This window comes from Phasianus colchicus, chromosome 6, assembly GCF_987193195.1.
Source record: "Phasianus colchicus chromosome 6, bPhaCol1.hap1.1, whole genome shotgun sequence".
In the NCBI taxonomy this organism is placed as follows: domain Eukaryota; kingdom Metazoa; phylum Chordata; class Aves; order Galliformes; family Phasianidae; genus Phasianus; species Phasianus colchicus.
The window spans coordinates 51,133,889-51,255,784 of record NC_143441.1 but is presented as its reverse complement, the minus strand read 5'-3'; the positions used below and the strand labels follow the sequence as shown (position 1 = coordinate 51,255,784).

The following is a 121,896-nucleotide window of genomic DNA, read 5'->3' as shown; positions in this document are numbered from 1 at the left end:
AAGTTTAAACCATTTCAAAGTTACTTAAAAGCAGTACCTATTTAAGTGATTAAGTAGTACCACTGGTGTCAATGGGATTAGTCAGATGCTTTAAGCTAGTCAAATGTGTCCGTCTTCTGCTTGATAGAGGTTTCAGTTGAGAAAGAGGCATAAAGATAGATAAAACCATCTCATTTTCTTATCCCAAACTGTCTCCAGCCCTTTCCCAGTGACTCAGCATGTCCCAGTGCCTCCCAAACACCTCCCTACCTTCACGTTTCCTCTCCAGCTCACCCATCTGCTGTCCTGCTGAGCTGTGTTTCCTTACTCAATACACTTGAAATTTATGTATCCATCCACATCACGATTCATCAGCTGGAATCAGAAGTCTTCTCAGCAATGTTAACAAGCCCTATGAAAACAATTTTCATTTTTATATAGAATTATATCAGAACCGGGAACTTGATTGGATAATCCTTATGGATTCCTTCCAAACTGGGATATTCAGTGATGACTCAAACCTCAACAGTATAACCAAACTACATGTCTTCATTAAAAAAAATAAAAATAAAAAAATAAAAATCAGACTATCCATTAAATATATAAATTAGCATTATTTAAAAATCTATGTAAGATAACTAAACTATCAGATTAATTTGAGGCTGTGGTGGTGGAAATAGGCTGGGCTAGGAGGAAAATGTTTGACTGTTTTCACAAGTGTCTTCTTTGCAGGCAAGTTGCCAGCATAGTTATACTAAAACAGTTGCAATTATTCCATTGCAGGTGTTTTGGAACAAGTATCAAAGCAACCAGGCTGTATCTGAGTAAACACAGAGAGAGCCATCAGTGGAGGCACGTTTCCCTAAGGACATGCTCAAGAACAGTGCTTCAGAAGGCCTGTTTTCTCCACATCTGACATTGCTGCTCTCAGTTCTGAGCAGTAACATAGCATGCCCCTCATGCCAGACACCTCAAGACAAACAAACTCATCCTCCCAAGAACCGTGCAATGCTTGAATTGCTACCAGTAACAAATTCACTGTGTAAGATGGGATTAACTCCATCAACAACATATTTAACAAGGGGCAGCTTATAACCCATCTGTAATTAGTGGAGGAATCACGGGCCCTGTCAGCCAAAGCAACTGGCCAAACTTGCAGCATAACACCTTTGTGTTACTGAGATAAATCACCCTCAACCCTTATAAACTGCTTAGATATTGTATGCAGAAGGGTGTCTGACTGAGTGTGCTAAATGTTTGTCGTTTACCAGTGACACACTTTGGTTTTTGATGCTTGAGCCCACCCAATGCGCACATAGACACGCTGTTAGTGTGCAAACCCAGATTTTGGAGTTTCCATATACCAGCTAAATCCATCTTGCTGAGGTGGGGGGAAGTACAGCTCTGCACATCAGTGATCTGCAAAGCACTGCCTTCTTTCAGCATCTTTTAGGACATCCAGCATGAAGGAGTTCTGTTGCCACTTATAGCTCATCAATGAGCAGCCTTGTACAACACTGCATCCAGCTCAAAGGATATTCCTTAGGCCCAAGCACAATAAAAACAAACCCAAACTGCTCCTTCTTCACCCACAGAATGTGTCAAAATAATAAAATCAATGTCATAAAAAGTGAAGATTTTAATTGTTTGTTTTTTTTTAACTGTGTTAAAGCAGAACACACAACATCTTTTCAAGGCAGAATGACAAAACAAGTTGAACTCTCTTGAAGGACAGCAGCTGATAAATAGTGCAGATTGAACAAAATGAAGCAACAAGCCATAACTATTTATTAAGGAGGCATACAACACAGCTGGTTATTTAAAAGGAATCAATCACATTCATAATACTCTAATAAACTACACTGGCCATTATTGAGTACAGCTTTCTCTCCTTTCTGAGACTCTCACACACATAACACAAACCTTCTCATCAACTTTGGCTGTTGTATCACCAGCAATTATAGCTAAATTGTTCTTTCACATATTGCTGTTGGATCTATTGAATGGATCAGCTTTAAGACCTCCTGCAGTGCGACACCAGCAGTGTCAAACCTGCTATTAAATACATGAGTCTGAACAACAAACATGTAAAAGATGCTTCAGACACCAAATAGTATATTAAAATACAGACACTGTTCATCTTTGCATATGTCATATAAAATAAAAGGAAACTTTTCCCATATTTAATGGGAAACAACCTAATTTTGTGAAAAAAAAAAACCAACTATGCTCAGTAAGTTATTACTGTGCATAAATGAGTTTTAAACTGGTTGTATTTCATACAATTAAAAAAATGTAAAGTAATTTCCTGTTGGCAAGGATTGCAAGCTGACTTTTCATCCTTTCTAACCCTCTTCTGAGAGACTATATGTGGATAATTGCCAAATGAGTATTAGAAAGGAAAACAAGCAGAGAGGATTTACAGCTCCACTTGCCCACATTTTTTCAAGTTGCTCCCAACCTCAGGTATTTCTGGTCTCTAAAAGCACAGACAACACACATTTTTTGCACCTCTGATTACAGTATTGCTAATGAAGAAAGATAATTACCTCCCATTTTATGTAACTGAAATTGATTGGGAAAGTGATTTTATTTTATTTTTTAATTAGAAAGTGATCTATAACAAATAGTAAGGGATGCCTAATTTCATATCACGTTCCCAAAACAACAGGGAGTGCTGGTGGCAATGAACTGCTCCAGAAATAAATCCAGGCCTTGATGGCTACAGCTCATTTCTGTCCAAACAAGTGGGAGAGAAACAAGGTGCAAAATCCTTAGAAACCCACACATTTAATTCAGCCAAAGCTCCTGCTATGGGTCCATTCCTCAGCTTTAAGAGGAAGGAAAACAATCCTATTAATTCCATGTTTGTCAGCATAGAGAGAAACCAAACCAAGGTCAGGAACACACTTTGCTGTAGTTTCTTGATAGTCAATGTTCCAAGCTGCTGGCTTAGTGGAAGCAGGGCCACAATACCCATCTCTTCAGTAGCCTAGTGCACTTATTTAAAAATAACATTAATTAAATATATGCATTCCAAAGTCAACTGCTCTCATACATTCACAAGTGTGCAATATTCATTATTCTTGTCCCATATTGTGTATAGTTTTTAAGAGTTAAATAATCCTGAAGAAGTTTTCTCCACCGTAATGACACTACAAAGTTAACACAGAATAGTGGGGCCATAAAGTAGAACCAAATTCATCATCAGAGCAGTAATGATGCTAAGAGCAAAATCCTCAAAATACCACTGCTTAAGGTTGCTCCATTGAGCAGCACTGACATCATCACTCTTGAATAGAATGAAATAAGGTCAGCTCTCAGAACAGGTAAGAAAATAAGCTTTAAAGAAATTCATACAGGCTTAAGGTTTGTTGGTTGCAGAACCTCTGTAGCAGTTCAAACATGGCAACAACAAAATCCAATATCCTACATGAAGCTTACAGAACAGCTTCTGTGCTGCAAGGCAAATCAGCTCCAAAAGATGCACACCCAGGTAGAGAGATTTATGGCAGCAGTGAATACCAACAGCAAAGAAAAACATTCAGTCTGGGAAGAAAAAGCAACAAGAGCAGCTCAGGAACCATTCAGTCTGCCAAATATTTCTGAAAACAGCCAGACAAAGAGCACGAGCCCAGACTGCCTCCCTGCATGTTGTCCAGGGAAAGCAGAGACAAAGTGATGCAAACTACTTAGTGTAAGTTGATATAAATCCCACCAGATTCATTTAATTTCCAGAGGTATCTATGGAATCTGAAGAAAAGTAGGGATGCCAAACCTGCTTCCAGAAGTGACATCCTAGCTCTGATGCAGGGCCTTCTTCTGAGAAACAGCAGGACCAAATCACAAGAATCCAATGGCTATTGCTGTGCCCAGAAATAACTGATTCTTACATTTTATCTTGTGTTGGACTCTCAATTTGGGATTTTAAAACAGAACCACACTACATGAAAAAACACCTAACTTAGCAATAACTGGGAGTTGAGGAGGGACTTTGAAGCATCTTGTTTCCTTATGTGGAAACAGATCTTTATCACTACTACAACTCATTCAAAAAATGTAAACTGCAAAAATCAGCCCAGGAAAAGAAATAAATTAAATCTCAGTAGAGCTATTTAGGGAAACAAAACAAATTAATTTTGCCCTATTGCTTCACAAATGGGAAGAAAACAGTATAAACAAGAAACAAATACAGACTGTGAAATGAAGATACCTCTCCATGTTAAGTGTGAGCTAACAGCCTAAATCTTTGCTTTCATTGAAGACAGCAAATGTGAGTATGATCAGCAACTAAAGCCAGGAGCATTATTCTTATCCACACCAATAATTCAGTGCAGCAAATACACATCCCATGCATCGTGGCTCTCTGCAGCAATGGTGCACAGCACTACCAGCCTACCCCAGCTGTTGGCTGTAGTCAGATGCAGCTACGCTGTAACTCTTTGTAAACAGGTAGTTAAACAGCAGTGCAAAACAGAGGTGAGCATACTGTTACTTACTGTGCTCAGAAACAAACTGTCGAAGGCACATTAATAACATTAGGGATCAGTTAAGAACACGTCCCTTGAGAGTAATGATTAATGCACAGCAATACAATAAGATGGACCGTGCTCTATACACACACTGCTACAATGCACTCCTGCAGGACCACAGCTGTTCTTCCCAGCTCTGCCTTCCTGTCAATACAGTAATCACAATTAAAAATTAGCCATGGGCTGAAATACTGCAGACTCCACTTTTCCATATGTGTAATACAGGTAATCAGTTTCTCAAAAGCCAACTTCACCATCTTGATTTGTGCAAAATGCTGCACCTGCACAAAGAAAACCCTCACACTCAAAGCAACACTCTCCAGTGCCCCATGTTTTTTGCTTTTGAACATTCTGCAAGTGCATATATATATGGAAACGATTCTGGATTTACCCACAGAAGGTCAAACTTCATGTTGAACGCTATGGAACACAGATACATCTCTATTTATACCTCTCAATAACTTCCCTTATGCTTAATTCACTTTTCAAGTGACAACTGCTCTCTAAAGCCATTCATTACTACAGTAATAGCTAAGAGCCACAGCCGGTTAGCAGTCACATGTAAGTGGTAGTGTTGCATTAAGACAGTTGTTAAAGCACTAAAATATTTACGTGCCATAAGAAGAAAACTGGAATTACTCATTCAGCTCTAATTTTCACCCTGAACATTCACACCAACACACAGCACTTCTGATTGTCTAAGCCACAGAATGGACACCAGGTAACAGCAGTGCAATACGTGAAATCTTCCACACAGAAGACAAACCATTAAATAGCTTTGGTAACCTAGGATATAGCTAGCTTTGTGTAAATATCTTGCAAACATCCCTCCCCCCCCCAAAAAAAAAAAAAAAAAAAATCCCTATGTATACGTGTATATTTATATAAGAATAGACATATTTCCTGAGTAAATTGTTAAATATGATTATTTGGTAGGTTTGGCAAAAGATCCAACTTTATATTACTAAAATAGAATTTAAAATAAACATTCAATAAACACATTAAAATAAATATGGAATGTTTCCAAAGATCTGTAGTACCATGAACAAACACTAATAACACAGAGCATTTTTCAGTGAAGTGCACACTAGGCTGTGTAATTACTGGTATATAACCCAGTGAGAAATCAATAATCTCATTTCTAATCCTGAGCCACAATTTTTTTCAGTCTCCTGTTAACATGCATCTCAATGCAGTACTCATTGCAAGTCTCCAAGATCCTTGTATTTAAGATGTAAGACGTGCTGATACTTCGTATAAGACATAAGAAAGCTCAATCTACCTTGGTTTAGCTAGAAACTGGCAGCACAAATGCTGAAGCATCTCATAGAACCACCATTAAATGCTAATTATCCTCAAATATAGCAATAACCCAAATTCCTCAACTGAAAAACAACACAAGAGCATGGATTGCTCTATGACAGGATGCTACCCACTTACTGATCACTTTGGCACTGAAAAGAACTACATAATGGTGCAAAACAAATCAACACCTGAATGAAATACCTTTCAAATGACTTTTTCCCCCTCTTTTCAGTATGCTTGACTATACCATTAATACAGAAAGGAGAATTAAGTTTCACCACACTGGTTTCTCAGGTCATGGCTTGAATCACAGCCGATATGTAGCTTTGGATAAGCAGACAAGGAAACGCTGAGCTACTGTTTAGTTCCTCTTAACATTCTAACATAGCAGACATTGTAATACCAGCAATATTACCACTGCATTAACACTAGTAAGGGATGTGTCTCTCAACACAAGAATTACAATAACAGAACTGTAGCCCTGATCAATTATTGCAACCTTCTTGCTTTCTGATAACCAATGGAAAACACTGTCAGTTTAACAGGCCACTTCACCCTTCTCCCCCCCGTCCTCGGCCTTCTGCCTCCCTTTGTTATTATTATTACTATTAGCTGTCATTCCAGAATCCTCATGAGTTCCTCAGGCTTTTCTTCTCTGCTTCTTGTGTTGTTGTTCTCCATGCTGTTGGATCCTTGTGTGCTTGTGTTTAGAGTACAAAGCTCTTGTGATGTCCCTCCAGCTTCATGCTTTACCAGGCTGCTTGGGGAAGGTTTTGGCAAAGCCATCTGTAATGCACACCATAACGCAGTGCGAGCCCTGCGTGTGGAAGCAGCCAGCTCTCTAATGGCAGCTGCCAGAGCCAGAACATCTGCAACAGAAAAATACCTTCTGGGTAAAGCTAGTACATGAGCCTGATTCATAATAATACATAAAAACATCATTAGTACACAACGTTTGATCAAGAAACAGCTAATCTTGTGCTGTTACCGTAACTGTTGAAGTCCAACAGCTATTCTTCTCTTGCAACTGATAGGTATAACATCTCACATTAATAGCAACCATAACTGTGTTCAAAATTTACTGGACTAACCATCCATCATCCCTTCAATAGAATAATTAAGCCTATTTTACTGATGTTATCACAGGAGACTCTCTATAATGATATTAAACAATAACAATAAGTCTACCTACCATGGTGCAGCCAGATGAGCTCCATGCAATCCCTGCTGCCTGTTGTCTACCTGCTGGTAGCACTGCCTCACAGCTAAGCTCTGGCTGTGCCATCAGCTTATAGATTCGCTTATAGGACTACTACATTTAAGGATATGACATCATTAAGAAGGTGTTTTGCTTTGACAAAGCAAAACATTTTGACACTTTACAGTTCAATTTTCCTTCTTATAAGGAGGGCTATCTCAAACACTGCTGGATGCCAAAGAGCTATACACTGTCATGTCTGCTGTAGTGACAGGAAATCAGACATTGCAGAACAGTGCTGAGAAGGGATCCAGCTGAGGACAACAGTGAGGCTGAGGTACATTCCTCTCAAAAAGATTTTCTGAGAGAAGTGTTTTCTTCCAAAAATATCATCTTCCTCTCCGAAACCCAAATACCAAAAGATATCAGCTGTCCAATCATCATATTGAATAGCAGCTTCTACTCATCCTCAACTCTTGGAAAGGAATGCAGTTGCTCTGGTTGTGTTGGTTCTGAAACAAAAATCTATGGCAGACCGTGCTGCTATGAACTAAGCACATTTCTTCCAGTTAACGCATTACTTTCAGGAAGCCAGCTTTGCCCACCTCATGGAAAACTGAAGATGTAAAACATGCTGGTTTCCACAGCTTTGTATCACGTGGCTTAGTTTCTAACAAATCCTTTCCTACAGCTATTTATAATAGAAAACAAGCTACAGTTTGTTAACTTCCTAGCAATTAACATACTTTCAAAGTCAGCATTAGAAAGCAGATTTATGACAAATTTGTGAATCAAGTTGTCTAATTAAGAAGCAGTTTTGCTTGGTGACAGTGAAACTGCAGAACAGCACACAAGCCTCTGGAGAAGTACACACTCCATCTGCAAATTAATCTGGCCTTACTTCAACAGCAATTTGGAATTAGAAAGTGTAATTTCTGGTAGTTTTGTGATTTAGATAATGTAGACACTATGAAGAAGCACAGCATTCATTACTTTATAAGCTGAAAAGAAAGACTAGTCAAATAGCACGGATATAAAATTAAACTTGTTTAAAAACAAGAACATTTTGATTTATAGGACTACTTATTTTTATAAAATATCACCAAACAGTTTTTATAGTTATATTTTAATAAGGAAGAGAAGGCTTCAAAGCATTTTAAGTAGTAAAAGCAAAGAAAAAATCCCTTAAGCTTAATTTTACACAAGCGGCAGGTAAGATTTGCAACTTCTTAGCTATATATTTTCCACAACTGAATCTTCAAAAAAGCTTTTGGAGCTGCTGGAATGGGAAGCAGTTACCTTTCTCACTGTTGTAACGCAACACTCCTTGTCTCTGTGGATTAACAGCATTAACAACCTCATCCTTACGCCGTGCCTGCGTTACGTGGATGGCTTCCATGTGGTGTTTCAAGGCAGCAGATACATTACTGTGCACAGGGGCACCACAAAGCATTTCCATTTTCCCTATTAAGGTGAGCACCTACCAGACACATTGAAAATACCAAAAATCACCATGTATTTGCAACTCTATTAGACCAAAACAACAGAAAACAAAGAAGAAGCAAAGTATTTCACCTGGTGCTGTGACTCCCTTCTGGAAAACTCACCCTGGCCTGTTCTCGGAGCTGGTCTACAATCAGACGATCCACTCGTGATGGGTGGGCAGGGAGCTGAGACACAGGAGTGTTATTGGAACTAGAAACACGCCTTCCTGGAAAGTTCCTTGCAAGGTCAGCCTCAGTCTGAAGGGGAAATGGAAATAATATTATAGTTTAAAATTACTATGAAAATCCATGCTTTCATTTGCTTACAAATTTTCAAATAGAATAGAAGAGTTTTCTACCTTTACTTCTGTCTGTGATAACAGTAAAATGCTCCCAAGTATCTCTTTAGATATACAACCAGGTGCTGTAGGATAGGAATATTTCCTTAATTCAGCTCTACTTTAGCGGAAATGCTTTTAGACAGCACTCAAATCTGTACAACTTCATTTTAACTAACCTAGGACACAGTCTGAGGCAAAGAATTTCTTGCAGCGTATCCCAGGCATTTAAATCCATGTCTCTCACTGCATCTCTCAAATGTTACATGTTTGGATTATTGATTAAATGAAACAGGTGCAACAGAAGGACATCAGGAATAAAACACATTTAACATAATCTGGTATCAGCTCAGAAAGTCATCAACACAACTGCTAAGCTCCCCAGTGAGAAAGAAACCAGCCAACACATGGTGTAACACAAGCAGTGACAGAGCACCACTGTGACTATTTTTTGCATAGAAACTTCTTAAACCTGGAATAAAAGAAGGCAGAGTGAGCAGTGGATTCTGTCTTGGTCCTTCTTCAGTGTACAATGGATTGAGATTAGATATCATGCTGCTGTTCAAGCTAAGGCTAAGTCCACACCTATATTGAAATATGTGCTGCCTTTCTGCTTTACTGAGAAACTTATTACTACATCCCAGCCCTCACCTAGTACAAAATCACAGTTGTTCCTAAGTAACAGATCCCTTGAAGAGTGAAATTTTCAGAGAAAGGAACAAGCTCACTGCCATTGAAGTTCAACACAGTTCTCTGGGAACTGAAGCAGCCAACTGATCAGACAAGCTGGAATTAAATGCAAGTTTCATTGGAGGAAGATCCACTTCAGAAATGCATGCAGGCTGAGAAACTTAAAATCTCCTCCTGTGTACCTGTGTAAAGGTGAGCTACACATACACTAATGAGCTAAACAGCACTGACACAGAGGCCTCAGTGCTGTCCTTGGGCACTTCAGACTGTTAGAACAGCTCCTCACAAAGTTTTAATCCCTGCCAACCAGTGTTCTCCCAAACAATACCCACAAACAGCAACGAAGGCAGATCTGGCACGTTCCTATCAGGCAACCAGGATGCAGTCATCCCCTTTGGGGAGAAAGTGTTTTGGCTGCAGGAATGTGAACCATGCTATGGAGGCTGATTTGCAGGACTGAGAACAGCTTATACTCACTAATGAAGCCATCTGCATGTTTAGTGCTTAACTACAAAAATCAAGCACATAGACAAAGGAAAACACTAGGAGAAAAGACAGGTCACAGGCAAACACAAATGTGCTTGATGAAATGAAGACAAATTCAGTCATCCCAAATGACTCAACTGAAGTCCCAGTTCTGCACCAACAGGCTGTATTTGTCACAACACAAAACAGGAGTGTTTCCAAGCACTTCCTATGAGGAAAGGTTGAAGGAACTGGGTTTGTTTAGCTTGAAGGGAAGACTCTAGGGAGACCTTGTGGCCTTCCAGTACTTGAAGGGAGTGTATAAACAGGAGGGGGAATGGCTGTTTATGAGGGTCAGTAGTGATAGAACAAGGGGGAATGATTTTAAACTAAGACAGGGGAGGTTTAGGTTGGATATTAGGAGGAAGTTTTTCAGCCAGAGGGTGGTGAGGCACTGGAACAGGTTGCCCAAGGAGGTTGTGGATGCTCCATCCACGCAGGCATTCAAGGCCAGGCTGGATGTGGCTCTGGGCAGCTTGGGCTGCTGGTTGGTGACCTTACACATAGCAGGGGGTTGGAACTGGATGAGCATTGTGGTCCTTTTCAACCCAGGGCATTCTATCATTCTATGATTCTATGATTTGTTGTAGCAAATATTGCAGGTTCATACAGAAAAATGTTGTTAGCAGCCCTAAGTGGAAAGAGACTTAGAAATCAAAGCTGGAAGACACATACATGGTTTAAAAGCAGTCATGCCAAACAATACAAACATTACAATGCCCCGTCCCTAGAGGTGTTCAAGGCCAGGTTGGATGGGGCCCTGGGCAGCTGGCCTAGTATTAAATGAGGAGGTTGGTGGCCCTGCATGTGGCAGTTGGGTTGGAGATTCATGATCCTTGAGGTGCCTTCCAACCCTGGCCATTCTGTGATTCTGTGATTACATTCAAAGCAGATTTTTTTGGGATGGTGTTTTAAGTACTTAAAACTAACTGAAGTGGCTCCACCTCAAAAGAAGAGGAATGCCAGAGTATCCATTCCCTATAGGGTGTTTAATGTGATCGCTAGCTTTGACAAAAAGTTATTATCATCAATGCTTTACCTTTTTCCTCTCTTTCTCCAAAGCCCTCCACTGCTCATAACACTCCTCCAGTTGGGTGTGAAGCTCATTAGAAGGTCCACTGCGGCTCCTGGGAGGTCTGCACTTGTTAAATGGCAGTGGAAAGGCAAAGTATGGAGCAGTTACTTCCCCACGAAAGAGATCACTGATGAAGGGATTCAAGCGGTTAAAATCATCATAATGGAGAAGATCAACAAGTTCTGAGAATGGAAAAGGTGAAGGAGGAAAACTGAAGTTCTTTGCTAATGAAAACAGATGGGGATTAAACGGAAAAAGGCTGGGAGTCTGCTTAAAATCAGACGTGAATGGGAAGGAAGGAAGAAAAGAAGAATTGGTAAAATCTGACATGATACTGCCATTCTGTTCATGGCTCTTTTGGAGTATGTTGTACTGCTGGAAGTTTGGGGTTGCATATCCAAAATGAGGGATCCAGTTCCTTCTGCTTCTTCTGTCACCTTTATTACTGTTTTCCTGGGTTTGCTTTTTTTGAAACCTGTGGCACCTTTCAGAGTCTTCACTGATAACATTCTGCTGTGTTAACCAGCTGGATGAAAATTTAACAGGGAATTTGCACTGCTGCCCCTCTTTACTAGTCAAAGAATCGTGCTGTGAGTGTCCAAAGGGGCTCATTCGCTTCTGAATGTCTGAGATAAAATTAGAAACTCCCAAACTGTTAGAAATACTATTTGATATTTGTAACCTTCCATCTTTTCCCAATGGGAGGATTGGTGAGGTCTGTGAGCAGTAAGAGGGATATGCCATAGGGTGATGTGGGGAGGAGGCCCCAGATGTGGTTGAAGCTCCAGGTGATGACTGTGTGCTCATTACCACTTGCTTTCCAAACACAACATCTGATGCAACTGTTGGACTTGCAGATTTCCCATCCAGCCATGTATGTCCATTGTACAACAAGTAATTCCCATTTTGTATATTTTTTACTGACAAATCAAACTCAGAAATTTTATGAGTGTACTCTTCAGGACTAACGTGGTTCTTACATTCATTATTATTATTAAAAACATCTCCTAAAGTAAAGTTTTGATGACCATTTTGCACATGGGTTTCCTGTGGTTTTCCGTTTGTCACTCTAGAAAAACTTTCCTTCGTTGGTTCACTGAAAAAATGCAGCGATGGATGAACAGATGACTGGGATTTCTGAGCAGCTGTAAAGTTTTCACAACTTTTAGAAAAGAAGTGGCTGTTCTGGGATATTTCATCACCAATAGACTGATTAGAAAGAAGAGAGAATTCAGGAGAATGTTTAGTTTGTTCATACACACCATTTTTCAGCACACTGCCTCTTGCTCTTTCAGTTCTCCAACACCCTTTCTGAATGATAGTGCTATCTTTCATTCTGCTTTGAGAAGAGGTGCTAGAACTAGAACCATTTTTTTCAAAGTCTTCATTTAAGCTCAGCTGCTCATATCTGCTCCAGTGCTGGTTATAATCTGCACTTTGAAATGCACACCTTTCTTGGAAAATGGAATTATTGTTTTCTAAAGAGGAATTTGCAGGATAACCATTTTTCAGAGCATTATCGGGCTGAGTGCAGGGGTCAGATGGAGAAAGCCAAGACTGGATCAGATAAAGATCTTCTAAACCTCTGTGCAGCACCTCCACGTTGTGCGACTGGAGCAGCTGCTCTCGGTAGCAGTTCTGTGTGCACATCAAATCCTCATTGTCTACAGAGTGCTCAGATGAAAGCCCTGAGAATTCACTGTTGTTTCCTAAATCAGAAGCCCACAATGGTGGAAACAATCTTGAAAGTGAATTCCTGTAACAAAATTAACAAACCTCCAGCAACAGTGCATTTTTAAACATTACAACAGTTGACATCTCAGGGTTATCTTCTCCCCTTGACACATTTCCCCTTACGTTCTTGGCTCAGGGTACCCAGCTCTCCTACAAAATTTAAGGGGAGGAAATCTCTACTGCAGTTAATTAAATGCTAAATGGAATCTGACTGCCACTGCTGTTCTCTAATGTTTATGGTATACACATTCAGAACTGTAGATTTCGACTATTTTGCATGTGATGACTTATAGACAACTCTCTAACGATTGCTTTTAAACATTCCCTTCCCACAACCCCAGTGCTGTGACCCAATGGAAGACTGAAACTGCTGCATTTCTAACAGGCTACTTCTAGTTAAAAATGTTTTCACTTTTCTTTATAAGAAAGTCCATTATCTCTCAATTCTGTGCAATCATTGTAAACATACACATGGGTGACAACAGGATGTAGAAGTGACACCCAACGTAAGAATTTTTAGAATAAACTGACCAATCTGTAGCTGGTTCTGCCTTGTTTGGCTCCTCTAGGATGCTCGACACCAGGCCAAACATATCAGGGCCATTGCCAGAATAAGAAAAATTTATCTGTGCCCTGGAAAATAAAAACAACAAAAGCATAGGTAAGTAAATCTTTTTTTCCTACTATATACTAAAGGTAAAGCATTAATTTAACCTTCCATTCATATCAGCAGTGCATTTGTGACTTCTACAGCCTAAAACGAGTAGAAAATTCCTTTAGCATTTCTAACTTCTTGCTCCCCAGAACGTTTCTCTTGCTGCTATGTGGAGACAGAAGAACCAAAAGATTTTCCTGCTTCCAATCAATGCTGCTATTTAACAGAGTGCAATAGTTCTTCACATCCTGACTGCCTCCTTTGTAGTGTAAATATGATCTTCTCAAAATCTTGTGGTTCTGAATTTATTCTATTTTGATATTGAAGAGCTGTTACTTTAATCTTAATACCTTTTAAATTTATTCTTTTTATTCTTATTATACTTTTTCTTTATTAAGAGTCAGTTGAGCCCCTTTGTAATCTGCTTTTAGAAAAAGATTGGTCACAGCTTTAATTATTACTGATAATATCAAAGGCATTCAACTATCACTTCCCTTAGATAACCCCAACTTCTATCTGTTACTTTGGGTGCAAAATGAGACTTTCACAGAGCTGCCTGCAGTGACATTTAACTTCATATCAGAAACTAATTAAAACTTAACACGCTAATTAAGATGCTATATGTTGCTTCAACAAATTTCACTCTGCCTGTTCTTGTTCAGCTCATTCATTTCTGCCTCTCTGAAGCTCTCTCAGCCCTCCCCGGGTGTCAGCTCATCCAAACAATTACACTGCTTGTTTTGCTACAAAATTATTCATGCTAATATTGCAGATTAACAAAGACCAGGGCTGTGGGATAAACAATTAAAACTGTCACTTTTCTAATCTCTTCCACAATGAAGATTAGCTGCTGATGTCTCACTAGATTTTAAGACCTCTCCACATTTTAACTTCTTTGTAACACGTGCATCTTCTTTAACTATTATCTTACAGCATCTCAATAACCTCTGAAGTTCCCTCTTTTCCAACATCAAACTTCCTCTTTCTTATTGGTAATTAATAAAAGTGAGGAACTATTGACTCCCTTGAAGACAGAATGATAGAACATCTGAAATTGGAAAGGACTCACAAGGATCATGGAGTCCAAATCCTGGTTCCACAGAGGACTACCCAAAAATCAAACTATGTCTGAGAGCAGTAGAGAGACCTTCAGAGAGATCTTGACACATTAGAAGGCTGAGCAATCACCAACTACAGGAAGTTTAAACAAGACCCAGTGCTGGATTCTGCACCTGGGATGAGGCAGCCTTGACTCTATTTACGGGCCAGGGGACAAGAGGCTAGAGACCAGCCCCACAGAAAGGGATCCAGGGCCCTGGTTGGCAGCAAGTTGAATCTGAGCCACCAGTGTGTCCTGGAGCCAAAAGTGATCCCATTCTCTGAGGGGCATCAGGCCCAGCACTGCTTGTCAGGTGAGGGGATGTCCCAGCATGCTTTGTGCTGCAGCCTCACCTTGAGCACTTGGTGCAGTTGGGGCACCACAATGCAAGAAGGATATGAAGCTGTTAGAGGGCACCCAACAGAGGGCTATGAAGATAGTGAAGGGTCTGGAGGGTAAGGAGTGTGAGGAGTAGCTGAGAAACTTGGGTTCGTTCAGCCCAGAGGAGACTGAAGGGAGATCTCATGGCCCTAGAGCTGCTCATAAGGAGCAGAGTGGCAGCACTGAGCTCTGCTCTCAAGTGACAGCTGCAGGGACAAAGGAACTGTGTGGAGCTGTGTCAGGGGTGGGTCAGGCAGGGGTGAAGGAAATGTGTTGCCCCAGAGGGTGGTGGGTACAGCCCCAAGCTGCTGGAGCTCAGGGAGATTTGGGCAGTGCTCTCAGACATAGGATTTGATTTTGGGGTTATCTGGTATAGAGTCCGGGGTTGGACTCTATGATCCTTGTGGTACCTACCATGTTGAGATATTTGCTGGTACTAAATAGTAGATGTCTGACACTGGAAATGCTAGCAACAGCAGCATGGGTAGCAAGAATGGAAAGTTACCATGCCAATCTGCACCAGCCAACCAATCCTACAAACAAGGCAGTATTATATTGCCATCATGTGGTATCAGGAAAAAAAAGATAGCAGGAAGCTTAAATTATGTTTTATGTATTTCTAAAGCTGCAATAATGTCTACATTATAATTTTAACTGCTGTACACAGTACAGCCATAAAGAATATATTTGAAGGAGAAAATTATTTTGGAGGTTACTGTAGTTTCTGTACTGTGAAGCAGTCATTCCCTGCTTGTCACAATGCTCATGTAATTCATGATCATCTTTACTCCTTGATAAGGCTCAAAGTGATGTATTTATATTTCCAGAGAATGCTAAATAATTAAGATTTCAGAGGTTACTATAGAGGACTTCATATAAGTCCCATGGAGGGCTGAGAAGGTAAAATAGTTAGGATTGAGAATCCAAGAAGAGTGAAGATGGGAAAGTGTTAAATTTCATGGGAACTCAACAATCCTCCCCTCCTTAGAAAGCACTTCAAATTTACCTGTTTTAATTAAGGGGGAAACAAAGCCTTTAGCACACAAAAGAATGTAAGAACATTGACCTCCTATGCCAAGAAAACAAGAACTACCTAATTTTAGCTGACATTTAAGGTCACTTACTTGTTCTTAATACATCACTCACATTAACACATTGTGCAAGTCAAAAACAACTTTGCATTCAGCCAGCATCCAACAGTGATATTTATTTATTTATTTTATATAAACTCACACTCGAGCGCATTACTTCAAGGGCACATTAAGCAGGCTGGCAGATGTTCAAGAGCAGCACTGCACATATTGATGCTGTCAGCAGCAGAGGGGTGCTGCTTCCACCTGACCTGCTGCTCGCATCCCATGACACACTGCTCCATCAGCAGGGCCATCGGGAGGTGAAGCACTGAGGGAAGGGAGGGAGGAAGGGAAGGCTTTGTCTTTAACAGCTTTTCATTTACACATAACAGTTTTCCATTTAATTCCCTAAAAATTATTCTTACAAAAATTTTTTAAGTTTGTATATATATATATACACACACACACACACAACCACATACTGTTTTTTGGTGCAGTCTTGGAAAAGTGTTTTGGTGCCAACAACTTCCCCATGTGCTGAGCAGTCACTGTGCAGACAGGAAGATTCTAACGGAGGTGATGGGTTGGTAATTGCTCCTAATAACGGGGAAATTAATTGAGTGTCCATTCTTTGTTTCTTGCTGTTTACCTATGTTGAAAAGGTGAAAATAAGTGTTAGATGTTTAGGTCAATGAGCAGTAAAGTTAACTAAGTAAAACCTCCCTTTTATAGCTTAAGCTAAGTAATTTTTCAGGAAAATGTAACATGGGAATCACCAGAATGCAATCTAAAACTCACTCCCTTCCTTAAAACTTGCTTCCCTACCTTAAACAGTCCTAATTTGACACTCCTAAAAAATAAGTAAATAATGAATATTATACTATACAGCAACAGGAATTCTCTACAGATTTCACACTGCAGATGTTCACACGCCCAAGTTCACAAGATGAGTCTTCTAGTCTATGGCTGGAAATTGCCACAGGCAGCCCTTCTGAGCAAACAGAGCAGAGAAATAACCCCTGCTGGGATCTCTGACAACATAGGATATTCCTGAAAAGAACCCCATGTAAGCAGGGGGAGACATTTGTAAACTTTACATGGTTAAGAGAAGTTCCCCTTTCCCCTTCAGCCCCCAAAATGGGCTACATTAATGGCCCACTAATGTATGGATAGTAGTGCCTGGAAAAAAAATGGAAGAAACTCTCAGATTAAATTACTGCAAGTTCCAGTGTATTTATACACTAAGATGATTTCTGTGTCCATGAGACCACCTGGAGGTTGTCTAACATCCCCAGCTTCATCTGGATGTGTTAGTCAAGGATTTTCAATAAAAACAAGAGTTAAAAAAGACAAAAAAAAAAAAAAAAAGGACATGGTGTGCATGTCACTGTTCTAACAGCCCTTCTCAGTAAGCAGCTTTGTCTGTCTGTCCAGGTCTCAGTACAGATAGACACAAAAGAGTGCAGCATTAGGAAGTTAATGGAAAACAATTAGGACATGTGCTGGCAGCAGCTCTGTGTGCTCAACTGGCAGCAGGAAGAATTCAGGATGCACTGTAAGAAAACAGCTCCACCAAAACAGTAATGTTCAGAAGCCATGCTGGACTCTGGTTGCTGAGGATAGAGAACAAGACCTCTTTTAAGACTGAGGATGAAATAAACTTCACAATCCTCCATTATAAACATGGCTGGAGAAGGCACAGTGTGCTAGATCCTATTTTTTTTTTTCCTAGGTTAATAAAGAAAGAAGAAGAAAACTTTCATTGGCATGGTCAGACTAGTTCTGGATCTAAATAATCACTTGCTAATCCCCTTTGGAAACTGCACACAGATCCCAGTCATGTACTTCAAATTCTGGAGAGTGTTAAAAACAGAAAATGAAAGGAACAAGCAATGCTGCAGTGTGCCTTGTTTGAAAACATTTAAACTGTTGTACTAAGCTCTCATTTTTCTGCTTCTAAGATAAAAACTGCATTGTCACTTGGAGCCATATTCATATGGCCAGAATTGCCAACTCTGTGAGACAGCATTTGCTGTTGGAGAAGTATCTCCAAAGCTCTTAACAAGTGAATAGGAAAAAAAAAGCTTAAGGGAAATTTACACTGCCTGAACATAGCTGTGTGTGTTAAGTCTCTCTAGAGTCACTGACAGGCTTCTCTGAAAGTCATTTATGTCTTTGTAACCTAGAAGAACATTGCACTCTCTCATGCCTCATTTATTTAAAAAAAAAATAACAAGTTAATTTTTCTCTCTCCTCCTATTTTACCCTAGAGAGTCTGGACATATTCTGTAATATTACACAGAAATATACTATTAATATCTATGTCAGTAAGCAGAGAAAAGATCCATTTTCTGTCCCACAGCACGACACTGCTCAGGTCCACAGCAGGTCTTATGTTTGCAGATGAGAAGTGTGGTATCCAAACTATCCTCTACAAAGGGCTGATGATCAACACATAGGTGACAGTTTAGAAAGCAAGCTCACCAAGACTAAATTTCTAGTAATAATTTAGTGGCATCAGCAAATACACCAGGCTCTGGTCTTGTTTAGTCTCTGGGGAATCAACACACAAATAAATCATGTTCCTTGGCTAAAATACAAAATACTTTTGCATAGATTAAAAATAGGATCTGAAACGAATAGATTTGTCTATTATTTTCAGGGCCATTAGTCACTGCTACTACGAGCTGTGCAGCATGATGTGATTAAAGCTCAGCAGAGCAGGTACTTCATGTACCCTAGATACTGTCTCATCTCTTAGCACTTCCAAAACACTGGAGGTTCTCTTTCTATCTTGTTCAACAAAGTTCCTAAACAACTGGGAAACTCTGCTATGTGCTTTACATACCAGCTAGTAGCAAGTTGCAGTAAAAAAGGAGTAAAGCAGTGTCCTGTCTCCTACAGTTTGCTTTATTTTCAGAGTCCTTGGCAGAATTTCAGAGTGATACCTTCCTTAGCAGGCTCTGCAAAGGAAGGGCTGCCTGCAGAGCCACAGATGCACTTCATTCAGAATTTCAATCTTAAACAGAATAAAAATCAATAAACAAAACGCTGTCTCTAACAAAACCAAATAGCAACTCTTAATGGTCTCCACTTGGATCCCTACTTCATTCTTTCCACCCTGCAAGTCATGAGAAACCACTGCTCCCACTAAATAAGACCATATCTAAACCTAAATGGGCCATCTCAGCAGATATTTTTTCTTTCAAAGCATAACAAGACACAGCTTCAATTCACTTCTGCAAAGCAGAAATATGCACACACTAAGCTCTCTCCCTCCAAGCCTAACTGAGCGTACTTTTTTTCCCCTATGCTTTTTAACAAGATATCTATCACTGTTAGGAAGTCACACGATGTCTTCAAATGCACAGAGGGCTTTTAACTTCTGGGAAGCTCAGAGGAGTAAATAAACTTGAACATCCACCAAAAACATTTGGCCTAAATCAGGAATTAGTCCTTTTACAGCCACTCATCCTAAAACTGGAGGAACATGCTGTTACAGAGAATTGGTTACAGATGCTTTTTATAAACAGCAGTCAAACTTATTTGTAATGCCAGTAAGTGACAGCACTGCACAGTATTATTACTTTTACACTGAATGTATTTTCTGATTTATTAGCTAGACAAGCATTTCCTGTTTTTAGGGGGCTCCACAGCCCAACTACCATTAGGAACACTCACTGGTTTCTGGGGCATTTCCTTTTTGTTTCTCTGTTTTCAGCACTACCACCTAAATTCATTTGTTTCATATAGCCAAAGAGTTTTTACCCAAAGTAATTTCTAGCAGTTGTTCTTCACACACAGTGGGAAGTCTGACAAACAACAAGAGGCTCCCAAAGTCAGCCTGAATGAGCAAGAGCTGACTGCCCCAACAGGGCTTCATCTCCTGCACTGACACAAAGCAATAGTGAGATCTGCTCCAGCTGTAATGTAGCATTCTTTTTTTCTTTTAGGTGGTGGATTCTTTTGTTTGTTTCATATGCAGATATTCAATATTAGTTATAAAAAGCAACATAATATAAAAGTGTTTGTTTCCTTAAGCAAACTCACTTTTGGGACCCACCTGTGAGTTATAATGACCACCTGTGGTAGTTGATTTGACCGTGTCCTCCTTACCAGCATGCAAGATCTCTTCTGTGATGAATGCAGCATCGCCATCCAAGCAGAAATTCAGATTCTTAAGGGCAGACTTAACCTATTTAAAAACAATCAGAAAGAAAAAAAAAAAACAATTACCAGACCTGTCAATTTCATATTTGTTAGGCAGGAAACTCATTTACAAACATTAGAGAATAATCTCCTCCGCTGGTATTAGTGAAAAGCAGCTCCTTCAGTTCCTGCAATTTGCATGTATGCCATTTATCCAAATTGAGCCACTTGCATTGCAGAGTACAGTAAAACAATGCCCACAGCCAGTCTGCACAATACAAAAATGTTGGATTTCTTCATAGCTGACACAGAACTTTAAATGACTGCGGAAGGGACTGTTCTAAAGGCCAAGACAATAAAGCTAGGACGTGCGACTGTCATATCATGGTCAATTCTTGAGACTTCACACAGCATTTACTCTTCTAAAGTAATCATATTATGTCAGATGATACCCCCACCCGACTGTGGCTGAATGGGGGAACTAAGGGTTTACCTAACCTGTTGTCCATCCACAAACCTGCTACAACATTTCATTCAGCACACAGAGAAGTTTTCACTCTTCTCTTTCCCAAGGCCCTGTTGGAAACAGGCACTAAGAGCACGATGAATTAGTTCACCCACTCCTGACTGTCAGTTTCCTTGTGATTCTCACAGCATTTCCATCACCATGCAGGAGAGAAACGTGCTCAAACTGACAGCAAAGTCTGGCAGAACAGTTCTGCGGGAGGTGTGCAGGTACCTGTGCCTCTTGAAAGAGCAGAGCTTGCTACTCTCACATCAGCTGACACAATACAGCAGCCCCACAGCAAGGGAAGGACTGCAGTAACATAACTCCTGGCTCTGCAGAAAGCCCTGCAGCCCCTCTAAGAAGGAAGATTGTGCACTTGGTATTTAAGCTGAGCTAAGCCAGAAGGCTCAGCACTGAAGTGATTCAGGTGCATACAACTGCTCCCAGGCACTAACTTTACACAGCTTCCTTTCAGAAGAGATGCCTGGTAATATCTTCGCACCACCTGCACTGGTTTGTTCAGTCAGTGTGTCTAAACTGTTAATCTTGACTGACCTTTTAACTGGGATTCTCACAGGGTCGGTTGATCGCTGAAATCCCAAAGGTCCATTTGCATCTCAAAACAGTCGCTACTTCGAGCCAAAGGAAGCATTCAAAGCAGTGCAGGAGTCACATTAGGGTTCACAACCTGAGGGTGCTACGTTAGAGCTTTGTTGGAAGCAATGCTTTTGTTAAAGAAGCACTGCCAGTTTGTATTTTGTTAAACTGACAGATTTTTTCATGGAGCACTTTACCACGTCCTGAATTTTTATACAGCCTTAAGTTGTAGGAGGTTATTTTTATTGTGTTTTTTGTTTTTTTTTTTTCCTTCTGACATTGTCCAAGAGCCACGAGCAAAAAAATGAGCGACCACAACCCAATACCTGATAGCAAGAAGTTATCCTGTTAGCAAGGAAAACTGACGACCCGCTTCTTGTTCTCAACCCATCCCATGTAATAGATCCACAGCTTACCAGAAGAGTGACACACTTCTCGGCAACGTAACCCACAATATCCAACAGACATGCAATCCCACAACCCTTCACGCCAGTGTATCTGCTAATCTTCCCATTTTGCAAATTAATACTTTTTTTTTTTTTTTTTTTTATAAAGTTAACACTAGAAACTCCAAATGAACCTTGCCAACAGTGAGCACTATCAGTGTATGTACAGCCCACCCTACTGACACAGATTCCAGAGATGAGGTTACATGGGTGCACCCCCTGCAAAGCCTAAAGACCCTCACTTCTCTTTTTGGCACATCTGTTTTGGACTTGTTATATTTAGACCTATCTGCTTTACAAAGCCACAAGCCAAAGTCTGTTGTAGAACAGATCTCCAGTTTGCTCCCCAGTTCCAGCTTTATGAAGGCATTATCCTTGGAACAGCACACCAGTACCTTTGTGAGGTTCTTCTTCCTCAGTCCAAAGGACAGCATGTAGAACAATCCTACAACATTAAAGATCTGCAAACCAGGACCATGATCCAATGCCACAAGCCCTTAAAAATAGTGCAGTCCCACCACTCCTAAGTACATCTGCATACAACAACATAGGCCTCCCAGCCTTACTTGGGGGTGTCTGAAGACCGGTTGGTTTGTAGAAGACTTAACACACTCATCCCCAATTAAAGAAAAACTGCTCTTCACAAAACACTGATATCAAGCTGTCAATTGTAAAAACAGAAAACCCAACTCAGCTGTGAGACATCATCATCAAAATGTTCAAATCTGGGACAGCTGAGGTGTTATGAAGGCAGCTCGTTACTCTTATCAACGAGCAGCCCAAGACCCCACAATATGCAGCAAACAAACGCACACTTAAGAAGAGACACACAAGGAACCTTCATGCAAACAACTGACTTTTTATCCCAACTTCTAATCATTGCAACTAATCCCAAAGTGGCCAAAATATATTAAAAATAAGAGCACAAGATGTAGATGGTATCCCTTCAAATACTACTGGTACTAATATACTCTCAGTAAACCTTTTCATTTAGGAATACAAAATTTCAATTAAAGTTAGGAAATATTTTTCAGATGTGTTGGATTATCAGCTATAATTTAATCTCCTATATGAAGTGTTTTTAGAGTTATTTTTAAACAAACATATAATTAAGTCACTGATGATTTCAGCATTTTACCATAAAAGACTTTGAAGTTATAAACCAACACTTGGGGCCGAATAAAAATATTTAAATTATCAGAATTGAGATACCTGTATCTCAATTTCATTAGACTACTAATATGAGATAGAAAACTGCGTTTCCCATTTGGTCACTTCCCCAGCTTGTGAAATCCAAGCAAGAAATAGATGTCTTCAAGTTTGCAGGCTTGAGCACATCAGGTCACAGTGCCGTTCAACAGCTTTAAACTGTCTCTCAGCAGAAATTAATGGGGGAACTATTACCTGTTATTCAGTTTTTCCGCGTCTTCAAAAAGCAAGAACCCTCAAGTTTTCCAACCACTTTGTGAGGCTCACAACACGACCCTCACTAGAAAGCTCTGCAAGTCCACATTAAGAGGCGTTTGTGTGTGGAGGTTTCTCAGCTACTCATCGCACACAACCTCCTGCGAGGCTGAGCACTGCCGGACCGACAAACGACTGAGCTTCAAAGTGCAGCATCATAGCAACCTGAGCAAACACTGCACTGCAAAAATCGCTTCTCTGGATTGTTTTCCAGCTTCCTTACGGACACCTACCACCTCTCCCGACCAACAAAAACGCACAGGAACCTCACTCGGGGGTGAGAAGCGGCTCCCGCCGAGTCAAAGCTACTCAGCCCTTCCCCCCCGAGGCGGGCAGCCGTGGGGCGGCGGGAAGCAGCGCAGGCACCGCCCGGCAGCCCCGCACTGCTCACCTCCCCGGGGCGGCACGTACGGCGCTGCCAGGCTACGGGCTGCGTCCCTCCTCCACCCGTCCAAGCGGCGGGACGAACGCAGCAGAACAGCAGCGGTTTTCGGGCTGCTGGCGTGGAAACGGTCCATAGAGACAAAGTGTCAGCGCTGGCGCTGAGAGACTTCTGCACGGAGCTATTCCCGGACAGAGAGGTCCCAGAGCTGCACGGCACGGATTGCTCGCCCTTGAGTGTCACCTCAAGTACACGCCCTGCCAAATAGCTCTGCAACAACTAAAATCCGCCCCTAGCAAGCAAAGATTTCACACTGCCAAAGGCCCTGCTGCAGAAGTGAAAGAAACACCGAGCTTACATGTTTGGTCTTCTTGCTTTACAACCAGTCTGTGCCATGTAACGTCTGATGTCACTGCAGGACCAGTATGTGGAAGTACTATGGGAATTGTAGTTTCCTCAGCTGGGCAATAGCTGCACAGTACAGGACCCAGGGGCCTCAGAGCCTCTTACAAGAGGCTTGCAGGAACTGCTAGCAAATGCAGATAAACTCCTTTAGGTGGGAACTGTTTCTCAAATGGGAAAAAGCATTCTGGTTGTTTCAGCAAGTGTGCACCTTCTTCTTACAGAAAAAGGAACTTCTAAGCAACCACTTTCTGGGGTACATACTTCCAAGCCCTTCCAGTTGTAACCAGGAAGCACCACCCAGCAAGAAGATATTAATTGCTGTAAGGTGTAACAATGCTCCAATTGAACAATAGAGGAGTTCTTATAACAAGCTTATTGTCTCTTGTACCCCTGGGGGTTTGGTTTCTCCACATGGAAAGATAACTCACCTAAACAAATGCTTTTGTCACTGCTCATGATGCATCTGCCAGTTGGATTCCTATTGGGCTCACTCAGCCAAGTAATTATGAAGACTCGCACAGTGTGAGCAAACGCAGCCCTCGGCTTCCTGCAAGAAGAGTTAAAAGTTAAGGCTACTCCAGTCAAAGGCTTTCCTGCAGTATCAAGCACTGCATCTGACCCACCTCCTCCCACTTTCAGTCAAATACCTCTGTTGCATATGGATTATCACCTTTTACACATTTTTCCTTAATAAATAAGTTATTTTTCTACAACTCCATGCCTTAATTCAGACAGATAACGAACACTGGTGTTTCCCTCACACCACGTGCCATGACAGAATAAAGAATCATAGAATGGCCCTGGGTTGAAAAGGACCACTATACTCATCCAGTTCCAACCCCCTGCTACGTGCAGGGCTGCCAACCAGCAGACCAGGCTGCCCAGAGCCACATCCAGCCTGGCCCTGAATGCCTGCAGGGATGGGGCATCCACAACCTCCTTGGGCAACCTGTTCCAGTGCCTCACCACCCTCTGTGTGAAAAACTTCCTCCTAACATCTGACCTAGGAAAAGAATAGCTTAAATTAAGTCTGAATATTTTTAATAGTTTAAATATTAAGAAATCCATACAGACAACAGAAAAGGCTATCAGAGCCTCTTTCATCTTTAAATAATAATAAAAAAGCTATTCTGGTAAGTTGATTGCTATAATACAAAAACAGATCAGTTGCTGGGATGTGTCATCCATCATCAGCCAAGTATTACTGCAAAGTCTTGAAACTGAAATAAAAGGAAAGCATGGCGCCAGCAAGCTGCTAGCAGATCTTTCCAAAAATCTCAGTTTATCCTTCAGCCGAGTTAAACCTTAAAACATACATTGCTCATCCTGAACAATAACACTGAGGCGCTTCCCATGCTCCAAAATCCATCTTATAGAATATGAGAAAGCTCCCATGACAGCTACAAGTGTTACAGCAGAAATCAGAAAACTCTTCTGAGTTCCTGAACAGCTTCATGAGACAGACTGAAAACTAGAGATCTTGAAAGGATGATATATATATATATATATATATAAAATATATATAATATATATATATTATTTATCCCTAAATATCTCCTCTGTCCCCAGGGTGTTCTCACTAAGTTACAGTGACCTCATCTCATTTTCACAGAATGGTTTGGGTTGGAAGGGATCTCAAGGATCATGAAGCTCCAACTCCCCTCTACAGTCAGGGCCACCAACCTCCACATTTAATACCAGCCCAGGCTGCCCAGGGCCCCATCCAACCTGGCCTTGAACACCTCCAGGGATGGACAGGGCATCCACAGCCTCTCTGGGCAGCTGTTCCAGCACCTCACCACTCTCACAGCAAACAACTTCCCCCTGACATCCAACCCCAATCTTCCCTCCCTCAATTTCAAACCATTTCCCCTTGTCCTGCTGTTATCTCCCCTTTCCAAGAGTTGACTCCCCTCCTGTTTGTAGGCTCCCTTTAGGTACTGAAATGCTGCAACGAGGTCACCCCGCAGCCTTCTGTTCTCCAGGCTGAACAAGCCCAGCTCCCTCAGCCTGTCTTTGTAGGGAGGTGCTGCAGCCCCCTGCATCATCATCAAGATGCATCGCTTCCCATTGATAACACAGCTAAAATACACTGAAGAACTTCCCACAGCACATAACCTGCCCCAAATATTAATTAAGTTATTCCATATATTCTTCCTGACACCATAGCCCATAGAAAACGAAACCATCCTTTCCAAAACCCTCAGCCCTTGCTGACATTATCGCTGCTCTCCCTTTGGTTACCCTCCATAGATCTGCACTGGCACAGAGTGAAGGCAACTGTCCTTCTCCACATCTGCTGCAGGTAAGTTTGAGGCCCTCAGCACACACAGACACAGCATAGGAAGCTTCACACTCACTGCCACCGCCAGGCTTCCAGAAAAGCACATTTGCACCGAAGTTGCTGGCAACACAGACTGAATACAAGTGTTTCAGGCAGTTTGATCCCCAGCCACACTCTGAGGAGGGATTGAGGAAACAGTGCAAACATCGCCAGTGTTATGGCAACACAAACAGTGCTGACACTCATCTTATGGATACGGATAAACCCCAACAGCTTCAAACAGAGCCTGTCAGCAAACTCTGCTCTCTTTTGACCTGGAGGAGCCTGGAGGAGGGGGAGGAAAGAGAGGAAATCCAGACACAAATAATAATAAGAAGAAGTATGAATTATTTCTGCTCGCTTGAGAACAGCATGTTACAGAAGACCGCCTTTATAAAAGACAAATGGCTGAGAAAAGCTTGAAGCCAAAACGCAGCAGAAGCCACGCTTCCAACACCGACCTCACACAGCAGCACCTACACCCTCAGCCCCAAGTAATAACACCCAAACCACCCTCATTGCTTGGGTGGGAGCACACAGAGCTGGGCTTAGCAGCTGTGAAACAGCCAGGAGCAATTTGGTGCTCCTGCAAATACTTTATTCACACCCAACCTCGCTTTCGGGGATCCCCACACACCCTCCCTGTCCGCCTCCTCAACGCACAGCAGCAGCCTCACCTCAGCCCCACCGAGCCGTAGGGCTGAGGTGCGGACGCTGCTCGCCACCATTTTATCCCCGCAGCGCGAAACCAGGCGGGGCTCAGCGCCTCCCCCTCCCCCCGTTTTTCCCGCCCAGAGCGCGCGCCTTTTCCCGCCTCCTCAGCGCGTCTCCCTCAGAGCCCTGAGGAGAATCTGCTGACCGAACGCACATACAGCTTAAAGCGCCTCCGGATTATTGTTACTACGAGGCAGCGCTTCCCACTAAAACCACATCTCCCCATCCCCTACCTCCTTGCTGTCACAGGGTGAACCGTTGTAATTGTTGCGATTGAAAGGAGAAAAAAAAAGTATCCCATTGATTTCAGCAGAACCAGGTGATTCCCTTAGCTTTGGAGGTTAGGAGGAACCTGAGTGCTTACAAAGCTTATGGGCTGACGTTTGGACTGGATCATCTTAGTGGTCTTTTCCAACCTTAATGATTTTGAGATTTTTTTTTTTGTCAGAAATAAGAGCCCTTCTCTTGCTGTCCCCTCCTGGCACTCATGGAGCCCCTCTCCACCCACAGAGCCCAGAATCTTCTTACAGACAAAGCTGCCACAATTCTTAAAAGTCACAACAACAAATCCCTACACACGTTTACAAAAGCAAATTGTTGTGGGTTTGTTTTTTTGGTTTTTTTTTTTGGCTGAGATTTTTCAGCTGTGTTTGGTCTGAGACAAACAACCCCGTGTGGGTTTACCTCATCCCTGAGGTAATGCATGCAGCTGAACTGGGCACACTGGGGCAGCAGGTGAGAAAAGCAAAGAAAAGCAGTGAATTTGGAGTTAAAGTGTCCCATTCTCAGCCTGGGCTGCACTGCGTGGCGTTTCTTGCAGCCTATGTTTGGTTAGACAATTCAGAGCAAGCAGTTTGGGAAGAATATGGGCAGTCTGCAGTGAGGCAACCCCTTCCTATAAAGACACCAGATCATGCAGGCAGTGGCACTTCAGTGATTAATTCTCAATGTTTCTTTCTTCCTGCTGAAATCTATTGCTAGAAGTCCCATTTCAGCCTCTTAGCTCATGCAACCGACAGGGAGGGCTGTGGTTAATCTCCTTTTTGACTGGCTTCTGCCTGACAGCTTCTCCATTCAGCAGCTGATTTCTTCATGCTTCATTCAGCTGTGCCTCAACTGAATGAAATTTATCACTGCTTGTCCATAAGGAGCGTGGATGCCACTATGAGTGCTACCTGGCACAGCGCAGCTGATATGCTGACCTTTCAGCCCAAAGCCTGTAGTGATGGAGCACCTCGTTAAAAAATGAGGCTGGTAGGGATGGGGCTGCCCCTCAGACTTCTCTCCATGTCCCTCATCACCTCCAGAAGTGGCCTACAAGCCCCCAACACCAACCCAAAACCCAACCCAAGGGTGGTTTTTTTGGGCATACATATTTATTTATTACCTGCACTCTGAAACAAACAAAACCCCAACAAAATAGTTGTTAGCAATGGAAAAGCCTTGCAAATGTTTCAGAAATGCGTGCACACCAGAGATGAGGTATAGGGCTTCCCCAAGCAGAATAAATGCTGTGCTTATTCAGGCTGCACGTACATTGTGACATAGCACCATTTGGGGCAGGCTTTGCGCTGGGGATGGATGAGAGAAAAAGCTGCTTCTGACAAAGCAGCATCACCACAGGCTAACATTCAGAAGATTCTGAAAGCATGAAGAACTGCACTTTATTTTTCCAACACAGAGAGTTTGTTAGAAATCCCAAACCCATCAGAACAGGTTAGTGCAGTGTAGAACATCTCTCTGGTCAGCAACCAACACTAAAACCTCATCTGTTGTTTGTCCCCAAGGTAAACAAGAGCTAGTCTCTCAGACCAGTCATTTAAATTACCAATCCAATAAACTTTTAATGAGATATTTCACAGATTCCTTTCACAGTAAGCATAAGCAGTTTTAAACAATAAAAGCATTTTTCCACAGATAATTCCTCTTCACAGTAACAAAATGCACTTTGGATGTTTTTTATTACAAATACACATACAAGAGCTTTTTCAGTCACCTGCTCACTTTCTCTCATCACCCCCTTCTCACCACCCATGCCATTACCAGACTGGACACAAGGGATTTATTGTAATACAAAAATAAATTGGCCTCCTATAAATTACCACAAGTTGAGAGGGTTTGTAAGCACAGAACCTGCCTGGCTTTGGGGAGCAGAGAGGGATGCAGTGATTGCAGAAGCAGGAACAAGTTGGAAGGCAGAAGAGCAGCACGAGCGAGAAAATAAAAAGCAGCAAAGAAACAACGAAGTCTTGGGTTGTTCTGAAAACCCACAGGGGGACGGGAGGGTGAGAAAACCTCAGCTGGGGACAGTTTGTTTTGTGTGAGAAAGTACAGATCGCTCTCAGCAGAACAGGAGTGGCCAGAGAAATGAATACAGTGAAAATCCTGCCATGAACACCAGGCTAAGCAAGGTGGCACTGACATCTCCAGAGACTACCGCCGTGCTGAAGTCTTCAAGAAAATTCACATTAGGGTCCATTTACGGTCCTACTGCTTTGTGCATCTAGACACAACACCTTCACCTGGGTATTACTTTCATTTGCAACTGTGTAACTAAAACAGCAGCAGGAATCTTTCCTCCTGTGTAACTGTGCAGTCACACACAAATCACTAAGATGCCAAGACAACAACTGTTGTTGGTAATCTGATCAGTAACACAGTAGGATAAACATAGTAACAGATTATTCAGCCAAGGACCAGTGCACCAATACAATAGTCACTGCTGGGAGTGCCCTAAAGCACTTCATTTCTGTAAAATATCACTTTCCTCTCTGAAACAGTTGTCTGAGTGAATGAAGCATGCACGGCCAAGGTGAGCAAGGGCAGAGGAGCTCAGATGTAGGCTGCTGCTGGCTGCGCTCCCTCTGCTGGCTCTGAAGCAGGGCACAGGAAGAGGACATTTGTGAGTCTTCCACATTTCTCATTGTGGGTGACATATTAAAAGCAGATCCGAAAGCAGAAGGTATTCCTCTTCCTGAACATAATTAGCAGTTACAGCGCTGGGAAACAACACCCACCCAATCAGCAAGTTTAATGAGAAGCTCAATGCAACAAATATTTTGCAATGAACACTTCAGCCTGAGTTCAGATAGCAACAATATATCCTATTGAAGGTAAATTCAGCATGCTCTCCTATAAAAAACACAATACCACAGATGGGTTACCATGAACAGAAGGTTTCAGTGCATACAGTGGTGAAACTCAGCAGGAGTCAAACCCAGCAGGACCTGACATCCCCTAAATAAAAGCGAGGCTGTCTCCTGCGTACCCTGCCCTGTAAAGGTCTCTCCACAACATGTAACAGCAACTTGGTGCTGGTTGGCACTCCTGCAGTTTAAGCCCATCTTGCAGAATTCAGCTAATACACCTTCATCAACACCACAAACAACAGCTGAAGGCAGTCACCTTTCAAACCCTGTCACACAAAATATATTCTCAATAAGGCAAATGTGCAAGTGGTGGTTCCTCATTTATTTGCTGGCAGTTTTTGGCCACCACTCAGGTATACTTGCAGTGAGCTTCACTTTATCACCTGCTACATTTAGGCAGAGTGGTCCATTTATATTAGCCAACCTCAGCAAAGCTATGCCAAGTTCATCTCCTCCAGCCCGGAACTTGCCAGCTGCCTTTCCTGTTTCAGTCAAGATTTCAGCACCCTCAGGAATGCTCTCCTGAGGAAGAGGAACTGAAAACTGCACGGGCACCAAACGCTTGCGAATGACGCCCATGTGGTGGGTCCTGGCTGTTAGCTCCTGCCCAATGTAACAGCCTTTGGTAAAGCTGACGCCGTTCATGTAGGCCAGGTTGGATTCCAGTGGAAGGGCTACTCCAGGAGGGAGATCTTTCACACCTTCAGGAATTCCTAGGGAAAGAGAGGAAATACAGTAAGATCTCTGGCATTTTAGATTTCTGGAGTATTCTTCCTCTGTGTTATAAAGCCAGAGGTGAGAAGAAGCAATGCGAAGCCATGATCTTGCCAGTACTCCGGTCTAGGTGTTTATAGATTATCTATCTATAGATTATCTATCTACAGTAAGATCACTAGCTATAAACACTCAGGGTTAGCAAAGATTATTTTAAAATGTAATTAGAAAAACCTGCACTGAAACCTAATTTTGTGAAACTTATAGCACTTCACAGACATACTGGTGGAAATGCAAAGCACCCAGAGCGATACAGACTCCCACACAAAGACATCAACATTTAATGTCAACGGAAAAAAAATTGTTTTCGCCGGTATCCCACGGGTAGGCTTCAATGTCAGTCAGACTTATTTTCATGAAAGCAAGTTGTCCAAGTGTCCTTGCTAAAGCTAGAGTGCTCCTTTTGTGACCAGTGCTGGACCCAGGTTTGTGCAGTGTCACACAGGATGAGCGTTGGTACTCCTGGCAGCACACCACCACACTGCAGCCCACTCTGACCCATTAACAGCTTGTTTTTCTATACCAGATGGACTCAGGTCGTGATCACTGTTTATTAGCAGAGGACCATCCTCTTTCAGTCTGCTAATGAATTTAATCCCCTGTCTGCACGGACACATTAAGATCAATGGGAGCTCTGCAGAGGCCTTCAGGATTGAGTTCCTTTTCAAATCAAACACACACGCCTTGGCCTCTGAGTTAACTCTGCAAATCCAGCAGTACATTTTTAGGAATGTACACTGCAGTGTTTCATTCTCTTTCCTTAGTAACAAGGAAAACACAAATGGTATATCACTCCAAAATAATCACAATGACTCAAACCACTGAAATTTCTCTCTTAGCAAATGAATAGTTCTTGATTCTGTCACAAGCAGAGCTGTTAGCACTGGATTACTCGCATCCTCAAAGCAGCAAGCAATTCCTGCAGTTATTACAAAGTTAAACACACCAACACACACCCCTGTGGCTTTTTATCCCACTGCTCGATATCAGAGCATGCAGTTTGATCATGAGATCCTGATAATAAATCTACTTATCCCAAATCCAACAACAGAGTATCAAACAGGACGTGGCTTTACCTTGTTTATACCTGTGCCTGTGGTAATCCTGAATGTTTTCAATACGACTTCCAGGGATAATCTCTGGTAGATTTGCTCCCGCCTTTATAATCAGTCTCCAGCCCATGACTTCTGCCCTGGGGTCAGGAGTTAAAACCAGAGCCCGCTCTGCATATTGTGCGAGGGAGCTGCTGATGTCCCCGGCCTGCTCCCCAGGGACGACAGCCCACAATGAGAGGTCCAGGCGAGGGCTGATGCTGACTTTCCTCCGGATCTTGTACAGCTTCAGATGTTTCTGTACGGCGTCCAGCACGCTGCTGTCACACTCCAGCAGGATGTGTGGCTCTTCTTCTTGACTCTCATGAAGCCTAAAAAAAGCAACACCTACAAAGTCAGGAAAGCCAAACCCCCAACAGAGGAAGTACAATAAAAGAAGGGAGACTTCAGCTGGATACAAAGAAAGGTTTTTTATAGTAAGAGTGCTGAAGAACCAGCACAGGCTGCCCAGAGAGGCCATGGTGCCCCATCCCTGCAGACACCCACGCTCAGGGGATGGGGCTGTGAGAACTGATGGAGCTGTGGGTGTCTGGGACCTGATGGCCTTCAGAGATCCCTTCCAACTCAAACGATTCTATGATTCAAACAGGCTCTATTATCTCAATCCTGGTCCGAATCCATAGATACGGCAAATGCCAGGGGCAGCACTCAGCACCCAATAATAAAACACTCATAGAACCTTAAAGGTTGGATAAGAACACTAAGATCCCAACTCCAACCCAGTGGCTGTAAGGTGGCACTACTACCTGCCCCTCCACCCCCCGGCCCGGCAATGCTCTCGCCCAGCTCCTCCCCCCGCTCTCACCTGTACACGATGATGTCGTACAGGCAGCGGCCCTGCACGTTGAGCGCATGCGCGTACAGCGCGCGCGGCGGCCCTGCGGGGCCCTCCCCGGCCGCAACCAACCGCGTGACGTCGTTGGTGAGCAGCCCCTGCAGGAAAACGGCCGCCTCGGCGCCCCGCACGCTCAGCAGCGCCCGGCCCAGCGGGAAACAACGCCAGGCCCCGTCCGCGCTCCCACCGCGCCCCCACAGCCGCCGCAGCCCGAGCAGGCCGGCCGCCGCCCTCACCAACATGGCGGCTGGTTGTCAGGGGCGCCCGTCGGCTCCTGCCGCCTCTGCCGCCATCTTGTGTGTGTCGGCGCCACCTCGCGGCGGGGAGGAGCGCTGGGGAGCAGAGCACGCCCTCCTCTGCTTGACCACGCCCCTTCCGGCTGGCCACGCCCCCACAGCAGGGCCGTGAGGGTCCGTGCGTTAGGCGTGGGGTGGCTGCTGGTGGGAGTGGCAAGAGGAAAAAAAAAAAAAAAAAAGTGAAAATGGAAAAGAAGCTGGAAGCTTTTGTTTTAATTCTCCATGTCCCTGAGTCCATCGCAGCACTGCAGCTAGGGTCTGAGAGTGGAGCAGGTGGGGAAAATCCATCGTTCCTCTGCACTCAAAGCTCTCAGTGCAGCGTTGGTGGCAGGGTGACAAAATGCAATGCTCCTGACCAAGCCCTGTCCCAAAGAGGACCTAGAATCATTCCGGTTGGAAAAGACCTCTGAGATCCCCAAGTCCAGCCCCATCCCACCCCCACCATCCCCGCTGACCACATCCCTCAGTGCCACATCTCCATGGTTCTGGAACACCTCTAGGGATGCTGACCCCTCCACCTCCCTGGGCAGCCTGTGCCAATGCATTATTACTCTTTCAGAGAATAAATTGTCCCTAATATCCAACCTGAACGTCCCCTGACAAAACCCCTCTTTTACTATCACTGTTACCTGGGTTCAGAGACAGACTTCCACCATGCTACCAACTGCTTTCAGGTTGTAGCCTCCTCCAAACTGAACAGTCCAGTTTCCTCAGCCACTCCCCATTAGCCTTGTGCTGCAGACCCTTCACAGCTTCGCTGCCCTTCTCTGGACATGCTCCAATGTCTTTCCCATAGCAGGGGGCCCATACCTGAGCACAGCACTGGAGGTGCGGCCTACAAGAACAGAGGGACATCCCCCTAAACCTCCTTGGGAACATCCAAGCCTCAGAAACAGCTTAGCTTACTTTCTTCTGCCTTTCTCTGGGGTGCACAAGTTGTCATCCACAAACTCTCATGATCTACAGTTGTTCAACCCCTGACCTGTGCATTAAATGCTCCACTGCCCTAGGCAGCCTGTTCCAGGGGAAGAACCTTTCTTTCATCCCCACTAGACCCTCCCCTGACAACTTCACATGAGATGAAGGCTGCAGGGGTCAGTGCCACAGCAGCACCGCTAAGTTCAGTCATCAAAGTGTGCTTCACTTTGACATCAACCCAGCACCCAACAGCAAGGATGAATTCCCCCTATTTCCCAGAACTTGCTCGTTTAAGGACACCTTGTTAATTAGCAATTTTTTTTTCATTTGGTTTCTGTAGCACTGAGGCACTCATGGCTGTGGACCTTCCCCCTGGACTCCCAGCAGAGTCCCGTTATTCTCTGCCTCTTGGTAGGAGCCAGTGGAATCCTGGAGACACAGCAACTGCCAGAGGAATGGAGGGAAATCACCCAGAGGCTTGCAGAAGCCTCTTTGGACAGAGGTGGTGAGTGAATGTGCCTGTCCGTTCATGGCAGGAGTAGAAACTGAGGTCTTTAAGAAAACCGAGGTGTTAAGAATGATGGAGATGTGGCACTGAGAGACACAGGCAGTGGGCGTGGTGCAGATGGGTTGCTGTTGGACTTGGGGATGTCAGGGGTCTTTTCCAACCTGAATGATTCTGTGTTTCTGTGATTCTCTTGCAAGGCAGGTTTTCTCAAAGGGCTGTCCCATAGTTTACTCTGCTGCAGCCGTAACTTCTCCCGGACTCAGCAAAGTTTTTTCACTTTTCAGAGCACAGGCTTTCCTAGGCAGCTTCAGCTCCATGCCTGAAGGAATTGCAGGCAGTGATTCATCAGGGAGACAACACATCCCAAACAACCAGAAGGTCAACTACTTCTTAAGGCAAAAATATTTTGCAGTGATTTATAGCTGTATGTGGGAAAATAGAGGTCTTATATGGCCAAAGCAGGCAAACAATAGATGGGGAAGAATTTCTTTTCATCAACACTCGTCCTCCTTCTCACGGAAACATCACACACTTTGCACACTGTAACAAAATGTAAGTTTTATTCCATTTTATTAGTAATGGACGTGGAATAGCCGGTTGAAGAGTCGGGCTAATGTTTCATTCTCTTTTGACCAATGCTTAACCTAACTACAGTCCAGATGGAACATTTACACTGAGAAATACTTAGAGAGATTCAACCTCATACTCAAAAATTTTCTAGTACAAATACAGTTAGTACATAAAAAACGAAAAAAAAAATATCCCAGAAACTTCATAACAGCACAGACTGGTTATGGCCTTGAGTTAAGTTCAAGTATTTTCCAGTGGAATGCAATGCAAGCAACAAGGTAATCTGGCTTTTACATGGGACATTCCTGGCCCTGAATGGTAAGAACAGAAATGCAAGGGCGGGCACTTTATCCAGCAAAGCTTAGCGAGAGAATCAACATTTATGATTAGTTCAGCTACAGAGCTAAACCCGTCTGGAGTGTGAACGAAATGACTAACCTGCAGAAAAGAAAGCAAAGCATTAATTATACTACTGGCATTTCTTCCAAGGCCGATGCTGCCTGTCATCTGCTTGAAATTCCTCAAGCCGCCGATTTGGTTTGTGGTAGGGCTTTTGCTTGTGGTTATGCATACTTTACCTTCCTATCCTTTTCCTGCCTTAACAGACACAGTAAAGACGGGATTTCCCTTCCTGCTCTGGAAGAGGTCACTGCTGCGGAGACATCGATGCCTTGGTGGTGGAGGTGACTCAGTGGAGCACACAACATCCTAAGAGCTCCAAAGGGCAAGCAGTGGAAGAAAAGGGGAAGTGAGCAATTCGATATATCTAATTATAATAATAAACCTCCATATTTATAGGGCTATCTGACTCATGCTGGTGGCTGGAGGAACAGGGTGGCTTCTTCTTGGTATAATGAGTGTATGGGAGCCTGGCAGCCCACCACAAGATTCTGGCATCAAGTAGTCCTGCCAGCAGCGTGCCCTTGTGCTTCAGTCCCTGTCAAAAAGGTTGGAAAAAAAAAAAATGGGAAAGTGAGATCAGCCCTCATTTGCAAAGCATTTTATGCAAGAAAGTTTTCAAGCCCTACAGATGAGCAGGGCTGGCTGGGAGGACGGCAGAGTGAGCAGTTATCCTGCCTGATGAAGGGCTAGTATCGAACACCCAAGTGTCTGCCCCGGCTCTAGTGCTCATCAATACTGCAATTATTGACTCCCACTATGGAAAACAGTGTGTGCGTATTAAATGTGCTGGTGACACCAGCCTGGAGGAGGCTGCAAATCTGCTGCAGGACTGCCTGCCCATCCCTCTTGGCATGCTGGATCCATGGCATGGAAATGACAGGCTGGTGAAAGTAGGGTTTCTTGGCTTGCAGCAGAGCTAAAGGAGATAAGAGTCTTCAAACACCCCAAATCTTCAAGGGAATAAGCCCTGGGCTGTCTGTTCCTTCACGATAGCACTGCCAGCAGCACCCAGTCTCCCTGCATTGCCTGAGTGGGTGGGTACCCATATGTAGAACAAGGAGCAGCGTGGGCAGATATGTTTGTCCTATCACCATGCTGTGAATTTTTTGAGCCTTTCATGGAAAATTCACATTACAAAGCATCCCTGCACGCGATGTGTGTGTGCTGCTACAGACCAGTGCTGCTGCATGATGCACTGAGCCTCCTGTGGGATGCAGTTGCCTTTATCCAAAGAGAACAACTCCAGCAGCAAGAGCAGGCAGCGCTCCAGGCAGTGCCTCCTGCGGGATCGGGAACAAGCCTGGAGCTGTCTCCAGACTGTTACTCAAAGCCATACCAAATATTTGCAGCTGGATACCTCATAGAACATTTATTTGCATCTTTTAAAACCTACTATTTGCTACCTGTGCTGTTCTCCGGGGGCAGTGCACAGCTTTCGTAATGGCTGGGGAGAACAGATAGCCTCAAGGCTTCCAAAGACTGATCTAAGGGTCATGAGTAAGCCTATCAAGAAGTAACATGAAAGGAATAGTGGCATGAGGGCTTGTGTGTGCTGGCATGGCTGTAAGGGAGCAGCTCAGCACAGGAATGATGTTGTGTTCTGTAAGGATTTAATTCTTCCTTGTAAAGTTTGATCTGGAAGGCTCTGCCTACTTTGCTTCCATGGTGGTGAATCACCACAAGCATCTCAAGAACGCCTCAGCTCCAGGATGAAACCACCCACCAAAGCACATCCAGCACCAGCAGGAGCCTTGGAGCTCTGCAACTGCAAGGAGACTGCCTTAAAACCAAGCAAAGCCAACAAAATCTCTCCATACATCAGGGGCAACCTTCTTGCTGCTGCCCTGGGTCCTGTCCCCCAGGTCTTCTGCTGAGCTCCCTAGCAAGTGTATGGAAACCTGCCCGTTTCCCACTGACACTCCTTCTGGATCCAGCAAGTTTTCCCAGGGAAAGTGGAAGGCTGTAAAATTACCAGAGGGTTGATATCACATTTATATATATATATCTATGTATCTATATTCACACACACATGTTCATGTGTCCATATATATACTGACGTGTACACACACACGCATCGTATACGCGCTATGCATAGGTCTGCTGTCTGCCACTATGTATAACAGTCTGATTAAACAGAAAAACAAATCTGCCAACACTGATCTTCCCATCTTTACTCAAATTTAGCACATGAAGAAGTCAACACCCTTTATGACTTTGTTTTCCTGGTTGCAAAAAGGCACTTTCTGATGATGTGAAGCAGCAGTTTGTTAAAAACACTGTAACTGCAGTGATTCCCATCTGTAGCAAGCGCTACACAGGCACCAGTACGAGCAGCAATGTCACTGCCAACTCACACTGCGGAGTGTTTGGCCGTATTTGCTTTTTGTTTCTGCACAGAATAAAAGACGAAAACCATCAGTGCTGTGCTATACGTGCACCTCTGCTGCCTTCGCTTCCAGTGCTGCCTGCTGTGCGCTGAAAAATTCCGGCGAGACGTTAGCTGGGAGCGTGCCGTGAAAGTTCATCGACATATCAGTCACTTTCCTTTCTAATCATGGAATCGGAAATTAATTTTGATTAAGGATATTTAGTAATTAAAGGCCGTCTGACTGCAGCTCTGTGTGTGGAAGCTGCTCTCTGCTTCCATCACAGCGGGCTGTCCAGCCTCGGCGGGATGCAGCAGTCGCCGTCACTCACTGGAGGTTCCCGGCTGGAGAACGTGTTGGAAAGAGGAAGGAAATGTCTTTTGTTAATGCACCGGAAGACAGTACTAAATTGGTCTGAAATTCCTTTTCTCTCTTGACTTCCACAGAAAAAATGTGTCTGTGCCCTGTGAAATAAACTGACATACTGAAAACCAGAACCCAAAATAAAACCCCATTTACACTGCCCTCTCTGCTGCCAGACAAGCTATATCCACACAGACGTCTTTCCATCCTTACTGCTGGAGCTGCCTTTCTCCAAGGACGCTTTGGGCTTAGTGCTTTGCTTCTCCTGGGCGGTGTTAGCCCTATTTTGCTCTACCACTGTGCCACCCGAGGCAGGGCTGCTGGTCCGGGAGGGCTGCGCGTTGCCCTGGCTGCTGCCATAGCTCTGAAATGCTATGTCCAGCTGCTCCTGGGCCACTCGCAGGTGTTTGTGGAGGGTGGACAAGTCCGCTGGGATGTTCTCATCTGGGCTGGTGCACTGCTGCTCCTGCGCAACGTTAGCCAAGTTCTGCTCGTGAGCCATCAGGCTGTTGGGGATCTTGGTGGACTTCTCCGATTTCACCACCAGGTTGTACTCGGGGGGGCAGGAGATGTTTTTGGGGTAGGCGTAGTTGTAGGGGGGCTGCCTGAAGCTGTTGATTTTCCGGTTGCGGATGGCATCTCGGATGGTCCCGAAGCCCAGATGGAACATCTCACACATGTTCAGCAGCAAGCACAGACAGCTCACCACATACATAACCAGCAAAAAGATTGTCTTCTCTGTTGGCCGGGACACAAAGCAGTCCACCGTGTGAGGACAAGGCAGTCTGTTGCAGACAAAATAAGCTTCTACCTCAAAACCATAAAGCAAATACTGCCCTATCAAAAAACAAACTTCAAACGAAGCTCTGGTAAGCAGCTGGAAGACGTAGATTTTCATCAGTCCTTCCTGCTGAATTCGCCTCCTTCCATCGTGCTTTTGCTGCTCTTTGCTCTTGGGCTTAGCTTTGGCTTTCTCATTTTCTGCTGTGTCGTCAGAGATCATGGGCTCCTCTTCATCCGCCTCCATCGCATCCTCCATGTTGCGCACCGCCTGCCAGTTCAAAGCAAACTGCTTCTTCTTCTTGAAGCCCTTGAACTTCTTCTCCTCCTCCGCTGACCGGGCGATTCGGTGGATGGCGTAGCCCAGGTACATGACTGAAGGTGTGGATATCATGATGATCTGGAAGACCCAAAACCTAACGTGTGACAGCGGGGCGAAGGCATCGTAACAGACGTTGTCACAGCCAGGCTGCTTGGTGTTGCAAGTGAACTTGCTTTGCTCATCAGAGTAGATGGATTCTCCACCGACCGCCGTCAGGACGATGCGGAAGACGATGAGCACGGTGAGCCAGACCTTCCCCACGAAAGTGGAGTGGTTGTGGATCTCTTCTAGCAGGCGGGTGAGAAAGCTCCAGCTCATGTTGGTCATAAGGGCTACTCAGTTATAACCTGCAGGAAGAAGGGGGAAAAAAAAACACATAGCTGTAAGTTAACATCCCAACAACACATTTGTTGCCTGTTTCAAGATGGGAAGTTCTTGGGTAACTAATAATGAATACAATACACCATGGAAGCCACCTAGGCACACAGAAAGGTGCTCAACTTGTGCTAGCTGCTTGCTCACATGCCATGGGCTCAGGCATCTGGGCTGAATGCGGGAACAGGGGATGCTGAAATATCTTTCATTACTGAACCTAGAAAAATGCAAATAATCAAAAAAAGAATGGGAATATTTATATTTACAGGCTGATGTCCCTTTTAAGTCCCTCTTGAAAAACAAAGCAAAACAAATGCTTAAATCAAATGCAGACTCTTTTATAAATAAACCTTCAAAAGCTTTCGGAGAAAACCATGCATTTATTAGAAGACCTGGACAGCTGGAGAGGAAGAGGAACCATTTTGTGCTCAGCTTGCCTTGCAGTGAGGTCTCAGCCTGAGCTCCCTGGCATCATTGGAGTTCCTCAGCCCTCCAGGCATCATTAAAGGCAGGTGGTAATTGTATATAATTGTACTGCCTGGGCTGGCAGACACCTAGGGCTGAGAGCAATGGGGAAAGCACCCGGACACGAAGGGCATCATGCTGGGGGACGATGGGCCCTTACCCTTGAGTAGCAGAGAATGGGCTCATCCTTTCTGCAAACCTGCATCCCTCCTCTGCACCAGGCTCGTAACCTTCATTGAGAGCCCAACCTACAGCAAACCTACCTAAATCCCTGTGCTGCCCCACAGCCCTCTCATTTACAGAGGTAAAATTCAAGGAGGACGAATCATGCCACAAGACATTGGCATGACACCAGACAAGAGTCTGGTCTCAGCTCAGTTTTGCAGCACTTTTACATGGAGACACCAAATCACACCCCAAGGTTTGCACTGGAGGCTCTGACCCCATGGACTGGGCCTGGAGTGTGAACAACCATGAGCACAGGAACAAGAAATGCAACATGATTTGCTCTGTTCTCCACATTTTGCTTTCCTGGAATGTTATTTTGTTCCTGCTGCTTCTTAGGATGGGCGCCAAGCAGCTCTGGTTTGCTAAGCGCTTGCCTTGCTGCTGCCCTGGGAGGTAATGATACGGCCCAAGGCTCAAGATGCAGCCAAATTCTTCCACTGTCGAGGGCTCCCGAGAGCCAGCAGATGGAATTTTCTAACCCTGCTATTTCTAGATCAAACAAATCCTCTGCGAACCCAAACTTCCGAGTCTTCACACACCAGAGGGGGACTGTGGGAGCACTCTGCAGATGGTGCTGAGGAATGTTCCTGTCCTGCAGCTGGGGAAACTGAGGCAAGGAGTAAGGAAGCAACATGCCCCAGCTGGGAGAAGAGGTGAGAAGGTCTCCTGTCTCCCCTCAAGTCACCTGCTGAAGTTCTCCATGCTACATGAACAAGAATCTCCATCTCCTGCCTCAGAAATGATGCCTTGGACCCAACAGTCAGTAAAGAAATACTGTTGCAGACACAGTGGTTCAACCACAGAATAATGTGGAAAGTGATCCTAACAGTGCTATTCTTTATTTATTGGAGAAATTTGGTTTAGTATTGCATTATTTAATTTTAGACTGAATATAAGGATAAAGATTTTTTACAATAAGGATGGTGAAGCACTGGCACAGGTTGCACACAGATTTGGTGGGGGACCCATCGCTGGAGACACCCAAGGTCAGGGGATGGGTCTCTGAGCACCTGGTGGAGCTGTGGGTTTCCCAGTTCAGTGCAGGGGAGATGGACCAGATGGCCTTTAAGGATCTCTTCCAACTCAAATGATTCTGTGATTCTACAACTATTTAGGGATGGGACATCACCCCTTGTGAATGCCTTTGGCTTCTTTTAGACTCAGTAGTCCCCCTTCAAAGCATCCCAGTCCTTCCTTTGCTTTGTGTGCCTATTCAGTCATGAGCAGAATGGAGCATTATACAACTTGCAGGATTCACGCCGGCCCTCAGCCAAGACCCAGCAGGTAGGGGTGGCAAGAGAAGGCACTGGGGTGCTGATTGCCCTTTGTGGGATATGGCACATCCATCCCTGGAACATCTGTGCAGCCAGGGCAGGGTTGGAGCTTGGGTAGTTGACCCAGCCTGGTGGTCTCTTGTGCCACCCATCAGCACCCACAATCAGCTGCAAGCTCCACATTAAGCTTATTCTTTGTCAGGGAGCGTAGTGACAGGACAGGAGATAATGGCTTTAAATTAAAGATGGTAAGTTTAGGTTAGATAGTAGGAAAAAATTCTTCACAATGAGGGTGGTGAGGCACTGGCAGTGCTGCCCAGAGGAGCTGTGGACGTCCTTCCGGAGGCACTCAAGGCAAGGTTGGATGGGGTTTTGGGGCAACCTGGCCTGGTGAGAGATGTTCTTGCCCGTGGCAGGGGCTGGAACTGGATGGGCTTTAAGGTCCTTTCCAACCCAAATTCTGTGATTCTGTGATTCCATTACACAGTTCCCACAGGTCAGAGTTACCTCCCAGCAGCAGTTTTGGTGGGGCACTGAGGACTTGACAAAGGCAATGACGGCTTTTGGAGCAAATATTCAAGTTCTGACTTAACATTTGTTAGCACACACTGATTCCTCCAGGAAGCACATTTCAGACTGGAGCACCTGGCAACATTGGCTTAAACCCTTCATGATCCCCCGCATCAGGGAGAGAAATCACAAACTAACAGAACAACCAGAAGGCCACTGCTTGGAGAACACAATCTGTGAATACCAACTACCAGCCACAGCCTGTGCTCAGCCTGCTGTGCACATCTGGACAGGCAGCAACATGTGCAGAAAACAGCCCCCAGCTGCTCCTGCACTGCTGGGACCCTGCTGTGCCTCTGGGCATGACTGCACCTCAATGACTGCGTTGTGCTCCCCCGTACCCACTCACACAACAGCAGCTGAAGGAGACAAGGGAAGAATCCTCCTATGATCAGCCCACTGGGACAAGGACTGTGTGGGGCTGCAGCACGGAATGGATGGGGTCAGGGGGGTTTGTGTGGCTCAATTACGTGCAGAGAGATCCCAAGAGGGACCCAGCGTCCCTGCAGCTTGGAATCCATTCATTCCAGCTGCACACATCAGGCTGACTGGCACCGGGCACACGTTTCACTTCCAGACAGCTACAAATAGAAGTTGGGATCTCTCAATGCGACAGCGGCAATTCGAGTGCCTTCGGCTCAGCCTTAAAATAGTGGAAATCCCACAGAGCCAGCAATTAACTCTTGGTTCCACTTTCTTACCACCAAAATCCCCTCTGTGCAATTGCAGATGCAGCTGTTGGGACTGGGAAAAATTTTAAAACTTGAGTCTAAAAGAAGCAGAATGAGAAGAAAAAAAAAGAAAAATAGGAAAAAAGTATATAGATCTAGCTAGCCTGACGTCCTTCCTTTCTACTCACTTCCCACCCAGTTGTTTAAACCAAAGGGAAAACAATGGAAAATGTACTCACGGAGACATGGTGCTGCTTGCCCTCCTCCACCAGCATTCCTGCGCCTTGCCCTAGATAAAGTCCTGCCGTGCTCACGCCATGCTCCGCTGGGACGCCGAGCTCTGGGGCAGGATTTAAGGCTCTGCAGACCCCGCCTCTGGGGCAGCCCAGCTCCCACCCCAGCCCCTCTCCTTGCTGGGTGTCCCCAAGCTTTGGGAGAAGGTGCTATATATACTGGGCAGGAAGGAGGCATCGGTTTTTAAATCCAAACAAACCGCCGGGTCTGGTTTTAGGAACGGTGCCTGGAATTTTGCTGCCGAGCTCTTGAGTGGACTGAAAGTAAATTAATAGCATCGGCTAGCGGTGCTGGTAACAGATTTGTAAGACAGAGAGCATGACTAATAGGGAACATGTGGAAAACGCATTTTGGCAAAAGCTCCTTGGGTAGAGAGCTGGGGAAAAAAAGAATAAAAAGAGGCAAGGCTCTGTAGTGAGAAGTGATCTGAAGGTCCTGCCTTGCTGCTTCCCCTGTTCATGGATAGGGACAGCTGGAGAAGGGTTTTTGGGTACATTTTAGGGCTTTTTGGTCTCTTTGTGGAAGGAAAAAGAATTAATAAGTGTGGGAATGTACATGAAGCCTAAGGCAAGTGGAGAAGAGCCCCTGTTTCCTGGGGGCATCTCTCATCCCTGCTCCATCCACAGGGACCCTTATTGTTACCAGTGGGGTCAGAGCTCCAGGTAGCTGTGGGGTCAAAGTGGGGAGCTGAGGCAGAAAACCTCCCCAGGAGAGGAAAACAGCAGAAAGGATCAGATCCAGCCTTTGAGGGGTAAAAACATGGGAGGACACACATTTTGATAACATGGAACATTTGATTTATCAGGAACCTTCATCCCAAGAGGGTTCTGACTAAGCTGGATATTCCGAAGAGCCCAGGGGGATGTGGGGTGGCAATTCCTGCTCACTGGAGCATCTCAGGCAAGCAGCAGCAACACAAAATCATAAAGACCTAAAAGATCATTGAGTCCAACCATCAACCCATCAGCACTATGCCCACTAAGCATCTTCTGCACCTCTCCATGTTGGCAGAGCACTTCAGCCAAACCACTGTGTCCACAGATCTACATGTATTGTGGTAACTTTAAATTACAAACTAATTACCCTTATGCAATGATAAGCTAATTCATTGTTCAGAAGTGGTAGCTACTGATAGGAAGGTGGAAAAAGCCTCGTATTCAGGGAAGTCAGAAGTAGAGGTGAACACACCCTTGAGGGATGGCTGTCACACTCAAAAGAACAGCTCTGGGGAGGGACCTGGGGAGGGAATAAGCTTCTAAAGAGATTCAATAGTCATGGCCTGGGTTAAAAAGGATCTCAAAGATCATCTAGTTTCAACCCCCCTGCCATAGGCAGGATCACCAGCCACCAGACCAGGCTGCCCAGAGCCACATCCAGCCTGGCCTTGAATGCCTCCTGGGATGGGGCATCCAGAACCTTTCTGGGCAAAATGATCCTGCCTGCATGCTTCAGTGCTTAGCACGCCTACAAAGCTTGCACTGCCAAAGGAGCTGGAGGGATATGGAGCTGGTTCCAGATCCAGCCAGATCTGCTGCTGGATCTCCTCCCAGAATTCCTGGACATCTCCCATTGAGACCAGACCAAGAAGGATAAAATCCTCAGCCCTGCATGATCCTTCACATCTGGGAACAGCACAGTGTGTCACCTGGCTGTCACCTCCTTTCTCCCATCCAACTCCCAACACCTTTTACACCTGCCTTTACAGGACCGTGAGACCCACCAGACCTGAGGGACGGCCGCCAGCATCTCCTTCCCACCACAGGCTGGGGCGAGACCTCCAGCAGCTCCAGCTGGTGCAGGATGGAGCTGTGGAGCAGTATTATTAGTTATTTAAAAATAACCAGCTGAGAGCAACTTCCAGACTCTGCAGGAGTGTAGGCAGTGGCTTCAAGATAAAAGGCAGCTCAGCACAGTTCCAGTCCCACGGGTCACACAGCCTCTCCAGACCCTTTGCAAAGTTATTTATACACGCAGTAATCTCTTCTGGTGGATGTCTCCTTGGAGCATCCATGCTGCAGAAAAGCTGGACATCATCTGCTCTTGCTCTAGGCTCTGGGGACTGCGTGGTTCCCATCACACCAACCCAACCCATTGCCTGGGGAAGGCTGAGCATTTCCTCCTGCCTGCTTTCATTTTTCTTTTTTTTTACCATTTGAGCAGGTTATGCAAGGGCCAAAACCTTGGCTGTGTGTATTCAGGGTAATAACAGAAGGCAGGGGTATGCACACTTATAAACAGCCTGTGTTTTCTTCCTTCCAAGGCAGACACTGCAGAGAAAACAGGGATTTTGTAGCCATAAATAAATGTGATGGGCTAAAAGAGTAATAGGAGCCTTTTCACTCCCTGTGCAGCATCCAGTGCTCTGGGCTTCACTTAGTGCTTGGCATTGAGAACAGGAAACAAAGGGACAGGGGGATGGATGTGACAAAAGCCTGGACACTTCTGGCTGCTGGGGGTCACCTCACCAAGCTGACACCAGTGGTATTCCTGACGTGTTTCCCTTGACGTCCCATTGAAATGAATAACTGCAGTCATTAATTACAGTTCTGCCTGGTGTTACATCTCCCTGCTGTGTGATGAGTAGCAAACATACGTATCCAGTCTGGCCCCAGACCGACGCAGCTCTGTAATGCATTACACTGAGTTCAGTTTCTCCTCTAATTTTCACCTTCCGGATTTTCATTTGATTTGTTTCAAAACTACACAAAGTGAAGAAATGCATTCAAATAACAAGCTTGCTTATTAAAAAAGAAGACCCATGAAGCAGCATCACATAATTATGGAGACTTATTTTACAGAACCTAGAGAGAAAAAGGGATCTGGAGCCCACGGCTCACAGTGAGTGATGGTGAGAGCCACAGAAAGACAGGCTCAGCTCTTGGCATTGCAAGCAGAAGTGACACTTTAAAACATAACAGCTAAATGGGGAGAAGAGAAAAACAAAAAGAAAAAAAAAAAAAAGAAAAGAAAGAAAGAAGGGAAAAAGAGACAGGTTTTGATTTCATTAGTGCTTCTGGTTTGTTGCACTGCTCTTTGCAGCCCCAAGCCTCCAGCAGAGCTGTTCCAGAAACAGCGTTCAGCAGAGATCTCTGTCAGATGTAAGCATGTGCTTCAGGGAAGGGCACCTCCGTGCCAGCGCTTCCTCCTGTGCTCTGCTTCCCTTCCTCCTGCCATTATCTGCATTGTCTTCTGCTGGTCCTGGGCGGGCACTGCTGGGTGTGGAGGAGGAGGAAGAAGATGAAGAGGAGGAAGATGAGGAGGACTGCCCCATGCCTGCCATTTAACTTACATCCAGCCCAGGTTGTGGATCATCACCTGTCCCCTTCCTAGGGGTGTGAAAATTTGTGTTTCCTCAAACACCACCTCTAGAAGGCCAAAAAGACCACAGTCCTGTCCTTAGTCACAAGAATCAGAGAATCTGTACTCTTGTGTAGCAGCACTAGTGATTAATAACTCTGACTTTGCCATTTACACCCTATTTCACATATCCAAAGTGGGCTTTATGGGCTCATTTTTGATGTAGAATCACAGAATGGTTTGGGTTGGAAGGGACCAATTCCAATCACTGACACAGGCAGGGACATTTCACTCTAGACCAGGATGCTTTGGGTGTTCTCCACGATGTTGGACTAATCAGGGCTCACACTGTAAGGACGCAGCCAAAACCTCAACAGTCTTACAATAAAAATGTACAGGCAGGATGAATCATGCCCGTGTTCAATCTGCTCCATCACAAAAGTCTATGTGGACTTTTCAGAAGAATGGTGGTGACCAACCCTGTTGCAGATATGGCACGTTACCCCCATCACCATCAGGTTCATTCTTCTGTGCTCTCTGCTCTGCATCCATTTGGTGACCAAGGTGGTGACGGGATGATGGCAGGACCTGGTGATCTAAGGGGTCTCTTCCAACCTCAGTGATTCTGTCAGCAGGCACAGTGGGTTGATGGTTGGACATGGTGATCTCAAACATCTTTTCCAACCTCAGTGATTCTGCGAGTGGGCATGGTGGGGATGGGTTGATGGTTGGACCTGAACAACTCTATGATTCTACAATCTCTTCAACTTGGATGACAACACTGTGGTGGGTCTCTACCCCTTGCAAGGACCAAACTGAGAAAAAGAGCCCATAAGGATTTTTGGCTGTGTGACAAGAGGATACCCGAAAACAAGGTGAAGGCCAATTTCTTTAACATGCTCTGCAAAAATAAGCTCTCGCTCTCAATCACCACTGAATTTGGAGCATGGTTTGGCATCGAAGATAAGTCAGAAAACAGAATTTCTATTAAATTTGCTTTGGTTGGTGATCAGAGGAAAAAGCCAGATGTTAGCAGGATGAAGAATGTTTGTGCTGAAAAACAGTGCAATGTTTCCCTGGGATTTCACTGAATCATAACTGCGGAAAGGTAAAAGCACTTCACTTTGAAAATGACAACAAAAATCCAATAAAGGGAAATAACAATAAGATTTAAATCACAAAGCACAAAAGCCCAGAGGAAGCATTTAAGCTCAGGCTGGAGCACAGAAGATATTTATTCCAACCCTTCCCGGCTGAAATTTTCGCTGCAATGGACACATTCCTGAGATAAATTTTGATGTTGACAAAATCCCGTATTTTTTTATGATGGAACCTTTTTTTTCTGAAGTTTTCAAGGCTGACACATAAAGAGGTGGCAAGAAAAGAACCGTGATGGGGACACTGGCCTTTATAGCATTCTTCTCTCCGTCTGTTCTTGCTCCAAAGCAAGCAGACCCAAGGCAGAGATCTGCTTCAACAGCCAGAGGTCTCTGCAAAGGCCAAAGCGAGCAATTATTCCCTTTATTTGCTTCCCTTTCCTGAAGCAGCCGGAGAAGCAAAGAGGAAAAAAAAAACACATTTCCAACCCCACCCCATGTGCTGGGGCCAAACCTGGTGCTCGTGCTGGACCACGTCTCTCCCACCAACCCAGAGCATCTCCTGAACCCTCATAACAGGAAGCAATAAAGCTCCCAGCCGGCATTCCCAGCACTGCTGGCTGCCGGTGCAGCCCTACGAATCCAGCCAGGTTTGACTTGCTGGAGACCTTCCTGAACTTGCAAAAAAAATTCCAAAAAAAATCAAAAGAAACCAGAGGAAGTGGATCCCCAGGCAAGCAGTGGCCGTGCAACAGTTCACCTCCAGCCGTCATCGCCCTTAGCTCCTCCTTTAGCAGTTCACTGAGCACAGATGCACTGAGAGGAGAAAGGTCAAGGTGCATGGGCAAGATGAGGGAACTTGGAAAAATTCAAGCGGCCCCATTTTTGGCTGTTCCAGAGAGCTGTTTTTCTCCTGACACCTGTCCATGGGCAGAGGCAGGTGTTAGAGGGGAGCCTGGAAGAGCCCCAGGAAAAAGGAAGAGGAAAAGGGGAGCAAAGAGCAGAGGTTCATGCAGTGTCCTGCAGGATGAACCCAACCAGGCTGGGAATTGCAACTCAGCATTAATGGACATCTTAGAGATTGGAGATAAAGACAAATTCCCAAAGCAAGGGCAGAATATTGTGTCCTCTGTGACACCACACAAGCAAACCAGAGCATGCTTGACACCTCCTGCTTTCCTCACCTCATCCTGCAGATACTGAAAATACATTACTTCATTTATGCATGGTGGGTTGCTGACTCTGAGAGTCTGACTATTACTTAGCAGCTCCAGTCAGAAAAATGATGGTGTTACCTTCATCACCACGTACCTCTTCTGTCAGACACAGGGTGGGGACGAGTGTCACTGGGACCAAGGTCCCATATTACATGTGGCAGCTCTCAAGACAGTTCTCCCACCAGGATTTAACTAGGTCAATATGGATTGGAGCAGCCCTAGGTCCTCACCAGAAAGTGGCAGCAATGAGAACTGGGTACAAAGGTATAAAGTCTTCTTCACTACTCCAAAAATAACTGCAGTTTACCAAGTGCAAGTATTTACAACACAGAAAAGACATGAATGTTGCATGAGGATGTCCCTCACCAATCTGTGTGGGAATGCGACCCACCTGCATGCAACCTTATGACCCATTTTCCAGCACTAATAAGATTTAAACACAGCTGAAAGAGAACAGAGTGTGAGTCTAAAACACGATAAATGTGGAAATAAACAGGTTGGACGTGCTGTTCTTAGATAACAGAGAAAACTGAAAGCAAAGTAAAAAGGAAACAATACTACTATAAGAGATTTCCTTCTAGCTGGGTGCCAGCACGACTGGTGCAGTTTTCTACTCACCCAACCAAGATTTACTTTTACACCAGTATCACCAGTAAATATTTAAATGGACACTTAGATAATTACACACAGAGATACTTAAGCAGTTGTATCTACATGCAGAAAAGAGAAATATCAAACAGAGAAACCTGGAGGAGCAGTACAATACCTTCCCCAGCAGACCTGGGGGTGGGAGCATCGGCGGAGGATGGCCGGTCAGATCCAAAGGGGAGCACAGAGTGGGAATGGCTGGGAGCCTTCCTGGCCTTGTTTATATAGGTGGGCCCCCACCCTGTGTGAGGCTTTCTGCACTGAGCCTCACAGCTGGGTTCCCATGCCAAGAAGGCGGGACATGTGTCTTTTTGCCCCCAAAGCTCGCAGGATGGGTGGGATGGTGTTGGATGGGTGTCTCTGCCTGGAGATATATGGTGAGGTGGAGAGATGCCTTCAGGCTGGTGTCCAGGTGGGAATGGAGCCAGTCCCATTTGGCATCAGGCCATGCTGATGCCTGAAGCTTTGACATTAAGAACTTCAGAGCCTGAGGTCCGAACCTGTGGGCACCCAACGGGGAGCTGATGGTACCTTCCCCACCCCAGCCAGTGCAGTGCACATGAGCACACAACTGTCTGTGTTATGTGCTGGGCATCCAGGGATCCAAAACACTGCCAAGACCACCAGTACCATCAGATCTTACAGGAGCACCAGCCTTCACCTACACCACCACCAAGCCCTACATCACCTCCACCAAACTGTGTATCAACTCCACCGAACCCTACACAAGCTCTAGTAATCCCTACACAAGCATCACAAAACCCTACATCACCATCACCAAACCCTACACAAGCACCACAAAACCCTGTATGAGCATCACAAAACTCTCCACCATCTCCACCAAGACCTCCACCACCTCCAACAAAGCCTATATTCCATTCTGTACACCCTCCACCCTATACCCAAACCCTGCAGCACCTCAACCCATGACATCTCGGTTGGCACAATAGGCTGAGGTTTTGCTATGGCCCCATGCACAGGGCTAAGGCAGTCCCCACACATTTGCCCCTACCAAAGGATGGACCAAGCTGATCCTTGCTGCTGGGACCTCTTCACCCCACGTGGAGTCAGGTGGAAAGGAGCTGGGAGAACTGAGCTGCAGCCAGATGCTCTCAGAGGATCCTTGTGGGATGGCACCTTCGTCACTGCAGCATCACCCTTCTGGACCCTCAGTAGGAGAGCATAAATCTCAGCACAATCCCTAATGAGCAGACAGGGCTGTGAGGGTCATCGGTCCTGAGGTGCAGGCAGCCCCAGGGAAGCTGACTGTGGGCTGTCCTTCAATGTGAGTGCACACTTTGCTTTGCAGCAGGTTGCTCGGGGGAATGAGCAGCAATGAAACACTGGAGAGAAGAAAGGGCAATATTGAATCCAGCTGTGAAAACAAAGATTAAAACCCTCTGAGCCTACAACCTCCCTTGGCCAACGAGTGGGAAAAACGTGCCAGTGTTAATTTCTGTTTCTTCATCCATCCAGCAGATGTTTTTTCATGAATGAGCACGTCGAGGCGGAAGGGGAAGAGGGGGAGATATGGGAGGAGGAGGACAGCCCTTCCTCACCTTTGACACAGGGAAGCCTCCACACGGAGGCTGCAGGGCTGAGCCAGCAATGCTTGGGGCTGACCCGCAAGCTGAGCAAGTGGAAAGCAAGATGAAGCTTTTTTTTATCTCTTTGCTGATAGAACAGAATACTCCCGAAGGTAGAAGTGTTTCCAAGAGATCACCAGGTGCATGGGTGCGAGTTTTGGTGGAGCACTGAGCAGCAATGAGCCCACTGGTATTGCCAGCATCACTGGGGCTGCACAGGGGTCACACATCCCTGTACGAGGCACTTGTCTGGCTCCCAAGCAGAGATGTGTGATGCAAGCTTTCCCCTCTGCCAGGTTGAGATGGGACACAGGGGATGCTACAGGCACAGTTTAACCTTCAGTAATGCTAGAAGCCCATCCTGACATCCATCAACTGGTCTCCCAGTTTTCTGCTTGCATTTCATAGAATTATAGAATAGCCTGGTCGCAAAGGACCACAATGCTCATCTAGTTTCAAACCCCTGCTATGTGCAGGGTCGCCAACTACCAGATCAGGCTGCCCAGAGCCGCATCCAGCTTTGGGGCAGCCACATCCAGGGATGGGACACCCACAACCTCCTTGGGCAACCTGTTCCAGTGAACACTGATATGTTTAAAGAGCTAAACAGCATGTAAAATGCAAAGGAAAGAGGGAGCAAAAGAAAAATCCCTCATCCTCCTTCACTATCTGATAAACAGCTCATAGAAAAAGCCAAGTCAAGGTATCAGTTACCCTACAGGCAGATACTGAGACACTGTTTACTGCAGGTTGTTCACCTGAGCTGGTCACTAGCTGGGCACCTGGCAAACTGCATTTTGGCAGTCCTGAACCCCTCTGGAGAGTTTCTGGATCAAATAGCTGCAAACAGTGACCTGGCCATGAGCAGAAACTGAGGAAAGAAGATGAAGTTGTAGGAGAACCTTCTCGAAAATTTACTCTTTCCACATCTGGCCTTTCCCCTCCCTTCCTCGTCACGTAATTAGATGATCTTAGCGGTCTTTTCCAACCTTAATGACGCTATGATTCTCTGCAAGGCATCCTCCCTTTAGCCTCCAGACAGGAATAATAAAGAAACCACAACACCATCTGTGTTTCCGAGGAAGCCTGAGGAGTGACTACAGAAGTCCGTGCCCCTTACTTCAGACACAAAAACCAAAAACACAAACCGTGCTCAGCAGCCTTGCTTTACAATGGGACGATCTGCACATGGATGGACGAGGCAGAGAGCTTCAGGCCATGGGTGCTGCTGCAGGGGGCTGGAGGAGCAGCATCCAGCTCACTGAGCTGTGATGTACTCAGAGACTTGCACTGAATGCAGATCTTCATCCACCACAGCCTTTATTCCTGGATGGGTTTTGGGTCCCTATTGCTTTTGAAGCCTGGGAACCTTCACCTCAGCTCTCTAGAGCCAACATCAGTGTTGCTCGGCTGCCTCTGTACCACCTCCTGAGTGACCATTCTGCCATTCTTCCATTGCAGTTCTGTCTCATGTGGGCCCTGACACAAAGCAGCTACACCATTGCCTCCCTCTTGGATGGGTCTCTCCTGCCTACACCCTTCCCAAAATGTCATCGCTTCACCCCAGACCATAATCCCCTTTACCTCCGACCCTTCTGATTTAATCTAGCTCCAGCAATAAACAAAATCCAGCACATCCTCTCCATGCACACCTGAAGCCACTTCTCAGCATCCTCAGGACTGCAGCCCTTGCTCTGCTGCTTTCCATTCGAGCGTCCTCATTCCATCCCCCTTTCAAAAAACTGGCTGACCAAGTGTTTTATTTCTTTGGCTGGAGCCCTTCTTTTCTGCTCTGGATTTAATTGTCCAGTTGTAACAGCCAAGAATTTCCAAAACCTGACGGAAAATTAAAGAACCAGTGCAGGAGTAAAACCACTCCAGCCTTGGAGAAGGCTGCTTTCATTTCCTGCCAGCCATCCTCTTTCAGGCACTGGGAGCAAATAGCTTTGTGCCTTTCCAACCACTAAATCCCTCCCTTGGACCCATAATGGGGGCACAGCTCAGCTACACCTAGTTCCAGCTATTGAAATGACGACAACGGCCTTCATCCCACAGGAACTGACCCCTCTGCTGTAGCAGGGGCTGGTGGAAGTGTTGATGACATGTGGACATCGGTGACCGTGACAACTTTCCAGTGGTGTGTGCTGAAGCCAACGCAGAGGCAGAGATGGAGGGGTGTGAGCTCAGGGATGGGACGTTGCCACAGTGCTCAACCCAATGGAGAAGTCAAGGGTTATGTGGAGGGGGAATTAGGCTTTGCTTTGGGGTAGTCCTATCAGACTATCAAGGGGGTGTAGGGTGGTTAGCCAGAACACTCTGCATGTCAGCATATCCAATGCAGTCGTGACACAGTAATCCTGCAGTTGTGATACGATTGCTGGGCTTCACAGAAACAAGAAATGGGGTTCTAGGACCAAGGGTCATCAAGGAGCAGTGCAAATGGCCCCCTCTTGCAGCTCTTATAGAAACATAGAATGGCCTGGGTTGAAAAGGATCACAATGCTCATCCAGTTCCAACCCCCTACTATGTGCAGGGCTGCTAACCAGCAGACCAGGCTGCCCAGAGCCACATCCAGCCTGGCCTTGAATGCCTGCAGGGATGGGGCATCCACAGCCTCCTTGGGCAACCTGTTCCAGTGCATCATCACCCTCTGGGTGAAAAAATTCCTCCTAATATCCAACCTAAACCTCCCCTGTCTCAGTTTAAAACCATTCCCCTTTGTCCTATCACACACACCCCAGCCCATCACTGGCTCCATCCATCCTGGCCAGCTCCAAGACAAGGTCTGTTCTCCCATCTGCTCCAGTTACTCCTCAGATTTCTGATAAGTCCTTGCTTATGGCTTTTTGGGAGCTTTTGCCTATAACTTAGTGAACTACAAATTCCAACACTTTTCATTCCTATCCCTGCAAATACCACGAAAGAAGAACTGGAGGACCTTGGACTATGCAATAGGCAGAGCAGGGTCAGATGTACATCCCTGGGCAGGTCTGTTTTTAAGAAGCAATTACTGGCAAGGGAAGAGGCAAACCCTGCATTCCTCAGTGAAGGAATCTGGATGATGTCACCTCCTGTCTGGGCACAGGAGCATTCCTGCATCAGGCAGCCCCTGTCCGTGCTACAAATATTTGTGTTGGCCTCTCTGTTGGAAGCTTCCCTTTACAAGGAATATCAGCAGGATGGACCCTCCTGCTGCATGGCTCGTTTCTGCCTCCGCACATTAACAAGGGCCACAGGTTAATAGAGGTTTCACACATACCAGAGTTTTACTGCTCCAGTGAGCCAGTCTCAACCAAATTAACTCAGCTCTTTAGTATAGAGGCACAGAGCTGTGCCTCCAGTCCTGTGGATTTCTCTCCCTCCCTTTCTAGTGGGACATAATGGTGTAAAGCACATCAGGATCTTTCCTCATCAACTGGCTGGGGATAAAGCACCCTCTTCCCCAGATGGGGAGGCTCTGCAGATGCTTCCAGGAAAAGGGCTGTAGGGGTATGGGGCAAGTGGTGCAGAGGCAGGACCACATGCAGCACAGTGGCTTCTCCCCAATAAGGACTGATGTGAAAACAGGAGGGGGAAAGTTCTTTCAGCAGAACACCTGCCCCAGTCCCTGACCACACTCTGTTGTGCCCTCCAAGGTGAGACCCTTCACAACATTTCAGGTGGGATCCTAAAGTGTCCTTTAGGATGCTTGGGTGGGATTTCATTGCCTGCATTTAGGTGCTGAGTAGTCACTCTTTGGAGCTCAGCTAGGTACAACAGGAGAGGGGTCACCCTGCCTTCAGCAGAAGACTGCAGAAGGGCAGCAAGATGCTTTCTGTGGGATGTTTGTGAGCTTTGATTCCTCCAGACCCCACAGATGTTGATGGGGTCCCCCTAAATTCTCTCATTTTAGTAAAACCTGAGTTGTGCCACTGAGATCCTAGCAACTTCACAAAGTGAGAAGGTAAGGGGGATGGAAGTGATTTGTCTTTATACCAGCAGAAGGTGCTCCCCTGTATGAATATATAGATGAGCTGGCTTGCTTTATGTGACAGCACTTTTGAGCAATCATTTTTGGAGGTTCCCCAAACCAGTGCCTTTTTGCTGACCACGTTGTCCTGCTAGGTCAGAGGCTGCAGGCAGGCAGTGCCCTGGGCACTGCAGTCTGGCCTCCTTGTGCACAGGACGTAGCTGTCATTGGTGTCCCAGTTTCACTGGGACCAGTGGGTGAAGTCCCCTCTCCACCTCCTCCAATGGGGCTCTCACTCCACTCCCTAAATCAGCTCTTTCCCAAATGACTGCAGGTCTCTCAGCAGTGCTCTGTTGTTATGAAACTCCAGCTGTAAGAGGTATCAGCAAATATTTCAAGCCGTAGACAAACTACACCCCGCCAACATAAACACTCTGAGATGCTTGATACAAATCACTCAAATTGCTGCTAAAATTTTCTGGACTGGCCAAAAAGTGCTGTGACCTGCCTGGAGGCTCCAGGACTGCAGGTCTGAGTTAAAAAGAGCACTGTCAGTCCAAACCTTGCAGTATGGCAGCTGCTGGGAGCAGAGCTTTCTTCTCATCCTCCCACCTTGGGATCTCCGGGCAAGCTCTGCTCCTGAAGTATCAAATAAATCAGTTCCACACCCACACACATCCTGACCAGCATGTAAAAAACCTCACATGTTTTTGCTGCTAGACATCTCTTGCAGAAAGCTGCCTGCTCTCCTCTGCTGCTCTCCTAGTCTCGCTGCCCTGAGGAGTGGGGATGTCAGCTTTTTTCATCCATCTCCTTCCATTTTCTAGGGCAGCCATACAACAGCATCTAGAAATAAGCTTTTCTTACAAATGAGCCTCTCATGGGCTCCTCAGGAGAATCATGGAATCATTCAGGTTGGAAAAGGCCACTAAGATCACCAAGTCCAGCTGCTGACACCCATCATACCTGCTGACCACATCCCTAAGTGCCACATCCCCATGGTCCTTGAACACCTCCAGGGTTGGTGACCCCACCAACTCCCTGGGCAGCCTATGCCAGCCTATGCCAGTGCATCACCACTCTTTCAAAGAAGAATTTCTTCCTGATATCCAACCTGATGGTGCCCCCGCTCATTTAGAGGATCAAAGCAGATCAAAACCTTCCCAAGGGGCTCCTTAGATTAGAGCTACACACCACATACAGTCCAGTCCTCCCCTATTGGCCACTAAAACTTTCTCCAGTCTCAGGGCAGAAACATCCTCACTCAAACCCTATAGCACCCTGCAGAGCCAAGATGGAGTTATTTTGGCCACAGGTCTCACCCAAGAACACACCAAAAGAGCAGCAACGCAGACAACATCAACCCCAGGACATCTGGCAGGCCAACAGAAAAGACACATCTCCCAAAACCACGAGGATGTGCAGTCCATCTCACCAGGGGATGTGTGCTGGAGCTCCGCCGGCCCAATGGATCTCCTCATCTCTACACCAGGACGCTGGGCAGTCCTCCATGCCTTGGTCACAGTGATGGAATGTGTCCTGCTCAACAAAACGCCGTGTCCATCCCATGTGAGCATCTATTCCTGTTCAAACAGGAACCAACCAGCTGGCTTCTCCAGCAAAGGTCTTCTGGATAGAGCAGCAAGCCCAGCAAAGGAAGGGGGGTGCACACACCCCTACCTCTAGGCACCTGCTTCACCCTTGCTCACATCCAGGTGCTCCCACTCTGTCCCCAACACACGAAAAATACTTTGCCTGAGTTGCTGGTAGCCTGAGAGCTCCCACCTCATGCTAAGCCAAGCCAAGCACCTCGTCATCATTCAACAAAGCCCCATTGAATGTCAGCCTTCCCCTCGTGCCCTTGGAGAAGTGGCTACATCAGGCTACATCAGGGACAGGCTGCTCCTCCCCAGCACCGCATCGCCTTGGGAGCAGCAGGAGGACTGTGTGAGCCAGCAGCCTTCCCAGAATGAGCACTCACAGCCAGGATATCTCAAGTGGCTGAAAGATCCCTGCCTGGGAGCAGTATTTCTGAGGGAAAGCATTCGTTTCCTTTCTATCATCAACGTGGCATTGGGATGGGGGGCTGATCTTGCAGGCAACCCCCCTGCTACAGAATATCCTGAGTTGGACCCACAAGGAACATTGAGTCCAACTCTTGAAGCTGAATGTGGGGAGGGAAGCAATGTGCAGGGCAGAGGGATGGGCTTTGGAAGGGTGATGGCACAGGGGGCTGCAGACAGCAGAGCCTGCAGGTCAAAGCACCTCATCTGGAGGGTCTGCATGGCTGGTAGGATTTGGTGTCTGCAGGAGAGACACTGGTGCTTACGCAATGTCCCAAACATCTCAACTGAACTTAAACAGCCAGCCCCAGCCAGAGGAAAGCACAGGCTGCTCATGCTTCAGAAAACCCCAGGGACATGGCAGAGTCTCACACAGCTCCCCAAAATACTCTCTGGGTGAGGGAATGCACGTCTGCTCTTGCACTGTGTCACCATGCAGTGACTCCTCTCTCTGGCTAGGCAGCCTGGGAGGGAAACAAGGACACGAGCTTTGCAGTAGGCCCAGTTAACTGTTTCTGTCTGTCAAAGAGGAGGAAATGGCTGAGCAGAGCAGCCAGCAGCACCATTGTCCCCAGCAGGAAAAACGGGATGGTAAAAACGTGCCTGAAAGAATTTGGCTCAGGAACCAGCAGCAGGTTTCCAAAGCAGAGAGCATTGGATGCATGGGTAGGGCCATTTCCCAGGCTGAGTATCACTAGTGGTTATTGTTGGATTTACTGCATCAGATACCCAACGACATGGTCCTCAAAAATACTTTTCAGCCACGGTGAGGAACGGCAGCATCCCGCTCAGCCTGCAGGCTTGGATATTAGCAAGAACTTCTCTGAAAGTGTGGTAATGCAGTGGTAGGGGCTGCTCAGGGAGGTGGCGGGGGGAGGGGGGGTCTCTGTCCCCGGAGGTGTTCAAGAACCATGGAGATGTGGCACTTGGGGAACACAGACAGCAGGCAAAAGTGGCAGGTGAACGCTGAGACGTGGATGATCTTAGAGGACTTCTCCAGCCCTAATGGTTCTATTATTCCAAGGAGGTTGTGGATGCCCCATCCTTGGAGGCATTCAAGGCCAGGCTGGACGCGGCTCTGGGCAGCCTGGTCCGCTGGTTGGAGACCCTGCACATAGCAGGGAGTTGGAACTACATGGTCATTGTGGTCCTTTTCAACTCAGGCCATTCTGTGATTCTATGTTAGGGTGCTGGCTCCCAGCTCCTCTGTTCCCTAAAATTCCCACCCTGCAGCTGCAACCTGCCCCTGGGCAGGAAGCACAGCAGGAACATCCCAGCCCTCCTGGTGGGAAGGAAGCAGGAGATGCTTGGGGCCGGCAGTGATGCTCCAGCTCGGCTGCCCGCCATGAGCTGCGTTTCCGGGCCATGTTCCCAGGTTCTATCTGTTTATGTCCTGCTGGTGGGAGAACTATGTCAAGACAGAGCTAATCCTAGTGGAGAGGGCAGTAATACGGCCTCACTGCCTGTCCTGACCCTGTGGAGCAGCTCATAACCATGTGGAAGGATCTGGGGGGCAGGGGGTCTCTTGCTTTGTTGGCTCACAACAGAGGAAGCTGAGGAGAAGCCTCACGGCCCTACAGCCCCTCATGGTGGCCTGTAGTTCCATAGCAGCCACCTCATGGCTAGACTCAGGGATCCTTGAGGGTCCCTTCCAACTCGTGGTGTTCTGTGATTCCAAGAGAAGAGGACAAGCTTGCTAATGTGTACAGCTGCTTCAGGGGAGGTTCTACAGAAGATGGTCCCAGTTCTCCTCAGAAGTGGAGAGTGAAAGGATAAGCTACAGTCAGAAAAAATTCAACCTAATATGAAAAAAATCATTTTCTCCATGACAGACGCTGGCACAGGGAGCTGGTGGAATCTCCACCCTTGGAAATAACTCATTTGGACAGGGCCTTGGGCAATTCCATCCAACAAAGTTGACCCTGCTCTGAGACCACCCAAGGAACCTTCAGCCCCTGTCACCCTGCAATTGCACACATCACCCTCACCATTCCTGTCTGCCCCCTGCCCAACATCCCTCACACACAAAGGGGGGCTGGGCTGCCTCCTCAGGACACTGCTCTGCCCCAGAGAAGATGTCCTCAGGAGAGGACACAAAGGTTGCAGAGACCCTTAAGTCATTACCCAAGTGCTTGGGTTGCCTATACAGAGCCTCAGGGACAGCCCAGGGCTCTGGGGGCTAGCAGCACTGGGGTCCCAACCTCTGGGAGGGCAACCAGAGAGCTGAGGAGATACACCACCATGCCAAAAAACATCCCCAAACAACACCTGATCCCTCTGCAGAGACAGAGAGATAGATAAATTGCTCCAGCAAAGTTAGTAGTGAAACAGTAATTTCACTTCTTATGCCTTAATTTACAGGGGAGGAGTGAAACAGGGATCCTCGTTTTCTTCCCAGTTCCATAACCCCATTCTCTACGGGTTGCACAGACAGCATTCAGCAGCCTTGCAGTCTTTCCTCTTTTTCTGGCAACGAGGAGCAAAAACAACAGCAATCTACATGGCCGGTCACCAAGTTCTCCAAGCAACAGAGCAGGTCAAAGGGAGCTGCTCAGCCTTAAAAACGACCCTTGTGCTGCTTGGATGAACCTCAGGTGGAAGAGCTCCAGACAAGCCATAAATTAGGAGTGAGCTGTGCTGGGGGAGCAGAGCCTTCAGCGCGCGCCGTGCTCCACCTCTGCTACAGGGGAAGGAGGGGTTTCCTTATGACATACACTGACAAACATCTGCTGGCATTTCTGTCTTGGAGAACACCCAAGGACTGTCTCAGAAATAGCTCGCGTAGTTTGCAGGAGTTCCTTCCTTGGGATGCTTTCTAAGGAGGCTTTTGGTGGAAGACAGATTGCCCTCCTGTGGCACTGCAAGGGAATTTGGGCAGAATGAGAAGGTGCCTGTGGGATTTTGGGATAGGATTAAAGGTTACCCTTTTTGGGTGAAGGTTAAGGGTTAGACACTTGAGTTAGGGTTAATGTTTAATCGTAATCCTTCTAGATTAGGGTTAAGGGTGAGAGTTAAGGGTTAAAGGATAGCATTTTGGATTTAGGTTTAAAAGTTCTTTTTGTTATTTGGATTTAGGGTTAAGGGTTGCAATTTGGATTAGGGTTCTACTCTCCTCCCCATTGGTTGATCAGGGACATGATTTAGCGGAGAGTTGTTAGAATTAGGGTACTATGTTAGGTTGTGGTTGGATTTGATGATATTTAAAGTCTTCTCCAATGTGAGTAATTCTATGATTCTATAACTGGGGTCTGGACCCTTTGCTCGCAGCCTGCCAGCACAGAACATGGCTTTCTCCTGCACAGCATGGATTAAATGAAGTTATTAAGACTTCATATACAAACTTCTTTGGTATAGATGAAATGGACATTTGGGGCTGGAAGGGAGAAATGCCTCCCCTCCATCTGGGACCAGCAGGACTCAAGAGGATCCTTCCAGCATTCAGGGAACCCATCTGGACACATATTAGTTGCAAGTTCACTATGCCCACCCCAATCACATTCACTGTGATCATACCAGCGAGTTGGGGAGAGGAGGGATGTAGCTGAGTGTCACCCACCAACCAGGGGGGAAGGTGATCATTTTTCCATGAGGATGAAGACAATAAAGGCTATGGAAATGCAACAGCATCTTTAAGCTAGGTCCATCTAAGGATCTAGAAGCATTAACAAGGGATGACAAACTGAGCTCACATCCTTAAAAAAAAAAAATAATAATAATAATACCACAACACAAAAGCACCTCACAGAGAACATCATCCCCTCAATGGACCTTTTGTCCTTAGGTTAAGGGCAGCAGCTGCAAAACTGCAGCTTCTGCTGGGCTGAGTTCCATGCACCAGTTCCCATCCCCAGTGCTGGGGCTGTAAGCAGCAATGTCAAAGTGCAACAGCAAAGCAAGCAGGCTGCAGACCTGAGAGCTGGCTGTGCTGGGTCTCACAAACACAAACCAAGAGTCCAATAACAGGATTCTGTTTGGTATACGAGAAGCAGCACAGCTGCAGAGGGGATGTGGAAGAGTCAGGCTCTGTGCCTGAAGTTCATTGGGTGGCCTGGGCTGGGAGGGATCTCAAAGATCATCCAGTTCTAACCAAGTATATGCAGGTGGAAAACCAGATCCTGATCCCCTTTTAGGGAAACGCCTCCAGTGGCTCTGGGATGTGGAAGAGATTTAGGATGGGGATCAGACAGAGCCCAGAGGTGTCCTGATCCCCATGGGGCTGTCCCACTGCTCTCCCTCAGAGCCTCCTCCTGATGTCAAGAGCTCAAATTGGAGAGAAAAATGGGATCTCAGCTGCCCTTCCTGCCCCATCCTCACCTCTGAGAAGCAAAGCCCTCCACCACAGCCGTTTCTCCCCTTGAGGAATGAATTTCTTTCTTGTTCTCCTCAATTCTTTATCACTTTCCTCTCTTTGTAAGCAGCCCAGGATAAGTCCAGGTGCAGGCTGACCATGCCCAGGCAAACCCCACAGATGTGCACAACGGATGGCACAAAGCAATTTATATATCAAAATAATCTTCACAGCTCCCACCAATGCATGCCTTACTAAGAGAGGGATGAAGAGCAGAGCATCCTTTTGCCCCCATCCCAACATCCCCCTTCCCAACCCACCGTGTCACAGCCACCCGTACCTTTCACAGCCAGGAAAAAAGATGCGGATCCTCACCGCATAACCGCAGCCCTGGGGGTAAATCCCTGCTGCTCAGCTGCCCGCAGCCCTGCAACAAAGCCAAGGAGGAGGCGATTATCCCTGGGCATCTCTCTGCCAGGCACAATGCAGCCACAGCCCGGCTGGGCATTCAATGCTGCCATTGTTCCCCCTCCATGCACGTGGCATGGACCCTGGGAATAAAAAAAATACTCCAGGGGTGCAGCAGTAGTTGGAAAATGGGGCTGAGATGGGTGAAAGAGAGGGATGGCCCCTTTGGTGTTGGGAGGGATCCTTGTGGGATGCTGCATCCAAGGGGAGGACTACACCAGAAGGCAACCAGGATGGAGAGGGCTGCAGGAGAGATGGGGAAACCTAAAGGCAGCTATTGGTGCGCTGGGAGGTGGGAAGGAAGCTCCCACCTCTCTGTAGGGGAATTCCTTCTCTGACTGTGGTCAACAGAACAAGTTAAAAGCAAGGGGGATTCACAGAATCGTATGGGTTGGAAGAGATCTCTGAGATCACCAAGTCCAGCTGTCCCACTGTCCAAGACTCATCACCATCATGCCCACTCATAGAGATGTTAAGATTGGAAAAGATCACTGAGATCATCCAGTCCAACCACATACCCATCCCCACCACAGCCCTCGGTGCCACATCTCCACAGTTCCTGAACACATGGACAGTGTCCCCATCGCCACCCTGGGCATCCCATTCCAATGCAATACCACTCCCTCTGAGAAGTATTTTTTCCTAATAGCAATAAAATTCCAATAAAATATTTTTTCCTCAGCAATAAAACCAGCAAAGAGCCCAGAGGTGCTAATGCACCTCTGCTGGGGAAAGGATGCCCACTGTGAAACTGCTTTGCTTTCCATCACTGAGACTTACTTCATAACAGACAGAAGCAGAAACATTGCGTGCCTAATGCTGCTCTGAGGACTTGGCCACTCCACCTGGACCTGGGAGCAGGACCTGGCTCCCAGAGGTCTCCTCACTGTGGGACAAAGTCTTGGTGTGCTGAGCTCAATGTGAGCACCAGCATTCGATCTTTTCCGCCTCTTTTCTTTTTTATTTTTCCTCCCTAAATCACCTCCATGACCTCTGGCAGCCGGGACGGGGAATGAAAAAGCCAGAAAACATCCTGCTCCTCCCTCCTTTCATGCCCGGGGAGGAAGAAATGCAGAGCCAGGAGGGGACCACGTCCCCGCCTGCACCAGCATCCTGTTGTACCAGTTGCCACTGCACACAATCTGAATTGCAGATGGCTCTGGGCTATTTATGGCTATGGAGCCACATCCGAGACGAGCAGAATCACAGCTGCTATTGTCAGAAAAAGCAGCACCCGTACTGAATTCCCTGCTTTTTGCACATTTTCATGCCTGAGCTCTAAGGAATTATGAGCACGGTGCTGTGTGTGCCACCCCACGGGTTGTTGTCCCTCAATCCCCATAGCATGCCCACTCAATAAGATGACCCAAATTTATCACAGTGGGGCTGCCCTCAACCCTACTTTCCTTCCAGCACAGAAAGGGGACAAAGAGTCTCCTCCAAGAGCATCATTAGACCTGGTACCTCCAGGGTGCCTGGAGGAACAGCACCCTGGATAGAGTCCAAATGGGGTTGGTTATCCCAAACAAGGGTTAATTAGCGGTTGGGGTTTTTTGGGACCTACCTGCTCACTGTGGAGCTCTGGGTTGGTGCCTCAGGATGAGGTGGCGGCAGTCTGTGTGCAGCACTCCCCTCGCAGTCCTGCAGGAAGCACAGGCAGACATCAGCAGCACAGGCAGGGACCGCATCCCCCTCGGAGCTGCATTACCCTCTGTATGGGAGCTGCATTGCCCCCAAACCAGCCCAGAGCATCCAGGTAGCTCCCCTCCTGCTGCAAAGTCAGCACTGGTATGGCAGATTTGGAATATCACAAAAAAAAAAAACAAAAAAAAACCCAAAAAACAAAACAAAACAAAACAAACTATTGGTCTTAGAACCACAGCATCATTTAGGTTGCAAAATAACCTTCAAGGTCATCAAGCCCAACCATGAACCTGACCCACAGAGCCCCACCACTATCCCCCATCCCATAGTGCATGGCCCAAAGCCCTGTGCCAGCACTACGCCCACTGGCCCCAACAGCAAAAGTTGAAGGCAAAATGAACCACAGAACGAACCAGACAACGACAGGCAAAGCAAGAAATCGTGATGTTTTCCACTTTTTTTTTTTTCTCCTTGCTTATTTTCTGCTACAGATGCCCAATTATTTCCCAGGATTGCTCAGCCCCCAGGGGCCCTTTTTGCAATCACATGGAAGTGAGCTTGAAAATCAGCGCTGCCTCCAAAAGCAGCAATGCCAAGAAAAGCCACGGCAAGGACAGCAATGCAGCCCATGGGCTCATGGGGGGACACGATGATGGAAAGAGCCACGGGCTGGTGGATGGGCTTTGGGTTAATTTGGGCTGCTTGATGCTATCCTGGAGCACAGCTCCAGCATTTCTTGGCTTCCCCTCGGTTGATTTGGGTTGGGACACCCAGAGCGGGCTCTGAGGCACTGCCTGCCCTCATGTGTCCCTGCCATAGCAGCGTGTCACCACCTGGTCACTGCTGAGCAGCACCTTGGTGTCCTGTTCAAAAAGTGGAAGAGACCCCTGCCATTGCACATCTTAAAGCCACCACCCAGACGTTGGCCTTTAAAATGGCATAGGTATCACCAGAGCCCTTGGATGAGCAGGAAAGTAGGAAAAGCTATCAGTTCATGGCCAAAAAATAGTGCAGCAGGACAGTGGCAGGAATAAACCTTCGTTCCACAGCATCTTCCTGCAGGAGGGATGTGGGATGAGGCACCAAGAAGCTTCCCAGGTGAGAAGGTTGGGAAATGGGGTGTAAACATCCCCTCATTGGCATAGGGGGGTGTTGGGTCACCGTCCCTGGAGGTGTTTCAGAACCATGGAGACATGGCACTGAGGGGTGGGGTCAGCAGGCACATTGGGGTTGAGGTCAGCCCAGATGACTTTAGAGATCTTTTTGAACCTTAATGATTCCATGATTCTGCTGTTCCACAGGGCTGGCCTTATAAACACCCCCAGGGTGCCTGAGCTGCCCTTCTGGTAGGGACAGCTTCCAATGCAAGCAACAACAGAGCCAGCAAAGAACCACTGAGAAAGAGCAACGCTGGAGAACATCCCAGCCTTCCCTTGAGGGCAGCTGCTGTGTTCAGAGCATGGAAAATGACTTCTGCAGATCAATCACCGCTGTCTGATGCCTCAAAGGGCAGAGCAGACAGAGGTGGCTGTCCCCTCCTGTCCTCTCCCCCTGGGCTGACCATCTGTGGCTTTGGTGGCACACTGGGAACACCACAACAGGTCCCTCTGCTTGACCTGTTAACAGGAGGTGACCTCAGGGTCCACACGCACTCCCCCCTCATTTGGGGATATCTGCCCCAAACCCTGCATGCCAATTAGGGTCACTGTACAAAGAGGTGGGATGGCTGCCATTAGCCTTGCAGGACCAGACAATCTCAGTGGCATTTTCCTACCTTAATGATGAATCTATGACTCTACGCTGCCACTGCCCCCAGCCACAGGGCTGTCCCTGCCCTCAGCATCCCTCCAGCCACAGCTCTGTCTGCTGCCGGTGCTCCCCAGGTTGCCCTCATTAGCTGCTCTCCCCGTCACCATCGCTCCCTCATCCCACAGCGTCCCACATATGACAGCACAGGAGCAGTTCAGGAAGGGACACTGCAGCTCTTCCATCTGCTGGGATAGGGCCCTCAGGACACACCGCACACCTCCAGAATGGGACACGAGCTGAGTACATGACACCCTCAGAACCTGCTTTTCTTTTGCCCCGAGTCCCGCAGTACTTTAAGGACAGAAGGTCCTCTCCAGAGCTCTGTGTACAGAGATGCTCACCATGCCACGGCAGCGCCCGCTCCCTCCTTCACACACCACCATCCCAATGCCCACCCCATCGCTTCGCATCAGCACGGGCATTGAGACGTTTGCTGCTTCACTCCATCACACACAGGGGCAGCAATGGAAAACAGGTCATCCAATACAGCGCAGGTTATTGAGGACTTCCCTCCCCTTACCACCACGGAAGAGCACAGCAGGAGGAGAGACCCATAGCTGAACCGGTCCTAATGACTTTTTCCCCCAACCGAGCATCGCCTTTGTCATCTCCCATCACCGGGTGCTGCTTACCTCTCCCGCAGGCTCTGCTCGGGGCTGGCAGCCCAGCTCTGGGCACCGTGGGGCTATCGGGCCGGCTGGGCACACTGCTGGGCACGTCCATCTGGTGGCAGCTGGGCAGATCCCACGCGATGGACGGGGACCTCCGCACTGGGGCGAGCGCAGCGCACCTCCGCGTTATGCTGCTCCGCAGCGTGGGCCCCTGCGTTATTGCTGCTGTCATCTCTGCCATCTAGAGGGGAAATTTCCCCATTGCAAACATCTCACAAAGCGTTATCAGTTGGGAAAATCCTGGTCTGTTGTCACAACTAAGATGCTCAGTGCCACGATGGGGACAGCAGGATGCTCTGCTTTAGGTATGACCCCAAAATGTTCCCAAGAAGAATTTTTGTGGTCACTTAAGCAAAACTTATAACCTTGCTGCAGGGAACTCCTGACAACAGAAGGAAGAATTTGCTCTCATCTGTGACATATACACCCCAGGAGAGGCAAATGATAATTACCAGCTGTTACATTTCTAAACATTAGCGAGGTTGCCCAAGGTCTGGTTCATAGAATCACAGAATGGCCTGGGTTGAAAAGGACCACAATGCTCATCCAGTTCCAACCCCCTGCTATGTGCAGGGTCACCAACCAGCAGACCAGGCTGCCCAGAGCCACATCCAGCCTGGCCTTGAATGCCTGCAGGGATGGGGCATCCACAGCCTCCTTGGGCAACCTGTTCCAGTGCCTCACCACCCTCTGTGTGAAAAACTTCCTTCTAAAATGAAGTTCTGTACTGCAGAGGTTGCTCGAGGTCTGGTTCTGCCTTCTGCCATCCCCAACATGGAGGACTGAGTTCAGTACATTAGGAAACCTGGCATGAGTGGGACTGGAGCAGGGCAGCTGGGTAAACCAGGATGAGATATAAAGGAGGATGAAACCTTAAAGAGTTAGAAGTATAAACCTGCCCTGCTAAGACATGGTGTGCAAACAGGTCTGGCACTGCACATCAGTCTGTGTTCCCTTATGGAGATGGCTGGAAGCAACCACCTGCAGGACACGAGCTCTGAAGGACCCATCCATCTCCAGGATCAAACCCCAAATGCCTTTGTGCTCCATAAGAGGCTCCAGGACAGCCAGGCTGTGAGCAGCTGTGCTGTATCCCTGTTCCCACCTCTCACCAACCATGCTGGGCTTTGAGCACCCAATGAGGGTGCTTCAATTTCTCTAAATTTCTCCCATTTGCAGCTATAAGAGTAACCAAAAATCTACCTGCATCCAAAGTCGAATGGTACAAATGTGTCTGAATTACAACACTGCTGCCGAACTAACAGAGGGAAGGAAGAACTCACAGTACTTCTCTCCTAGAAAAAAAAAAATCTGTGGATAGATCATATCCTGCAACTATTCCCATCCCTTCTCGGTTTATTAAACAAATCCATCTGTTCACAAGGACTGTGGTTAGAGCAGTCAGGCTGTGCTGACGTGCTGCTCTGTGAGAGCAACAGACCCAGAACAGCACAGAGCCTGAGGAGAGCAGGCAGAGATGATCATAAATGCCCAGAGGAATTGTAGCAGATTCACAGAAGAGAGCAGAGGGAGCAAAGGGAGGCCAATGCTTGTGACACTAACTGCCAGCAAAGATGAGTGCCCATCTGCCCACACTGCCCAGCAGCTGCAGCTCCTGCCCAGCCTGGCAGCTCTGCCCCCAGCAGCAGGTGCTGTGCTATTGCTTCCCAATTATCTGCCTGAGGTACAAACCTGGGAGAGCACACACCAAGCAGCTGGCCAACAGAAACACGAGCACGAGCAGGTTTTGTTTTCCTTCCTTTTAATAGAAATATCCTAGAATAACATGGGAGGAGGATGGGCCTAAAGGGAATGTCTCTTGGAATGAAATGCTGTGATATGGCTCAGGAATGATGTGATAAAGTTAAAACATCCAGGCAGGCTTGGCTCAGGACTTCCTGGATTCTTGGGCCTTCTGGATTTCCTGCAAGAAGATCAGGAAAACAACTGAGCACCGTCACTTTGGGGAAGCAATGGTTTCACAGATGTGGAGAGCAGAAATCACCTCAGCAGAACAGCCCCACAGAAAAGCCCCAGCTTCACAGCATCAAGGCTCCCATGTAAGCACTGGCCTTGGAACACAGCAAGGTGTGACCGAGAGGCTCCTCACAACAGCACACCCCTTCTGTGCTCTCCAGAGGCGTACCCCTGTTCTGCCACCAGTCCAGGACTGAGCTGGATCCATTTCCCACTCCTGGGCCACAAATCCACCATCATTCAGCAGCTCAACCTGGGTCTGCTGTGGGCACACTTCTGTGGCTGGCTGCGGTCTGACTGCTCAGCCTGGCAGCCAGGCCTACCCAGGAAGAAGGCAGCAAAGCCCCCCCAGGACTCACCTTCAGGAGCTGCTCCTTCAGTTCTGAATAGGCTTTTTCTAGATCATCATTAATAATGACCAGGTCAAATAGGCCAGGCTCCTTACCTAGTGAAGGAGACAAGGAGAGAGGGCTTACAGAAGAACATGCTCTTTCCCTGTGTCATCTCTCATGCACGACCTGAGTTCCTGAAGCATTTTATTATGATCATTTCAGCCACTGCTTATGCGCTTCTCTGCTAAATGCCCTTAAGGAACTGCAATGGGAAATGATGCAACATGATGCTTAGATCAAACCCAGCTAATGCCCAAACCCCGCCAGCGTTCCTCCGAGAAGAAAAGTCAGATATTTGTGCAGAAAACAGGTCCTCCATTCCCAGTGCACCCCTCTCCCTGGGCACTCTGCTCAAAGACTCCCAGACTTACTAAGTTCCAAATCTACACGGGCTGCAGTCAAACGCTTCTGTAGACTTTCTTCTGTCTCAGTCTGTCGGTCACGCAGTCTTTTTTCCTAAACCCAATGACAAATACATTAAAGAAATGCATATCCCAAATGCTGCATGCAGGAAACACCCCCAACCCATCATCAAAGCAGAGATATCTGCTGCTGTCAGCAACAGTGGGAGTGACATAACACGCTGCAGAAGGCTGGGGGCCTCAATTCCAGCCCAAACCTGTGCCTAAGCTGGGCATAGTCTGACCCACAGCTCCAGTTCCCAGTCTCTTCTTCTCTGTATATTCATGCCCACATTCCTCCCTGAACCATGACAGGGATTCACTTCTCCCAGAGGCACAGAGCGATCACCGCTCTACAGGATTGCACAAGAAGGAAGGGGTGTAGTTTTATCAGTGCTGCAGAGAGACAGCCTCCTTAGGTCTAACTTCAATAACTGGAAGCAAGTCTCATCACAAACTCTGCTTACCTCCCAGTGTAAGCACAACTAATGTATTTGGATCTTATAACCCAACACAAGCAACCAGACTGATACATGAAAACTGCGCAGAGAGACATGAATAACAGGGCAGGGAAAGGTTTATCACAGGGACCCAGGCTGGGCAGAGCTAACAGCTTGCTTGGAAACCTGTTCCCCACTCCCCCAGCCCCTGAGAACATATCTCCCTTCAACAACAAGGGGGGGACCCCCATGGCTTCAGAGCAAGACGCCGATTACCTCTAACCGCTTAACGGCAAAGGAAGGCGGCCGCTCACCAGGACGTCTATGGACGGAGGCTGCACGGAGATGTAGATTGGGTTCAGGTCTGTCTTCTTGATGTTCTTTACACCTTGGATGTCAATGTCCAGGATGCAGATCTGGTTCTTGGCCTGAACAGCCTGCACTGCACCTTTACTAGGGACAGACCAAATAGAGGAGGGGTCAGAGCCTCCAGCACAGCAGTGAGGTTTGGGGCTCCCCAGCAATAGGTCTGCATAGGGCTCCCATGTGCAAAAAGTGCTGCAGGAGGGAAGAACCTCTGCTTTGCTCTTACTAAGCAGTTTCTCTTTCCTTGAGTGTCCTTTGGGATCCTGGGGTAGTGCAGAGGGCAAAGCCCTGATGGAGGGTGTGAAAATGGATAACGTGACTATTCCATGAGAAGTGGATATTGACAGGATAATGAGGAATGGTTTTAAACTGAGACAGGGGAGGTTTAGGTTGGATATGAGGAGGAAGTTTTTCAGCCAGAGGGTGGTGAGGCACTGGAACAGGTTGCCCAAGGAGGCTGTGGATGCCCCATCCCTGCAGGCATCCAAGGCCAGGCTGGATGTGGCTCTGGGCAGCCTGGTCTGCTGGTTGGCAAACCTGCACATAGCAGGGGGTTGGAACTGGATGATCACTGTGGCCCTTTTCAACCCAGGCCATTCTAGGATCTGTGCTCGTGGCTTAAGCACAGTCCATTAAGCTCCTCCCTTAGACAAATATAGGAGCAGTCTCACCAAAGAACAGAACAGAGAACTTTCTTTCCCTGATTTCCATACCCAGGCACTCTCCTGAAGGATGCTTAATGGATGCTATGGACTGCTCCACAAGATGCACAATCAAGAAAATTCTGTAGTGATTCTCCTACGTGCTCAAAGGTGACTGTACCTTCCCATAAAGCAGGTTGTATACAACTGCCTCCAGCTTTTTCCTGAATACTTACAGCTATCCTTCGAAAAGCAGCAGCTCCATCCCTCTACCAGTACACCAGAGGTGCCTGGATTAATTCCTGCCCCATCAGGGCACTCCTTGAGCAGGATTTGTACAGTGCAGCAGGCAGGATCTCCTCCAAGACAGGGCTCAGTGGCACAACAGCAATGCACAGCACAAGGAGTTCAGAGGTGGCCACTGCAGATGTTTGGAGGGAGCTGAATAAGGAGTGGCAGCAGAGATAAAGAGAAAATGTTGCCCTACAGCTAGCCCTAAACCTGCTCAATTCCTTGCCTGTAATCAGGGCACCTCTTTGGATATCTCCTCATGAACCTGCACCTGCAAAATCTGCTCTGTGATGGAAAGAGATGTGCTGAATACAGACCGCCTCCAACGAGCACTCCTGTCCCATCCTGTGCCCTAGGATGGAAGCAAAACTCTGGCCAAGAAGGACTCCTTACTGCCAGCACTCCTTCCCCAGCTCTCTCCAGCACTGCTCCCTAGTTAGTAGTGCCCTGGGCTGGAGAAGACAAAGCCCTCACCAGCACAAAGCACCCATGGGTGACAGGCAGCAGATACTCAGGGCCACAGCACAGGTATCTGCAGGGCATGAGCAGACCAAATTGTGGTAACACAGATGGAGAACCCTCAGCCCATGAATGCCACAACCTCAGTACAACCTCCTGCAACCACTAATAGAAAGGATGGAGGCAGCATGAGCAGAAGGTGCCTCTCAGAAGGATGCAAAGAGCCAAAATGGGGAAAGTGGCAATGATTTCAGGAAAACTCTGAGCTCTGAAAAACCCCAGAGGTGAGCAAGGGAGCAGCCCAGCACACCTATGAAGAGAGCTGCTCACACCAGACAGAAGGGAAGAGCAAGCTGCCATCTGCACAGCTGACCTGCATGGTGGCAACTACTGCTGTCACAGAGGCACAGGGGGTGGCTGGTGGCTCTCATGATGCCATGAGGGTCCCACAGCACAGGTCACTTAAACTCCAGCAGGAAGAGGAAAACTGCAGTGATCCCATGAAACCAGAACTATGACCTATATGAATAAAAAGATTTGCTACCTTGCCCAAGGGGGCAGCAGCAAAAGCACAGACCTGAGCAGCATCCACAGCAAATCCACAAGATCTCTCCAAAAGAGCTCTTTTTTGCTATAGGCTTCACCTGCTATCAATGGGTGTCCAGCAATTCCTGCTATAAGCAATCCACTAAGAGCCAACAATAGCTCTCAGCACAGGGCAGAGAACCCCATGCCACCATCCTCACCACAGCCTGTAATTTAAGGCAGCTTCCAAGAAGTTCTGGTTTCTGTGGGCTTATCAAACACGATCACTTGACTCTTTCAGGACTCTGAAAGAAATTCATTTAAGTATTAAATATCATTAGCTAGTAAGATTTAGGGACCACAAAGGATTGGCAAAAACTTCAACTCCCCTGATAAGCACAAGGGACTCTCCAATTAGCACATATCTCATGAGAAATATCCATAGGCACTTGTATGGAAAATGTAGACTTGGATAGTTTTTATATATATTTTGTTTGCCAAGGGGTATTTAATATTTTGGGCTAACTTCAGCCTCCCACACTGCATGTTCTGTGTGCATGTGCACAAAAAATTGAAGGAACACATACCCCTCATTCTTCTTCTCTGCTCTGCCCAGGCTTAGCCAAAACGACATACTCTGGGCTCACCAACACAACCTTGTTTTTCAGAGGGTATTCAGGTACCCCATTTCCTCCTGGTAACTTTTGACTCATGTTAGCTTTTCCACTCATGTCTGATTGAATTCCATGGGAATCAGCTACAGAAAGGAGCCCTACCAGCACCCTCCCTAAAGGGAGAGCACTGCCATCCCTTCAAACCACAGCAGACATCTGAGAACTGCCACCTCCTCTGCACCAAGCAGCATGGATTAAGCAGGGCGCAAATGAAGGAAGGAAGCCTGTCCTACACACCATAAACCCTGGGATTAAGGAGTCTGAACTTGGCTTCTCCTTGGTGCTGGGCATCTGAGGTGAACTGGAAGATGAACTGTCAGGTTGGGATTCTCTTGCCAAATGAGCAATGCTGAAAGCACCGAGGCCAAAGCAGAGACCATTCTCCTCTAGAAGCTTCAGGGGGCTGTGGCCACATCCCTGAAAGCCTGCCCAAGCTGAGGGAAAGCAGTAATGTCAGTGCACAGTGCATTCAAACAGCACTCTCTCCTTTAAAGAAAGGCTGAGAGCTGGTGTTGTCTGGCTTGAAGAAGAGAAGGCTTAGGGGAGACTTCACTGTGGCCTTTCAACACTTCAAGGTGGTTACTAAAACCCAAACCATGCTGATAATGAATGAGCCACATTAATGGAATGCAAAGTCAGCAACCATTCCTTCAGAGCTGCACATTCTGTTTCAGGGCCTCAGGTTGATGCATCCTGTAAGGAAACAAGCTTCAGAAACTCACTCTACTGTCTCCAAAAAATTCTCAAAGAAGCACGCTGAGTCCTTAAGAAAATGCAGACCTTCCTGACAAGTGTTCCAGGTGTCTGCCTTTCATTCAAACAACTAAATCTCTCAGACATACTTAACTTTCCTCCTTAGCAGGTCCTTTGCTGCAGTGCCACAATTTCCTAACAATAATTACATAAGATATTTGACTTCTAATTAACATTGTCGCTTAATGTTTTATTGATCTTCAACTCTGATGCCCAGAGCAATGCTATTTTAAAATCCACCTAATTCTTTAACTACAGTCAAAGGTGGCACACAACATATGCATGTATAATCAGCTGCCTCAGTAAAGAAGTACTCATACTCGCTTCACAATCACAGAATGGCCTGGGTTGAAAAGGACCAGAATGATCATACAGTTCCAACCCCCTGCTATGTGCAGGGTCACCAACCACCAAACCAGGCTGCCCAGAGCAACATCCAGCCTGGCCCTGAATGCCTGCAGGGATGGGGCATCCACAACCTCCTTGGGCAACCTGCTCCCTTGTGTCACCATCTCCAAGTGAGAGTCCTCTGAGTGAGCCAATGGAGATGCCATTCCTTCTGCCCATGGATTTACCACATTCAGACCAATAGGTAATATGGGATGTATGGACAGGAAGCTTCCCCAGGTTAGACACTTTTTCCTCCAGCACCACCTGGGCTCAGTGGTGATGGTCTGAATGCATACCTCGTCCCATACATATTTCCTGAGAACTCTGCGTGCTCAATGAATTCACCAGCATCGATTTCTTTCTTCATTTCCTCTCTGGTCACAAAGTGGTAATCTGAAAATGGGAAAAACACACAAATTAGCAGCTTGGAAGGTAAACTTCATGGCCAAAAACAAGCATGGGTGCTCAGGGCAAACACACCTGAAAATCTGCTTCAGACAACCTTGGCAGAAGTAGGTATCTACCTTCTAATCAACACATTCAGCACTCCCTCTCTACCCCAACTGACCAGACACCTGCTCCAATGCTTCTGGAGCACTGTGTGGCCAGGCATGCTGCTGTGCATCCTTCTTCATGCTCACTTCCCCCCCCCCCTTTCCCTTCCTTGTGCAGTGAGAAACTCCCCTGCAATCTTGAGACGTGTTATAGCAGGACTGCAAAGACCAGCGATTTGAAAGCATTTATGATTAAAGACTAGAAAGGGGAAAGACAAAGAGAGACATAAAAGGGAAGATTAAAAGAACAGAAATGATTCTCTGCCTTTTATTGAAACATCTCCCTTTCTCTTCAGAAAGAAGGCTGCCTTTGGAAATTAAATGCAAAACTCATTTTTTTCTTTCTGAAATATGGCAACAAACCAGGAAAAGCATCTTGTCAGCTGCACACAAGCTATTAACTCAGATAAAGACACCTTGTTAAGTAGGTGCATTTCCCAAAACACTGTGCCTCAGATGAGCAAACCAGAGATGCTTGACTCTCAGGAAAGGAGCATATAAACAGGAGGTAGAGCGGCTGTTCCATGAGGGTGGATAGTGATAGGACAAGGGGGAATGGTTTTAAACTGAGACAGGGGAGGTTTAGCTTAGATATTAGGAGGAAGGTTTTCACTCAGAGGGTGGTGATGCACTGGAACAGGTCGCCCAAGAGGCTGTGGATGCCCCATCCCTGGAGGCATTCTAAGGCCAGGCTGGATGTGGCTCTGGGCAGCCTGGTCTGCTGAGTGGAGACCCTGCACATAGCAGGGGGTTGGAACTAGATGAGCATTATGGTCCTTTTCAACCCAGGCCATTCTATGATTCTATGAAGTCAAGCCACTCAGTGCTCACGTACAGACTGCAGTGCTTAAACTGAGAGCCCCACACTGACACAGTGACCATGACTTTCAAAGAAAGAGAGTCTAGAAAGACAGGGAGTATGTGCTCTGCCTCAGTTAGCATTTCTCTGCTTCATTCAATCATAGTTTCGTTCTGTCAAATCCATTCCTCTTCAGTTCTTCTCTCCAGTGTACAGCTTATGCTGCAGAATGGCAGTCACTACAATCTCACGGCCACTGAAGTCAAAACCAAAAGGTATATATATTGAAATAGATCATTACTGACCATTCCCTCCTTCTGCCTACAGAAATGCACCCTATAAACATGAATGTAGGACCATCACTTACCTGCAGTTCCCATAAAAACTTTAATGTTTTCAGAGCAGTAACAAGTCTGGTGAGACATGCCCAGTTACAACACACTCACCTTTGCCATTTACTTCTCCGGCTCTTGGCTGCCTCGTTGTATCTGCAAGCAAAAAACAGCCTTGGAAACTGCAGGAACAAGGAAGTAGTAGTATAGAAGACAAAAGAGCACCACACATAGAAATTAACTCAATCACACTGTTAGCTGATCGAAAATGATCAAAGCTTCTGGAATCAGCTAGTGTAAACCACAGCCATGTCCACAACTGGCCATTAATTGAAGAATTCTACATAATCTGAAAGCAATTGTGATTGTTAGGTGCACAGCAGGCAGTCTGGGTCTTACACACTGGGTTTAGCCTCCCATTCTGCTACAGACCTCCTGTGTAATCCTGGATGTGGTATTCAGATCCCTGCCTCAGTGCAGAGGAATTAGCAATATCCTACTTTGCAAAGTTATCTTCATTGGAAAAGATTAAGCAGCACCTACAGACATACTTAAAATAGCCAGGTTTAAGGAACAAGGGCAAAGTACTGCACGAAGCAGGTGAATTAAGTCAGACTGCCTTTGAAGCCTGATGGAAGTCATTCAAACTTGCATTTCTTTTAAGATGCTCTGCAAACCAAAAGAAATCTGGTGGCCAGCGTGGAACACACACTCTGTGACACAATGCCAGTTATTTTATTTAGGACTGGCAAGAGTTAACCCAGTGCAGTAAGGCAATGGGATGAATGAGCTGCATATGCAGCCCAAACACTGAGGGTAATCTTTAAGGTGTCACTAAGGGAAAAGGAAACATTTGTCTCCCAACAAGCAAGTTGCCTAAGGAAAAGTCCCTGTACAGTCCTGTGGCTTCAACAGCACATAGCAACACTGTGACCACAGTGCTGCATTAAGACCCTACAGCCCCTCTCAAAACACCAAAGAGAGCAGCACATCCTTTTGCAGAATTCAGCAGCAGAGGAAGGGGATTTAAAATAATTCTGCTCATGTAAATGGATGGTTATCATACAAATCCCTCAACCTGTGCTCATTTTGTCCTAAGCCAATGTCCCTTTCCCACAGGCTCCCAGGGACAGAGAAGCTGCACTCACCCACCTGTTGTGTGTCAGAGGATGTAACATTCCAACACTGCAAGCCACATCTCCCATGACTAAGGAAGATGCTCTCTTGAGTATTTGCCAGCACTGCCTGCAGTCAGGTGTGAGCGGGTCATGTCAGCAAGCCAGAGCTATTTTCATGTTACAGGGAACTGTGTTAGATCGAATAAAGGTCCCCTGCATCATTTAAAGACACCAAAAGCCCACAGATACATGAAGGCAAAGAACAGAAGCCTGTTATATGGGACACAAATAGAGGTAGAGAGCTGGGCTCTGGGCTTGTAGCCTCAAACTCCTTCACTGCCCGTCCATCAGATACTCACGAGAGACGCTGAAGCCAAAGATGTTCTCATAATCTTTAAACAATTTCTTTATCAAAGTGCTCTTCCCTGCACCTGATGGGCCACTCAGAACCACTGGTCTCGGTCCCTGCATGGCTACACAGACAAACAAACACATGGCTGGTTAGAAATAAGTAGAAAACATGGGTACAAGCTCCCAGTGGCATCTCAGGACCACAAGTGCCTGTCCTTTATCATTTGATACAAGTTTCTGGTGAAAAACGTTAAATTATGAGAAATCAGAAGATGAGAGCTGATGGAAAACACTGAGGAGTGCAGGAAACACCAGGGAAATCCAAAGAACAATTACATCAGCAAACCTGCCACAAATAGAGAAACTGTCACCTCTGCACTGCAAAGAAAAAGCACCAGCCTGGCTCTGAGGGGCTGCATTTGGAAAGCTGATGATGGTGCTACCAGCAATGCAGCAGGACAGCATCACTCTGCTTTGCTTCTGGCCCTGGTCTGCATGCACAACACAAGGGAAATAAATCTCAAAACCCTGCAGCAGTGCCTGGGGACACAGGCACCAGCAGGCCACAGCTGCACTCTGCTGCACAAACTGCAGCTCGAGGTGTGGCAACAAGCATGAAGGGTTTGGTCCCAGCAAAGAAACAAGGCAGCCTTGGATTACACGGACCTCTCTCTATTGTTTCTTCAGCCAGAAGAAAAAGAATGGGTGTTTTCATGCACCTGCCCCACTGGGGAGGGAAAATGGTTAATTATTAATATGTGAATTAGGAGGAAATTTCTGTAGTACAGTGCAGGGTTTTCTCTGGGGACTTTCATCCACCAGTAGCAACTGGGCAGCTTCTAAGGCAGAGGTGACGCTAAAAGCAGGAGAAACCCAACAGGTCTATTTTTCCTATTTAAAACCCTCTCTTTTCCACAAGCAGTGAAGCCCCCAAAAGGCATCCCTTTAGTCTGGCCCAAGGAACATTCAGCACACAGACAGCATAAAGCCCTTCCATTTTAAATTAGATCATAGCAATGTCATCCTGACCTTACAAATCACTTTTCAAAGAGCCTTAAGCCACACACAACCTCTTACAAAAGCAGATGCTGCCAGGGATGGTGTGGCTGGCTTATGCGGCTCTGCTGCCTACCTGACCCGAACCAGGTCCCTCCTTATCCCCAGATCCTTGCTGCATAGCTCTGTTATCTCACACACACCTATCAAGCAGCATTAAAGCCAGCAAATCACAAGTTCTCTGCAATCCAAGCCTGAACAAAAAGAAAGACACCCAAAGACTACACAGACATCTAATGCATACATGGCCATAAGAACACCTAAGTTCAATCACCAGCTGTCAAGGAACTGTTTTGCTGCTGCAGGGTTAGTCCCACCATACATGCATCACCATGCTGCTGAATGAAGCTCCATCATCCCAAAAAGAAAGTATAAATGATAAACTAATCTTTAGGAAGTCCTTTTGGATACAGACCTGTGCTGTTCTTCCCCGAGCCTCTGGTAATTTTTAAACAGCTCAGGTTTTCCCTAACTGCTCAATACAGAAAACACACATCCCCCTGCACCACCCCACCAAACTCCTACTCAGTGCCTGGAGCAGGGAAGCAACACTGCTCTTGCTGACTTTTCTGAAGCATCTCTCTCTCTCCTTGTTCCTCCCACCTATAAAACAGCAGGAGAACATCAGTGAACCCTGACCAACAGAAGGGAAACACCCCAGCCAGGATGCTGCTCACCTCTCCTTCCCCTGGAAACTTCTACCCTCTATCAGGCAAAAAGGAATTTAAAGCTGCTCAAATCATTTGTGATTATTTCATCCAAGCCCAGGGAAATTGGGAAGGAGTAACAAATAGGCACAGTACCCACTGAGTGCTGGCTTCCAGTGCACCCCTACCTTTTGCTTTTGCTCCCTCTCAGCCAAGTCCAGCTCCTCACAGTGGTGACAGGTTCTCAATCTGAGTGGGCAGGCAGAGAGTTGAGCTATTTGTGAGCTGCCTAATTACCACGCTGCAATTTTAAGACAGCCAATGGAAATTGCTCGCTGATCTTTAATCTCCTCTTGTACTTTCTGCTCTGTTCCCTGCTCTCCTGGCAGGTAAAGTCACAGTCAATCACCATTAACAAGCTGATGGATGCCAGCACTTGCTGGCATGGCTGTGGCACGCACACACTGCCTTTGGGATTACACCTTCTGCAAAAAGTGTTCTTCTTTTGGACTGAAGTTGGCATAGGTGCTGCTTCCAGCCACTGCTCAACCTCAGCTCAGTGATTAACACAACTGTCCGTAATGACAACAAATTCCTTTCCTTGCCCAAACCTCCAACCAGCACATTTCCAGCCCCTCTGCAGTGGGACATAGCACATCACCCAAGCTCTCTGCCTGGAACTGCCCCACTTTGGCTAAAATACTGCACTCAAGGTGTCTGACCAATGCAGTGGCCTTCTATGATGGAGCAATGGCACCAATGGACAAAGGAAGAGCAACTGATAATGTCTATCTGCACTTGTGCAAGGCCTCTGACGTGGTCCCATACCACGTTCTTACCTCTAAATTGGAGAAAGATGGATTTGAAGAGTGTTAGGCAGGCTGTTAGGCAGATAATGAATTGGTTAGATGGTCACAGTTAGAGGGTTGTTGTCAATGGCTCTACATCCAGGCAGAGGCATGGGGCAGAGCAGTGACCGGGCTCCACATCCCCAGAGAATGCCTCAACCTGGTCAACTTCAACTCCAGCTTTTGTGTTTCCACAAGCTTCCTTTAAACCTACAGCCTCCAAAATCTTCAGTGGACAGGACTGTTTCCTTAAAGTCTTGCAATGGAGGCTCTTGACCTCATAACACACCCCTCCATCAGATGCCAAATGCTCTGCCCAACCAGGGTAAAAGCCAAACCCCTCCAACACCCAGTTTTCCTTTTCTGGACATCTGGGTGTTAAGAATCTTGCACCTGTGGTGTTATTGAACTGAAAGCCAGGGGTGCCAGCCACTTGCTGAGGTCCTGGTTTGCAATGAAGGCTGCTGGCACTTGGCTGTGAGGAAGGAAGGCTGCAGGAGAACCAGTCAAGGATGGCTGAGTGGGAAGCTGTGCCCTGAGGACCTGGATTCCTTTGTGTCTGATCTGTGTGACGTTCTCCTCCACGTTCTGCAACCCCTCCCTTTACTTTTTTTTCCCCACAGAAATACTGAGAAGTGAGAAGAGACAGGTGTTGCAATCACAGGTCTCACTTCTTTAAAAAGTCTGAAAGTAAACTTAAGGACTGACAGACGTTTAACTCCTGCCTCCCTCAAATGTATCCCATCTTCTTTGCTAGAGACCTCTGCAGCCAAACAAGACAATTTACAGGAAAGCACCCCAACCATTTTCACTGCCAGTTGAAGAGGCTGAGCCCTTTGTGTGCAGCAAACAGTGAGCATCCAGCTGACAAATCCACATAGCTGTAGAACAAAACCAGCTTAGCACTGGTTTTATTTTTTCATCCCTTAGCTCAGATTTTGGCACTTTCAGAGCAGTTGATTCCCAAACATAAAGGATCTCTCGTAAAGTGGTTTTAAACCCAGCCTAACCACCATGGGTACCCAAACCCACAGCAGTGTGGTTTTGCAGCTGCAGATGAAGGCTACAGAGATGCTGTTGGGCTGCAAAATGATACAGGGCGCAAACAAGAAGCACACAAGTAACCATCCCAAAGGCAGGGAGCAAATCTCCCTCTGGTCCTGTTTGCTACACTGAATTTCACCTGGCAGGTGGAAAGCCATCCAGCAGGACAAAGGCCAGACATCACAAAGAGTTAAACATAATCAGTACTGATTAGCAAAACAGCTTTGAAGAGAAGGTAAAGCCCCTCTACAAAGGAGAAAAGCAGCTTAAAGGACAGTTTGTCGGGAGCCCCAGCTAAGGTCTCCTGGATTAAGAATAAAATCTCATTCCCTATTTTTAGCATGTTCTCCATGAACTCCCTCCTTTCCAACTTTTAGGACTGATTCTTAACAGCTATTGGACACACAGTCATTAACCAGGAGCCACAGGAACCATGCAGAACAGGGCTAAGAAGAGAGGCTGCCTGAATGCACTGTGGGTTGTTTTAATAAAAGGCATGACTTGCTTTTACCCTTCCTCCAAACTTTTTTTTTGCCCTCTTGAATGGCTCCACTTGAGACACATGAGAAGAAAAGGGCAGCTCTCTGCTTGCATGGAACCACACCTGAGCACGAGCCCAGCAATCGAGCTGTCTCACCAGCCAGGTGAAACAAGCGGTAGAACCACAGAATCACCAAGGTTGGAAAAGACCTCCAAGATCATCCAGTCCAACCGTTCACCTATTGCCAATAGTTCTCCTAAACCCTGTCCCTCAACACAGCATCTAAATATTCCTTGAACACTTCCAGGGTCAGTGATTCCACCACCTCCCTGGGCAGCCCATTCCAGTGTCTGACTACAGAATCACAGAATGGCCAGGGTTGGAAGGGATCATGAACCTTCAACCCCCCTGCCACACGCAGGGCCACCCAACCTCCACACTTCATACCAGCCCAGGCTGCCCAGGGCCCCATCCAATCTGGCCTTGAACACCTCCAGGGATGGACGGGGCATCCACAGCCTCTCTGGGAAGCTGTTCCAGCACCTCACCACTCTCACAGTAAAGAGCTTCCCTCTGACATCTACCCTAAATCTTCCCTCGCTCAACTTCAAACCATTTCCCCTAGTCCTGGTGTTATCTACCCTTTCAGTGAATTGACTCCCCTGCTGTTTGTAGGCTCCCTTTAGGTACTGAAAGGCTGCAAAGAGGTCACCCCACAGCCTTCTTTTTTCCAGGCTGAACAAGCCCAGCTCCTTCAGCCTGTCAGCGAGGATCCAACACAGCAGTGCTACTAGTCAAAAGCAGATTCAGTGCACTATCTCCTGCCTTCGTTAATTCTATATGGGGATTTCTCTGACCCACAGCTGGCAGTTCATTCTTCCTTCCCAGAGAAGCACTGACAGGAGCTGAGCAGCCCCATGCAGCTGTGCCAGCAGCTGGCAAACATTTTAGTGATCGTTTGCAGGTAAAAAGTGCTAATTTAGAATCATAGAATCACTCAGGTTGGAAAAGACCTTAAAGACCATCAAGCCTAACCACAATCCAACCATATTTGCCCAACTCTAACAACCCTCTGCTAAATCACATCTCTAAGCACCACATCCAGCCTGCTTTTAAACACACCCAGGGACGATGACTCAACCACTTCCCCGGGTGGAGAATGCCCTGAAAGAAGTATCTGAAGAGAGCAACAAGGTCTCCCCTCAGCCTCCTCTTCCCCACACCAAACAGCCCCATTTCCATCAGTCTCTCCCCACAGGCCACATTCTCCAAGCCCTTCCCCAGCCTTGTTGCCCTTCTTTGGACCTGCTCCAGCACCTCCACGTCCCTTCTGTACTGAGGTGCCCAAAACTGAACGCAGAACTCGAGATGAAGCCTTTTCCCAAAGCATACGTGGCTCCCCGGCGGACAGGCAGGGTACGGCTGTGCTCTGAGCGCCCTCACCGACCCGAGGAGGCCCCAAACCCCTCACACACAGCTCCCTCGGGATGCCGACCCTCTCCCCTCGCTCTCGTCGCCCTCTACCCGCCCGTTCTCCCCACGCAGAGCCGCTCCCTCACGCCGCTCACCCGCCGCCCGGGCGATGGCCCCGCGCAGCCGGCTCCAGCTCATGAAGGGAGGGCGGGGGGGGGAGGGGCGGAGCGCGGCGCTGGGGGTTTCCGGCAGCCCCTGCTGACGTCACGCGAGGCGGCCAGGCGGGAAGCTGCGCCGCTGGGTGAGGTCACGTGAGTGGGGCAAACCATGAGCGCGGAGTGGGGGGGGGGGGGACGACACGTGATTTGCCTGTGAAGAGGAGGCGGTGTGAGGGGTCGGAGCAAGCGGAGGGTGTGGGTTGGGGGTGCCGGGCGGTGGCGGGGGGGACAGCGGTGTTATGGGCGGCGGGGGGAGGGCATCGCCGTGCGCTGAACCTTTGTGGGGGAGAGGTGTCTGAGGGGGAAGGGAGACTGCTTGGGGCCGAACCATTGCGGGGGGCGCCATCTTGGGGGCAGGAGCGTGGTGGGAGACGGGCGCCATCTTGGATCCGGTGTGAGGGATGGGCGCCATCTTGGATCCGGTGTGAGGGATGGGCGCCATCTTGGGGCCGGTGTGGGAGTGGGCGCCATCTTGAGGCTGAGGGCTCGGGGTGTCCCCGCGCTCTGCTGTGGGGATGTCACCTCACGCCAACCGTCCCCTGGTTCCGTTCTCAGCCCTCTTTGTTCCCAGGTTGAGCCCAAGAGGCAGCGCGGCGTCCCCTCGCGCAGAGCACAATGGCGGCTGTGTGGAGAGCGCTGAGGTGAGAACAGTGCTTGGCCCTCGGGAGCCCCAGTCTGAGGTCTGAAGTGCGGGTTCATCACCTCCTGTGTAGTAATCAACCCTCATGCTCTCAGGAGAGACCTTATGTATTTGTCTACAGAATCACAGAATGGCCTGGGTTGGAAGGGACCTCAAGGATCATGAATCTCCAACCTCCCTGCGGCAGGCAGGGGTCCAGGCCTGGTGCTTGGTTCTTTCCCACAGATCAAACTCAGGCAGGAAACTGTTGACACAGTATTTATTCACAAATGTTACAAAGTTAGTAATTTTCCAGTTCTTAACATGATTGGTTGCAGTTTTTCATAGAGTTATAATGTTGCTGGCTCTATATCTCCTGCTACCTGCTCAGGGGAAGAGCCTTTGCATGGCTGTGCTTTTTAGTGCTACAATGAAGGCACTGCAGTGAAGGATTCGTGGGCCACGAAGATGATCAGAGGGCTGGAGCACCTCTCCTATGAGGAAAGGCTGAGGGAACTGGGATTGTTTAGCTTGGAGGAGAGAAGGCTCTGGGGAGACCTCTTTGTGGCCTTCCAGAACTTGAAGGCAGCATATAAACAGGAGGGAGAATGGCTGTTTGTGAGGGTGGACAGTGATAGGACAACGGGGAATGGTTTTAAACTGAGACAGGGGAGGTTTAGCTTAGATATTAGGAGGAAGGTTTTCACTTAGAGGGTGGTGAGGCACTGGAACAGGTTGCCCAAGGAGGTTGTGGATGCCCCATCCCTGCAGGCATTCAAGGCCAGGCTGGATGTGGCTCTGGGCAGCCTGGTCTGCTGGTTGGTGAGCATCAGAGCAGGGGGTTGAAGCTAGATGATCATTCTGGTCCTTTTCAACCCAGACTATTCTATGATTTTATGATTCTATGACCTTTACAGGTCCCTTCCAACTCAAATAGTGCTATAGTTCATGATTGCTTTGCCTCCCGCAGCGCCCTGCAGCCCCGCTGCCTGCACACCGCCTGCAGCCGCCACAACTCCAACCGCACCTCCATCACCCACCTCCGCCGCCAGGTGTACGGCCGCCTCTACCCACTGCTGCTGGTCCGCACCGATGGCTCCACCATCCACATCCGCTACAAGGAGCCCAAAAGGATCCTCATGGTAAGGGACTCAGCCCAACAACTAGAGATAAGGGCGCTCGGGGGTGTGTGTTGCTTTGGGTGCTGCAGCCTCACTTTCTCCCATCACTCCCTCCGCAGCTGCCTGTGGACAGCAGCACGCTGCCTGAGGCAGAGCGCAAGGCCCGGCTGCGGCGGCAGTTCCCCGGCAAGCTGCAGGCCAAGCAGGAAGAGGCCTTGGAGGAGCTGGATTTGGAGAAATACAAGAAATTTTGGAAGAAGTAAGGCACCGATTTGGGATCACCCCCCCACCAAGACTCCCTACCAAGCGGTGGCTGATGAACACAGCTATAGAAATAAAGAGAAGAGCAATTTTGTTAAGAATTTATTTGGTTTTGTTTGGTAGTTTTGCCTCATTTCACGCCTGCTTTGGGCGGCTCAGGGCAGCATGGCCGTTCACCCCTTTCCCCCCCCTTCCCGACCTCCGCGTTGTGGTGGTACCGCCCGCCGCCCCTCTCGGCCCGGTGGTAGCGCCCGGGGCGGGGCTACAGCGCGCGGGCCCCGCGGCCCGGAGAGGTGCGTGCCGGGGGGGGGCCGGGCCGGGCCGGGCCGGGCCGGGGGGGTCGCGGGTTGGGCCGTTTTCCCCTCCAATGCTTCTGTGATCCCGAGTGTACGGCACCGGCCTTGGGGTCGCGGTTTCCCCCCTCCTTCCCCTACCGCTGGGCGGCTTCCCCCGGGTCGTTCGCCCCCCCCCCCCCCCCCCCCCCTGGACCATCCCGACTCATGCAGATCCACATTGTCAGCCCAGGTAACCTCCCAACCCACTCAGACCCTCATTGCCAGCCCAGGTAACCCCCAACAACCCACACAGACCTCCATTGCCAGGCTACATGCCCCCCTCTAACCCATGCAAGCCCATTTCCAGCCCATGCATCCCCAGTGGGTCATGCAGTTGCCTCCCCCACAACCCACTACAGATTCCATGGCCAGGCTTTGCAACCTCCCCCTCAAACCCATTGAAACCCCCATCTCCAGACTCCAACCCCACTGGCCATGCAACCCTCCCCAAAGCTTTGCACCCCCCTCCACCTCCAGACATTGCAGAATCCACCCCATACTTTGCCCTTCCCCCCTGTTCTTTACAACTACCCGCCAAGACCTCAGCATAGCCCCTGCTTGATACCTAAAGCTTCCTATGGCTTTAGGATTGCAATGGGGGTCACCTCCCTGCCCCCCTCCTCACTGCACTGCAGGGGAGCCCTGCATCTCCCTCATCCCCCCCACAATACATTGCTGGGGGGGCCCTGCACCTCCCCAGTCCTCCCCCCATTGCACTGCAGGGCAGCCTGCTGTTGTGCCGTGATAACAGGGCCCATCCTTGCAGCACCCTGTCACCATGTTCGGCTCATCCCGAGGAGGGGTCCGGGGGGGCCAGGACCAGTTCAGCTGGGAAGATGTCAAGACAGACAAACAGCGCGAGAACTACCTGGGTAAGGCCTTCATCCCTGGCCCTGTGTGTGGGGTGAAGATAAGGGGCTGGGGACAACACGGGGCGGTTGTGTTCCTGCAGGAAACTCTCTGATGGCACCAGTGGGACGCTGGCAGAAGGGCAAGGACCTGACGTGGTATGCCAAGGGCAAGCAGGAGCCCGCCCCGCTGTCCCGTGAGGAGGAGCTGGCGGCTGTGCGTCTGGCTGAGCAGGAGGCCATGATGGCTGCTCTGTGAGCACCCCCTTACAAATCCCCTGTGACACTCCCCCAAAAATAGACACTCTGAGCCTCCCCCCCCCACCCAAAAAAAACACCTGAGGGACCACGCAGTCGTTGGTCACCACCACCAGGAGTTCATGGTGTTGAACCAACTGAACATGCTTTTATGACGAGGTCTCCCCTGTGGTTGACCAAGGGAAGCCAGTTGATGATATCTTTTAGGATTTCAGTCGAGCTTTCCATGTTGTTTCTCACAGCATGGAGAAACACAGGCAGGCAAAACCATGGGACGGTGGGTGAGCAGCAGGCTGACAGGTCCAAAGGGGTACAGCCAACGGGGTTCCATTTGGCTGGTAGCCACGTGTTGCTGGTGCCCCAGTTACCAGTAATGTCTTCATCAGTGACTTGGATGTTGGACAGGAGTGTGTTCTGAGCAGGTTTGGTGCTGCTGATAGAATGGGAGGAGCTGTTGACTCCATCGAGGGTGGAGAGGCCTTAGGGGAGAGATCCATATCTTTCTGGGGTGTTAGGGAAAGGCTCTGCCCCATTGGACAGTGGGCATGGAATGGAGATCATGGAACAGTGAGCTCTCATATGCAGGGATGGGATTTGGGTGGTGCTGTGCACAGCTGAGGGTTGGACTTGAGGATCCTTGTGGCTCCGTTCTTACTGGGGACATGCTGTGACTCCATGGTTCTGTGACTCTAGGGGCTACAAGAACGTGAAGAGGCAGCCCACAGGCCTCAGCAAGGAGGTGAGGGCATTCCCACTGTCCCTATAGATCAAGGCATCCCCCATGCTCTGTGTTTTTATGGGGTCTCAACGCTTTCCCCACAGGACCTGGCTGAGGTGTGCAAGCGGGACAGTGCAGAGCGAGCCGAGGACGTGGATCGGGTGGTGGGTTTGGGCAGCTCCAGGTGGGCACCAAAACGCTGCATTTCAGAGCAACTTTTTAAAACCAAAATGCCATTTTTATGTTGGTCTTTTAATTTTGTGGCCCATGGATGTGGTTTCTGCCTGCAGTGGGAGCGCTGGGCGGGTGATGCTCTCCAAGGAGGACAAGGAGGCAGCCAAGATGGGGCTTTCTGTCTTCACGGTACGTTGGGTTGATGTGTGATCATGAAAAAACCACCAGTGTTTAGATTGGAAGCGACTGCTGTGGGCATTTTCATTTGTTCCCGAAGTTCTCTTTTAAAGGCAGGGGAACCTTTTATTTTGTGTGTGTCACTCAAAGCATTGGGCAGGCCCACGCACTCGCTCTGTGCTTTTTTCTCCCTGTGCTCCAGCACCAGAAGGTATGCAGCAGTCCGGAGGCATCTGGTTCCAAGAGGAAGCAGGACAAGGAGGAGAAGACAGAGGAGAAGCGGTGAGGACCGGGCTGTATCCTGCACTGCCCAGCCTGGGTTGGTGGGTTGGAATCAGCCAGGAATGGCCGTGCTTTTCCTGGCAATATTGTGCTGAACCGAACATTTTGCATCGCAGCTTGGTTTGGGCTTGTTCTGCTTCAGTCTGAATCCCCCTGAACCTCTGAGTCACCCTCAAAACTCCTTTTTTTTTAATTGCTTTTCCTTTATTAAGGAGGCCTGGTGAAGGCCCAGCAGGGGTGGGTGTTTGGCACAGAAAGGGTTGGAGGGATTTGCAGTGCAGGAACCCAGCAGTGCTGCCCTGTTCTGCTCCCACAGGACAGAGAGCAGCAAGAAATCCAAAAAGGAGAGGAAGAAAAAGAAAAAGAAGAAACACAAGAAGGAGAAGAAGAAAGACAAACACCACAAGCGGGACACCACCCCATCATCCTCCGCCTCCTCTCCAGACCAGGATGAGAGGTAGTGGGGTCAGAGGGGGAGGCACACAGCAGGGCTGTTCCCACGAGGTGACACCGTTCTGTCCCTGCAGACACCACCGGAGTAAAGCCCAGGACCGGCCTGCATCCCACGGTGGCCGATCCGAGGCATCGCGGCACCGGCACCGCCGTGACACGGACTCCTCCCATAGCAGCGGGGCTTCGGGCAGAAGCCCTTCCTCCCGCCGCCGGAGGGCACGGAGCCGCAGCAGGAACGGCCACCGGCACACATCCCCACGGCACAAGGGCAGGAGGAGGAGCAGGAGCCGATCTCGATCCCACAGGGCCAGGCAGCGTCACGATACGGATTCGGATGACTGAGGGGTTTTCCTGGAAGGGATGTTCCATAGGTTATATATTTTTTAAGGTTATTATCTAAATTAAAGTCAGAGCTTTACAACTGCTGGGGCTGGGTCTGGCTGTTGGGCACTGGCCTCTGTGCAGCCTGGTTATTGCCTGCGGGTTACGATATGGACACTGTGTACCACATCCCCTCTCTGATCTGTAGCTGTCACCTTTACTTCCCCTAAGTTAAACCTGGGGCAGCACCAGGAGCTTGCCTTGCTGTTTCCTTTACCTGTGGTATATGGAAAATCAGAATAACACCATTACAGAATGGGAGCAAAATACAGTAGGTGCCCAGGTGCTCACTCTACAGATCTATCTTCTCCAGACTGACCTCTGTGGGGTCCAGCATACAGCTCTGATCCCCAAAAGTCTTTAATTTGAGGACACCTGGGTGTGAGCCACCAGCAAGGCAGGAGGAAGCAGAGATGTCACAGCTGGGAGCTTTCACGGAGATGGCAGTGTGACACGCGTCCCTTTTGGCTGAGAAATGGCCTCTGGCTAAAAAGGAAAGTGCTGAAATAAGTCCATGGCAGATGGATGCGGCTGGGGCACCTCCTGCACATGTATGCAGAGTGCTGTTCCCATCTAAAACCTCACTACAGAAATACTGGTATTTGTGTGCTCAGCGCACGGCGTGCAGGGTATGGGTTTTAAATCCATAATTAGCAATATTGGTCCACGTAGAAAGGGGACATCACGAGCAGCTCCTGCTCTTAGAGCCAACAGCACAGAGCACAAGGGCTGTGTTTGTGTGAGTCGTGATGCCATGCTTCCCACTCAAGGCAGGGCTGGTCTGTGTGTCTTGGCAGACAAACACCTCGTGCCGGGGACTGGTGTCAGTTTGCACTTGGGCGGTTTTCAGGGTCTTCTGTTACCCGAGGGGCTGTGCCACCGCACTGCCTGCAGCCCACGTGGAACAAGGGCTGCATTCATTGCAGCGGGGCGAGCTGGAATAAAGCCCTTCTGTCCCACTTCCCTCCCGGCTGTGGGCATGTGCTTAACCCAGCTGGTGCGGGCAGCAGATGTTGCATGGATTCTTTTTTTTCCCTTTGAGATGTTTTTTTGGGTGGGGTTGATGCTCTGTTAGCAGGACCATGGCGTGAGTCCTCTTCATCTGAGCGGCTGCAGCCTCATGTCCACATGCAATCCATTGGTGTCCAGGCCTTCTCCCTGAGCTCACTGCCTTCAGAGTCACCTACTGCTGTTTTTTGGGGTCTGGGCAGTGTCTGATGCCCACTGGGAGCATCCCAGCACAGGGCAGTGGTGGAAAAGTGGAGCACGGCTGTGCTGCCTGGGGAAGGTTAATGCAGTTCCAGGCTGTAAAAGGAACTAAAAGCACAAAGTCTGCACCAATCCCAGGGCCCAGCTTGGGACACCCTGATGCCCTCATTCAGCTTCATCTCCTAGCAGGGCAGGATCCTCCCAAGGGAAGCACGAGGAGCTGAGCACTTTGAAGGTGAGGGTCAGAGAACCCCCTGCAGTAGCTCATGCCATCCCAGGCTGCATCCCCTCCTGCAGTCCCTGCTTCTGCTCCCACCAGCCCATCTCCAAGCACTGTCTGAAGAAGGCACCTATGCCTAATTCATACCCAATCCCATATCCTAAGGAGCAAAAGGCTTTGAGAAAAAGCAAAAAGGGGTGTGAATGATTCTCACCCCATCCCCACCTCAGGGCTGTGCAGCCATTCAGCCGCCTCTGCTTTCCTGCCCAAGTTGCTACACAGGTTCCTGCGGACAGGGAAGGATGGATGGCTAAAATCCCTGTGGGCTTGGCCGAGCCCAGGCCAGAACAAAGCTGATGCTGCCTCGAGCAGACGGCTACTCCCACAGCTCACTGATCCCAGATAACATCACTACGGTCCCCATCTCTTCCTCCTTCCAGCATGGGCTGTATGGCTGGGGCTGGACATCACGCAACCCTCACAACAACACACCTTGCACAGAAGTTAACCTATGGACACCCACATGGCCAGCAGGATTTCTGCTGTCGGTGGTTACAGTGCTGGAGTACAGCAGAACACCTGCCTTTATGGAGGGTGTGGGAGGAAAGAGGAGTTGGGGGCTCTGCTCAGTGACGCCAGCAGAAGAGCTGGCCCTTCAGGTTCAGCTCCCTCCCAGAACAGGAATAAATAGATGCCCTGCTCAGCTAGGCACGCACAGAGCCTGATTCAGAGCTTGAAAGTCAAGGTGAGACAAACAGCCTGGAAAGAATAACCTGACTTACAAGAATTTTGCAATCCCTTTTCACTGTTTGCTTAACACTGATTACTACCAAGTCAAGCTCAGTGCAGGAGCAGGCCCAGGTAGCCCTTGCTGGGAACCTTGAATAAACCCAATTGCTGCCTGCTGCACCCTCAGCTGAAGGCAGCAGTCAGAAGCATCTCACTCTGAGCCTCTCTCTGTACAAGGGCAGCCAGTCCCAGAACGAAGCAGTGCTGGAACTCTGGGCCTGCCTGCAAACACACACACATCACATCCTCCAGATGAGGCAGCTGCTTGGACAGGAAACAAAACCCAGGGAGTGAGAGGAAGTGGAATCTGTCCAACAGATGAGCTCGATGGAAGACCATCTCAACTAACGCTGAGAAAAGCAGTGCCAGGTCAGCAGCCCACACAGCTCAGCACTCGCAGTTTCAGGAAGGCAGACTGCACCCCCAGCAGTGCATCACTCACAAAGCCCATCATGAAAGAGGTGGAGAGATGGGGCTATAACAGGAAGCCTGATGGATGCCTTAAGGCAGAACAGGGACAGTACAAAGATGATACAGAACACTCGGTACCAGTGCAAGTTTCATGAAACTTTTTATTCAACAAGTATTTCATTATGATTTTGCCAAGATGATCAAATGAACAGCAAGGCATAAAAAACATGAAATAGTTAAGAGATTTTATTCTAATAGCTTTAATTACAGTGCTTGTTTGTCGAAATGAAAACTGAAAACAAGTATACAAAACAGTTGATTACTAATCGTGTATTGAAAGCAATAAAGGTTTCCACAACACTAAACAAACCAGTTCTGATAGTTCCTCAAGTTAAAGTTGAACAGCTCCAGCTTCTTCAGTGTTTATCAAAATACAAAAGAAAAGTAAAGAGGTCTTTTTTCTGATGGCAAATCTGAACCTTGCAGTATGAGGGATGCCAAGGGTTTTCACACATATACAGATATGGGATTGTTCCAAAATGGGATTGAATACCTCTAGAGTGGAATGACTCTCCTAACTCTCATGCTTTTTTTATTCCCCTAGACACTATACATCGATGTTTGGTGTTTTTCATGGCAATTCTTACTTAAGTACAGTACTTTCTGACTATAGAGCTTAGGACTAGTACAGGCTGTGCTTTCTGTGGAAAAGTTTGCCTTCTGGAGTGGTTTACACACAAAAGTACAAAACACTTTTGACAAATACAACAGGCTAAAAATGTGACTTCCAGAAACGATTCAAGTTCAATGGATGCGATCAATCTGACCTGAACCAAAAGGCAGAGGTTTAGCACGAGTCTGCCAACTCATCTAAACCAGGTCTGACAAATCTTGGAGCAAGTATGAACAAATATGAGCTACAGAAAGAGCCAGAGATCTGTAAGTTACGACCTGTGTTCTAACCCAATGGAGCTAACCTGGTGTCAACTGCTGCTTCACTGTTCCCAAAGAATCAGGAACCACCAATCAGAGCTAGAACAGCAGAAGCTATGGCAAATCTTTGTGTCTTGAAGTGTTTTTACTTTTCCTCGACTATTAAAAAAAACCAAAATACAGTATTCATGTTAAAAACCAACCACCAAAATGGACCTCACAGATCTCACAACCCATCCAAGATAGTATTCAGCTCTACTGCACAAGGACTGCTGGCAACCCCTACGTTAAGCCACTCCATCCCTTCCAAGTACTAAACAGTGAGTTGATTCTTTACAATAAAAAAGCTGAGTAATATTGCATAGGAGTACCAGAAACTGCCTCATTGGAAACAAAAACTATTTACATTAAATAAGAAACCTAACTGTTTTCTGGCTTGTATTTGCCACATTTACAGCATGATGCAATATATACTGTGACAAAAGAAATGAAAACAGCTTCCGGCACTCAATACCACAAAGTAGCACAGTTTGCCACATTAGAGTAAAGCGAAGGGCGAATAGGAGGAAATAAGAGGGAGGGGTGGAAAAAGAGGGAAGAGGAAGGTTTATGGTTTCATTTCTGGTTTCGGAGCTGATTGGACAACCAGTCCAGTCCTTCATAGAGCCCATCTCCACTAGTGGCGCAGGTGGCCTGGATGTACCAGTTCCTGTGACGAAGAGAATGCAGTCCGAGTTTGTCTGTGATTTCTGCTGCATTCATGGCGTTGGGCAGGTCCTGCGGAGGAACAAGAGATGTTTTTCTCTCCTGCCAGCTGAGAAGCAACACCTGCCCTTCCAGAACTATTAGTTCTCACTGGCTGTCAGCTTTAAACCCACTTTATAAAGTTAGGAATGCTCAGTTACAGTTCTCGTCCTGTTTCATTCACTTTCCACTCAAAAAATATTTTCTGCAACTGCAGCCTTGATTTAACCTCAACTGTTATCACGAAGCAGTACTCAGCTCAGCACTGCTGTCTGTTAATACTCCACTTTCCTATTCCTAGAAAAGGACTCACAGCTTTTTCACCCTTCCCAAGAGAGCCTGTACAGCTGATGGAGCAGCAAGCTATGCCTCCTTTAAGTTCACCCACAGAAGGGTGAAGCTTTTCAGATAAAAACACAAATACAGACACCTTCCTTTGGCATACCTGTTTGTTAGCAAACACTAATAGAACAGCATCTCTAAGCTCATCTTCTGCCAGCATTCTCATCAGCTCTTCTCTGGCCTCGTTCACTCGTTCTCTGTCATTACTGTCAACTACAAAAATCAAACCTAGGAGAAAGAAGACAATAAGCATAAGCACGCAGCATGTGCTATTTACACGTGATACCTGGCTCTGGACATCAGAATTAAGCTGTGAAGAGAAACTATATGAAAAGAATGTTCATACTGTTATAATCTCATGTCTGAGACAAAGCCTGCTCTTGCCAACAGCTGGTGAGAACAAGCAGTTGATGTGCATGCTTTTGGAGCTCGTTCTCCAGCTACAGGACCACTCAATATTTTCCAGTGAGAAGCATCTCTTGAAGTCCTGACAGGACAACGCATGCACATTAAAGGCACAGCAGTGGGAGAAAAGACAAGCTCTCAGTTCACAAGGCTGCTACCGCTTGTAGGAAACAAGAAGTAAGGACTGCTTTGAAGTGACGGGTGGGAGCTGTGATGCTTACAGAGGAGCAGGAATTCTGAACTCGGTGATTCAGACGGACAAAGAAGAATGCTTTCTAGATTTCTTTCCACCCCTCTTGCTCTGTGTTTTGAAGCCTGTGGTTTAAGTGTTAGCACTCACCTTGTGTGTTCTGGAAATAATGGCGCCAGAGTGGTCTGATCTTATCCTGGCCGCCTACATCCCACACTGTGAAGCTAATGTTCTTGTATTCTACTGTTTCCACGTTGAAACCTGAAATAGAAATTGTGGCAAAATCTCAGTTAAAATGGGTACAGGCCAACTATATTTATTTAGCAACTCATGTTCTGAGTCACTACTAAAAACATCACCTTAAAATTTAAGTCTGCTTTTAATAAGCAGCCATACACTGAGGCCCTCTGAACAGCCAAACATGGGCTCTCTACAACTGCTCCTCTCGCCACCACCCTGCCCCAATTAGTCCAACTAATGAACTTAACATCTGTAACTGCTACTTCAGCAGTGAAAAAAAATCAAACTGCGTTACGTTAAATAATAACAAGAAAACCCCACAGGCTTCTGAGGATGGGAAGTAAATCTTGGATCACAGTTCTCAGCCACTCTCCTCCTAGGTAACATGGAGGCACTCCTCCATTTCTCAGCCTGAACTTCCTGAGGTCACAGCACACTGAGCAGAAGGCAGGCAGGCCACCCCATACCACAAGGGGCCAACCCATAGATGACTGAAGGGAGGGAATGCACAGGGGAAAAAAATAACAAGAAAACAAATCTCCTCCCATGTGAGAAGATTTGGCTGTGCTATCCTCATACCGCAACCTCAGCAATTGTTTGTTCTGATAGCAGAGTGCAGCACTACGTCACTTAAAGCAGCAGTGCTGGCAGCAGAGGTGAGGCACTGCTGCAAACACTGCACCCTGATCCCAAAGAAGCAGTTAATAGAAAGATAAATGTCTTACCTATAGTAGGAATAGTAGTTACTATTTCACCAAGTTTAAGTTTGTACAAGATAGTCGTCTTTCCTGCAGCGTCCAGACCGACCATCAGAATACGCATTTCTTTTTTGCCAAAAAGGCCTTTGAAGAGGTTAGCAAAAATATTTCCCATCTTGAGATATGCTTTCACTGGCCAGTGAAGTCTGGAGAAAGAGATCACAGTATCACTGATGAGTCACCAAGGGCTGTGTTCAGACCTGGGCACAACCAGTCACCAAAAAGGCACCGTACAATACCGACCTGTGGAATCCCTGCCCACAAAGACCAGGAATTTTTCCATATTGAAGCAAAATCAAGAGACAAACAGCTCTGCCAAAAGTTATCCTGATAAAAAGACATTGCTCTGATTTCAGTATTAAACTCTGCTCTCAAACTATTCTGTTGGCTTCCAGCACAACAGACAACTTGGGGCACTTTGTCCCTCACTGTTCAGCTTAAGGTCTCACCATAAAGCACTACTTCACCTGAAGTGCAGCTTTAAATGCATGCTCATGTCTTTACTGTTTAGTTGTTCCTTCTTTTGAAAAGGAAACCAAGAACGTGGCTTGGATTCACTTCTACTCAGAACGGTTTCCTTCCTCTTGAAATCTCTGGGAGTGGGCAGTGAACACAATGCCACACAAAGCAGCATTACGTTCACTGACTCTGGAGAACTTTTTTTTTTTTTTTTTTTTTAAACAGAACCAATTATGTCTCCAAACCTTAACTACCAGAAACGACTTCTACATTGGAGGGGTTTCTCCCTTCACTTTGGACACTCAGAAGGAATAAGCTCCTGCTGGGGCCGGGGGCACCATCGTGCTGTACTTTTGGAAGGGGCTGCAGCCTCAGTGCTGCTCTTCCACAAGGCCCTGCCACCCCAACCTACCATCACACACTTCAGCACTGCAATCACCAACAATCATTATTCTGCTTGCATGAGATGAACAAAGCAGCCTGAAAGCTGTCGGATGTGGCTAGGGCTGTTACACACTTCTACTGCTGCATTGTCTAGCAATGCTGATGTAAGTTTGAAACAAATCAAGTCCAGCTGAAAAGCCAAGCTTAAGACAGCAGAAACATACAGAGCAAAGATGTGTAACGTTCAGGGGTTGGGTTTCCTGCAAACCGAGTCATAACTCAAATATGAACTCTGAATCAGCTCTCAAAGCTGTTCTGTGCTTTACACTGCAGCTGTGTGCTTGAAATGCAATTCTCACGGGACATGTTTTCCAGAACTGCTACTCAAGACGATTAACAAGCTGTGAAGCTGCAGACCAAAGCCTTGCCCTACTGCTCAGCTCTGCCTGCCCTGCTCAGCACCAGGAGGCCTGAGCTGCCCTGCCCCTCCCATGAAGCATGCTGAAAACGACTCTGAACCCAGAGCTGAGCACTGCAATGTGAATGGAGTCACATGTCTCAGCACAAAGCAGCCTCACAGTGCAGAGTCCACACTGAAGTTCCTGCACCACAAACAGCACTTCTGAAGTTGTAACTGGTGTCAGGCTGTTCATTTCACACACTGAAGCTCAATGCAATTGGAACTTCACAGCTCCATCACAAGAAGGGCAGCCTGTGGATTAAAACCAAATTGAAGTTTTGGAAGTTCTTTCACCATTTCCTTCATATTTCTGAACCACTACCATGAATATTCAACAGCCACTTCAATCTATAGAACTTACATAAACAGGAAAGTTAATTAGGAAGTAGAGAAAACAGTTTTGCTGGAGTCCTTGTTTACCCAAATCATTCACAGCAGGAAATGTCTCTCCCCAGCAGCTCTGGCCAGGATGGAAGCTCTGGGGCTTTCCTTTGTCTGCTGCCTGTGCTGACTCTATGTGCTGCTTTATCTGAAAAAAATGCCAGGGCTGAAGTATTACCTCAAACCAGAGCTCTTACAGTACACCAAAACTGTATTTCTGCAGAAAAGGAGCCTTAAGCCCTTCAAGAGATTCCCCCCCACACACGTAAAATCATAATTGGCTGTTACATGCTTGGGACCAAAGGCAGCAATCAGGTAACAGAACCAAACCTTAACATTTACTCCACCCCTCTGAGAAATCACACTCTGCCAAACACACTGCACAGCCTTGGCTCTAGGAGTGGTGAATCCCACCAGATTTCCCTTCTCCTGGCAGCTCATCAGTTCCAGACTGCTTTATAGGAGTGCAAGATATCAGGAGAAGCCCATGTGCAGAACTCCCCCACTGCTGTGGTTCCCACCAGAAAGCTGCTGGATGCTGCTAAGGCAGAAGAGAAGGCATCTGTCTGCATGTCCTTCCTCTAAAGCAGCTAATACGTCTGCCTGCTGTCACAGGAAAGGAAAGCCTGCCCCATGCCCGCTCCCTTCCGGAGGCCATCCCTGCCACCACTGTGTAACATCACACTAAACGAGCCAAAGTACCTTGAGTTCCCTCTTCCCTGCCTGTAAAATCCTTAACCAAACAAGCAACAGGACCATGCCCAGCCCTCTGACAGCCAGGTCTCTGCTCTTGGCTGTGCCATCTGACAGTCCAAACTCTACCAGCATGCAGACAGTGCTGCCACGGTCTGGAACAGCTTCCCACAACTCTGCTGTCACCCATTAATACAACTCAGCTGAGGGATCACGCGATTGCTTGCAGTGTACTTCAGAGCTGAATCTGCTTAGTTCAATTCTCATTTCAGTCCATTAGTCAGATCAGGACAACATACACATTCCAAAAATATGGGGAAATTTAGGAGTCTGTTAGGTTTACCAAGTAATCCTGTCACTTCTCAGCCACCTTAACATCTGCAACCTGTATCACAGAATAGTTTGGCTTGGAAAGGACCTTCAAGATCATCTAATTCCAACCCTCAGCTATAGGCAGGGACATCTGCCTCTAGACCAGGTTGCTCAAAGCAATTTGAATCAACAGCCCAATCCTTCTGCAGAGCTAGTGTGCACAATGCCCCAGCACAAGTCCAGCTCCTCCAGATAGAGGCCCAGCACTGCCCCCAACCACACCTGTGTGCCTGCACAGCTCCCATTTCTGCTCACCTTCACCTAGCCTACTTCTCCAGAGGTGTGCAGCAGCAGAAACCTGCTGGGCAGGTTCAGAAAAGCTATAATGTTATTGGTAAATAGCAAGAATGAAACATTCTCTGCGTAAGGCTGCAGTTCTGTTTCAAGGAAGCCAGGTATTTTCAGCAGCCTGTTTTCTAGTAAGTGATATGGTTAGATAAGCCATTACGGGGACATAGAGCCTTTTTCAGAAAGGCTTGGTATGATGAGTTAAAAATGAATGAGCATCTGCCAGAGCAGGCAAACCGGTGCCTGTTAAAGCAATACAGCCCATGAGTAACAACCAGAAATTGCCTTTATTAATTGAAAGGGGTTAGAGTAAGAGCTCTGAGGAGCTTCTCAGGACCAACGATCATTCAGCATTTAATCTTCTGTAGCACTCTGTATTTAACCACACATTAATGCATGCCAATGCCATTTCATTCAGAGCCCTTACCCTGAGACATCACATGCCTTTCCAGATGCACTGCTAGCTAAAGAGCCATCCCACAGCAGTATGACCACAGGGGCATGCAGTGTATTGAGGAAAGCAGAGCTGTGTCTTGAAATCTCTGCCTTTAAACATAGCATAGAAGACCAAAACTAAAGGTTATTTAATTAGCAAAATTATGCCTGCAATATAGAAATACATTTATTTCCCTTCTACACACCAATCCTTAGCACACAAGGCTTCCGAAGCGGCTGAAGAAGGGCTCTGAACTTGGCAGGCAGTGCAACAGAAGTTGCTTCATGCAATCATTTTGGCAATCTGTTCTCTCCCCTTGATAAACAGCAGCAGCAATAAGGTCAGGCAAGAAAAGCTCAGCCCCAGCACACAGCCATGCTGAAGGCACCTGCTGCCTCTGAGATGGGAGCTTTCCCTCAGGAGGTTCCCATCTTTGCCTCAATGCCTGTTTCAGAGACCACCAGTGTCCCTACTAACCTGACATCAGCACTGACTTCACCCCTAATATAATTAAAACAACATAAAAACCCAAATCAAACCCATAATTCCTAAACTAGAATTAATACAATCTGATTCTATCAGCCGTAAGAAAACAAAAGCTGATCAATTTGTTACTTAACAGAAATATTGATCTGAAATCCAGCCTGTTATCACTAGTTGGCTTGCACCATCTTTACTGCATCTACACTGGAAGCTCAGCATGCAAAAACAAGCACAAAATCATACACAAAAAGAGCACCAAACCCACGTGTAAGCGAGAGGTGATAAAACTTTTTAAAATCCAAGCAGAACAGCAGCTGTTGGTGTTACACGAGACTGGGCAAAGAGCTTCAATATAAGTGCAAATCCAAGTTGGCAGCTTGTTCTTTACAATTTAAAGTGTGACTTTGAAGGAAACGTGAGAAGTGATCCAGCAAAGATTAAAACACTGCTAAAAATGAGACAAATTCAGGCCCAAGTTCTTCATATCACCTCGCTGCAGGCACAGGCTGTGAAGTACAGCTGTGCTCTTTGGAACCCGAAGCAATTTCCTCCCAGGTTAAGATGCTCTGTTACAGTTTACCAGCCTTCCAAATGTGGTAACCTGAGCGAGAGATGACCAAGTACCAACTTGAGACCTCTGACTGCACAGCTTCAACACTGGAATTTAGCTCAGATTATTTGGATTTGATTTACTTGAGATTTTAGAGCATACTGATGTCACTAGGAATAAACTAAGCACAAAACCCAGGAATAGCTGACATGTCTGTTGGACTTCCATCAACAGAAATGCATCTCCCCACTCGGCCCTGGTGGTGTGGACATCCCCAGCAATCACTGCCTGTTATGTGCCTCCCAAAGAAGCTCAGAGGTACTTACACAAAGCATCATGTAAAATACAAGGTGTAGTTACGTAACTGCACTCCCATGTGAAGAGGCACAGCTGGATGTGGTCTGCAGAGGTTTGAGAGAGCCAACTGAAAGGCACCCAACCACACAGTGCATGCTTGAGGCAGATGGAGGACATGGCAACCACCAGCAAGAAATGAGGTAATGAAAATCCAACATGGAGCTGCTTCTGATGTAGCACCTTCAATCAACAGAAGTAGGCTGAACAGCTTGCTGTCTATACACATTACCCAGATACAGCACTTCCCAAATGCTGTACCAGTCTCCAGAGAGTGAGAGGGAAACAGAAAATATTCCATTTACAAGATCAAGGCAAGGGCAAAGGAAAGAGGGAAGGTTTCCTATGGGGTGATGACTATTTCCTCAGTACCACAAGAGCTCAATCCTAAAAAACCAGGCAGATAAACAGAAAAAAAACCCAACAAAATAGCAAAGAGGGCAGGCTGCTCAACTCCATACTCAACAAGCCAACCAGCTCCGGCCTTACTCTCATCTTGATGCAGATGTAGCCACTTCTATTTCAAATCTCAAACTATTTTAAGCAACTGCACACTACCACACAACTCTAAAGCGTACTTTTCCAATGTATTGGTTTGTACATCTGGTCTGAATGATATTTTCTTTATGAGACATGCGGGTGAGCACAGGAGGGACCACAGTTGCTGGTTTTAGAAGTTGTTCATGGCTTCCCTGCAGACTGCTCAGGAAATAAAGCAGTGCCAACAATTCATAACACCCGGCTCTGACTGACTCCACATTCACCTGTCAGATAGGGGCACACTGCTGTGGGAACACAGCACTGAGAAAGCACTTTTCAGTCAGGCTCTGCACAGTTTTTCAAGGCTGAACTATTTTCACACATTTAAAATCTCCAATTCTAAGTCAAATAAGCTGTTATTCATTCCTACCAGCTGGGCACTAAGTCAACGTTTACTCTCCTATTAGAAATGGCAAGAACTCGCTGGAGAGCTTCAGTAATGAAATTGGCTTTTGGTCTGGGGAAAATGTCAAAGCAGAGCCTACACAGCTAACTGGGTACAAGCATATGAATAAGAGCTTCGTTAGGCACAAATTTAATGAGAATTGAAACATCAGCAGAGCTATTGCCACAGTCCTTCAATGTTTGCATGTGTTAGAAACAAGAAACAGAAATGGATACTTGCAAGCAAAAAGAGAAATATGCTGAACAACAGAAAAAACAGCTGCTGGAGTAGGAAGCCAATTATAAACCTCTTTACTCATCAATTAAGATAGGGAATAATGGCAGAGGGCAGCGCATCTAATAAAAGCGCTGCAGCATTCCAGTAGCAAAGCTTTGGCAAAGCTTTCCAAAGATTTCTAAAAATGAATCACAACTATTCCTTCTAAGAAAAAGTGCACTGATTTTCACCAACTTCATCCACTGTAAGGAAATGAAACCGATTCCTGTGAAGGCTGATGAAATCTGTAAGAACTGTACCTTTAAAAGCTGCTGATAAGTGCAAAGGTGGACTTTCATTTCTACACCGGTCTTCTATTTTTAAAGAAAGGTTCTTTCAGCTTCAGCACTGCCAATTCAGCTGAAGCCTTGCATTGTGAGCTTCTTTCTTTCACCAATTAATGTAATCAATAGCTCACCTGATAACCTCACTGTGATGTATGAGTGTTGCTTAAAGCAGGTTTTCCAACAGGTGTAACTGGAGTTCTACAATTATAAGGACTGGAATGCAGCCCCCTGCTCCCCCCCCGCCCTGTGTTTGCTTTGAAAAAGCACAGCTCCAGGCCTGCCCCTTTGCACTGACCAACACAGGGAGCTGCACATGCCAAGCAAGAACACAGCTCTTCTGCCCTAACCCTTTTCAGATCTGCACTGTATTTCACAACCAGACAATCTCCAAAACCCAGCAAAAGCCAAGAACTGCTGGGGAGAGATTTACTTTCTGTTACTTGTGTTTTACCCCCAATTCCAGGCTTTCAATGGTACGGTCCAGCAACTATCACATACACCACAGGCTACCATGGCAGTGAATGCTGTTCTGAGCAGAGATGACATCTGCTTGAGTCATTTTTCCACCTTCTGCCACAGTAGAAAGAAGGGACATCAAACACAGCAAACCAATAGAGCTGAAGAAGTTCAAGTGAGGCAAGCTACCTCACCCTTTCACCCAATGTAATTGCAACAACAGACAAAGCAGTCCAACAGGGTTCTGGAGCACTGGGTGTATTTTAAACACAAGAAACCCAAAGTATTATACCAGCTTCCCAAACTTGGGTTTCAAAGAATCCCTTTCTTTCTATCCCTGTAAGATTATGAGTACTTGTATTGACAAGTTGATTACAAAACCTGTGAAGCAATCCTCCAGTCCTGCTGGAGTTCTTTTCTCCTACAGAAAGGTTTCAAATCAGCTGTAAAAACAGTAATAACCACATCACCAAATGACCTTGAGCAATTTACTTTGACTTGGATTTCTTTGCCTGAAAAATAAGGTGAATAGAATGTGTTGAAGAGGGGCGTTGCAGCCCTACAGCTTGTAAAACAAAGTTCAAAGTATGAGATAAATCGTTTGCATTTTATTTATTGACAAAGTTACATTTCAAAACAAGAACTCTAGATAGAACTCTAATCAACCTGTGGAATTTGTTTTGGCAAAAACCTAACAGCAAAGCAGCAAGGTCAATGGCAAACACAACATTTTGGTGGCTTTATGGCCCAGTAAAATTTTAGTCACTCTGTAAACAGCTTCGTTCAAAAAGAGGTTCCCATTGCTAACCTACCACTTCATCAGATGGAGGTTATCAGCCTGAAGTATCCCCTCAACCACTCGCAGAGCCATGACACCGTGTTTTTGAACAGAATGTAATATCCTCCCATTGGGGGGACTGCTGTGCCAAGGAAAACTGATCTCCCAGACCCGTGCAATGGATACCAAACTGAGCCTGTGGCAATCTGAAGCTGAACTTCTTCCCAGCAGCCCAGCACGAAGCCCCTCACAGGCTCAGAGGAACCGCGAGTAGAAAAGCTTTCGGCTAACTCGAAAACCAGGCAACCTCTCCCCGCATCCCATCCGCGGGCGGGGCCGAGGCCGGAATGGGTTTGGGGAAGAAGAGAGGCCAAGGCCATCCCGCCTCGCTCCCAGCAGGGGGAGGGGAGCGGCGCGGCCCCCCCCAACCTGTCCCTGTGAACGATCCACCCCCCCCCCCCTCAACGAGAGAACGGAGGCAGATAGGACGGCACCGCGGCTCACCGCCCCGCCAGGAGCACGGCAGGAAAGGACAAAGGCAGAAGGCAGCCGGAAAGCCGCAGCCCCGGGCCTCCCCTCAGCGCAGGGCCGCCGCGCCTCCCCGCCGCCCGCGGGCCTCGGCCTCCCCCGCTCCACCCAGCGGCTGTGAGCGGATAAGGTGGGCGACGAGAAGGAAAAAGGGACAGAAAGAAGATAACGGAGACCCACCGGCGTCAGCTGCTGCCCCGGGCAGTGGGTCTGGCTGTCCTCGGGCTGTCCCGCTCGGAGCCGGCTCCCCCCGCGCCTCTCAGCCGCTCTCCGCCCAGGCACACAAGATGGCGGCGCTCCGGGGCCACGTCAGTGCCAGCGCGCGGGGCAGCATGGGTAACCGAGGATGCAAGTGGGCGGGGCTTACGCTAATCCCCGCCCACCGTCTAACCACGCCCAATCAGCTCCCACTCCCCTTGGCGTGTGGTGTTTGATTGACGTGCGCCCTTAACGATGGATGGGCAGGAGGGAATGGGGACGCAGAGTGAGTTGCGTGGAAAATAAAATTAATGTGGCTTGAATGCTCCAGAGAGTGGAGTAGGAACACATCTGGTAGTTGGGAATGGTTTCCTTTCTGCTTTGGGTTACTTCAAGGTAAATTGAGGCCAAGTGCCGTCCCAGGCTAACTCCTAAGTACTGCCTTTATAAACACAGGCAGAGGAGTTTTAAAAGACAGCCATCAGAATGGCTTATTCTGGATTCCCCCACAGTGCTCATATTTACACTTCGAAGCCCTCCATCCAGCTCTCAAACAGGGCTGTAAGTGCCCACCAGCCGAGCACGCTCAGCATTCCCATACACTGGAACCTGAAATGCAAACGGGGGCTGAGTCCTTCACCACCCTTCCTTTCCTTACCCAGCAGCTGCAAGGAGAGCAAACCAGTTTTCTCTGCTCCCACATGGGGTTGATTTTAGCTTGCCCACCAAATAGTGTTCCAGAAACAACTCTTCCCATGTGCATAAACTGAAGTGACAGTAAAGGATGTAAAGACCTCACGCCAAACCTTTAAGGAACAGCCCATATTTCCCAGCCCATGCCCCTATAAAATACTGCCAGCCTTCATGATCTTGCATCTGACACATCCCATGTGTTTACTCGGCTCAGACTGCTGTCAGCAAAACATCCCCGAGTGATGCTCCTGCTAAATGAGCACTTTGTGGCAAAGGACATGGAGAAGGATCTAGGAAAATCATAGAATCACAGAATTGGAAGGGATCTTTAAAGATCATCCAGTCCAACTGCCCCTCAATGAAGAAGGATTCAAAGCTCAATTGGCCCTGAAGGTCTCCAGGTGCTCGAATCCCTCCTTCTCCCCATATTTCCTACCAAGTCCTGCTATCAGGAACTGCTGGCACTTATATGTCTCAGAATCACCCCCTGAGAATAAAACCCCATTGGTACATGTATCCCCTTGGCCAAGAGCACTGGCTGGTATAACAGTGTGATCCCCATGCCTGGTTGCTGAACCAGATCAGGACGGTGCTCTGCACTAAAAATAACCCTTCTCTTCCACCCCCCACTTTCTGTTATTTTTAACCCAGAGCAGCTCTTCACTTTGACTCAGTGCGTGGAGGAGCTGCCCGTCCTGTTGCTTTCTCCTTATCCCTGCAAAACTCTGACTGGCACAGGGTCAACAGCGTCAATCCAAGGAGGGTGCATGGCTTTAGGGGTCTGATGGCATCTCAGCCATAGAATCATAGAATCATAGAATCATTGAATCATTGAATCATAGAATCATAGAATCATAGAATCATAGAATCATAGAATCATAGAATCATAGAATCATAGAATCATAGAGTGGCCTGGGTTGCAAAGGACCACAATGCTCATCTATTCTAACCCCCTGCTACGTGCAGGTCACCAACCAGCAGACCAGGCTGCCCAGAGCCACATCCAGCCTGGCCTTGAATGCCTGCAGGGATGGGGCATCCACAGCCTCCTTGGGCAACCTGTTCCAGTGCCTCACCACCCTCTGTGTGAAGAACTTCCTCCTAATATCCAACCTAAACCTCCTCTGTCTCAGTTATGCATGCACAAACCCAGTGCTTGCAGAGAGCAGAGGTGATGCTGTGTGCACAGAGCTGGCAGCAGCGTGTCCCTATCTGAGTCACAGCTGCTGTGATGCAAGATGAACATGTTGCCCAGTGACTCATGGCGTTTGGAGAAGGAAGTAGGCTTCCTTATGCAGCTGGGAGGGCAGATGTGTGGCCACCTTTTTTTTCTTTTGAATGAGAGTGCGGGGCAAAGGACAACATAGGATTCTCTGGGACACTGTGACGTGGACATTGGGTGCTCTTGGGGTGGCTTTTTGCCATCCGATTGCCCTAGAGCTGCTGAGCTTTCCTCCTTGCTGGCAGCCTTGGGTGACCAATCTGCAGAGATATGCCCTGGCTTTTGGGGGGCTTGGCAGACATTGGATTGATAGCTACTCTGTTTTGTGCTGCTCTGCAGGGCTGTGTTAGCAGGTCAGCATTGTCTCACCTCTGAGTCTCTCACATTCGGGTGAGAATCACAGTTACTCACAGGAGCTGAGATATTTTTTCCCCCCCCCAGCATCTGTTTGCTACATTATCTACAGAAAAAAAAAAAAAAAAGAAAAAAAAAAAAAGAAAGAAAGAAAAAAAAAAACAAAAACAAAAACAAAAAAACCCAGCAATTATTCCTTGCTTTTGGGGTTCCTGGGGTCCACTATTGGTGGTTTGAAAAGCAAGACTTCCAGTCTTTGCTGTATAATCTGGAAGATCTACCATGTTTTACCATCCTGGAGGGTGAAAATGAGGATAAAAGCAAGCTAAACTCGACAGGCAGAAAAAAGAACAAGTTTCTCTGTGGCAGAAAGACCCACGTTCCCAAGAGCACCTCAGATGTGGGGCTGAAGCACTGAGAGAGATGAAAGCAGAGCAGCCTATGACATCAACTCCCTTGGGATGGTGGGCAAATGACTGCAGCTCTCCCTGCCTCACTTTTTTCTCCTTAATTCAGAAATAGCTGCGTTTCGTGACTCAGGGATGTGCAGTGTTCCATGCTGGGAGCAGTGTTGTATAATACTAGTGCTGCTAATATTTAACACCACTGCTGACACCTTTGGATAATCATAGAGCAGGAGCATCAGTAAGGTTGGAAAAGATCACGAAGATCACCAAGTCCAACCCCAACCCATCATCACCATGACCACTAAACCCAGTGTCACATCTCCACAGTGCTTGAATACCTCCAGGGTTGGTGATCCCACCCCTCCCTGGGCATCCTGTGTCAATGCATTACCACTCTTTCTTAGAAGAAACTGTTCCTAATATCCAGCCTGAACCTTCCCTTGCACAACTTAAGGTGATAACTTTAGGGCCACAATGCTCCCAGTTGCACATGCAAGGGGATGATACACTGTTAATCAGTCTTTCGGAACCTGGAGAAGATGGATTAGAAAGGATAAGTTGGTTCTTCTGCTGTCATTTATCCATCCCACCTCCCTTTAGCTCTTACAGGACAGATGTCCCTGCTGAGAAGGTCCTTCAGGTCTTCCTTGAGTAATTGGAGATAGAAGGGAGACACTCACTCATCCTATTCCAAATACCAGCCCCCAGGGTCCTTCATCACCGACCATAAACCATCTGTACCATTACATCTCCATCAGCCACTCATGGCTCCAGAGATGCCCATAATCAAACAGCCCTCCTGGGGATATGAGTGACCCCAGCATCATTTAAATCTCACATGCTTAATTTACTCAGCATTTGGGCTGAAAAACAAACACCTGAACGATGCTTTGCCTGAGAAATGCTTTGTGATCTGCTCAACCTACCCCTGGAACTCAAATATCTGTGGTCAAGTGGTGCTTGTTGGGTGCACCTTCTCCACAAAATGCATTCAAAATGGAAGTGCTACCATTAATGTAGAGTACATCTGATAGCATTTTGGGCAGCAGAAGCTCGAGTCCTGATAAAGGCATTGGTTGGTACCATGAGCAGTGTCTTCCTCCACTTTCTCCAATTTTGGGTTTACTCTGTGGGCAGCATTTTAATGCTGAAACTGATGTGCCAGTGGTGCAGAGACCTGTGCTGGTGGTGCTGCAGCTGGAAATGAGGCTGCATCAGGTATCCCAATCCATGGAGCTCAGGTGATAGAATCAGGATCCTAGAATTACAGTGTCATCCTCCTAGATTCCTAGAGTCCTAGAAACAAGGAATGGTTTGGATTGGGAGGGACCATCTGATCCCAACCCCTGCCATGGGCACAGACACCTCCCACCAGACCAGGCTGCCCAAAGCCCCATCCAACCTGGCCTTCAGCACCTCCAGAGATAGGGCATCCACAACTTCTCTGGGCAGCAGGGCCAGCACCTCACCATCATCATAGCAAAGAAATTCTTCCTAATACCTAATTTAAATCTACCTTCTTTTAGCTTAAAGGCATTACTGCTTGTTCTATCACTACGTGCCCTTGTAAATAGTCCCTCTCCAGCTTTCCTGTAGGCCCACATGTAGAAGGATGGTATAATGTCTCTCCAGAGCCTTTTCTTCCTCAAGATGAACAACAATCAGTTGTTCAGTCATCCATAGGAGAGGCCTTCCAGTACTCTAATCATTTTCTCTCCTCTGGGCTGCTTAAACACCATTGTCTCTCATCTTAGGGTGTCCTTGGCACCACTCATGTCACCCCAGTGCTACCAGGTCTTCCAAATCAGAAGCATGATAGATCCATGGGATTACTTGCAGGAGTTTGGGCTGATGGTCCCACACTGCTTGGGCTCACTCTGTTCACATTAACTTTACGGACAAACATGGGGCAGTGACGCTGAGTTTAATGGGCAGTTCTTTTTCCAATGAAGTCTTGTGGGGTGTGCTGAGTTGAGTCTGATCTCTGGGACCAATTTGGTATGTGGGATGGGCAGTGCAGCAATGCCAGAGAATCTTCCTTTGAGTTATCATATCCCTAGCTCATCAGCGACATTGCCAGAGCTTTTCCAGGTTCTCTCATGGATGGGAGATGCTGTCCAAAGGCAAAGACAAAAGACAGGAACATCAAAATGTCCCATTTGGAGAGCTTTATTCAATTTTAAGGTGTTCCATAAGGGAAAGCTGTCCTTCCACCTCCATGGTGCTACCCTGCTGGGTAGGTTTTAATGACCACATACAGAAAAACAGGATTTAAAATGCTCAGCTGAAATATTTCACCTGTAGCAGCACATTGCCATGAAATTCCTCGGTCTGCTAGTAAGACTAATTACACCTCTGAAGCAGCAATACTGTGTTCTGCCACCCTTGGCTTTTTCCAAAATGATTCCCAGTTAATTAGCTGTAACAGAGAGTACCCCGGCTTTCCATATGAAGTGGCTCAGCTACAGAGATCTACAAGAAGAGGTATCAAAGTTATGATCAGGGTTTTTTTTTCCTGGATGGGAACGAAGTTTCAGCCGTTCTCCATCATCAAAACCTCATTACGTTATGCAGTCACTAATTGACATGCCCAAACCTGACAACTAGTGTCAAAGGGGAAGACGGCAGTCACCCTGGGACCCGCCAATCAATGTCACAGCCATCCCAGGCCCACGCTGAACTCTGACCGCCCGCAAGAAAGGCAGCGATTGTTTCAGTTGGGAGGAGAAAGATGGAAGCCAGCCTAATTATAACATCAATGTCAGGCCACATACCCCCGCTGGACACCTGCGTGATGGAGAAAAAAACAGACGGCGGCTGTTGGGGTCCAGCTTGTGTGAAACTACTCAAGATGTCCTGGATTCTTTGGGTTTTTTTGGGACTAAAAACTTCACCTGGAAGAGTTTTGTTCATCCAGGAGCCATTTTGTGGGAGTATGGAGATACACGTTGCAGAGCAACTGCAACTAGAATGATGGTAGGAGTGAGAAATGCCAATATTGAAGGGAAATACTGGGCTGCCTGCAGCCAGGTTTGCCAAGCAGAGGCAGTTGGTATTGGTATAAGGAGGAAGAACTGCACAGAAGGCATTGGGGGTAGAAAAAAGGTATGGTATGGTATGGTATGGTGTGGTGTGGTGTGGTGTGGTGTGGTGTGGTGTGGTGTGGTGTGGTATGGTATGGTATGGTATGGTATGGTATGGTATGGTATGGTATGGTATGGTAAAAAGCTGGCCTCAATCAGTCCGAGGTGGGATCATTTAATTTCATTTTGCCTAACTACAAGGTAGCCATTCACAGCCAAGTTCACTCCCTGCTCCTTTTTACAGTTGTTGCAGAGGAACATTGACCCAAGGTTGTGATTCATCCATCCTTTTCTAGATACCTGAGATGACTGCTGGACCTCCAGAGGAGCCTTCAATTGGTGCTGTCTTTGTTTCATCAAATCTCCTGCATGGAGAAAGGTGAGCAGGGATAGAGGTGAGAGAGATCCTGGGCTGACATCATTCAAAGATCAGATGAGAACTGGGGGATCTTGTAGATATTCCCAAGAGAGCTTCAATTCAGACCTCATAGCCACAGTGTCCCCTCCTCCACGGAGGAGGCTTGCTAATTCCCCATGCACATTCTGGGTCTCAAACTCCTGCATTGCCAAACAGGTCCCAAAATCATCAACAGGTTTTCCTCCTGATGAATGGTTTGTCCTCGCCTGGACCCTGCAATGTAACAGGTCCCCATGTGGTTTTTAAGCTTTGTCATAGTTTTTGCACTGTCCCACAGACCTAGAGCTGAGGAACTTCACCCTCTTCTTGCCCTGACCACAGGGAGAACATGATCTGTGAGGGCGGTACCAATGTGATGGGGTCACATGTGAGACGGGTCATGAGTTTTTCCTCCAGCCCAAGGCAAATCTGGAGTCAAAGACAGTTTGACCTGGATGTGGGGCTGGGCTTGCAATGCAGAGAAACAAGCAAACAAACAGCTGCTCCCACGGTCCCATTTGTTAAAATTCAAGTGTAAATTAAGCTCAGCTCCTGGCTTGTATGTCCCACTAGTGCTTGAGCAAACCTTCCATTTAACTGCAAATGAGGGCATTCTTGTTTAAGGATGCTGTTGGTGCTACAAGTTCACAGAGGTCCAGGGAGTTCATGAAATGGAAATCCCATCAAGGATCCTCAATCTACCTGAGCATCCAGGTTGCCCAAGGAGGTTGTTGATTCCCCATCCCTGAAGGCATTCAAGGCCAGGCTGGATGTGGCTCTGGGCAGCCTGGTCTGGTGGCTGGCGATCCTGCAGATAGCAGGGGGGTTGAAACTAGATGAGCACCAGGCCATTCTATGATTCTGTGATCCCTGGCAGATGTGATTGGAAGTTGAGGAGGATCTGCTTGGTCTGCCCTAGGGTGGCTGTGATGTCCATGGGCAGCCCTGTATAGTGCCTGTGAGCATCACAGGTTTAGTGGGCACAGTGGTGATGGAGTGACAGCTGGAGAAGGTGATCACAGTGATCTTTTCCAACCTTTATGATTCTGTGATCACAGATGAGGGTACCAGGAGGTCTTCTTCTCAAGGGCATCATTTCCAAGGACATCTTCCTTGCCCAGGAGTACATTGCAGTGCATTAGCAGAGCAAGAACTGAATCAAACAGCTCCCAAGCAAGGACTGGCCAAGGGATAACCTCACATTCCAGACCCTGGGATGTCTTTTTCGTTCCCTCCAGGATGCAGGGGAAAATCTGTGGCTATCCCATGCTATGATGTGGTCTGGCCTCCTTGTTTTAGCCATCCCTTGGGTGAACATTCATTTATTTCAATTATCTCTTTACATTTGCAGCATATGCCCTGCACTTATCTCTAGGGAAACAGCTGTGATTTATCCTGCAGAGTTAGATTGCAATTAACATTTAAGCCCATACCCGTGATGTAGTTACAAAGGCAATATAATGAATCAGCCTTTTAATAAGCTCCATAACCTTTGAAAACTCACTTGGGTGGGAGCTGGGCACACGCGTGTGCCAGCAGATAACGCGTGGCTGATGCTGGCACTGTTGAAATCACTCCACCCTTCCCTGATCTGCTGAGCAGCACCCGAGGAGCATGTGCTGCTCACTAAATTAGAGCTGGTGATGTGAAAATAAACCAAAATAGAGGCTGATTTCCTATTTTATTCTGCAGGCATTGGTGCAAGCTGGCAGTGTGGGCTTGCTTGTGGGGGTTGCTTATGGTGTTTTGATGGAAAGTCTGCAGGGGACCATCTACCACTTGCCATCACATTGGAAAATGAGGGGGGGAAAAAAGAGATTTTGGAGTGCAGGGCAGCAATCCCAACCGATTTGAAGCCAGGGTCCAAGGTCTGAAACAGCACATCTCTGGAACTTGAGCTATACAAGGAGAAGTAGCCAGATGAGTCGCGAATTGCTGGAGGTCAGCAGGTGTGGAAATGAAACCAGGAGAATGTGGGTGGCACGGAGCATGGTGGGGACTTCACAGAAGGTGCTGGCAGAGCCCATCGTGGGCTTGGTCCCTGCACATGGCATGAGTGTGACAGGGCACAGCTCTGGGACAGGCCACTTGGATGGTGCACAGGGATGAAGGTCGGGAGGAAGGTCACCAAACTGACTGGTGGCTCAAGCAGAGAAGATGTAAGTTTGGGAGGAGTTGCTGGGAACTGGATTGCCCTCCTTCAATCAGCTTTTCTAAGATGTGCCAAAACAAAGAGCTTTTCCCAGCGTATGTCCTCACAGCATCTCCTGAACCAGAAACCAACATTTTGACTTCATCCCTGGGACTCCAGCAAGCTCCTCTCTTGGCTTTGGACTCCTGGTGGGTCTAATCCTCTAATCCTTGGGTGATGCTGAATGATCCCCATGTCTTAATGAAGTCCCTTATGGTTTTTGAGTCCTTCTCACTGGTGACAGGTGACAGGATGAGGGGAAATGGCCTCAAATTGCACCAGGAAAGGTTCAGGTTGGATATCAGGAGAAACTTCATTACAGAAAGGGTTGTTAAGCACTGGAATAGGCTCCCCAGGGAAGTGGTTGAGTCACCATCCCTGGATGTGTTTAAAAACTGTTTGGACGTGATGCTCAGGGACGTGATTTAGCGGAGGGTTGTTAGGGTAGTATGGTTTGGTCGTGTTTGGACTTGATGATCTCTGGGGGTCTTTTCCAACCTGAGCAATTCTATGATTCTGTGATTCTATAACTGTGCAGGCAATTTCAGACACAGATGCCGTTTTATTTTTTATTTATTGTATTTATTTTTGCTGCTGGTTCAATGGGAGGTTTCCTACAGCAGATGGCAGCAGTGGCTTTGTGAAAGGCACCGGGGCCCCAGTGATGCTCAGCATCACCTCCACCCTGCCCTCTGCCCAAGGATCAAGACAAAACCCCCCACCCCTGAACCAACCATCATGGAAACCTCCCGTTTTTCAGGAGCAAAACATCAAAACCCGATTGCCCGGCTGTGTGGATTTGCTGGTGTCTAATAGAGGGGTTAAGCATCCTTCCCCTCTCTTGGGATCCTGGTGCGTACACCTCTCCTCCCCCAAACATCATGTTTTAGGAAGTGTGTAGGACTTTATGATGGAGCTGAATCACCTCCTGTGGTATTTTGGAGCTGGGACACAGCCAGCTTGATCCTTATTTCTCCGCAACAGCGATTCCCACTGGAAAATCAATTGCTTAATTGGTCTGTGCTTTGTAATGATTGTGTTTTTCCTTCCCACTCTTTTTCTTCTTTTCTTTTTTTTTCTGGATTATTTTCCAAAGTCAGGGATGCCTGGCATGGAGTCTGTGCATGTGTATTTAACCTCCACAGCCATAGGATTATTGATCCAATTTTTCCCAGTCCATTCAAGGCTGGAAAAATACCCTTTCCAAACACTGGATGGGATTTCTGCCTGGTGCCACTATGGGACAAGCAATGCACCTGGGGCCACAAGGATGAGATCAGTGGCAAAGACCCTCCTGATCCATATACAGGGAAGGGGACACTGGTTGAGCATCCCCCTTGGGGACAGAGCACAGCACTTCTGCTGCAGTTAATTGAGGTTCCTACATAACTACCATTAGCAAGAGCAACTCTCTGGTCCCACTCTGTCAAACCCAAATGATAGATACAAAGGAAAGGACTGATTTATATATTTTTTTTCTTAAGGTATATGTATGCATATATTTGCATGCATCAGTGGCAAACACCTCTGCAGCTGGTGCACGAGCTCAGCTTTGTCCTGCTGGAGCCTGGGTGGTCCCCCCAGCATCGGCGAGTGAAAAGGGCTCTCTGAAGCACTGCACTGCTTTATGGCAATAACTGCGGGGAGTTATTCTCCCCAGAATTAAGTCCATGACCAGTGGAAGGGCGTTAAGGTAGTGCTTCGCAGCTCCAATTATCTTGGCTGCCCAAACAAAAAAGCAGATTGTATCGCCGGACAAAAGGCGTTTTCTATGTAACTTCTTGTCTTGAAGCATTCAGAGTGTGTAATGCTGATATAAACACCCCAGGGCTGGGCTACCTCATGTTGTGGTCAAACCTCCCCAGAGTACTATTTGCTGGGGAATTGCATTCAGTGGGGGGAAGCCAAAAGGGCATTCAACCCATCGCATTGTAGCCCGATTGGACGCAATGGCTGGAGGCTGTGATCCGGGCAAAATCTCCACTGGCATGGGAGAAGGCATGCAAGGAGATGTGTGGGCTCTGCCTTCAGCATGACAGCTGACAGTCTGTTTTTCTGGACCTTATCTGCCGTTCCCTCCAACTCTGCAGCTGTCACCAGAGAGCAGAGCTCAGTATTACCCCTCTTCTCCATGTGCAGAGCTGTAGGGCCATGAAGGGCTGCGTGGCCGTGAGAAGCTATAGGGTCATGAGGAGCTGTAGGGCCATGAGAAGCTGTAGGGCCATAAGGAGCCAGTTGAGGGGCCACTGCCAGCTGAGGGGACATTTCCAACACTAGATGGAGCAGTGGCCCTGGACATGAAGGAGCAAAACCATCCTCTTTTTGAAGTCAATCCTTTCCTGCACCTCAGCCAGGAAGAGAATTCAGGGCAGAACAAGCCTTTTTCAGCACACAGGTCTGGTTACCAGCCTGGTGGTCCTTGGTGTCCTGCAGTGGGGACCTTCCCTCTCTGAGCTGCCCCCTGCGGAGGACAAGGGATTGAGGTCCTGCCAATGGGGACATGGCCCATTGTGGGGACTGGCAAGTGGGAGATAAAGAGGAGGAGTTCTTGTGGGGATCAGGGAAATCAGACTCTGTGTCATTTCCTCTTTGCTTTAACACAGGGGATATTCCCTCACCCACACAAGGGCTGGGGATTAAAGTAGCAATATGGCAGTGATGGTGGTGGTAACCATCCTTTGGGAAGTGGGGACCCACTGGGGAGGATGACATGGCATGATTCAGCCCCTTGAATCTACTCTGGGGTGGTAGAGGCATGGAATGGGGACAGTCCCCTGCTTTGTGGGCAAGCTGGCTGTGAGGAGGTTTTCTCCAGTGCTAAGGGAGTTCCATAGCTTTCACATTGGCTCATCCCGACCTACCATGCAAGCTCTGAACATGCAGAGCCAAAGGGAAAGCACTTTTGCACATTTCTTCCTTTTCCAACATATTTCCCATCTTTCATCCATGCAGGGTATCTGCATTTAGACCTAATGGGACAGATTTAGCCAGTATATTGCATTTTTCCTCACACTTGCAGGGTACATGAGCTGTGGTGCCTCAGCCCTGTAGAATAAACCTTTTCCACCAGATGAGCAGGAGCCTCCAGGATGGAACTGCAAGCTGAAGGAAAGCTATTGGAAGACAACCAGCTCTTTGGAGGTGCTTTGAGATTCAGGACATTCTGAGAAAGTGTTAGGAGTTCCATATCACAAGGCTCCTTCTACATTCAGTGTGTCTGGTGTCATAGAATCATAGAATGGCTTGGGTTGGAAGGGACCTCAAGGATCATCAAGCTTCAACCCCTCTGCCACAGGCAGGGCCACCAACCTCCACATTCAATACCAGACCAGGATGCCCAGGGCCCCATCCAACCTGGCCTTGAACACCTCCAGGGATGGACGGTGCATCCGCAGCCTCTCTGGGCAGCCTGTTCCAGAACCACTCTTTTCCTTCTTGTCTCATGGCTGTTGCATGTTTACCATCTGTGGGCTATGTCTCATCTGGTTCATACGTTGTACTGGTGTGAATTAGCAGTGAGCCTTCATATCAGCCTTTTGGGAACTGGTATACCAGGAAGGCACCTGTGGTACAGCAGGGCAGATGTCCTGATGGTAACAAACATCCATGTCAACTCCATAAGATAAGACCCCAAGCAACCTTATACTGTCTATCCACACCCATCACCTTCACCATTTGCTAAAGAGGAGGGCTTTGAAATGAGCTGGCCCCAAATCTTATGCAGGCAGACCAGCTGTTGTTCTCTGTGTGTAGTGGGCTCAGCCTTGAGTCTGCTCTGCTGGGCTCTGGACCCTTGGTGGTTGTACCTGAATTCAGCTTCTGTATGTCTTTGGATTCAAGAAAGTGACCAGCTCCCAGTGAGGCAGCTAAAGCCAAGATCCTGCTCTTTGATGAGGTGGAAGCCAGCATCAATATGGCTTTAAGGGTCTTCACATGGAATCACCCCAAAGCCACCTGCCTTCAACTCCTGCCCAACAGATCCTACAGGAGATGGAGCTGCATGTGCCTCCTCCTGCTAGACTTCCTCATGAAGGTAGATGTGGCTCTAGCTGTTCTGGCCTGACCTATACCGAAATCTTTCCTCCAGCATTGTGAAACACGTTGGGGTCACCAGGACTTGTAGGTTTCACTGCTGCACCTGCTGGTGAAGTGTACAGCCCTTAACAGCATCACAATTTCCTCCTTTCCCTAAATCCTCAGCCACGGGGTGCACGTGCTGGGGCAGCAAGAGCTTGGGTGCTCACCCTTATTCAAAGAATCATAGAGTAATAGAACCATGCAACCATACAGTCATACAGTCATATAATCAATCACAGAGTGGCTTGCATTGGAAGGCACCTTACAGATTGTAATCACAGTCTTCAAAACCTGCCCTGCATCTCTCCAGTGCTAGGAAGGTGGTTTAGCTCAGTGATGACCAAATCCCAAATACCTGAGGCTTGAGTCACAGCATGGGAAGGAAACGTGCATAAACAAGCAGCAAGCCAGGAAACTCCACCGTGGCGATGGACAAAGGTAAAAGTCAGTGGCTTGGTATGTCTGCACAGTAGCAGTAAAGCTTAAGGTAGCAGGTTTCAGCTGATAATCACAGCACCTCAGGCTGTGTTCTTGTGTGAGGCCAGGGCACATTTAGGCAGTGCTGCTGAGGAACACCCAGGCTGCCAGGGCTGTGGGCTGGGACAGTAGGAAAAGGCACAGTGCTTCCCTGAGATCAGATGGGGAGGAAATAGGAGCAAAAGTCCATCCTCCCAGAGGTCAGTGCTTGGGGAAACTGAGGCAGGGCAGTGGTAGCTCGTGTTTCTTGGCAGAGCTGGGCCAATCCAATCTCCAGCCTGCTGTGGATTTTTGAGACCCCGTTCTTTTTGCATTACATTACCTGTGAGCAGGCTCTTCCCCACACCCCTGAGCCCTTGCCATGACCCTGAGCTTTCTTCCCTCTGCCAGACTAATGCAGAAAATAAACAGCCCCAAAGCTTGGCTGTCAGGGCTGGATTCCAGCAGGGTTTTTTTCTATCCCACCCCTCCAAAATTTCCCCTCCAGCTTGAGGCATGAAGGCAAACAAGTCTCACCCAACTGCTACCTAAAGAAGGTCAGTTATCCTCCCTTAAACTTCCAGTCCCAAATCAGGAGGGGACATGTACAGTGCTGAGCCTCAGTTTCCCCTTGTGCAGAATGAGATCTCTGAAACTGCCCTCTTCCAAGGATGCTCTGGATGTAGTTATGGCATTGTTAATTTATTTCTGCTGAGTGTCACAGGGCAGCAGAGAGAGCACTTCATCCTTCTGAGGGAAGGAGGAAAATCTGGAGAGGGAATTGAGCATAGATTGGAAAATGGATGGGGACTGATGCACCTGGGGTGGGTGGAGAATTGGTAGAACCATAGAATCATGGATTTATTAAGATTGGAAAAGACTACTGAGGTGATGGATAGTGATAGGACAAGGGGGAATGGTTTTAAACTAAGACAGGGGAGGTTTAGGTTGGATATTAGGAGAAAGTTTTTCAGCCAGAGGGTGGTGAGGCACTGGAACAGGTTGCCCAAGGAGGCTGTGGATGCCCCATCCCTGCAGGCATTCAAGGCCAGGCTGGATGTGGCTCTGGGCAGCCTGGTCTGCTGGTTGGTGACCCTGCACATAGCAAGGGGTTGGAACCATATGAGCACTGTGGTCCTTTTCCAGCTCACTTCAGTGTCAGGACTTTATCTCATGGTGGCAAGACCTGAGCAGGCACAATTGCTGTGGTGAGAGTGCCTGGCTGGCTGGGAAGCAGCCGCCGAGTGACGAGCGCACGCCAAGTTTGCATTTCTGGCTGGAATGCTTCTTATCACTCCCCTGGCATTTCCCATTTCTCTTGTGCCACACTTCAAGCACAAGAGGCACATTGTCACCATTCCTTCAGCGGTGAGGGGAGGCGGGGGGAGTGGGGGTGGGAACAGGGGTGGGGAAACACCCTTCCATGCCTGCACCTCCGTCTCTATAAATCAAGTGGAGTTGGACTGCTCCCCGGTCAAGTATGAGCATTTGAGCTGCGATGTGAAGTCATTTCAGTAATGCACGCCCAGGAATGCACCTTATCTGATTTCCATCCCATAGTTTCTTTTCCCAGTTCTGCAAACGGAGGCACTGGGTCCTCCTCTGTCCCATTGGAGAGCGTGGGCACAGTGCCAGTATCTGCACTAGGGTCAGTGTGGGGACCCTTCCCCATGAAGCCAATGGCATTCAGATGCTAAACAGCTTCACAACCTGGACAGAGGACATAAAAATTGGCCTGGGAGCTAAAATATGCATGTATACAGATAGATTCCCTTCTGGATTATTGTGGAGGGGGGAGCTTTCCGTGCTGGATTTCTTTTGAAAAAGAGCTTTTCCTCCATTAGAGCAGGAGGGGGCTGGTGGCCTGGGGAAGCACGTCTGGAATGTGACAAGCCTGTTCTCCTGCTTGTTTGTGTAAACGAGTTGGGTCTATTCCCTTCATCTCCAAGTGCATGTTTTAAGCCTCCTTGCAAAGCAAATTTACTTTGAGAGCACGCAGATGCCAGCACAGGGGAGACGCAGGCTGGAGATAATAGTATGATAGCAGTAATTAATTAAAACTAATTAAATCTCTACTTTTTATTTTTTAACCCAGAAGTGATGAGCGGTGAACAAGGTCTCCATCCAACACTTCCCACCTTCATGTCCATAGCTCTTCTTGCCTGTCTCTACGAGATCAGCTGGGCGTTCCCAGTTGGGAACTTCTTGACAAGATTCGGGTTGGATATTAGGAGCAATTTTCTCTCTGTAAGAGTGGTGATGCATTGGCACAGCTGCCCAGGGAGGTGGTGGGGTCACCGACCATGGAGATGTTCAAGAACCATGGAGATGTGGCACTGGGAGACATGGTCAGTGTTCGTGGTGGTGATGGGTTGACAGTTGGATTTGGGGATCCTGGTGGCTTAGGAAAACCACAGTGTCTGCCACTGCCAGCCTCAGTTATAGCAGTTATTGACAGCAGTTTCTCAGTAATCACAATAATGGTGATGATGATGATTGATTTGTGGCCATCTACAACATTCCTGGGAATGTCACTCTTCCAGGTGGTGACCAAAGATCCCCAGATGCCCCAAGACCATCTCCCAAGTGTGACAGACAAAACCGTCCTCAATGTTTTGCCTTGCTCCCATGAGAGGCAGCCAGCTCCATTTCTCTTCCTTTCCCCATGACACCTGGCTGTCAAACTGCCTCGTTGCTGCTGGGCAGGCTGGCATACAGCTTTGGCATCCCCTTATCACATCCTCCCAAGCAGAATCTCAGACCAAGCTGTGCAGGTGAAGACAGACATGGAAAAGCAGCTTCTGTCTCCAAACGGTGCAAGGTTGTGTAATCATCTTATACTTACAGGTAGCAATGCAACCAATGGCAGCTTACTTGTAACAGTTCAGTTAGTACCCCCATCTCTTGTACTCAAATCTCACTGACAGCCAAGAGGCATTATCCATGGCCAGGTTCACCCTGTCAACTGGAAGAGGGTAGATTTAGACTGGATATTAGGAAGAAATTCTTTGCTGTGAGGGTGGTGAGACACTGGAGCAGGTTGCCCAGTGAGGCTGTGAATTCTTCCCCCCTGGAAGCATTCAAGGCCAGGCTGGATGGAGCTTTGAACAGCCTGGTCTAGAGGGAGGTGTCCCTACCTACAGCAGGGGGTTGGAACTGGGTGATCTTAAGGGTCCCTTCAAACTCAAAACACTCTATGGTTCTATGATTCTATATTTCCTGGAGATTTAGGTCCATGGTGTTGACCGTCGAACCGAGCCAACAAACTTCTTTTTTGCAATATCAGTGGCAAGTGGATTTTGTCCTTCCTTAAGAAAAAGACATCTGCTGTGTGCCTCAGTTTCTCTCGCTGAAAAAAGTCAACTTGTGACACATTCACACTTCCCAGGAATAGTTGGGTACATCTTGACAAAGAGACTGAGGGCTGGGCACTTGGGAATATTGCTTTTTTTTTTTTTTCAAGGAAGGATTCAATACTGACACACCAGCAAGGCAACAACAGGCTGAAGATGACAGACAAGGAGATGTTGTAAGAAGGCCAGACCCCCATATTTGCAATGCTACCATTACCATCCACAGTAATGGCTACATTACAGGGCCATGGAGCAGGATCCAAGAATACATGCTACATAGTGAGTTATGGGAGACCTTCTACAGCCCTGGGGTCTTACTTCAGAGTGCATTTGGGGTTCCCAGTGACCTAAAGGCCTGTTTTGACTTGGTTTGTGCATTGTCTTGGTCTCCATGGGACTGTTGGACATGCTTAGCTTGATCTCATTTTTTCTTTTGGCTTCTTATATGTACACTGTCTGAGGGGAGATAAACTGTTCAACTTCTGCTCTTTGAAAAGAAATGAGGGCAGCTTTGGCCACTTGTGGAAATAAATGGCAATTAAATCTATAATGAGATGAAATACGTAAGGAAAAGCTATTCTTATTGGATCTGTAGTCATTGTAAGCCCCAAACCTCCCCTTCCTCTTTACCTTATAAACAAATGCTTACAATTAGGAAAAAAATATATTTCCTACGGTCAGCTTTAGCAAAGATGATCCTGCTGGTTCTTCTAGCTTTGCATCCCTAGCTCTCTTTGTCTTCTCTACGCTGATGGAAGTGGAGCAGAGGTTTATTCAGCTGTACCTGGAGTACAGCCTTCCTGCATCCTGACAACTCCCAAGACATCAAACCTACTTTGTTGTACACAGAGCTGTGGGTGGGAGGGTCTCCTGAATTGGGAGAAGTGTACGTCCCAAAAGAAGGACAGGTCCTCATCCCACCCATCCTTCTCCATCCCATCTTATTCCCCTGTATTGAGCCTGTTTTGAGGTGTGAGAAATCAACATTTCCAACCAAAAGTGTGTCCACACATTCAATTATTTCATCTCCTTACCCTCCAGTAGAGGGAAACAATCTCTCCCCCTGGCCACGTTCAGTGGGGAATGGCACCAAGGCACTTTTCCAAGGCAACTTGCTCCCCTCAATCTCTGAATTCCCTCCTGGAGATGCTTCCTTCTTGGACAACCACACTCCCAACAGATGTGGTCCTTTAAGCCCCTGATTTACATGGGACTGATTGGACTTGATGATCCTTACAGGTCTCTTCCAAACTGTTCTACGATTCTGGGTCAAGCAGTCAGATCCAGCACTTGCCCCTCTCCAATAGAATTCTGCCTGTCAGCTGAGGCCTCTCCAGACCCCAGATGTGGTGTTAAATGCTCTGAAGCGTGTCAGGCTTCCAGTTCCATGTCGGGACACGTCTGAGGCATTAAGCTCTGAATGCCGTGTGAAGATCAGGAACATTTTTGTGGCAAGCTGCCATCTTTCCCCATATCGTTTACCCCTGAGTGACAAACCCTGGCTCTGAAATGCCTCTAATGCTTTGCGGTGCTGTGGCTTCTCTCATGCAATGGTCTCTGAGCGCAGTGCAGACATTATCTAATTACGTCCCTCCCTGAAGCAAAATGAGGCAATTCCTGCCATTTTCAGCATGCTTGTGTTGCGTCACATGGAGCCAACCCAGGCAGACAGATTATCCCCAGTGCTGGTGATACTTGAGTCTGCTGCTCTGCTTTGCCTCCTCGAATGACAGGCAGAAAGGAAACAATGGATTCATGGGTTGTATATGCATGTGTGCATGCATGCTTGCACAACTGCACCCAGTTTGAAAGCAAGGAAGAGTTTTTCAATGCATCTTTGCTCAGGATCTCATTTCACTCAGGCAAAACTCCTTCAGACTGCATTTACTGAGTCACAGCATCACAGAATTGTAGGGGGTGGAAGAAACCTCTGGATATCATCAAATCCAGTCCTCTGCTAAAGCATGTTCCCTACGGTAGGTTGTATGGGAACGTGTCTATATAGTGAGGTTTAGTTGTCCTGAAAATCTCATCATCTCCACTGGTCTCAATGGGAGCCCAAGGAGACATCTATGCAGGTACCTCAAATTGGATGTCTTAATTTGCCTGCTTTTATACCTAACATTAGGTAGGATCCATCCTACTACAACTGTGACTAACAGCAGTGGGACCACACTCCAGGTCTCCACTGAAGTGTCTGTGCTCGTTTTCCTCATGCACAGAGACAGATCCCAGCTACATGGGATCTGCACAGGGTGGACAATATTACACTGGTGTGTGGTCTGGGGTTATTTTCCTTTTCACTGACTCAATGGGTGAAGCTGTCAACTTAAAACTAGGAGTCAAATTTTCCTTCCTTTTCTTCTTTTCCTCACCACTTTTTGGCCAAAGCACTCAGGTCATGTACTGATGCAGATCAGATGGATTAAGTCAATGGTTTAATGCCGCTTGAGTGCCAACAAGTAAATATTCAGCACTGAAAAAAATAAAAACATGCCAGGAAATCCAGCACTAAGTACAACTTAAAGTCTCGTAGTGTCTTGCTTGACACTCACAAGGCCAGCCAGGCTCCTGTTCCCTTGGTAGGATCCATCATAAGGATGAGGACAGCCTTTATTTTCCATCCCTTTCTTAGTTTCCATCCCTTTCAGGGAGTAGTGCGGGGTGCACAGGCATCTTCAGCTTGAACAGGGTGGGAAATAATGATGGTGGCAATTTTCCCATTCCTCAACAAGGTGAACTCCAGGCCGTTGAGGAAAGAGCAAAGAGCAGCTCCACAAGATGATGATGTTCTGGTGGAGAGACCAGCCCTTTCTAGACCCAGAGGTCCAAGTTCAAATCTCTTTTCCACCCTCCACCCTCCTCCTGCCATAATAAATTCTTTAAGGAAGGGGGTGATTTGATATTGCGAGTAGTTACTCCTTAGAGCAAGCATGAAATACTGCTGGGATGGACATTGTTTTCTTTGTTTGTAATTGGAAATTCTGGGACCAAAGAATATCTCCTGACACATGTAGTGTGGACTGAGATGCAACTCAGAAAACTCCGTTGTTTTATGAAATAAAAAATTCAAAAAAAGGCTCCAAACAAAACTTCCCATTCAGGTGCTCTCCGAATTGCATTTTTTGGTGGGTTAAACTGGGTTAAACTTCTCCTGGTAAGCCTGAATGGAATAAACTAGTAAAGAACAGTACAAAAACACTGCAAAAAATGATTAGTGCTTTCTGTACTTCTGCAAGAAAAGGTTGATC

The 121,896-nt window shown here is 47.4% G+C and overlaps 7 protein-coding genes and 1 long non-coding RNA gene across 30 annotated transcripts; 3 read left to right on the top strand and 5 right to left on the bottom strand.

Annotated features, from left to right (window-relative positions):
• Positions 1–5,368: 5,368 nt before the first annotated feature.
• LOC116238210 (uncharacterized) lies at positions 5,369–27,151 on the bottom strand. Of its 9 annotated transcripts, none has more exons than XM_090143246.1 (9): positions 27,006–27,151; positions 24,448–24,566; positions 20,132–20,263; positions 16,551–16,717; positions 13,392–13,493; positions 11,091–12,882; positions 8,622–8,756; positions 8,314–8,494; positions 5,369–6,685 (listed from the first exon to the last, which is right to left on the bottom strand). In XM_090143246.1, exons 4-9 carry the CDS (start codon positions 16,694–16,696, stop codon positions 6,432–6,434), a joined length of 2,610 nt encoding a protein of 869 aa, XP_089999372.1. In that variant the 5' UTR covers positions 16,697–16,717; positions 20,132–20,263; positions 24,448–24,566; positions 27,006–27,151; the 3' UTR covers positions 5,369–6,431. The 9 variants fall into 9 exon arrangements, with proteins under 9 accessions (XP_089999372.1, XP_031463629.2, XP_089999373.1 ...); XM_031607769.2 differs by having other exon boundaries at positions 27,020–27,149; XM_090143247.1 differs by lacking the exon at positions 27,006–27,151 and adding an exon at positions 26,955–26,978.
• Positions 27,152–28,874: 1,723 nt separating this feature from the next.
• On the bottom strand, positions 28,875–33,301 carry IBA57 (iron-sulfur cluster assembly factor IBA57). 3 transcript variants are annotated; one of them, XM_031607770.2, is made up of 3 exons: positions 33,163–33,301; positions 32,056–32,402; positions 28,875–30,918 (listed from the first exon to the last, which is right to left on the bottom strand). In XM_031607770.2, the coding sequence occupies exons 2-3, from the start codon at positions 32,159–32,161 to the stop codon at positions 30,527–30,529; spliced, it is 498 nt and encodes a 165-aa protein (XP_031463630.1). In that variant the 5' UTR covers positions 32,162–32,402; positions 33,163–33,301; the 3' UTR covers positions 28,875–30,526. The 3 variants fall into 3 exon arrangements, with proteins under 3 accessions (XP_031463630.1, XP_031463631.2, XP_089999382.1); XM_031607771.2 differs by having other exon boundaries at positions 32,897–33,247; XM_090143256.1 differs by lacking the exon at positions 33,163–33,301 and adding an exon at positions 32,838–32,882.
• Positions 33,302–33,368: 67 nt separating this feature from the next.
• Positions 33,369–35,911, top strand: LOC149917622 (uncharacterized). Its single transcript, XR_016467944.1, has 3 exons — positions 33,369–34,645; positions 34,933–35,026; positions 35,824–35,911. It is a non-coding gene; the product is annotated as an uncharacterized LOC149917622 (long non-coding RNA).
• On the bottom strand, positions 35,047–66,637 carry GJC2 (gap junction protein gamma 2). Of its 4 annotated transcripts, XM_090143254.1 has the most exons (4): positions 66,028–66,636; positions 63,507–63,583; positions 61,815–61,901; positions 35,047–39,798 (listed from the first exon to the last, which is right to left on the bottom strand). In XM_090143254.1, exon 4 carries the CDS (start codon positions 39,776–39,778, stop codon positions 38,531–38,533), a length of 1,248 nt encoding a protein of 415 aa, XP_089999380.1. In that variant the 5' UTR covers positions 39,779–39,798; positions 61,815–61,901; positions 63,507–63,583; positions 66,028–66,636; the 3' UTR covers positions 35,047–38,530. The 4 variants fall into 4 exon arrangements, with proteins under 4 accessions (XP_089999380.1, XP_089999381.1, XP_031463665.2 ...); XM_090143255.1 differs by lacking the exon at positions 61,815–61,901 and having other exon boundaries at positions 66,028–66,637; XM_031607805.2 differs by lacking the exons at positions 61,815–61,901; positions 63,507–63,583; positions 66,028–66,636 and adding an exon at positions 56,559–57,133.
• Positions 66,638–67,811: 1,174 nt separating this feature from the next.
• GUK1 (guanylate kinase 1) lies at positions 67,812–82,269 on the bottom strand. 2 transcript variants are annotated; one of them, XM_031607872.2, is made up of 8 exons: positions 82,174–82,269; positions 76,538–76,651; positions 75,175–75,216; positions 73,672–73,768; positions 69,591–69,729; positions 68,807–68,891; positions 68,403–68,488; positions 67,812–67,990 (listed from the first exon to the last, which is right to left on the bottom strand). In XM_031607872.2, exons 1-8 carry the CDS (start codon positions 82,214–82,216, stop codon positions 67,955–67,957), a joined length of 642 nt encoding a protein of 213 aa, XP_031463732.1. In that variant the 5' UTR covers positions 82,217–82,269; the 3' UTR covers positions 67,812–67,954. The 2 variants fall into 2 exon arrangements, with proteins under 2 accessions (XP_031463732.1, XP_089999384.1); XM_090143258.1 differs by lacking the exon at positions 82,174–82,269 and adding an exon at positions 78,421–82,164.
• On the top strand, positions 82,256–84,338 carry MRPL55 (mitochondrial ribosomal protein L55). Of its 8 annotated transcripts, none has more exons than XM_031607877.2 (4): positions 82,256–82,319; positions 82,808–82,877; positions 83,826–83,997; positions 84,096–84,338. In XM_031607877.2, the coding sequence occupies exons 2-4, from the start codon at positions 82,852–82,854 to the stop codon at positions 84,237–84,239; spliced, it is 342 nt and encodes a 113-aa protein (XP_031463737.2). In that variant the 5' UTR covers positions 82,256–82,319; positions 82,808–82,851; the 3' UTR covers positions 84,240–84,338. The 8 variants fall into 8 exon arrangements, with proteins under 8 accessions (XP_031463737.2, XP_031463739.2, XP_031463735.2 ...); XM_031607879.2 differs by having other exon boundaries at positions 82,296–82,329; XM_031607875.2 differs by lacking the exon at positions 82,256–82,319 and adding an exon at positions 82,352–82,412 and having other exon boundaries at positions 82,792–82,877.
• Positions 84,339–84,395: 57 nt separating this feature from the next.
• Positions 84,396–88,131, top strand: C6H1orf35 (chromosome 6 C1orf35 homolog). Of its 2 annotated transcripts, none has more exons than XM_031607871.2 (9): positions 84,396–84,530; positions 85,339–85,444; positions 85,525–85,675; positions 86,372–86,417; positions 86,501–86,580; positions 86,687–86,759; positions 86,950–87,029; positions 87,346–87,486; positions 87,557–88,131. In XM_031607871.2, the coding sequence occupies exons 2-9, from the start codon at positions 85,351–85,353 to the stop codon at positions 87,822–87,824; spliced, it is 933 nt and encodes a 310-aa protein (XP_031463731.2). In that variant the 5' UTR covers positions 84,396–84,530; positions 85,339–85,350; the 3' UTR covers positions 87,825–88,131. The 2 variants fall into 2 exon arrangements, with proteins under 2 accessions (XP_031463731.2, XP_089999383.1); XM_090143257.1 differs by lacking the exon at positions 84,396–84,530 and adding an exon at positions 84,712–84,762.
• Positions 88,132–90,639: 2,508 nt separating this feature from the next.
• Positions 90,640–102,553, bottom strand: ARF1 (ARF GTPase 1). The gene is made up of 5 exons (XM_031607873.2): positions 102,395–102,553; positions 94,072–94,250; positions 93,257–93,367; positions 92,615–92,739; positions 90,640–92,202 (listed from the first exon to the last, which is right to left on the bottom strand). The coding sequence occupies exons 2-5, from the start codon at positions 94,217–94,219 to the stop codon at positions 92,041–92,043; spliced, it is 546 nt and encodes a 181-aa protein (XP_031463733.1). The 5' UTR covers positions 94,220–94,250; positions 102,395–102,553; the 3' UTR covers positions 90,640–92,040.
• Between the last annotated feature and the right edge of the window lie 19,343 nt (positions 102,554–121,896).

Excerpts from the sequence above, each read along its gene's own strand:
- LOC116238210 (XM_090143246.1), bottom strand. The coding sequence starts at position 16,696 with ATGGACACTCAATTAATTTCCCCGTTATTAGGAGCAATTACCAACCCA. Across the intron at positions 13,494-16,550 it reads CAAGACTGCACCAAAAAACA|GGCACAGATAAATTTTTCTT; the intron begins GTATGTGGTTGT and ends TTTATTTTCCAG. Across the intron at positions 8,495-8,621 it reads AGCTCCGAGAACAGGCCAGG|GTGCTCACCTTAATAGGGAA; the intron begins GTGAGTTTTCCA and ends TGTGTCTGGTAG.
- IBA57 (XM_031607771.2), bottom strand. The coding sequence starts at position 33,168 with ATGTTGGTGAGGGCGGCGGCCGGCCTGCTCGGGCTGCGGCGGCTGTGG. Across the intron at positions 32,403-32,896 it reads TACGACATCATCGTGTACAG|GCTTCATGAGAGTCAAGAAG; the intron begins GTGAGAGCGGGG and ends TGCTTTTTTTAG. Across the intron at positions 30,919-32,055 it reads CAGGCACAGGTATAAACAAG|GAATTCCTGAAGGTGTGAAA; the intron begins GTAAAGCCACGT and ends CTCTTTCCCTAG.
- GJC2 (XM_090143255.1), bottom strand. The coding sequence starts at position 39,778 with ATGACCAACATGAGCTGGAGCTTTCTCACCCGCCTGCTAGAAGAGATC.
- GUK1 (XM_031607872.2), bottom strand. The coding sequence starts at position 82,216 with ATGAGCTGGAGCCGGCTGCGCGGGGCCATCGCCCGGGCGGCGG. Across the intron at positions 69,730-73,671 it reads GGAAATATGTATGGGACGAG|TAAAGGTGCAGTGCAGGCTG; the intron begins GTATGCATTCAG and ends GTCTGTCCCTAG. Across the intron at positions 68,892-69,590 it reads CTCCGTCCATAGACGTCCTG|GAAAAAAGACTGCGTGACCG; the intron begins GTGAGCGGCCGC and ends CATTGGGTTTAG.
- MRPL55 (XM_031607877.2), top strand. The coding sequence starts at position 82,852 with ATGGCGGCTGTGTGGAGAGCGCTGAG. Across the intron at positions 82,878-83,825 it reads GCTGTGTGGAGAGCGCTGAG|CGCCCTGCAGCCCCGCTGCC; the intron begins GTGAGAACAGTG and ends TGCCTCCCGCAG. Across the intron at positions 83,998-84,095 it reads AGCCCAAAAGGATCCTCATG|CTGCCTGTGGACAGCAGCAC; the intron begins GTAAGGGACTCA and ends CTCCCTCCGCAG.
- C6H1orf35 (XM_031607871.2), top strand. The coding sequence starts at position 85,351 with ATGTTCGGCTCATCCCGAGGAGGGGTCCGGGGGGGCCAGGACCAGTTC. Across the intron at positions 85,676-86,371 it reads GAGGCCATGATGGCTGCTCT|GGGCTACAAGAACGTGAAGA; the intron begins GTGAGCACCCCC and ends CTGTGACTCTAG. Across the intron at positions 86,760-86,949 it reads TGGGGCTTTCTGTCTTCACG|CACCAGAAGGTATGCAGCAG; the intron begins GTACGTTGGGTT and ends CCTGTGCTCCAG.
- ARF1 (XM_031607873.2), bottom strand. The coding sequence starts at position 94,219 with ATGGGAAATATTTTTGCTAACCTCTTCAAAGGCCTTTTTGGCAAAAAA. Across the intron at positions 92,740-93,256 it reads TTATTTCCAGAACACACAAG|GTTTGATTTTTGTAGTTGAC; the intron begins GTGAGTGCTAAC and ends TCTTTCTCCTAG. Across the intron at positions 92,203-92,614 it reads TAGTGTTTGCTAACAAACAG|GACCTGCCCAACGCCATGAA; the intron begins GTATGCCAAAGG and ends GTTCCTCCGCAG.